At 38.8% G+C, this 144,179-nt stretch overlaps 2 long non-coding RNA genes across 6 annotated transcripts in view; both read left to right on the top strand.

The window, feature by feature from the left end:
* LOC102552429 (uncharacterized) overlaps window positions 1-14,119 on the top strand; it is a 56,042-nt gene extending 41,923 nt beyond the window's left edge. Inside the window, exon 3 of one of the 2 annotated variants that reach the window (XR_005500472.2) lies at window positions 11,948-14,119. This is a non-coding gene — a long non-coding RNA (uncharacterized LOC102552429). Of the gene's footprint in view, window positions 1-1,898; window positions 2,015-11,947 lie in introns of those variants that run through there. The other variant, XR_351251.4, reaches the window with a different exon arrangement.
* A 34,348-nt stretch (window positions 14,120-48,467) lies between these two features.
* LOC103691411 (uncharacterized) lies at window positions 48,468-137,299 on the top strand. Of its 4 annotated transcripts, none has more exons than XR_005500466.2 (6): window positions 48,468-52,143; window positions 56,373-56,482; window positions 57,744-58,110; window positions 120,462-120,637; window positions 121,234-121,925; window positions 127,588-137,299. It is a non-coding gene; the product is annotated as an uncharacterized LOC103691411 (long non-coding RNA). The 4 variants fall into 4 exon arrangements; XR_005500467.2 differs by lacking the exon at window positions 127,588-137,299 and having other exon boundaries at window positions 48,470-52,143; window positions 121,234-121,372; window positions 121,791-123,912; XR_005500464.2 differs by lacking the exon at window positions 127,588-137,299 and having other exon boundaries at window positions 48,471-52,143; window positions 121,234-123,912.
* The last annotated feature ends 6,880 nt before the right edge of the window (window positions 137,300-144,179 follow it).

Here is a 144,179-nt window from a genome sequence, read left to right as displayed (position 1 = left end):
GACCTTGGCACATCAAATCTATGCAGGACTAGGTGCATCAGCAGCTCAGCTAAAATAACATATTTCATAGTCAGCCAACAGCTTTTGGGGCAGCCCCAGTTCCAGTTGAAGACCATGCTACACATGTCCTACATATGTGTGCAGGCCTAGGTTCAGCCTTTGCGTGCTCTTTAGACGAGTTAGGGGAAGAACTGAGTGTCTGACGTTGATAGGAACTGCAGAGGAACACTAACAGAGTCAACTAAAAGGGACCCTTGGAACTTAACCACCAACCAAAGAGTAAACAACTGAAATTTATCTACAGGTTCTCAGGTTCTCTTTAACTGCCCCTGTTAAAATACCAATGACATTATTCAGAGACATAAAAAAAGTATGAATCCAATGGAAAATATTCCCAATAGCCAAAGTAATCTTGAACAATGAGAAAATCAAACATGTAGGTGACCTTATATCTGATTTCAATATGCAATACAAAAGCTATTGTCATAAAAGCTGACATAAAATAGGCACCTATAATAATGGAAAGCAGAGGGAGCCTAAAACTGGACCCATGCAGACCACTGACTTTCTACAAAGATGCTAAGAACACAGTAGAGAAAGAAGAGCATTCATTAGTTGGTGCTGGGAAAATTGAAAATAAACTGGCTGAAGAATGAAATCAACACTTACATATACACAATGAAAGACTGTTCTGTTACAAATGGAATAACAGAGGTAGAAATGGAAACAATTATGTAAGTAGTAAGCCAGGCTAAGAAATACAAATATGGCATAATCTCATTCACACACTGAACTTAAAATTTCATTTGTATAGAAGTTTGGATGGTTGTTACCAGAGAGTGTGGTAGTGGGGGAGAGAGTAGAGATGAAATAGCATGAGGTTGAGCAAAGACTATTGTTGTTGTAGAAATATAAACATAATAAAGATGTATTGTGGTCTTTTTACCCGCTAGATCCTCACCGCAGTGCCCCAAGATACCTGCTAGATATCTTGGCGGAAACACATCCCAGCCGCACACTTTCCTACACTCAAACCCTCACATAAAAGAACACACAACACAATAATCTTTGACCCAATTGGTAAGATATAATTGCCCACTTAAACATACAAAGCCCGGTACTATCCATACCTTGAGAACATTAATTACAACCTGTAAATACACAGAGCAGAATCTTAACATCACCTGCCATCTTGTCCTGCCTCGGCTTCTCCCCTCTCTCCCTCCTGTCTCTTCCTCTCTCCCCTAGTCTCCTCCTCTTCCTTCAAACTTCTCTCCCGCCCATCCTTTCTTCTCCTCCAATGACAGGCCTCCTTCTATCCTGTACCTGCCCCTCACCAGTACTTTACAAATTCAATGGGGAGGTGGTTCTGGTGAAGTCACCTGAGTTCTGAGTCCTTGACTAGGCAGCTGTCCTTGGGGCAGTGGTATTAGCATCAAAATACAGTAACTTCAGGGCAAACCACAACAGACTATAGATTATTTTTAGATGAATTAAGAATTTCTAATGTTGCTACATAGTAGGTTGACTACCGATAACAATGTATTGTGTGCTGCAAAGAGCTAGAAGAGTTCTGAATGTTTTCAGTCTAAGATATGATCAGTGTTTAACAAGATAAATGTATCTAACTCTATTAAAAAGCATATGTGTTTAAAACATTACAGAGCTACCAACAAATATTACATGTTTATTTTATTGTGTATTAGTTAAAAATTAGTTACTTAAATTTTTAAATGATTTTTTTTAATATTTGCAAGATGATTGCATGGATAAAGATTCTAGTCTCTAAGCCTGACAACTCACTCTCTCTCTCTCTTTCTCTCTCTCTCTCTCTCTCTCTCTCTCTCTCTCTCTCTCTCTCTCTTTCTTTCTCTCTCTCTCCATTTCCCTCTCTTGAGCCACATGATGGATGGAAGAACCAGCTCCCTCAAGTTCTTCTTTGACTTCCACTGGCTTGCTTTGTCACACCCCACCAAATAAAGAAATATAAAAATTTGATGGCATGATAAATGTCTTCACCATGTCCTAGATTTTTCATTTGCTATCTCTATTTCTTCCTTAGAAAATAGCTCAGGACGTTTGCTTCTGCCTCTTGCTAGGTTGGTGGTATTGAATTGACAGCTTATCTCTGTGGTTGGCAGTGTGGTGGCCTCAATCAGAGAAGCTGATCCCATCAAGATAACCATGCAGAAGAGTGTGTTTTCATTTTGGCAGGAGTTTAAAATTTAATTATATTTGGCTCAGCATATGGCATTACACATAACACATATGCACATAACATGTCTTGCTTTTGTCTCTATTACTATTTCTAAATAATAATATTATTTCATATTTCTTAAATTCTGTGTCAGAAAATGGACTTCCTAGAACCTCAGTTGACTGGGGAGTATTAATTTTAAATAGCACTATATGTATTTGTATGTTTTTTTAATGAAAGAGCAGTTCTGTATCTCTAATAACTGTGTAATAGCTAAAAACAATGAGAAAATTAGAATTTCAATAAATAAAAAGTAAAATCTCTAACAAAATAAATTAATGTATAATTGTACTTAATGTCACTGATACAAAGTATCTGATGAAAAGTAAGTATTTTGCTATGTGTTTTGTGATGGGAAAGATATAGTTTAAGAAATTAATTATTAGACTTAAGTACTTTGCTCATAGATATCATAGAATATTAGAACTTGCAGCTCTTAACAAATTAATAACTACAATAGAATATAGAAAATACATATTAAAGAGGACCTATTATGTATTAACCTACTGATAAGAGTTAGATGCTAATCGATAGCAATTTCATTTTCATAATGAATCTTCAACCAAGAATATTTGCTAAATAGTTAAAGAGTTGGCTCAGTCTGTGTAACGTCTTAAACATTGAAGGTTGCTGTTCTAGAATGCAAATACTTTGTTTTGGAATGTAAGCTTGGAGTAAGTCACGGCAATCAGCTTTGCTTTTTTGCACAAATGAAACAAATAATCTAAAAGAGCAGCCCACTGAGGCAAATGTTAGCACATAGAAGTGAGATTTCAAGTGTTTTGGTCAAATTTTCTCCTGTGAATCTACCTATAGCTCCAACTTTACATGGAACTGAATTATGTCCACCTATTTGCTTTGAACAGAACATCTCAGGGCCATGTCTGGTGCATGACATGAAGTTTCTCTGTGTGCTTTCCCATGAGATGTTGGTGATTAAGGTTCCCTCGAAGGAAGTTTTCAAAGAAGGGAGTCTTTGCCTGTAGTGGCTTCAATGACTCAGTCATGTTGCAGGGGATAATTTCCCTGCAAGCATTGAGAGTTTTGTTATTTTCCTTTTGGGAGAAGGAATAGAGGGGTTTATTTTAGGTCTTAGGAAAGGGATCATTAGTGGGAATTCAGCAAGAAAACTACCCAAGATGTGACCTGGACTCATTCATATTCTTTAGACGCTACTTCAAAAATATAATTACCCTTGAAATCGTAGAGCTCTTTTTTCCCCTTCTCTTCTTCCTTTCTTTGAAGGTGAAGGAAACACTTAAAATAATGACTAGGGTCAGTAGTATTTATAGACTGTGACTGTCTTCCAGTCCTTCTTCTCATCCGAAAATAAACAGATGACCATATGTAAAGTCACCATCAAAATGCTCAGAGAATTTTCAGTCTTAGAATGTTCATGCCATCATCCAAAAACAAAACAAAACAAAAATAAAAACAGATACAAAAAAAACAACAATGCCCCTCCTCCAAACACACAAACACACACACACACACACACACACACACACCACACACACACACACACACACACACACATACACACACACACACTCAGTGTTACCACCCTCAGGCTCCCAAGTGAGTCCATGAAAGGTAGCCTAAAACCTACGCTGCATTATATATTTCTGTCTTCCAGACAAGAAACTTACCCCTAGTGTTGTACACATGGAGAGTCAGGCTGCTTGGTGCCAAGACTGTACATAAACTACTTGGATCATTTGGAGCCCAACTGGCATCTCAGAACATTCCTAGGTTTACTGGCCCCTGAATAGCTCTGACCTGTTGCTGAGAGCCAGGCTCCATATCAAAAGAAGGGTCTTGCTTTTGACCTGTCTGTTCTGTTCTCTTTCCCTACCTCCACAGTGCAGCTTGGGCTTGCTCTCTCACAGCGATACCCTTGCAGCTGTCTAGGGTACTGCTTTATTGCCCATTGTGGAATGCATGCCGAATACAAACCATCATGATATGAAATAGGCAATCTTGTGCGCTTTTCAGGCTACTCAGACTTTCAAACACACATAACCAACCATCAATATACGAAATTCTCCTCTAAGCAGTTAGCCTATTACAGTTTGTGACTTTTCAACTTGGAGAATGATCCTCATTTCTCTCTCTGTCCCATTCAGGACAACTTCTCCTTTATTGCATTTAGAATGGTGTAGGTGAAAGGCAATAAGGACCGCAATATCATAGAGTGGTTCACATTACACTGAATTTTATTGTAGCCTGACATTGGGAGTGAACCTTTGGAATCTTTGAAGGCAGCATAAAGGCAAAGCCTGCTTTTTAATGGACTGGAGAAAAATATTCTGACATAGTGATAAGTGAGGTGACTTCTAGAAATCATGACTTGGAAACACTTTCTGAACAAGAGCTATTTCTGTTGTCCCAATTCGCAGGATGATATTAAAACAGCCTGCCATGGGCCAGAGCTCCTAAATCTCACCTCCTAAGGACAGGGATTCATTTTAAAAGAAATACTGTGATCTATAACCCAACTGAATTCCAGATGAAAACACTTGTCTTCCATTTCCTTTGGTTCTTCTCCTGAATGGTTACCTCAATGCTATTAACTATTTGGTGCTATTACTATATTCATTTTAATCTGTTTGCTTTCTAATTGTAAAATGAGCACACAAAATGGTTTTATAAATGTGTTAATTATCTTTATTTTCACAAACAACACATCTTCTTATCCATACTTTTCTGCTCCAGATTAGTGCTTAGTGTTGTATTTTCTTTTTTTAAAAATATTTTAAAGAATGAATGTATATGTATTTTTAAACTAGGATGAGAATATTGGATTGAATAGTGTGCCTCTCTTAGATGATTATGGGTTAAACTAGAAAGGAACACACTTGATGTGACTGAGCACTACTGTTTAATTAATACAAAGCACACCACTTTTTCCCTCTTTTCTGTCTTCTTGGCCACTTCTGTGTCCTTTTCTACATGTTTCCCCAACTAACCTTTTCTGTTGTTATGCCTGGCACATAGTAGGTCCAGAGTCAATATTTGTGTGTGTAAATGAATGAATGAAAGACTCTTAGGCTCCAAGAGCTTCTTGGTTCACTTAAGTCCACTGGCCCTTAGCAGCATTCAGTGTATAAACTGGATGTGTTGTTGACAACTTTCTTCACTCTTTGTGTGCATAAGCTAAGAATAAACAGTGCTGAGGGGAAGGGAGTGCTTCCCTCACTGGGTGACTTACACCATCATAAACTCACCAAAGTGTACCACACAGAGCCAGTGATCACAGAAGGCCGGCAGCCCAGGCCCTGTCATTAAATATAGAAGCCTGTCTTCACTGTTTTTGTCCAAACAGACTCTATGTATTTTGGAAATTTCCACCACACTTCCTTCTGAGTTGCTTCTTTTCTCGGGATACTTAGATGAATGTTTCACAAGAGTCAACGTGGTCAGGAAGCCTGTAAAGTGATGCGCGTGTGCTCTGTGCTCTGAGGACTGCATAGTATTAATGCTTTTCCATCATCCCTGTGCCCATGAACAGTTTTTTTTTTTTTTTCTGTAACAGTTATCCAGTGAGATTTCTGTTTGAAACCTTTAGGGTGTTTCTGATATGAACGTGCCAAGTGCAAAATATGCTCAGTTTGTACTCCCAGTGCAAAGAGATTACAAACTCTGACGTTTTTATTTAAGACTTGAGATCAGCAACCACATGATTGTTCTCTCTGGACTGACAAGAGTGGAGAACCTCCCATGCTCAGACTTTTGCTTGAATATCAGTGCCAGTTATGTAGTAGCTTATTAGAATAATACTACAAATTATTTGAAATGTTTCACATTCAAATTCCTGCTGCTTTTATTGGTGAATCACCATGTTCATGCATGTACACGAGTGCACATACATGTATGTATCAGGTACTGCTTTGTTCTGAGTTGTTTAATGTATGAGATGAAACCATGTATCCAGTACTGAAATTTCTTCATTACTTCTATACTTTGAAATTCAGTATGTTGCTGTTGAAACCATAGCTTCCAAGGCAGAAACATGTTGAGATGCAATAGCAAAAGCTGGTTGTCATAAATCACTGTCTGAACAACCTTCCCATTTCTGAGTAACATTGCAAGCTTGGAAAATTTGTTGATGACAACCCTGACTTCCCTACAGTAGAGTAGCCTAACTTAGCTGGGATAAACTTATCTTCTTTATTACCTGAAAGAGCTAAGCGTATGCAGGTTATTGCTGTTTCAGAAGAGAGCAGGCATGTGTGGAAGTTATCTGGGCTTTGTAAAATATGGTTTAATGTAAGGTTAAATTTCTAAAGCTTAAGATATAAACTAATATCAAAACTGAAATGGTTTTCAATGGAAAATTCATTAGCCTGTCAATTTGAACTTCCGTTTCAATATGTATTTTTTGACTTTTTGAAATAGACTAGAGGTGGTCAGGCATGCTCTTTTCTTTTTTCTTTCTTTCTTTTTTTCGGAGCTGGGGATCAAACCCAGGGCCTTGCGTTTGCTAGACAAGCACTCTACCACTGAGCTAAATTCCCAACCCCAGGCATGCTCTTTTTTTAATAACCCTTTACTTGCCTGAGTACTGAAGTTTCCGAGTTGCAATTTTCTGGCAGAAAATGTAGGGGACGTAAAGGCTGCTTTCCAGACTGAATCCTTTGATCCATGTTAGTATAAACTCTTGCTAGATGTAGAACTCCATTTGTATCTCAGAGCAGATTGGAGAAGGAACGGGAAGTGCCACTGGACACAGACACAGCAATAGCAAATCTCACTCAAGACCCCTGCATAGAGAGAAGGCAAGCAGGTGAGATGCCGGTGTGTGCTACAGGACACCCACAGTAATGCATGGTAGAAAAGGTGATTTTACCTTTTAAACCCTATCTTTGTAGAGGTGGGAATATACACATTCTATAAACTAGAAGAAATGCTTAAATGAAAGCTTTTTATAATAGAAACTTCAGACCCAGGAATGGATCACTAAAGCGGTGGTTCTGTATTTCAGTTTAAGGCTGTGTTTAGCCATTCAGAAAAAACTATGGCCTTCTTCTTTTCTCTCTGCCATACAGTCTATGGCTTTTCAGACTGAATCCTAAGAGGTTTTAAACAAAGAAATCAAAAGCATTGCTGGTAATTTGTAAAGAACAAGAGCAGAAGGATGTACAAATTGGACATCTAGAAAAATAGATAATAAACACAGAAAAATAAACACACATTGATGCTGTGGTCACTATGATACTGATGATGTAATATGGGTAAAATTTTATTAAAATAATGCAACAGAAAAGCGTAGTTTCTGAAGGGAGCGTTCAGCGACTCTGTAGGTATAGTTTAAGTCAGGATTTTCATGTTTCCTTGATAGAAGTTACTATGTAAATAATATTTTAAGGTATTTGGTTCATTTTATTCTCTCTGTATGACAAATGCCATCTATAGTTCTGATGTCGTTTGCATGAGGTGAGGAAGAAACTAGAATTGATCCAAGGTGAGCTACAATTCAACAGTGGGACATTTTCACTCTTCTTTCAAACCTTTGCATTTTGGAAACTGCTAAGTACTTCAGCAAACAAGATAGCCCTCCCCATTCCCAGAGCAGTGGACAACCAAGAGATAGAAGGAATCACACGAGGCCCCCTTCATTTCCTTTTCTTCAGATCTGGGCATAAATTGCAGTAGTCAAAGTGTTGTTAAAAGGTTCAATTGAAACTACTTTATGTCTGCTTCCTCACGGAGATTTTGATTAATGTGAGCAGCGTCACTACATCCAAATAAGTTGCATTATAGAAAAATTTGGATAACCTGCAAAGGGTATCATGTGGAGAATATGCCAGGAATCATAAAAACCACTGACCATTGCATACTCAATCTCTCAAGTTTATCATCTTTGTAGCTCCAAATCAGACAAGTCACTAATCTATGGACTGGGCAGAAACCAGTCATCAAGAGGGTTTCTTAAAGCAAGCTGATGCTGTCACTTCATGTCATTCAGTCTGTGTTTGAATTCCTTGTCAAAAGGCATGCCATTTTTATATTTTTGAAAAAAAAAGTCTATTGAGAAGGCAACTGCATAGTAAGTCACCCTCCCAGCTTGACCCCATCTTAAGGTTTTTATTGCCTGAACTGGCACCAAAGAAACTTCTTGAAAATAACACATTCCTTGTCCATTCAGTGGTTAATGATGCTTAAAAAAATCTGTGACTGCGACTGTGACTGAATTATGCCAGAAGCTATAAAGGCATGGGTTTCTTTAAGTTTGAGTATGACCCACGCGCTTTATGCCATGACAGTGTCCCCATAATATTGTTGATTAGTGTGTAAACACTCATGTGCCCTCACACACACAGACACACACACACACACACACACCACATGCACGCACACATACGAGCACGCTGGGCATTAAACGACTTGATAAAAAGAAATGGTATTTTTCAGACTTCCATGTTAAAGAGAAGGTTCATGAAAGAGATGTAGTGAACTTTAAGCCAAACATTTGTTTGGCTTTGCTGCAGCAGGGCAAAGGAATGTAAACTTTTTTTTTTCAATGACTTCAGCTCCTAATTTGAAAGCTAGGATTTTTAGGAGTGAGCAAGAGACTATATTTGGCCAAAAAATTCTGCTGGCTTTACTTAGCCAATCTGCACATTCAAAACAATACTTCTTTATCAAAAAAACAATAGTCTGTTTTATTCACAGCACATGTAGAAGTTGGAACATAGACCAAATTCCACTTTCTTTCTTCTCTTGCACTATGTCTGTAACCAGCTAATGAGCTGCAACAGAGCCTGCCCTTCATTTTCAGCAAATTAAGTTCATCCCCACAGGAATTGTGGTCTGGCTGTGGCACCAGTCCTAGGTATGGGTGGGTTTGTTTCTTCTACCAGTTGTAGGTTAGCCACATGGGTACGTGCTGTCGCACCACACAACAGAATCTTCTCTATAATAGCCAGCCTAAGTAGCCCTCTACCCCACAAAGCAGATCCCATTTAATTTACTTTGTGTTTATAGCACTCCCTCTCAAACCGCATCATTGGCATGGCCTGATGTTTATACAACTTTTTATTTTAAACTATTTATTTAGAGTCGAGGCCTCAGTAGTACTCCCTGTCAGATCCGCTGAGCATGTCCAACTTCTGAATTCTGGATGCGAGTTGGAAAGAGTGATGTGGATCTGTGGGACTTTTCCTTGAAGTGCATATATCCTGACAGCAGGATGATTAAAGGTGCAAAGGAGGGTTTTATGTGTGTTGGTAGAATCTGCAAGACAAGCCGCTGCTAGGGAATTTAATCCTCATGAACGGTGAACAGTCTCTGCCTATCACATCCCCACATGCTCTGACAAAAGATCTGAAAAATCAGTTTTGAAACTGATTAAAACTTTAATTCAGGGCTGGAAAAAGTGGTGTTGGCAACCCTTCTAACATAAAATGATTCCTCAATTGCAATGGAAGTTTATTGTCAAATAGATACTCGCTAAAGGAACACAGGAGAAGATTCACAATTTTGTACCTGAGTTCTGTTTTGGGGCCTTACTCCAGGTTTTCTTTTTCTTTTTCTTTTTTTTTTTTCTTTTTTTTTTCGGAGCTGGGGACCGAACCCAGGGCCTTGCGCTTGCTAGGCAAGTGCTCTACCACTGAGCTAAATCCCCAACCCAGGTTTTGTTTTTCTTAACCTCAAGGTATTTCTAACTTTTAGCACAAGAGGAATGATACAATATTTCAATAGGTTCTTTGTGTATATGCTACAGTTGTTTAGTGTTTTGGTGGGATGCCTAACAGTCCAACAGGGTGTGTGTGTGTGTGTGTCTCTGAATCTTGGTTTGTGCTTGGGACTCCTTTTCTCCTGCTGAGTTGCTTTGTCCAGCCATGATACGACGGCTTTTGCCTTATCTTGTTGTATCTTTGTTTGTACTGTTTGGTTGTTGTCTTGTAGAGGCCTGCTCTTCTCTGAAGAGGAAATGGAGGGAGATTGGATCTGGCGGAGAGGGGATATTTTTGGAAGGAGTTGGGAGGAGTGTATCAGGATGTACGAGATAAGAATCTATTTTCAATAAAAAAATAAGTCACTTATCCATATAAGATGTAACTTTTCCCTGTTGTAGAGAAATGTCAATCCAGCGACATAGCTTCACATTCAAAGACCTAGGTCTCTGTGATCCTGCTGGAATTCAGGCAGACTACATACCTTTAATCCCTCTGGTTTGAATACAGACATGCCCATAGGATAAGCCTTTAATTCCAAACAGGTAGAGGCAGCCATCTTTGAAAGTAACTTCTAATTGAGGGGCAGAAAAAAAGATGGATCAAGAAAGATTTGACAAAATGAGCCAGTGAGAGGATACAAGCAACTCACACAAGAACAGCACAAGAAAGAGTGGCTACTGAAGAAAACAGGGCAGAGAGAGAGAGAGAGAGAGAGAGAGAGAGAGAGAGAGAGAGAGAGAGACAGAGAGAGAGACAGAGAGAGAGACAGAGAGAGAGACAGAGAGAGAGACAGAGAGACAGACAGAGAGAGTCAGACAGAGAGAGACAGAGACAGAGGGGGACGGAGGGTGGGAGGGGGAGGGGGAAGGGGAGGGGAGGTAGTGGCCACAGTTTCTACCTGGATGAATTTTACAGAGATAGAATGCAGACAGAACAAGGCAGATACAGGTGAAGATAGAATAAACCAGAGAATGAAAAGGAGCCAGAAGATGAGAACAGATTATAAGAACTAGTTTGAGGCTAAACAGCAATTCAGTGAGAAGGTGAGAGAAGCCAGTTTGAATCGGCCAGCTTAGAGAGAAGTTTTATCTATAACAGCTGAGTTGATCCAGCCAGAAAGAGTTCAGAAAGAGAAAGGGTGAGCTTATTCATCAGTAAGCCTCCAAGATGACAATCACATCTGGGGAACAATAGTTAATTTTACACCTGTCTCAGTCCAGGGCTAGTAAAATTGTCATTGGTTCATAAAGTGGTAGCGTGCTGGGAAAGAAGAGAGTGTAGATGCTTGTAGCTGCCGGCCCAGGATCCAAGATAATGCATGAAACAACAAGGCAGCAGAGAAATGTCTGAGGATGCTGAAACCACACCTATGTGAGTACTGGACAAACTTAACCACCAAGGAGGGCACATGGAGACGAGCACAAAATAAGTCAGAGTGCTGGTAGGTTGTTGATAAGTCGAGATTTCTCCTCTTCCATCCCCTCTCCCACCCCTCTCCCCTTTCCCCTCCCCTCCCCTCCCCTCCTCTCCTGTCCTCTCCCTTCCCCTCCCCCTCCTCTCCTCTCCCCTCCTGTCTCCTCCTCTCCTCTCCTCCTCTCCTCTCCTCTCCTCTCCTCTCCTCTCCTCTCCTCTCCTCTCCTCTCCTCTCCTCTCCTCTCCTCTCCTCTCCCCTCCCCTCCCCTCTCCTCCCCTCCTCTCCTCTCCCCTCCTGTCTCCTCCCCTCCTGTCTCCTCCTCTCCTTTCCTCCCCTCCCCTCCCCTCCCCTCTCCTCTCCTCTTCTCTTCTCTTCTCTTCTTTCTCTTCTCTTCTCCTCTCCCCTTTTCCAAGTCCCTGGTACTTTAAGTCCCTGGAAATGAGAGGCAACCTATTGGAAAGCAGCATCAAAGGAGGCCCTATTTCTGCCACGATGTGAAGAGGGATTCCAAATAAACACACTGTTACAGGAGAGAAAAGGTAAAAATATCTATATTTGGACATCTGTGTCTGATAGCATTTTCTTTCATTACAGGACAGACTCATGCCCTCCTCTTCAGGTTCCAGTGTCATAGAATATGGCACATAGTAGGCATGCAGCGAACAACTGTCCACAGAATGAATCAATATTGGAGAATAAAGTTTCATACTGACGGCTCCAGATCTTTGATCTGGTTTCTCTGTTGGGTCACATTAAAAATGTCCCGCCTTACTGTTGCCTGTTGCATGCCAGCTTGGCATGTTTAGCCTGTGGTTTCCCACATTCCAAACAGTGTGGATTGCTTGAAACTTTACTTCAGCATTTTCTGGAGTGTTTCTTCTGCCCACCCTTCTTGCAGCAACTCTGCTTCAGTTCCCTGTATGCCAGCTGCTGCAATAGCTTGCTGTCACTAAGCCTCGACATGCGTCCACCCCAGAGGAGTTAAGGGAGACCACATCAATGCTGGAGAGCTGGCTGTCTTCCAGCACTGCACTGTGGGTCATTCTAACTTGTGCTTTGGTGAGGTCTATTCTCCTCATTGCCTTTCAGGGGTGAGGGTGGAGGGGGTTAAGATGGAGTACTACAGAACAGAAACAGAAAGCTCAGTGTGTGGGTAGAAAATTCCCCTTTCCTCTTGAGCAAAAGAGACCTGTTCAGAGGCTGTTCCACTTATAGATTCCCTTCTGGACTAATTTCTTCCCAAAGTTTTCTGGTGCTGACACCTGTAAACCAGATGGGTTATCCACCGACATACTGAGCTATATAGGACCAGAATAGGATTGTGTTTCCTCCTTCCAAAGACATCTGCTGTTGTGCACTGGTGAGACCACAGTATCCACTATTTGAAGGTAATATTTGGTATTTCTGAGATCTAAAAGTACGCATGTACTTTAACCTTAAACAATTTAAATAATAACAACATTTAAATGGTTTTGTACATACACTTGGAGTACATAAGGGAGTAAAAACTGCTTTCCTTCTTATTCTGTATTCGCCCATATATTCATTCATACAATTTTGGTTGCCAGTTGCAAAAATATAATTCAAACTGGTTTAACGGGTGTGAAAATGCCTCGAGAGTGACACGTTGTTTAGTGGACAGGGGGCAATGTGATGGAGTAGCGGAAACTCCCTTTCTTGCTCTCTACTTCCCAGAGCTTCCACCAAAATTACAAAACAATGGTGAACAGTTTATTCCCATTTCCTAAATGGGTTAAAAAACTATTGTTATTAGTAAAACTAAATTTTAGTTGAAATTGAATCACATCACTTTTCTTCTTTCTTTCCTCCAGCCCTTCTCATGGTCCCTCACTCTCAAATCAATACTTCTTTTACTTTTATATATCATACTTTTTTAATATATCATACAAATGTATGTCTAACCTGCTTAATCTGGCTTTTTGTTGTTGTTGGTTTTGTTTATATGGATCAAGGCTCAGCATTCTTCACTGGACAATCAATTAGAGAACTCATCTTTGGGAGAGGCTAACTCTCTCCCATCACTCACCAGTTGCTTATAGTTCTCTGTTGTGTGCTGGAATTCCACAAAACCACCCCCACCCCATTTTAACTTATCCACTGTATTGTCACCGTTCCCATCTGGAGAGAACATTTTTTCTGACTGATTTCAGGAAATTGAAAGAAAAATCGCTAATATGAAGTCAATGGCGCTCGAGAGAAAAGATGTGGATGTAAGGCTTTCTCCTCTCACAGAATTATCCCACGATTCATGTGCTAAGGTAGTGACTTCACACACTGTAATGACATTGGTGGCAGGTCCATCTATGGGGAAAATGTGAGGCCGAGAACACCATGAAGATGCATGGCTTCTTGCCCATGGCAAATGCTGGACCAGACAGACACATGCGGGTCCCAGTTTTTACCTGCACTGTTAAGACTGAGTGGCTGAATACAGTCTTTGGGAAAGTGAAGGAAGGCAGCAGCACCATGGATTCTATGGACCATTTTGGGTTCAGGCATGGCAAGGCCAGCAGGAAGATCACCATTTCCAACTGTGGGCTAATTAATTCCTTTGACTTACGGGTCTCTTACCGACTAGATTATTCCTTCTGTAGCTCAGGAGAAGCCCCCATCTGCTAGCAATACTCTGTAACCTCTGCCATCACTGAATTCTTTGGATTCCATATTCTGTCTCTTTCTTTCCAAGTGTAGCTGGATTACAAAGTTGTTTATGTTTATTAATAAAAGCTAAATAAAAAAATTAAAGTCCATGGTTTGAAATTTTTGACTCAATGGCTACCAAAGCCAGTTCCTCTTTTCCATTTGTAGAACATGAAGCTTAAAGTTAAAAATTTAGCTGAAGATAGATTTATTCCAGGTTCTTCTAACATTTATCTTTTTCTCTGTTTTATTCATCTTTATTCTAGTTTATTTTAAATCCATCACGATAGAGAGTGAAGTACTTTAAATTGTTTCATATTTCTTATAGAAGTTACTCAAAAGAGGAAGATAGGGAGGCAGAAAAGCAAATATATTGAAAAGCAGCTTAAAAGAGAAACGGGTGTGTGTGTGCATGTGTCTGGTGTGTATGTGTGTATATGCATGTGTGGTGTGTGTATGTGTATGTGTTTGTGTGTGTATAAGTGTATGTGTGCATGTGTGTGTAGTGTGTATATATGTGTGTATGTGTATATGTGTGTGTGTCTGGTGTGTGAATGCATGTGTGGTGTATGTATGTGTGTATGTTTATGTATGTGTGTGTGTGTGTGTTGCTTATGTGGTGGGATATGATATTTATAATGTGGACACGTGTGAGTGTGGTATATGTAGTCTGAAAGAGGATCTTGGATATCTTCTCTCCTTTTCTGCTTATTCCTTAAAACTAATAGTCTCTCTCTGACCTGGGGCTCACAGGATTATTTTTGTTTCCTTGCTTTGCTTGCATGGCTGCACATCTCTTCTTGAGGTTGGAGTTAAAGGCATGCACAGTGCACTCTGCTTATTTTATGCATATTGGGACTTGAACTCTGGTCCTTATGCTTGCTATGTAAGTATTCTCAGCTGGTGAGCACTCTCCTGGAACAAGAGGCTTAGTTTTTATTCATTCTTCCAAACATTTCAGGTAATGGTCTGTTGTTTTCACTTGAGGACAGGGTGAGGCATAACATCATGGTGGGTTCCTTGTACTTCAGCAAAGCTATGGAACCTACGGCAGCAGGAGAAGCACCAACATACACTTTGAGAGGACAGTACCGATTACTTATTTCCTCCAATTTGACCCCACCTCCTGAAAATTTCGCCTCCCCCAAATGCTATCAGCTGGCAGCTGGCGGCCTTTGGAGGATCCAAAGAATAAAGTTGGGCATTAATCAGTTTATAAAATGCCCAAAACTTTAAACAATCTTATGTTTCCTCAAATAACTATAGGAGATAATAATTTCATTATCTTCAGCCAAACCAAACCAAATCAAACTAAACTAAACCAAACCAATCAATCAACCAACCAAAAACAAATTTAGGAAGAATAGAAGGAAATGGGAGAGACAGACACATGGGCAAAGTACAGTGATATAAAAATGTATAAAATGTCATCATGGAGCCCACTATTTTCTGTGCTAATTATAGCATAAAAGTATACTTCTACCTTTTACCTTTGAATGAAAAGGCAAAATAGAAAACCAAGTTGGACATTTGGCCTATTAACAGTCATCATATATAGAAAATCTGAGTGGCAAAAGCTCATCCTGTTGTAGCCTGATGCCACGCAGTGATCTCACAGGGGAGTAAAATTTGTTTGAGGGATGGGGGTATTCTCACTGGAGAAACTTTTTTCGCTATGCTGGTTGTGGAACATTGACTTCATGAACACAGCAACTTGGATGTCCCTGGAAAACAGTTCCATTATTTTGTCTATAACTATTCTGGTTCTTTTATAAATTTAGAGTCCCAAGCATTTTAAAATTCAATCCAATTCAATAATTAAAGCCATCCTTTTAGGTAATGCTGTCTGTTTAGGAAAACATGCTTAGTCTCCCAGATTTTTCAGCCTTCTGTCCACTTCTGGGCTCTCCGTCAAGTTAGTGTCTGGTTAGTTTACAGTCTTAAGAGTGGTGGGGAAGAGCTAGAGGAACTGGGTGTTGAGTTCTACTGATCTTCAGGGATTCGTGATGATATCCCTTATCTACTGGGTTTCTAGGTACTAGAAATGAGGTTGACACCTGCTCTTCTGGCTTGGTTTGCTTGCCAGGAAATTAGCCTGGATGAGGCTACAAAAGTTCATTCTCTCCTTTATTTCCCCATAGCTCCCAGTGGAAGTCCAAACTGGGTCTCTGCCATGGAGGCCTTTTGTTTGCCAAGTCTCAACACAGCTGCCTCCTCAGCTCTCCTTGGGACTAAGAGTGGGGTGCTATGGGAACTCCTTGTTTTCATCTATGCCACACTGAAACCAAGGAAAGTCTAAGAAAGCCATTGCATGCTGTGTAGGTAGTCCTAGCCGTTTTCCTTCTGAATTCAGATACAGAAGCTGAGTTTGTACTACTTTTGGGCTTCCCCCCACCCAACCACTAAGACAAGAAAAGGAAAAAGGAGAGTAGGGTACTGAGACACAGTCTCAAAATGCCCAATGCAGAATGGCTTCTCAGACGCTGTACTAAGCCCTCCCGTGATGTTTGAACAACTATGTGACCTAGAGAGCTCACAGGTAGAAGGGACTCTGCTCTTATAATGAAACACATACGGCTAAGTTGTCCAGGATTAATTCATGTAATAGAAAGTAGCTTCTAAAAGCATTTAGCAAATCTGTTTATTCTCCACACAGCCTTAGTTTTGAGCAAGTGCTTATCTTTTCCTGATCTAGGGCAGTGAGATTTCTCTATTGGCCTTAGCAACATGAAATACGATTTAGGGAATGTTTTGAGATACACTGGTTTAGTGCATGCAAGTGACACTCCCTGTATAGTTAAAAGTCTGGAAATGTGCGGCTGAATGTGCAGTTTGTACTCTGTCTCCCGGTGAGGTTAATATGAGAACCACTCCCAATACACTTTGTCTAGCAAGTAGCAAAGGTGGGAAACTGAGTTTGCTGTGAAGTAAAAGTGGATAGAAACTAGCAAATTATATTTAGTATCCAGTCTGTAAAAAGGGAGAAATAATTACAGACAAAATCAGGCAAACAGTTTTTTATCACTAAATAATGAAATAACAAAATAGTAACATTTGCAGTGCAGTGTTCCTGTGCAGTTTAAACTGGCATTTTAAAGAAACTATTTCATAGATGTTTTGTAAAAGGAAAAAAAAAAGCATTAGCAAATTTTATTTTACAAATGCTCTGGCTTTTCTGGTTTCCTTGTTAGCAAAATGAATTCACCTCCTTTATACTTCTTTTCCAATTAGACTTCAGACTCTCTAACGGGCCTTTTCAAGGAGAGTTGGCTCAGCAGTTAAGAGCACTGACTGATCTTCTGTAGGTCCTGAGTTCAATTCCCAGCAGCCACGTGGTGCCTCACAACCATTTGTAATGGGATCTGATGTACTCTTCTGGTGTGTCTGAAGACAGCTACAGTGTACTCATATAAATGAAAATAAATAAATCTTAAAAAAATTGTAGACCTTCAAATGCTGGCCTTTAAAATTAAACTATGACATATCTAGATCTCTGAAAATATGATCTAGAAAATCGTGCAACTTTTAAACCATGCTTTATGTTTGCAGTATGTGAGAGGAAATTGCCTTTATGGTGAAAATGGATAATTATAAGTTTGGGGTTAGACCTCGATGTAAAGGGAGGAGATTGCCCATTCTACAAGGCTAGTACCACCACTAAGTCTCACGAAAGCTTGCCACTCTCTTTAAATTTTGAGCCAAAACTTCTCCTAAATCCAAAATTTATGACAGAAAGAAGCCCATATAATGACCACATTTTCTAAACTAGGCTCTGAAATCATGGGCATATGTGCTCACATTAATGCAAAGAGTGCCTTTAGAATTAGAGACTGGAGCCTTACTTGACAGTTTATAGAACAGATAAAACAACACTCCCCCTTTCTCTCCTGTGTGCACAAAGCACAGGGAGCTCCTTAGCTTTGTTATATTGTTTTCTTGAATTTTCCACACATAAGTGTGGGATATAAACTTGTAGGTAATGCCTACAAAACTGGAACCCCTTCTTACCCCCAGTCATTAGTGTGTATATTATATCGTTCACTCATAGAAGTTAGAGATTGCTAACAGATACAGCTGTCTTCTGTGAAAGTTAAAAAAAATTCTCTTCTGCTTAAGAACCTACAAGTTCAGATGAAATGAAATGAGAAAAGCTATTGTAGACCTTTTCTGTTTCCTTTCTGGCTTGATCACAGAGAGCATTAAACAAAATAAAAATGTAAATATGATTTTAAGGTGTTCTTCCAGAAGACGCTTAGGTGGTACTTCTGGGAGGTAGTCTGACTTGAGGCATTTGGCATGGTTTTGAATAGTGGGCAGAAGCAAATTTAACTTATATTAAATGTGTAGGAGTAATTTTAATTTAGGAAATATATTTTGTCATAATTTCTAGAGACTTTTATTATTTCTACTTTTGGAAAGTGGAATTTGGTTGATTTTTCACGGAAACATATTACTCTTTTTTAATGAAAAAATAGAGTTTATACCTGAACTTTCTAGTCACCATACCAGGCTGCCAACGAGGTCCTCTGTCCTTGCCCTTGTGAAAGAATAAACAACTCTGTATCTTATCCCAAATCCATAGCACTGCTGCCTTTTTCCTTATACTTATTAGTATAGCTATTATGTTATACACTTGGAGTATATACATATATATTTAACAGTTGATAATGTAAACATATTAGTCCATAATCGTATAACCTGACTGACCATTATCTTCATCTTTAATGTTTCTCTGTGAAAACAAAGCAACCTGAAAACGAAGCTCTCCGTTCTTAGATGCTGTCCTTCAGAGGCCTCACTGCAACTTAGGTAGCATGATTTTTAAATGTCTCTAGGACTGTGGAAAGAGATCGGCGTTGTAGAATGTATACTGTGAACATTATGTAGGAATAAATATCTCCCCCTCACAATTCAAATTGTATCTAGTAATACTATTTTTATGCCTCTTACTAGGAAATGAAATACCTCTAAATTTAGTGCTTTGGAATTTTATTTTCACTAAAATTTTCTTCAGATACGTGAGCACCATAGAAACAGCTATGTGGGCTGATTCTTCATTACAATTTGCCGATAAGAGCTTCACTCAAGACAGCTCCTTTGGGATGACTGAAACTAAAAATTGATTCTGATAACATTAGAACAAATTTAAAGACGAAAAAAGGACAAAAAGATCAGGGAAAGTGTGCATGCTATGGGCAAATATTACTTCCCTTTAAGCGATATTTTGTTTTATTTTTTTTTTAGACAAAAGCTAGAATGCATTTAACAAAAATTTAAATTTCTTTGTTTTCTCATAGATTGGTAGATTTTTTCCCCTTCTAAAAAAATTAATCTTTGACAAGAAACATGAAAAATGCAATTGAGTTTACTTATGGCCTACACAAATACGTTAGTATCCTTCATAATAATTTTTTAAAAAGGTAATTTTAAGTAAATGGGTATGAGAAATAAGTGCAAGTAAAATGACAATAATCAATATATTATTTTTAAGGAAGCAACTGCATTTTCAAAGCTGTTTAGTCCACTGGACTGAGCTTGGACCGTTTGAGAAAGGAACCCCCTCAGAAAAGTCGGGTTGATAACTGATTAGCGGAGCATGTAGTCTGTCATTTTAGAACATGTGCCAGATTTCTTCCCATAAATCTTACCTTTAAAATCTTCAAAGAGAAAATTTATTTTGGGCACATTGTCCATGAGTATCAGTTGACATTTATACAGTGCACAGAATTTATAGTGTGGGTTAGGATGTTAGCCATAATTCCAGGCCGATAGTTTGTAAAGGGAAGATTCCATTTTGTACTGTTTATAAAATGTTACTCTGCCGTTCTGCGCTCCAAGACTAACAAAGTCTATCCAAGTATACGCACTGCAGTTTAACGTACTGCGTTCATTAAGTGAGGCCAAGATTGTCCTAATTATATGTTATCAGCAATTAAGAAATGGATCGCACTCCGCAGACTGGCTAAAACATTCTGTATTCTTGGCTGGCTGCCAGCAGAGGTGTCATGTACCACTCTACCTTGTCATCAGCCGCATTCCTGCTTCTGCAGAACGAGGAGCAGCTGCGTTAGACAAAATAACCCGAATTCTCACATGTGACTTTCCTTTAGGAAAGAGCTCATACTGAACTGCATTTCTGCTGTTATTAGACCTACACCTGAGCGAGTGTGCACTGAAAATGTATTTTATTCAAATAGAGGTTTTCACTGATATAATCTCTCATGGCTTTCAAGTGCATCTGTCCCATCAAAATAATGGTCTTCCTTTGCATGCTGAGACTGTTGCCAAATGGATTCTGTGGGCACAAAGCACTCTTTGCTTGTTCGGCAATGATTTTCCTATATCTCAAATTACATAACTTTACGGGTGCTCTGTTTCAAAGGAAAACAATCTTTATTGATCCAAGCAGTCAGAATTAATTGTGGATCCCTGATCTTAAACTCCTGGCAAAATCCTTTTATTCAGAACACCCATATGCCAGACGTCCAACACTTCACAAACCCTTGTGGGACCGATTGGGTTTTCAAACACTCTGATTGTTCAATCTATTGCGGCTTCTGAAAGCAGAGGTTCAACAAGGAGTTTGCCTGAACAGAAACGGGCTCAGCCAACTTTATGAAAAGCTGGATTTGACCTGGCTTTTGCTTCAGTTGCCATCTTTGTTCCTGACAAAGTCAAAATGGATGTTAGAAGTTGCTCTCCTTGCCCTGTGTTTGCCCAGGAAACATTGGAGCAGCATGTGTGTGTTGTAGCAGAATGAGAGCATGGTGCTGGGGTAGGATGTAGAGTCAATAAACCCTGACAGCCAAAGGCTGTTTGTTCCTCAAATGATTTCTGAAAATAATGGAAAGCCATATCTCATAGGTAGAAGTGACTAAACTTCTTCACAGAACGTGAGAACACGTGTTGTCTGTTATCAGTTGACTTGTATCTTGACAGCTTTACTGTCTCCTGTATTAGTCAAGACAGAGGTCTTGTGAACGCCTTAATTAGGGGATATCCGAGAGACTCGAGAGATCCACACGGAATCTCTAGTATGCATGTAAACCATCTTGGGCCATTGAGTACTAAGACTCTTTCCTACTGAGGCAACTCTTGCTTTATGGAAGAATAATTTTGCTGTAGTTGTAACCCATAGAAATCTGCCCTTTCTTCTGTAAAACAAATCATTTGGAGTGTTAATGACCTTTGATTTAATACTGGGTTCTTGGACTTCATTTGGATATTTTGAGAGATATCGTCATAAATATCTCTAGAGATTCTGGCAAGTTCCATCAAGGCATGTCTATTCTGTTAGAGGCAGCCATGCTAATGCCTCTGCTGAAGAACTAGTCACATGGCCCATCGTCTCTCATGCTTTCTTCTCTCCTGCCTGTTTCTCTTCCTTCTCCCCTTTCTTGGTCCTTCGTTTCTGTTTCTCATCTTACAATCCACTTCTCACTCTGCTTTTGCTTTAACTGACATATCAGGCCACTGTAAGGTACTCAATTCTAAATGATCAGTTCCTCCGGCCATTATTTAACCTAGTCATGGTGCAGGAATGCAAATGCTAATGGGTTTGCCAGTTGGAGTCATTACATGGATCAGAGTCTGTCCCCAACAACTTCTTGGTGATGAAGGACGTTTATTTCTCTCTCTTTCTTTTTACATAATTCAGTTAACCATGTGTATTACCTACCTTTCAAATGTCCAGGATGCTTTTCAGAAACATATCCAACAGTTTTTGATTTTGTTCAAAAGTTTTTCTCTCTATTGGTTTTGTCTAATCTTATTCTTATTAAAAATATCACTTCTCCTTTGACCTGCAATTGATTTTCCTATGTCTTTTCTCCCTTGTAATAGCTTTGACTTTTCCTTGCTAGCTTTCTTCTGTCCTTTAGTGTCGTTTCATGTTACAACTTAAGTTCAGTTTAAATTTCTGGGACAGCTGTTTTGGTCAACATCTCCCATGCTTTGCTGAACACATCGCTGACTGACAGGGTGTGGTAACTTCAGGTCTTCCAAGAGAATTGCTTCCATTGAAAACACTGGAATAACATTGTTGAGCTATGGTTTGTGATCAAACACAAGAGGATTCTAGTAATTTTAAACAGCTGAAGCCACTTTTACCATATCACTGAAAATTATTAAAATTCTGAATCTCAAAACTAATATCTCATATCAAGAGGCATGTAAATACATGATTCTAACATTAGTAGAAACAAGTCTGTGTAGACATCTGTCAAAACACAATAGACTTAATCTTCATTTTTTTAAAAATACTCAAGGTAGGAATTGTTGTTAAATTTCTGAGTATGGATGCATAGCTTTTACATTTACTGAATTATTTGAACTCAGTCCCATTTTTCCTTTATCATGTCCCTTCTCAAGCACAAATGAATACAGTTAGACTGTTAAGAGTATATTGGAGTGCAGACCGACAGGAGCCGGATGTAGATCGCTCCTGAGAGACACAGCCAGAATACAGCAAATACAGAGGCGAATGCCAGCAGCAAACCACTGAACTGAGAATAGGACCCCCGTTGAAGGAATCAGAGAAAGAACTGGAAGAGCTTGAAGGGCCTTGAGACCCCAAAAGTACAACAATGCCAAGCAACCAGAGCTTCCAGGGACTAAGCCACTACCTAAAGACTATACATGGACTGACCCTGGACTCTGACCTCATAGGTAGCAATGAATATCCTAGTAAGAGCACCAGTGGAAGGGGAAGCCCTGGGTCCTGCTAAGACTGAACTCCCAGTGAACTAGACTGTTGGGGGGAGGGCGGCAATGGGGGGGAGGGTTGGGAGGGGAACACCCATAAGGAAGGGGAGGGGGGAGGGGGATGTTTGCCCGGAAACCGGGAAAGGGAATAACACTCGAAATGTATATAAGAAATACTCAAGTTAATAAAAAAAAAAGAGTATATTGGAAAGTAGATTTTTGGTATAGGTGCCCCTGGTAGAAAACTAATTTTAATTATAAGAGAGGTTATTTTCTGTGTATTTCAAAATATACAGGACCAGACCCAAAGCAGAATCCTTAGTGCTGAAAGCACTTCTATCCCTTACTTCACCAGTGATTCCATTTTGCCACTTGTATTCTTTTCTGTTTCATTAGCAACCTCCTCTTCAACTACTCTACAGTAAAACTGTTTGTAGGAATTGTCTAGTGCTTCCAGGGGATATGCTTGACAGTCTGGAGTAAATGCCTGGAAACAGGGAGCCCCTTTACACATTGCAGCCAGTAGGACAAATCACTGAAATCCTCTTAGATATTAAAAGGGACTATCCTGAGATATTCTGAAATATCAAAAGGACCGACAAAGTTCATTCTATTTGTCATTGAAATTTGACAGTGATGTAGAACAAAACCTTTCCACAGTGGGGACAGGCTGCACCGAAATCCTTTGGCAACAAGGAAATTAGGTCAGCAGAAATTTAGGTCAACACCTTACAGATATGTCCTCATGCCTGAAAGAAGCCAGGAGAATGTAAAATATAACATGCAGAAAGGTTATTGTTTTTGTATTTAACTTGAAAGGTGGTGCCTTCCAAAACTTACTGGGATATAAATGCAGTTATGATTCAGCAAAGACAATTGGCTTTTGCATCACTGATAAATCTGAGAGAATACTGAGGTACTTCTAGCTGAGCCTGACTGACCCAGTTTAATCATGCAATTCAGGAAATACTTATCAAGTCTACATTATGTGCAATGAGTCTATTAGATAATGAAATGTAATGAAGATTAATAAGCATCTACCTTCCACCCCCTCCCTTTGATGACTAAGAAGCTTAGAAACCCAGGATGAGGAGAAGGCTGGATGTAAATGAAAGTACAATATTGCCCAGAGTCAATGATCACACTGAATGAACTCTACTGTGCCTCAGCATGAGACTAGATAAACAAGAAAAAAATCAATTGGATTTACATACATCCTAAACAGTTGGATGTCGAGAAGAAAGACATCAGGTCAGTTTGTGGTGGGCAAGAAGGAAACTTTCCTTGAAAGGGGTATGTTAACTCAATTTTAAATGAATGCAATTTCAACAGATGGTGATCTATAACAGGTCCTTGAGTGGAAGTGGTGGGAAGAAAGACACAGTCAGTACTGAGAGGCAGGGAGTAAGTTGAAGCAGCTCTGCTTGAGAACTGTAGGGCAAGATAGTGGTATATTCACAAACAAAAGGCAGACAGATTGTGTTGTACTTGAGGAGTAATACATGACACATCTGACAATAAATATTAAGGATAGAGACAGAAGGTGAAGTGTTGATATTCCTTGATTTATAATAAGATTGCATCTCAAAATAGTTGTTGGTATGTACTTTAAGTTGACAGTGAGTTGAAAATGTATACTATCCTGCTCAACATTCTACCTTGCTTAACCATCGGGCCTTGTAGAGTAGAAGCTATTCATACCCCTCATTACGTGGCCAATTAGGACTGCAGCTCTACTGTCGAAGACTAGCCTGAGTGGAAGGTCGAAGTTCAAAGGATGCTTTCCTGGTGAAGCTGGAAAAGTGTGAAATGAACCATCTACATTTGGGACCCTCTGTAGTTAGAACGTTGGGCTTAGGCTTGTGATTAGGCTAGGGAAAGGGACAGTGGTGATGTAGAATGCCGCATTAGCATAGATGAATAAAGCATAGCGTTGTGCAGTAAACTGTATCTGCTGCTCCAGAATGTCTCTAGATGTGAAGGGATTTGATTGACATCTATATATTTACAGTGCATGTTTTTCTATGAAACAAGGAATTTTACTCCATTTTAAAAAAAGGAGTCTAACTCAGTGTTTGGCCATTTTAGACAAAAACTTGAATGAGAAAGAAAAAAGTCTTAGTGTTTTTTTAATTTTTTTAATTTCCATTGGTTATGAGACCACCTTCTCACTACATACATCAGCAAACGAAGTCTGCTTTCAGCAGTGGAAATTTCATTATCACGTCTAATTCTGGTTTGGTAGCACATTAAACTTTCAAGCAGTTAATGACTCTGGTTTTCTTTCTGCTCAGCTTTACCCTTCATAAAAGCACCAGCAAGCAGATAGAAATGACAGTAAGACTGAATTGTGAACTTTAAAGAGTTGAGAACAAGTCACTGCCTGTATGGTGAGAGCGGCTTGCTCTGCTCTGGCTTAACTGTCTGCAATAGGTCATTGGTGATTCCTGCATACCCTGGCAAAGACTATTGTAAGAGACAGGCTGAGAAATTCAGCAAGAGGAGGCAGGGGACTCGGGAATGAAACTCTTAGGTTTCTATTAAGTACATAGATTACCCAGACTGTGTTCATAAAAGTGACTCAATTACTACATGCATTTCCATTATATTCTGACTACCGCATTTTTTTCAGTTTTTTTAAATTTATTTAATACTTAATAATAATTCTTTGGTTTCCGGGCAAACATCCCCCTCCCGCCTCCCCTTTCTTATGTGTGTTCCCCTCCCAACCCTCCCCCCATTGCCGCCCTCCCCGCAACAGTCTAGTTCACTGGGGGTTCAGTCTTAGCAGGACCCAGGGCTTCCCCTTCCACTGGTGCTCTTACTAGGATATTCATTGCTACCTATGGGGTCAGAGTCCAGGGTCAGTCCATGCATAGTCTTTGGGTAGTGGCTTAGTCCCTGGAAGCTCTGGTTGCTTGGCATTGTTGTACATATGGGGTCTCGAGCCCCTTCAAGCTCTTCCAGTTCTTTCTCTGATTCCTTCAACGGGGGTCCTATTCTCAGTTCAGTGGTTTGCTGCTGGCATTCGCCTCTGTATTTGCTGTATTCTGGCTGTGTCTATCAGGAGAGATCTACATCCGGCTCCTGTCGGTCTGCACTTCTTTGCTTCATCCATCTTGTCTAATTGGGTGGCTGTATATGTATGGGCCACATGTGGGGCAGGCTCTGAATGGGTGTTCCTTCAGTCTCTGTTTTAATCTTTGCCTCTCTCTTCCCTGCCAAGGGTATTCTTTTTCCCCTTTTAAAGAAGGAGTGAAGCATTCACATTTTGATCATCTGTCTTGAGTTTCATTTGTTCTAGGCATCTAGGGTAATTCAAGCATTTGGGCTAATAGCCACTTATCAGTGAATGCATACCATGTATGTCTTTCTGTGATTGGGTTAGCTCACTCAGGATGATATTTTCCAGTTCCAACCATTTGCCTACGAATTTCATAAAGCCGTTGTTTTTGATAGCTGAGTAATATTCCATTGTGTAGATGTACCACATTTTCTGTATCCATTCCTCTGTTGAAGGGCATCTGACTACCGCATTTTTAACAAATGATAAAATAGCTTGTGTGTTTACGTGAACGTGCATGTGCATATGTGTGTGTATACATGATTTTATGTTTGGAAAATGCCCATGTTGCTGTTCAAAGAACATAACACAGAATTGATATATTGACAGAAGTATTATCAAGAAGCTAGAATTAGTTGATTGCTTCTTCATGCTAGATTTTTTTTTTTTTTAGATGAAATGTAGGCTCTGAGAAGTCAGGTAATTTCTAGGACAGACATATCCACAGTGAGTTTTTCAAATGTAAAGAAATAGTAAAATATTAAGACAGATCTCACCATGCAATTTTAGTTTGCTTTTTGTTACTGGGACAAATGCAAAGACCAAATGCAACTTGAGGAGGGAAGTGGTTGTTTCATCTTTTCACTCCCGGGTCCATTCATTATTGGAGGTATCAGAGGAAGACCTTAAAGCAGGACCTGACAGTCAAGCTACGGAGGGATACTGCTTACTAGTTCACTCTCTGACTTGTGCTGGACCTAGGGGTCCAGCTTCACATGCGACACCATCCACTGGGGGATGGGCTGGCTTTCACAAGTCAATCAACAATGGAGATAGTTCCCCACACACTTGGCCACAGGCTAATCTGATCTGAATAATCCCTGAGCTGAGAACCGCCTTCCCCCACACAGGACTCTTGATTGTAGCAAGTTGACAGTAAAACTAGCGAGTAGGTACCCCAAAGTCCAGAGTCCAAGATTCACCTGCTCTCCTCCCGCAACTCCTGCCTCCTTCAAAGTTTTGAACATAGTCAAAGGTTTTATCAAGGAAACACAACAAAATTGAGCAAAAAAAAACTGATTTTGAAATGTTTATAACGATACTACATAACCCAAATGAAGACCAACATTAAGTAAAAACATAAGGATAGATGTGAATGTAATAACAATGATGACTAAATTTCATAGCAGCTATGCTCAAGGAAGATAAGAGCAATCAGGAACAAGCCACTAATTTAACAATTACCCTCAAATTACAGTATTGCAGTTGTATGTGGTGTGTTTCATATGATGGCCTATGTTAGCATATGTTGTACAGGTTTCTGATGGTCTGGTTTAATTTCTTACTTTATGTACAGGCTTCTGTATATACAGACACCTCATTGTGACCAGAGCATTGAAGATCAGAATGAATATTTAGTCTCTGGAGAACTGGCCTTCCATGACTATCATGTGAGGGAGCTGATCTAAATAACTCTACTGAGGGCATTTACATTTTGGTTATGTCAGGGTCATATGTGCATTACATCTAGCTCTAAATGTGAGTATCTTATGGAATACTGTCTTCTGTCTTTAGGTTTGACTGTCATCATTCGTTTATCATTCTCACCATTATCCATTAAAAGAATACTCTTCTTGAATACCCATAAATGGCAACAACCACTTTACCATTTAGACCTTTCAATATTTTACAAATGGGACAGTTGGAACCCTTGTTATTACTGCGCCATGTTTTGGTTTGTTGAGGTGACTCACAATGGCGAATCATTGAAGAGCTTACAGACAAAGCATGCTATAGAAAATAGAAAACTATGGTTCATGTCCCCCCATGCAGGGTCTAAAAGAGTTCAGACTTGCTTTTAGCCTTGAAGAGGAACTTCATCTGGTTGGATTGTGAGCAGTAGCAGTGCAACAGAACTTAACTGCCTTCAGAGAGATACTCTACAGGTACCCGTACTGATAGAAACATTGCCTTTAGTCTTTATTAAAGCTAATTTAATATAAATTTGCTGTTAGGACAACTGTATCTACAACGACTCTGGCTAGCTCGATCTGTTTGTAAAGAAAATATAGTACCTTTAGCAAAACAGAGAGAGGTATTGACATCGTCTTACAGCCATGCCAAGTCTAGCCTTCTTCTGTACATTAGAGAACGAGGCTTCATAAAACCGCAAGTAAAGTAGGTCAGAGATAGTAAGGTGGCAATTAAAATGACTATGTCAGTTATGTGCTTACGTTATTTTCTAATATTTCACACTGTAGGATCCTATATATAGGACCTCCATTTTATTCTCATAGAGAAAAGAAAACTATTTTTTTCACATAAAAAACCATTATAGAATCCTTTAAAAGATGATGAGTGGAAACATTAAAAAAAGAAGTAAGGAAAATACCATTAAGTTCTCCTTTAGAATTATCTCAAACTAAAATTGCCAAGTGGCAGTGGGTTTGGTAAAGAAAGTTAATATATTATAAAAGACCTTTGGGCCCTTTTGAGCTTTGCGTCTTGCTGGCTGTGCAATGTGCTTCCTCCAGTGGTTGGTTTTCTGATGTACTTTACACCATTGATGTTTCCACTCTTCCATCTGCCTCTCTTAAGCCTAGATTAGCCTATTAATTTCAAAATCCATAGCTATCACATGTGCTAGGATACCAAGCCTACGCAACCAGAGATTGTTACAAGTAATATGACCCAGGGCACCCTGTCTCCCTAGCTGCCCTTATCTGTTCCTTAGACCTGAACCTTTGTGTCCTCCTGAAAGACAAAAACATGCACTTTGAGTGCACTGCTGCGCCCTAAAATAGGTTACTTGCTGCTTTCTAGTGCCCACAACTCTCTTCATGACTTTTTGGATCAAGTTCACATGAGATCATGGAAATCCAGTTGGCAATGAAAATCAGTAAGCAGAGGGTTCAAAACATGAACAAAAACTGAATAAAATCCGAGACTCAAGTTATGTCCCTAGTGTATTAAAGTTCCTTGGTGCATAGTTTCTAAAAAAGTGTCAAGGCAAGTGTGTTTGGCAAGCTTGCCCTCTGCACAGTGGTGCTTGGCTGTCTAGTTTAAGAGGGAAGTCATCTTCAGGGCATATGAGGTGCTGGTTGTACAGCGTGGATCCTGTGGAGGGAAGCAGGCCCACTGCACTGAGGATCGGCGTGACGAGAGCCAGGCCAGGAGGGTTGCTTTCTAGATGAGGTGGCAGCTGAGTCTTTGATTCAACAACTTAGGTTTTGTAGGTTAAACAGGGATGGGGTTTCTGAGGAGAAGGGAGGTGTCCTAGATGAGGCGCTTCTTGAAGTATGTGTAGACTGAGAATCCAAGTAAATGCTGCAAGCCCATTCTTCCACTGCTTGCTGAAGATACTCAGCTTAGGAAGGAACCCTGAAAGCTCCGAACTCCCACTGCCCCTCCTTTGTCAGCTCCTTGTAGAGGAGATCCTCAGCTAGAGCAGCATCAAGCTTGCTTACTGATCCGATTGCAAGTGATTTATATATTTAATTAACCTGAAAGAACAGAATTTTATAGTGTTTACTATTAAAAATAGAAGCTATCCTTAGAAAAACAAACCGTTTCCTTTCAGATATAATTTATAGTCAGAATCTTGGAATACTACACAGTTTTCCTCTTGTTTAAATTAGCTGAAACAGATATTACAATGATTTTTTTAAAAAGGATTTTTCTTGACATACATTTTGTACATACCAGTCAGAAGCTTTAGGTCCTCTGTCACACCTAGAATCTGAGATCTTTTTGAAGCTTGAATAGAAGGTTCAACTTATGTTACGACTGGTGAGTCATACGTTCCTTTTGCACATCCACACTGCTGTTACTGTGCTACTTTTGAGCCGTGGGAGAAATTAACAAAGCATTAGCTGCATGCTTCTGTAGCACAGCAAGTCAGGAAAGGCAGCAACTCACCGGCCATGCTAGGCAAGCTCGCAGTTTCAGGCTGAATGTCACCTCATGCCTCAAGGTCCTTCTGTATTTCTGCTCATTGTGATAGAAGGTGGAATTCTAAGTAAACTTTGTCCATAGTAGGCAGAAAGAATAAGGAGAGGGAAAGTTGTCAGTGTTTGTACTAGGTGGAATGGCCCCATGCAGATGCTGCTGCTTACAGTTTATCGTTAGGCTGCAGCCGCTGGTCGGTCAATGTTCAGATAGACTGGGAGGCACACTTCTAAGATCGTCACAGTGTAGCTCCCTACAGAGCTGCATTCTTTCCACATGGCAGAAAGAGTATATGAGAGTCATGGATGCAAAGGATCATCTCCATTACAAGTCTTACAACAGCAAACAGATCCAGATCAGAACTTCATACATAACAACCAAAAGCCCATGCCAAAAAGATAATGCCTATAGTTGTTAGACTCAGTGGCTAGCTGTTCTAAGCTGTGATGGTCTCTTTATTGGCTGACTTCTTGTGAACTACTATGAGGTAGCAAAATAAAACCCAAAAGCACCCACTAGGAGGAGGTTCTACTCCTAAACCTGCAGCGTTATGACGTATAGTAAATTGATCTGGATTTCAGACAGACTATATTAGTAAGTTGTAACTGGACCCCTAAAGCTGTGAAGCATTTTGTTTATAGAGGTGGTGCTGCTTAGGCACAGGAGAAAATTTCCTAAACAGAACACCAATGGTTTACGCTCTAAGATCAACAGTCGACCAATGGAATCTCATAAAATTGCAAAGCTTCTGTAAGGCAAAGTACACTGTCAATAGGACAGAGCAGCAACCAACAGATTGGGAAAAGGTCTTTATCAATCCTACAACTGACAGAGGGCTAATATCCAATATATACAAAGAACTCATGAAGTTAGGCTCCACAGAATCAAATAATCCTATTAAAAATGGGGTACAGAACTAAACAATACATTCTCAATTGAGGAATGCTGAATGGCCTAGAAGCACCTAAAGAAATGTTCAACATCCTTAGTCATCAGGGACATGCAAATCAAAAGAACCAGGAAATACCACTTTACATCAGTCAGAATGGCTAAGACCAAAACTCAGGTGACAGCAGATGCTGGTGAGGATGTGGAGAAGTAGGAACACTCCTCCATTGTTGGTGGAAATGCAATCTGGTACAACCAGTCTGAAAATCAGTCTTATGGTTCTTCAGAAAATCAGATATAGTACTACCTGAGGATCCAGCTATACCACTCCTGGCAATACACCGCAAAATATGCTCCAAAATATGCTCCAACATATAACAAGGAAACATACTCCACCATGTTTAGAGGAGCCTAATTTATACTAGCCAGAAACTGGAAAGAACCCAGTTGTCCTTCAACGGAGGAATGGATACAGAAAATGTGGTACATTTACACAATGGAGGACTACTGAGGTATTAAAAACAATGACTTCATGAAATTGTTAGGGAAATGGATGGAACTAGAAAATACCACCCTGAGTGAGGTAATCCAGTCACAAAACAAAACAAAACAAAACAAAAAAATCCCATGCTTGGTATGCACTCACTGATAAGTCAATATTAGCCCAAAAGCTTGGAATACCTAAGAAAAAATTCACAGATCATATGAAGCTCAAGAAGAAGGAAGACCAAAATGTGGATGCTTCATTTATTCTTAGAAGGGAGAACAAAATACTTACTGGAGGAACTATAGGGGCAAAGAGTGGAGCAGGGACTGAAGAAAAGGTCATCCAGAGCTGCCCCACCTGGGGATTCATCCCATATGCAGCCACCAAACCCAGTCACTATTGCTGATGCCAAGAAGTGCTTGCCTACAAAAGCACAATATGAGTGTCCCCTGAGAGGCTCTGCCAGAGCCCTACTGATACAGATGTGCATGGTTGCAGCTAACCATTGGACTGAACAAGGAGAACCCAATGGAGGAGTTGGAGAAAAGACTGAAACAGCTGAAGGGCTTTGCAACATTGTAGGAAGAACAACCAACCAGATCCCCCACTGCTCCCAGGGACTAAACCACCAACCAATGAGTACACATGGAGGGACCCATAGCTGCAGCCACATATGTAGCAGAGGATGGCATTGGTCCTGTGAAGGCTCGTTTCTCCAATGTAGGGGAATGCCAGGGCATTGAGGTGGAAACAGGTGCATTCTAACAGAAACAGAGGAAGGGGAGAAGGGGGATGGGAAGGGGGGAAGGGGATAACATTTGAAATGTAAATACATAAAATATTCAAGAAAAATAAAATTAAATAAAAAGAGATGGTGCTGTCTGATACTTGCACTGGCAGACTGAAAGCGTTGCAAGTGAATGTGGCAGTACCAGTTCATAAGACTTGATACACGCGAAGGCAGTCTGAGCCTCTTTCTGACTATGACATTTCATGCATTATCATTACTGCAGAGGCTGGACCTAATGGTTCCAAGAAACAATATGGTACGATTTAGGATAGCTCTAGTCATTGCTGAAGCTCTACATGAAACAGACTTTGAAAATATTGTTCTTTTTAGCCTCCTGAAATAAATTATTATTCCTTTCTTATTTATTTATTTATTTATTTATTTATTTATTTATTTATTTATTTATTTATTCATTTGCATGAGGCTTTGTTTTGTTTCTCACATTCTTTTTGAAATATGGAAATGGTGGGAGGCTCTTGGGACATTCTCAGAAATTTACAATTTCAATCTTTGCATCCTTTTCTCAATTGTCTCTGGCTTCCAATGTGGATACTTACCTTTTAAAAAAAACTAATTAATACATAAACACATGCAGCACATGCAGCCCAGCATATAGACTGTGGGGAGAGTGGTAATGCTTTTCTTCACAGGTCATAATAACAGGAGATCAGTGAAATGTCAAATATGATTTGAAAATACAAGAGCAGAGAGACACCCAGAACTGGGCATGTGGATTGAGATGGGTGTTTGACCCTCTCCAGACAGATCAGGGACACCAACTTTGCTCTATTTATTGTATAAAAAATTCAAATTCCTGTCACTGTAAAAAGAGGTAAAAAAATTGCTGATTTGTTGCATCGTTCCTTTTTGGCCTTTTACATAGGGAAGTTTATGAGTAAAGGACATTTGTAAATGAATAAAGAATATAGAGAACATACACACTTGGGGGTTTCTGAACCCAATGCAGCACTTAAAAACCACATATTTCTACCACACCAGTTAAGGTCACCAAAAATGGTTTTTAACTTGAGCAGAATGCATGTAAAAGTTGAAACTAATTTTTTTGATTAGATAGAAGCTTGGTTTCCTTAGCTAACATTCTGAGAAGTTTAGGCTTGCAAAAATTTTTTCACTTCAAATTTGCTTGCTAAATCAAGAGTTAATGAAATATTTCCTTTTTCTGACAAGTTTTAGAGTTAATCATACTTTAAGTATCTTGAAGATTTCACAATTGATTTAGAAACTAAAATTACTGCATTTTAATACCCATTTACATAAGAAAGCATATTGAGGAAATTTGGCTTTTTATCATTGAATAAAAAAAAGACATGTGCTTGCCTGGTTATTATAGTCCATTATTTGGAGTGTCTGGGCACCCATACCAATGCATTTAGTTTAGCCATTCATTGTTTTGAGATTTGTTTATTATTATTTTATGTGTGTGAGCACTTGTCTCAATTTATATTTGTGCAACATGTACATATAGTGCCCATGTACGTTAGAAGGTGTCAGATTCCTGCGACTGGAATTGCAGTCAGTTGTGAACCACCATGTGGTGCTAGGAATTGAACCCTGATCCTCTGGAAGAACAGCCAGGGTTCTTTTTTTTTTCTTTTTTTTTTATTAATTGAGTATTTCTTATATACATTTCAAGTGTTCTTCCCTTTCCTGGTTTCCAGGCCAATATCCCCTAATCCCTCCCCCTCCCCTTCTTTATGGGTGTTCCCCTCCCCATCCTCCCCCCATTGCCGCCCTCCCCCCACAATCACGTTCAGTCTTACTAGGACCCAGGGCTTCCCCTTCCACTGGTGCTCTTACTAGGATATTCATTGCTACCTATGAGGTCAGAGTCCAGGGTCAGTCCATGTATAGTCTTTAGGTAGTGGCTTAGTCCCTGGAAGCTCTGGTTGCTTGGCATTGCTGTACTTTTGGGGTCTCGAGCCCCTTCAAGCTCTTCCAGTTCTTTCTCTGATTCCTTCAACGGGGGACCTATTCTCAGTTCAGTGGTTTGCTGCTGGCATTCGCCTCTGTATTTTCTGTATTCTGGCTGTGTCTCTCAGGAGCGATCTACATCCGGCTCCTGTCGGGTCTGCACTTCTTTGCTTCATCCATCTTGTCTAATTGGGTGGCTGTATATGTATGGGCCACATGTGGGGCAGGCTCTGAATGGGTGTTCCTTCAGTCTCTGTTTTAATCTTTGCCTCTCCCTTCCCTGCCAAGGGTATTCTTTTTCCCCTTTTAAAGAAGGAGTGAAGCATTCACATTTTGATCATCCGTCTTGAGTTTCATTTGTTCTAGGCATCTAGGGTAATTCAAGCATTTGGGCTAATAGCCACTTATCAATGAGTGCATACCATATATGTCTTTCTGTGATTGGGTTAGCTCACTCAGGATGATATTTTCCAGTTCCAACCATTTGCCTACGAATTTCATAAAGTCATTGTTTTTGATAGCTGAGTAATATTCCATTGTGTAGATGTACCACATTTTCTGTATCCATTCCTCTGTTGAAGGGCATCTGGGTTCTTTCCAGCTTCTGGCTATTATAAATAAGGCTGCAATGAACATAGTGGAGCATGTGTCTTTTTTATATGTTGGGGCATCTTTTGGGTATATGCCCAAGAGAGGTATAGCTGGATCCTCAGGCAGTTCAATGTCCAATTTTCTGAGGAACCTCCAGACTGATTTCCAGAATGGTTGTACCAGTCTGCAACCCCACCAACAATGGAGGAGTGTTCCTCTTTCTCCGCATCCTTGCCAGCATTTGCTGTCACCTGAGTTTTTGATCTTAGCCATTCTCACTGGTGTGAGGTGAAATCTCAGGGTTGTTTTGATTTGCATTTCCCTTATGACTAAAGATGTTGAGCATTTCTTTAGGTGTTTCTCAGCCATTCGGCATTCCTCAGCTGTGAATTGTTTGTTTAGCTCTGAACCCCATTTTTAAATAGGGTTATTTGTCTCCCTGCAGTCTAACTTCTTGAGTTCTTTGTATATTTTGGATATAAGGCCTCTATCTGTTATAGGATTGGTAAAGATCTTTTCCCAATCTGTTGGTTGCTGTTTTGTCCTAACCACAGTGTCCTTTGCCTTACAGAAGCTTTGCAGTTTTATGAGATCCCATTTGTTGATTCTTGATCTTAGAGCATAAGCCATTGGTGTTTTGTTCAGGAAATTTTTTCCAGTGCCCATGTGTTCCAGATGCTTCCCTAGTTTTTCTTCTATTAGTTTGAGTGTGTCTGCTTTGATGTGGAGGTCCTTGATCCACTTGGACTTAAGCTTTGTATAGGGTGATAAGCATGGATCGATCTGCATTCTTCCACATGTTGACCTCCAGTTGAACCGGCACCATTTGCTGAAAATGCTATCTTTTTTCCATTGGATGGTTTTGGCTCCTTTGTCAAAAATCAAGTGACCATAGGTGTGTGGGTTCATTTCTGGGTCTTCAATTCTATTCCATTGGTCTATCTGTCTGTCTCTGTACCAATACCATGCAGTTTTTATCACTATTGCTCTGTAATACTGCTTGAGTTCAGGGATAGTGATTCCCCCTGAAGTCCTTTTATTGTTGAGGATAGCTTTAGCTATCCTGGGTTTTTTGTTATTCCAGATGAATTTGCAAATTGCTCTGTCTAACTCTTTGAAGAATTGGATTGGTATTTTGATGGGGATTGCATTGAATCTGTAGATCGCTTTTGGTAAAATGGCCATTTTTACTATATTAATCCTGCCAATCCATGAGCATGGGAGATCTTTCCATCTTCTGAGGTCTTCTTCAATTTTTTTCTTCAGTGTCTTGAAGTTCTTTTGTACAGATCTTTTACTTGCTTGGTTAAAGTCACACCGAGGTACTTTATATTATTTGGGTCTATTATGAAGGGTGTCGTTTCCCTAATTTCTTTCTCGGCTTGTTTCTCTTTTGTGTAGAGGAAGGCTACTGATTTATTTGAGTTAATTTTATACCCAGCCACTTTGCTGAAGTTGTTTATCAGCTTTAGTAGTTCTCTGGTGGAACTTTTACAGCCAGGGTTCTTAATCACTGAGACGTCTCTCAAACATCTGGTCATTCATTTTTGAAATAGAGGTGGAAGGAGCTGGGAAGATGGCTAAGTTGGTAAAAGGCAAACATGAGGATGTTTGTTAGATATTCAGTACACACACACACACACACACACACACACACACACACACACACACACACACAGAAAGCCAAGTGTGGCACCACGTGCCTATAGTCAGAATGCTGCTGAAGGAGACAGAGGATCTCTGGGCTTGCCCAGGTAGTCTGTGTTGGTGAGCTCAAGGTTCAGTGACAGACCCTGTTTCACAAGGACTGGGAAGAACACTTGATATTGACCTTTGTCCTCTACATACTTATACACATATGTTCACACACACACACACTCACACACACACACACACACACACACACACACTGGCAACATTTCTTTAACATGTACAAGGAGTAAAGAATTAAAAAAATTGTTACTCTGTTGTTTGAATTAGAGCGAAACAGTTCTGTTAATAGTTTGGGTCTTCCTTTCTGTTTGCAAAAGCATGACTGTAAATCCATCACATTGCCAGAAGATAAGTATCTAGAGTATATTTATCAACAAGAATTTTCCCGCAAGAAATTATGACAAAGGACTTTATAGTAATCATATTCAAAATTATGTATCTATGAATTTTCTAGAGATCAGCAGACCAGAAGAAGACACCACAGTTCTTCTCTAGATACATTCTCCACAGCCGAGTAGCCACTCTTGTGCTGTGCCCTCGTGCTCTGGGGCAGCAGGCCAATGGACGTAGCCCTGGCTTTCTTGATCTCTTTTGCTCCAGGTTTCCCAGCAAGCAGATGATTTGGGTACACGCAGGGACACGGTTTTCTTTTCTTCTCACTCACTTTTTTTGCTTTCTAAAAATGTTATTTTTCTCAGTTCTTTGATAATTTCAAACAATGATCTTGAATGTGATCATCCTATTCTGTCAAGGTCCACCCTGCTTCCTATCCGCCCAAATTTGTGTCGACTTTTAAAATCCATCTTGTAAGTTTATGTTGCCTATCTTTATAATGCATTATCTTCACTGAAAGTGGTCTACCTAACAGGGGCAATACCATTAAAAATTCTGACCATCCCTCTTCCAGCAGTTATCCACCGCCAATACCCCTTAGTGAAGGGTGGACTTCACGCCCACCCTGCCCCTCTGGAGTTTTGTGCATCTGGTCTTGCACCTGTTGTTTCAACCGCTGTGGACTCAATGTGCAACTGCCCTGCCATGTTCAGAAAAAGGTTTCCTTGTAGTCGCCCACCTAATACGACTACTACAATCATTCTGCCCCCTCTTTCACCATGATCCCTGAGCTGTATGATATGTATGAGGTGAAGAGGTATGATATCGATAATGGCTGAACATAGTCAAGTTCCTTATTTTTCACATCTTGATCGGTTGTGGGTCTCTGTGTTAATCGACAGGTACTGCCAGAAGAAGCTTTCTCTGGTGAGGGTTGATACATACACTCATTTATGGACACAAGAACAGATCATTAGGAGCTGGCTGACTGCTATGGCCCTTTCTTTAGTGGAAAAGGAGTCATAGAGTTCTCCTAGGACCTAGACCTGCTTAGCTACAGGTTTTTGCCTCTAATAAAAGTACAAGTTATGGTTTTCAACTTGTAGAGCAGGCTTTGAAAAGCCAAAAAAAGAAAAAGTTGTTGATTGCTCCCATAATATTAATGTCAACATCGCACAGAGGGGCAGATCTTGCCGATATGAGATTTCACTTGCCAGCAACTCTAAATGACATAATCCATTTCCAGTGTCAGTTTATTTATTTATTCACTTATTTATTAGTTTGTGCAGTCTAGTAGAGGTATTGCTGCCCCTTCATAGTGTAACTCCATTTTAATTATATATAATTATAGTAACATAAATATATTTAATATATAACATTTAATATATGATGTATACACATATATGTGTATACATGTGTTTATGTATATATTTTAGGAAATGTGCTATCATAGGGGTTTTTTTGTAATTCAACGCTAAGTCAAAATCAATTGAAACTTTTAAAGCAAATTTAACAATGGCTGTCGATTCAAGCTCTATTAGCTAGGTTTATGGTTAACGGCTGCACAAAAATCTGGAGTTAGCAAGACTTTAGGTTACCGCTAGCTGTTTATTACTTTTGTGACGATACAGTGAGAATATGCGATTTAGAGTGAAAATGTATATAGTCTGCGTCGGCCTAGGAGGAAGAGCTCTATAACCATTTAAGTACGAAGTGTGTTTTAGTCAATTTTTAAGAGCGATTTTAGCTTGGCCCAAACTGACCCCATCTTTTTTTTTTCCCAAACAGACTCGCTTCCCTGGTTCCTTATTTCACCTTCACTATGACAATCCATTAGCTGATTCGTCCAGCTCCTTTACAATCAATGTAATCAAGATTCTCACCTAACTTTTCTGAAGTTTATTTTCATCACCGTCAGGGTGAAAATTTAGACACTGCATCTGAGGCTGCTTATGATCGCCCTCCCCCTCCCCCTCCCAGGATCCAGCCATCTCAAGCCCGGGGCTTTAACACTGCATCCGAGGCTGCGCATCCTCAAGCCGCACCCCCAGGGTCCTAGTCCCCGGGATCCAGCTACCTCAAGCCCGGTGTTTTAAAGTGTCTGTGGTTCATGTGGATGGTGCTGCAGAAAGTTGACCTTAGTGCTTCCTATTCTGTCTTATTTTAAGGAAATTAAGAGAACCTGAGAAAATCCTAAGAGTTTATTCTTTTACAAATGACTGGATAATAAACTTAAAAATAAACGTAATCTTTCAGGGGGAGGATAATTCTTATTTATTTTTCAATACTGTGATATAATTACATCATTCCCCCTCCATCTTTTCCTTCTCATAACTGCAACTTGCTCTTTTTCAATTTCATGGCCTCTTCACCCTTAACTGCTGTTATGCACATATATTTTTTTAATATTTACATACACACATGTTGTCTATTTCTTATAAGTCAAAAGCTGTCATTAATATCGTTTATATAATAGATTTCTTAGAGTTTCTCCATACCTGAGAATGCCTTTGGGGGATATAGCCATGTGAAAAATATTGAACAGAATTTAAGTATGACAAAAGTTCAAATAAACATCAAGCCAAGAGTAGGGCCTTCTTGTCTGGGTTCTCACTGATGTCTTCGAATTCTCTTTCAATCCTCAATTCCTGTAATGACCATGAGCCTAGGAACCTCTTAGGCCCCCTGGTTTATATCACACAAACACAGACCTTTATTTATAGCAACTCCCATCCAAATGGCCTCATCCATTTCTCCAGTTAGTCAAAGAGTTGTTTAGCAACCTTTTAATTTGAATCCTGAAAAATAGAGGTTTATTAAGCCTCTTAAACCATCTTGCTGGACCTTAATTGTGGTCAGTAAAAGCCATCATACAATGCAAAGAAATTTATCTTAGTTCAGGCATTTCACTTGTTCAGGTCTAAAAGCTTTCAGTCACAATACTACAGAACTAATCACTTAGTCAGTGGTAAAGGTAAGTGATCATGAAGTCATTTTAGGCCAATGTTATAAGTGCCAGTGTGTAAGCATGGTTCAGGAGAAATTTGCATTAGTCATTATGTGGAATGAGAGAGGGCAAGAGAGTTCTTACAAAAGACTCCCATGTCTCAAATAGATGTGCAAGGAACAAACTGAAATTCTGCAAATAGATGAGACAAAGGTATGAGTCTAGGGAGAGTAGAAAGTGTGTTATTGTCAGAAGTAGGACATGATGTACGACTGTTGTAACTGAAGAACACAAGATTAAAAAGGAGGCAATATGCTAGAGGGGTAACAGATGGGGAAAAAGAGCAGAATGAAGACTGTAATTTGACACTTGATTAAATTATTTAACTTAACATTGCTTTACTAGAATCTAGTGGAACATTCAGTATTATAGGTTTTCTGGACAGAATTAGTTTGATTATGAAGGATGGATTAACAGGATATGAATCAAGGGGCATTCTGGACTACTGAGTGGCACTTGCTAGTCCCTGTGTGGTCTGACAAAGGCCTCCAATAACTCAGTGTACAATGTTAGTTCATTTTGCCTTTTCCTCTAGACTTTTAAATAACTTCTTTTTTTCTTCCATCTTTATTAAATTGGGTATTTCTTATTTACATTTCTTTTTTTTTTTTTTTGGTTCTTTTTTTTGGAGCTGGGGACCGAACCCAGGGCCTTGCGCTCTTACTTACATTTCAAATGTTATTCCCTTTGCCGGTTTCCAGGCGAACATCCCCCTAACCCCTCCCCCTCCCTTCATATATAGGCTTCCCCTCCCCATTCTCCTCCCATTACCGCCCTACCACCAACAATCACATTCACTAGGTGTTCAGTCTTGGCAGGACCAAGGGCTTCCCCTTCCACTGGTGCTCTTACGAGGCTATTTATTGCTACCTATGAGGTTGGAGCCCAGGGTCAGTCCATGTATATAGTCTTTGGGTAGTGGCTTAGTCTTGGAAGCTCTGGTTGGTTGGGATTTTTGTTCATATGGAGTCTTGAGCCCCTTCAAGCTCTTTCAGTCCTTTCTCAGGATGATATTTTCCAGTTCTATCCATTTGCCTATGAATTTCATAAAGTCATTGTTTTTGATAGCTGAGTAATATTCCATTGTGTAGCTGTACCATATTTTCTGTATCCATTCCTCTGTTGAAGGGCATATGGGTTCTTTCCAGCTTCTGGCTATTATAAATAAGGCTGCTATGAACATAGTGGAGCAAGTGTCTTTGTTATATGTTGGGGCATCTTTTGGGTATATGCCCAAGAGAGGTATAGCTGGGTCCTCAACTTCTTTTTTTTTTTTTTTTATTAACTTGAGTGTTTCTTATTTACATTTCGAGTGTTATTCCCTTTCCCGGTTTCCAGGCAAACATCCCCCTAATCCCTCCCCCTCCCCTTCTTTATGGGTGTTCCCCTCCCCACCCTCCCCCCATTACTGCCCTCCCCCCAACAATCACGTTCACTGGGGGTTCAGTCTTAGCAGGACCAAGGGCTTCCCCTTCCACTGGTGATCTTACTAGAATATTCATTGCTACCTATGAGGTCAGAGTCCAGGGTCAGTCCATGTATAGTCTTTAGGTAGTGGCTTAGTCCCTGGAAGCTCTGGTTGATTGGCATTGTTGTTCATAAGGGGTATCGAGCTCCTTCAAGCTCTTCGAGTTCTTTCTCTGATTCCTTCAACAGGGATCCCGTTCTCAGTTCAGTGGTTTGCTGCTGGCATTCGCCCCTGTATTTGCTGTATTCTGGCTGTGTCTCTCAGGAGCGATATACATCCGGCTCCTGTCGGCCTGCACTTCTTTGCTGCATTCATCTTGTCTAATTGGATGGCTGTATATGTATGGGCCACATGTGGGGCAGGCTCTGAATGGTGTTCCTTCTGTGTCTGTTTTAATCTTTGCCTCTCTATTCCCTGCCAAGGGTATTCTTGTTCCCCTTTTAAAGAAGGAGTGAAGCATTCACATTTTGATCATCTGTCTTGAGTTTCATTTGTTCTAGGCATCTAGGGTAATTCAAGCATTTGGGCTAATAGCCACTTATCAGTGAGTGCATACCATGTATGTCTTTCTGTGTTTGGGTTAGCTCACTCAGGATGATATTTTCCAGTTCCAACCATTTGCCTACGAATTTCATAAAGCCGTTGTTTTTGATAGCTGAGTAATATTCCATTGTGAAGATGTACCACATTTTCTGTATCCATTCCTCTGTTGAAGGGCATCTGGGTTCTTTCCAGCTTCTGGCCATTATAAATAAGGCTGCAATGAATATAGTGGAGCACGTGTCTTTTTTATATGTTGGGGCATCTTTTGGGTATATGCCCAAGAGAGGTATAGCTGGATCCTCAGGCAGTTCAATGTCCAATTTTCTGAGGATCCTCCAGACTGATTTCCAGAATGGTTGTACCAGTTTGCAATCCCACCAACAATGGAGGAGTGTTCCTCTTTCTCCACATCCTCGCCAGCATCTGTTGTCCCCTGCGTTTTTGATCTTAGCCATTCTCACTGGTGTGAGGTGAAATCTCAGGGTTGTTTTGATTTGCATTTCCCTTATGACTAAAGAAGTTGAACATTTCTTTAGGTGTTTCTCCGCCATTCGGCATTCCTCAGCTGTGAATTGTTTGTTTAGCTGTGAGCCCCATTTTTTAATAGGGTTATTTGTTTCCCTGCGGTCTAACTTCTTGAGTTCTTTGTATATTTTGGATATAAGGCCTCTATCTGTTGTAGGATTAGTAAAGATCTTTTCCCAATCTGTTGGTTGCCGTTTTGTCCTAACCACAGTGTCCTTTGCCTTACAGAAGCTTTGCAGTTTTATGAGATCCCATTTGTCGATTCTTGATCTTAGAGCGTAAGCCATTGGTGTTTTGTTCAGGAAATTTTTTCCAGTGCCCATGTGTTCCAGATGCTTCCCTAGTTTTTCTTCTATTAGTTTGAGTGTGTCTGCTTTGATGTGGAGGTCCTTGATCCACTTGGACTTAAGCTTTGTACAGGGTGATAAGCATGGATCGATCTGCATTCTTCTACATGTTGCCCTCCAGTTGAACCAGCACCATTTGCTGAAAATGCTATCTTTTTTCCATTGGATGATTTTGGCTCCTTTGTCAAAAATCAAGTGACCATAGGTGTGTGGGTTCATTTCTGGGTCTTCAATTCTATTCCATTGGTCTATCTGTCTGTCTCTGTACCAATACCATGCAGTTTTTATCACTATTGCTCTGTAATACTGCTTGAGTTCAGGGATAGTGATTCCCCCTGAAGTCCTTTTATTGTTGAGGATAGCTTTAGCTATCCTGGGTTTTTTGTTATTCCAGATGAATTTTCAAATTGTTCTGTCTAACTCTTTGAAGAATTGGATTGGTATTTTGATGGGGATTGCATTGAATCTGTAGATCGCTTTTGGTAAAATGGCCATTTTTACTATATTAATCCTGCCAATCCATGAGCATGGGAGATCTTTCCATCTTCTGAGGTCTTCTTCAATTTCCTTCTTCAGTGTCTTGAAGTTCTTATTGTACAGATCTTTTACTTGCTTTGTTAAAGTCACTCCGAGGTACTTTATATTATTTGGGTCTATTATGAAGGGTGTCGTTTCCCTAATTTCTTTCTCGGCTTGTTTCTCTTTTGTATAGAGGAAGGCAACTGATTTATTTGAGTTAATTTTATACCCAGCCACTTTGCTGAAGTTGTTTATCAGCTTTAGTAGTTCTCTGGTGGAACTTTTGGGATCACTTAAATCAACTATCATATCATCTGCAAATAGTGATATTTTGACTTCTTCTTTTCCGATCTGTATCACCTTGACCTCCTTTTGTTGTCTGATTCCTCTGGCTAGAACTTCAAGAACTATATTGAATAAGTAGGGAGAGAGTGGGCAGCCTTGTCTAGTCCCTGATTTTAGTGGGATTGCTTCAAGTTTCTCTCCATTTAGTTTAATGTTAGCAACTGGTTTGCTGTATATGGCTTTTACTATGTTCAGGTATGGGCCTTGAATTCCTATACTTTCCAGGACTTTTATCATGAAGGGGTGTTGAATTTTGTCAAATGCTTTCTCAGCGTCTAATGAAATGATCATGTGGTTTTGTTCTTTCAGTTTGTTTATATAATGGATCACGTTAATGGTTTTCCGTATATTAAACCATCCCTGCATGCCTGGGATGGAGCCTACTTGGTCATGGTGGATGATTGTTTTGATGTGCTCTTGGATTCGGTTTGCCAGAATTTTGTTGAGTATTTTTGCGTCGATATTCATAAGGGAAATTGGTCTGAAGTTCTCTTTCTTTGTTGTGTCTTTGTGTGGTTTAGGTATAAGAGTAATTGTGGCTTCGTAGAAGGTATTCGGTAGTGATCCATCTGTTTCAATTTTGTGGAATAGTTTGGATAATATTGGTATGAGGTCTTCTATGAATGTTTGATAGAATTCTGCACTAAACCCGTCTGGACCTGGGCTCTTTTTGGTTGGGAGACCTTTAATGACTGCTTCTATTTCCTTAGGAGTTATGGGGTTGTTTAACTGATTTATCTGTTCCTGATTTAACTTCGGTACCTGGTATCTGTCTAGGAAATTGTCCATTTCCTGAAGATTTTCAAGTTTTGTTGAATATAGGTTTTTATAGTAAGATCTGATGATTTTTTGAATTTCCTCTGAATCTGTTGTTATGTCTCCCTTTTCATTTCTGATTTTGTTAATTTGGACGCACTTTCTGTGTCCTCTCGTTAGTCTGGCTAAGGGTTTATCTATCTTGTTGATTTTCTCAAAGAACCAACTTTTGGTTCTGTTGATTCTTTCTATGGTCCTTTTTGTTTCTACTTGGTTGATTTCAGCTCTGAGTTTGATTATTTCCTGCCTTCTACTTCTCCTGGGTGTATTTGCTTCTTTTTGTTCTAGAGCTTTTAGGTGTGCTGTCAAGCTGCTGACATATGCTCTTTCCTGTTTCTTTCTGCAGGCACTCAGCCCTATGAGTTTTCCTCTTAGCACAGCTTTCATTGTGTCCCATAAGTTTGGGTATGTTGTACCTTCATTTTCATTAAATTCTAAAAAGTTTTTAATTTCTTTCTTTATTTCTTCCTTGACCAGGTTATCATTGAGTAGAGCATTGTTCAATTTCCACGTATATGTGGGCATTCTTCCCTTATTGTTATTGAAGACCAGTTTTAGGCCGTGGTGGTCCGATAGCACGCATGGGATTATTTCTATCTTTCTGTACCTGTTGAGGCCCGTTTTTTGACCAATTATATGGTCAATTTTGGAGAAAGTACCATGAGGAGCTGAGAAGAAGGTATATCCTTTTGCTTTAGGATAGAATGTTCTATAAATATCTGTTAGGTCCATTTGGCTCATGACTTCTCTTAGTCTGTCTACATCTCTGTTTAATTTCTGTTTCCATGATCTGTCCATTGAAGAGAGTGGGGTGTTGAAATCTCCCACTATTATTGTGTGAGGTCCAATGTGTGTTTTGAGCTTTAGTAAGGTTTCTTTTACGTATGTAGGTGCCCTTGTATTTGGGGCATAGATATTTAGGATTGAGAGTTCATCTTGGTGGATTTTTCCTTTGATGAATATGAAGTGTCCTTCCTTATCTTTTTTGATGACTTTTAGTTGAAAATTGATTTTATTTGATATTAGAATGGCTACTCCAGCTTGCTTCTTGTGACCATTTGCTTGGAAAGTTGTTTTCCAGCCTTTCACTCTGAGGTAGTGTCTGTCTTTGTCTCTGAGGTGTGTTTCCTGTAGGCAGCAGAATGCAGGGTCCTCGTTGCGTATCCAGCTTGTTAATCTATTTCTTTTTATTGGGGAGTTGAGCCCATTGATGTTGAGAGATATTAAGGAATAGTGATTATTGCTTCCCGTTTTATTCATATTTGGATGTGAGGTTATGTTTGTGTGCTTTCTTTCTCTTTGTTTTGTTGCCAAGACGATTAGTTTCTTGCTTCTTCTAGGGTATAGCTTGCCTCCTTATGTTGGGGTTTACCATTTATTATCCTTTGTAGTGCTGGATTTGTAGAAAGATATTGTGTAAATTTGGTTTTGTCATGGAATATCTTGGTTTCTCCATCTATGTTAATTGAGAGTTTTGCAGGATACAGTAACCTGGGCTGGCATTTGTGTTCTCTTAGGGTCTGTATGACATCAGTCCAGGATCTTCTGGCCTTCATAGTTTCTGGCGAGAAGTCTGGTGTGATTCTGATAGGTCTGCCTTTATATGTTACTTGACCTTTTTCCCTTACTGCTTTTAATATTCTTTCTTTATTTTGTGCATTTGGTGTTTTGACTATTATGTGACGGGAGGTGTTTCTTTTCTGGTCCAATCTATTTGGAGTTCTGTAGGCTTCTTGTATGCCTATGGGTATCTCTTTTTTTAGGTTAGGGAAGTTTTCTTCTATGATTTTGTTGAAGATATTTACTGGTCCTTTGAGCTGGGAGTCTTCACTCTCTTCTATACCTATTATCCTTAGGTTTGATCTTCTCATTGAGTCCTGGATTTCCTGTATGTTTTGGACCACTAGCTTTTTCCGCTTTACATTATCTTTGACAGTTGTGTCAATGATTTCTATGGAATCTTCTGCTCCTGAGATTCTCTCTTCCATCTCTTGAATTCTGTTGGTGAGGCTTGTATCTACAGCTCCTTGTCTCTTCTTTTGGTTTTCTATATCCAGGGTTGTTTCCATGTGTTCTTTCTTGATTGCTTCTATTTCCATTTTTAATTCCTTCAATTGTTTGATTGTGTTTTCCTGGAATTCTTTCAGGGATTTCTGCGATTCTTTCAGGGATTTTTGCGATTCCTCTCTGAAGGCTTCTACTTGTTTATTAATGTTTTCCTGTGTTTCCCTAAGGGAGTTCTTCACGTCTTTCTTCAAGTCCTCCAGCATCATGATCAAATATGATTTTGAAACTAGATCTTGCTTTTCTGGTGTGTTTGGATATTCCATGTTTGTTTTGGTGGGAGAATTGGGCTCCGATGATGCCATGTAGTCTTGGTTTCTGTTGCTTGGGTTCCTGCGCTTGCCTCTCGCCATCAGATTTTCTCTAGTGTTACTTTTTTCTGCTATTTCTGACAGTGGCTAGACTGTCCTATAAGCCTGTGTGTCAGGAGTGCTGTAGACCTGTTTTCCTCTCTTTCAGTCAGTTATGGGGACAGAGTGTTCTGCTTTCGGGCGTGTAGTTTTTCCTCTCTACAGGTCTTCAGCTGTTCCTGTGGGCCTGTGTCTTGAGTTCACCAGGCAGCTTTCTTGCAGCAGAAAAGTTGGTCTTACCTGTGGTCCCGAGGCTCAAGTTCGCTCGTGGGGTGCTGCCCACGGGCTCTCTGCAGCGGCAGCAACCAGGAAGACCTGTGCCGCCCCTTCCGGGAGCTTCAGTGCACCAGGGTTCCAGATGGCCTTTGGTGTTTTCCTCTGGCGTCCGAGATGTGTGCACAGAGAGCAGTCTCTTCTGGTTTCCCAGGCTTGTCTGCCTCTCTGAAGGTTCAGCTCTCCCTTCCACGGGATTTGGGTGCAGAGAACTGTTTATCTGGTCTGTTTCCTTCAGGTTCCGGTGGTGTCTCAGGCAGGGGTCCTGCCGCTCCTGGGCCCTCCCCCACGGGAGCCCAGAGGCCTTATACAGTTTCCTCTTGGGCCAGGGATGTGGGCAGGGGTGGGCAGTGTTGGTGGTCTCTTCTGCTCTGCAGCCTCAGGAGTGCCCACCTGATCAGGTTGTGAGGTCTCTTTCCCACAGGGTCTGGGAGCAGAGAGCTGCTGCGGGCCGGGATCCATGGGCGTGGGACCTCCGGCAAACACAGGACGTGCCCGGTCCTAGATGAACTCTGCCTCTGTGTGTCCCGATCTCACCAGGCAGCTCTCTTGCAGCAGACAAGTTGGTCTTACCTGTGGTCCCGAGGCTCAAGTTTGCTCGCGGGGTGCTGCCCACGGGCTCTCTGCAGTGGCAGCAACCAGGAAGACCTGTGCCGCCCCTTCCGGGAGCTTCAGTGCACCAGGGTTCCAGATGGCCTTTGGTGTTTTCCTCTGGCGTCCGAGATGTGTGCACAGAGAGCAGTCTCTTCTGGTTTCCCAGGCTTGTCTGCCTCTCTGAAGGTTCAGCCCTCTCTCCCACGGGATTTGGGTGCAGAGAACTGTTTATCCGGTCTGTTTCCCTCAGGTTCCGGTGGTGTCTCAGGCAGGGGTCCTGCCGCTCCTGGGCCCTCCCCCACGGGAGCCCAGAGGCCTTATACAGTTTCCTCTTGGGCCAGGGATGTGGGCAGGGGTGGGCAGTGTTGGTGGTCTCTTCTGCTCTGCAGCCTCAGGAGTGCCCACCTGATCAGGCGGTGAGGTCTCTTTCCCACAGGGTCTGGGAGCAGAGAGCTGCTGCGGGCCGGGATCCGCGGGCGTGGGACCTCCGGCAAACACAGGACGTGCCTGGTCCTAGATGAACTCTGCCTCTGTGTGTCCCGATCTCACCAGGCAGCTCTCTTGCAGCAGACAAGTTGGTCTTACCTGTGGTCCCGAGGCTCAAGTTCGCTCGCGGGGTGCTCGGTCCTCAACTTCTTAAAGCAAAGGTGTGAACTTTTTGTGTTTCTTTCCCTGGTGCATAGAATCCCATGCCACATATAGTAAATTGGTGAAGCAGAAGAAGAGTTTTCTTAAACTGTGTTAGGAAAGCTATTCGAATAAGCCAAACAAGCAAGAGGAGCTGAGTTAATTTCCCCAAATCTACATAAAAAGACAAGATATAATATACCTATAATATACCTTCAAGTAACATTGACTCATCAGCTTATATTTAGGAATGTACATGCATATACAAATACATGTACGTATGCAATAATAACTCAGAGGAAGAAGGTAGGTATATGGGAGGGTAGGAGGGAGAAAAGAGAAGGAGGAAATGTTCTAATTCAATTATAATCTCGAAATATATATCAACAAGAACATCAAAACCAGGTGTGGTGGTATGTTTATCCCAAAGCCGAGGAGGTAGAGGTAGGCAGGTCTTTCAGGTTGAATGACCAGATCCTCTAATCTATCTGGTGAACACTAGACCAATGAGTGAACATGTCTCAAAGACCAGTGTGGATGACTCCTAAGAACATGTGCATGTGAGCACACATGAGCATGTACCACATGCATGTTACTTAGGAAGATAAGCTTTATCTATGTGTATATTATAATTGTTGAAATGACTTAATTGTGGGTCCCCAAAAAAATCAGAGGATACTCTTTGTTTTAAGTAATTTATTTTATATCTTGACCAAAGTTTCCCCTCCCTTCTCTCGTCTCAGTCCTTCCTACCCACCTCTCTCCCCCATTTACTCTTCCCCCTTCTTTTACGAAAAATGGGAGGTCTCCAATGGATATCAACTTGCCTTGAAATATCAAGTTGCAGTAAGACTAGGTGCATATATTTCTCTCCAGGATAGAAGACGCAGCTCAGGATGGGGAAAGGGTCTTAAAGTCAGGCAACAGAGTCAGAGACCAGCTCAGCTCCTGCTGTAAAGAGTCCCACATGAAGAGCAAGCTGTATAACTCTTACAACTGCAGAGGGGGCCTAGGTCGATCTCATACATGCTCCCTGGTTGTCAGATCAGTCTCTGTGGGCCTTAATGAGGCAAGGTTAGTTAATTTCATAGGTTTTCCTGTGGTGTCCTTGACCTCCTAGCTCCTACAATCGCCCATTTCTGCAGGATTCTCCAAGTTCTACCTAATGTTTGGCTGTGGATCTCTGTATCTGTTTTTATAAATTGTTGGGTAAAACCTCTCTGATGTTGGTTATGCTAGGCGCCTGTCTTCAATTATAGCAGAATATCATTAACAGTATCAGGGGTGGGTTCCCTCATGGCATGGATCTCAAGCTGAATCAGTTATTTGTTGGCCACTCACTCAATTACTGTTACAGCTTTATTCCTGTACCTTGTAAATAGTGCAGAATATAGGCCAGAGGATTTTTGGCTGGGTTGGTGTTCTGTTCCCTCTACTGGAAGTCTTGCCAGGTTATAGGAGTTGGTCGCTATCTCCTATATGGTTCAGGCTCGATAACCTGCCTGTTAGGAGTCTCAGCTTGAGTCACCCTCATAGACTCCTGTGAGTTTCTATTGTCCTAGCTTTCTATCTTGTTCATCTTGTTCAAGAAATGCCTCCCCGACCCAATTCCAATCCTCTCAGTACCCTCTCCCTCCACTCTCCCCTCACCGGATCCCTCCTGTTTCCATCCTCACACCTATACTCTTCCAGGAACCATGATGTTTATTTTATTTCCCTTTCTCGGTGAGATTCATGCATTGCCTCCTTAGGTCACAGTAAATACTTTTTTTTCTGTAAAAATATTTATTGTTAAAATTTCTTTATGCTATTTGATATGTGCGTTTATGTATATAATAAGCACATAGATGACGAAACAGACAAATTTACGTTTAACTTCAAAATAAAATGACCCACTGAGGCAAATGTGCACTAGCTTGGTTTTGCATCACAGTAACCTGAGGTTTATAAGAATTAATACGCATTGTCATCTCATTCCTGGTGTGTAAAATAGCATACACAATTAATTTGTATGAAGAACTAGAAAGTAATTAACTCAGTCCCTGCTTTTGGATTAGTCTTGCCTATTTTGAGTAGACATCTAAAGTGAATTCTCCAGCATTTCCATTAATTTTTTTGGACAATAAAATACTCTGATCACGTAAATAATCCCACTTCAGCCATCAATGTGATTAGTAATCAGTAGTCCTAATTTGTTATCAAGTTAGGATCTATCATTCTCATCTTGGTTCTGGTGCAGATGAAGAAAAGGTAAGATCCTGGCATCCCATTAATTACATTAATTACAGCAGTGTGTGTGTGTGTGTGTGTGTGTGTGTGTGCGCGCGCGCCCCCGCGCGCGCGTGTTTTGTCTATGTGTGTTGTAAGTACACATTAATGTGAATAATGCGCATGAGTGAATGTGGAACTCAGAGGATGGTATTACCCGTCCTTCTCGGTTGCTCTCCATCTTGTTAACCATTCAGTTATTTACTTTGGCTACAGCCCTTTAAACTGAGCCCAGAGCTCCCTGATTCTGCCAGACTGACTAATGAGGTCCAGCAATCCCATCTCTGCTCTCTCCTGTTAGAGCTGCAGGCGCATGCTGCCATAGCCAACTTAACACATGTTCAGAGGATTTCATCGCCTATCATTAAGCTTGTGTTGGAGGCTCTTTTACCCACTGTTGGAGTCACTAACAGTTAGAGAAGGCAGGGCTACTGAGGGTAAGGTTTGCTTATAACACATGCTGGCCTGTGTGCACTGATCAGACAAATAGGTCACTCTGTGACACCGATCAGACAAATGGGTCTTTCCTTCACTTTAGGGGTCATTTAAAACTTAGAATCTCTAGGTATCTTATGATTATAAAAAATGAGATGTATGTAAAACATTACTTTAAATTTGAATAAAACTAATTGGTTCATGATAAATTTAAATGCTTATTATACTTGAGGATATTGTATGTGCAACAATGTTAATATACAGCAACATTGCTCATTGTTTGAAAATGTGAGAAGAAACCAATCCATTAGGTCAATGATGGCTCACAATTTCCTAAATGCTGTGGCCAGCTTATATGCCTGAGGCACATAAAATTAAGACATATTGAACCATGTTCAATCTTTTTTAGAACTGTCAATCTAGTAAGAGAATCACATGCAAAGGGATGCCAAAAGGTGATCAAAATGTATTTTGTGTCACTATAGGAAAATCTGCAAAGGCTGAAGACAAAGGAATTCTGAATGAACATCTAAATTTAATCAAGAAAGGTTTTGCAAAGGACATTTAAACAGTGTCTTGAATGAGGAAGGACATTTCTAGAGAGAAAGCACAGGGCTTTTCACATCATAATAGATTAAACAAGAGTCAGAAAACAGGAGCTTAGGTGATGTGATATCATAAAGAAGCAGTACGCCTGACATACTAGGTTAATGTATCTATAAGATATTGCAGTGTGTTTCATAAATAACTTGTGTTGCATTAAACATTTTTAACTTCTTTCTACAGGTCATTGGAGGTTACAACTATTTATTATCTCTTTTGGTTCTAAACTATTTAAAATATTGCACACATATAGACACATATTAAAGGTGATAACATAGTTTCTCACTTTATTATTAGTTTTAATTAATTAATTTTTAACCTATTCCCTTTACATACTGATCACTGCCTTCCTCCTATTCACTCCTTCCCACAATCCTTCCCTCATTCCCCTCTCCTTCTCCTCTGAGTTTGTGGGGGCCTCCTTGGTATCCCTTCACCCTGGCACATCAAGTCTATGAGGCTAGGTACTTCCTCTTCCGCCGAGGCCAGATGAGTCAGCCAGCTAGAACAACATATCCCACAGGTGGACAAGAGCTTTGGAATAGCCCCTGCTCCAGTTGTTCTGGACCCACATGAAGAAAAGCTGCACAATGCTACGTATGTGTTGGGAGGCCTACGTCCAGCCCATATATGTTCTTTGGTTGGTGATTCTGTTTCGGAGAGCCCCAAGGGTCCAGGTTAGTTGATTCTATTGGTCTTCCTATGGAGTTTCTATCCCTTTAGGGGCTCCCTCAGTCCTTCCTCTGCTCTTCTGTAAGAGTCCCCAAGCTCCAGCCACTGTTTGGCTGTGCATGACTACATCTGTCTGAGTTAGCTGGTGGGTGGAGCCTCCCAGATGATAGCCATGCTAGACTCTTGTCTTCGAGCATTAACAGAGTACCATTAATAGTGTCAGGGATTGGTGTTTGCTAATGAATGGGTCTCCAGTTGAGCTGGTTATTGTTTGGCCATTGCCTCAGTCTCTGCTCCATCCCCAATCTCTGCATTTCTTGTAGACAGGATAAGTTTGGGTGAAGTTTTGTGGGTTGGTTGGTGTCTCTGTGACTTCACTGGGGTTCCTGCCTCTCCTTGACTTCTTAGCGAGAATTTCATACAATATATTTGGATCACGTTTTATCTCTTCCTACGGCTTCTCCCAGATTCTTCCTTTGTCCTACCCCACACTTTTTTGTTTAACCCATCACATCCAAGTTGTGTAACCATCTACTCTTAGATGTGTTAACATTCACTGGGGTGAGGTTGACCCAGCAGAAATCGTGCATGTTAAAAAACCTGCCGTTCTCTGTAATTTTTTCAACTCATATTAACTCTTATTTTACTTTCCTTATCTGTTTTGTTATGGGGTTATATAGTGACGTTCTCATATGTAGAGTAACTATGAATTTAATACTCCTATCCACAGCAGTTATCAGCACTGTTTGCTTCTCAAAGTATGTCACATTTTAAATACATTTACGTTTTCTTTAATCAACGATTAAAACAAATGTTTTCAAATCAATAAGTTGGTTTACTACAGGCTTTTTTTTTGCTTATTTATTTGCTTCTGAAAATTGTATCCACAATTTCATACATGCCAAGTCCACCACTGATGCAGAATACTTAGCACTGAAGGCTTTTAAGGGGAATAGTAAAATGACTCAGAACTTTGGCCATGAATATTGGATCATACAAGGTTGGAGAAGATGTCAGATTGAAAATAAGTAGAAACTGGAGGAGGAGGAATAGAAACTGAAGGGTAGCCTCAGCCAATGCCAACAACTTTGGCGAGCATAAGTCTCTAGTATCTAAAAGTCCTGAATAATAGTGAGTTACCACTCAACATGTTTCAGTAAAATCCTAATATCCACTCCTGTTTAGAAATTTGACATTTTAGATTCTTTGAATCTTAGATATATAAAGATATATAAAGACGTGGGGTGTGAAAAAAAGACAGTTTTAGAAAGACTTCCCACTGCATCAGTTTTAATGCTTGCCTTGGAAGAGGAATGGTATGGCTTGAAATAGCATTTCAACTGTCCTGCAAACAATAATTAATTGAAAGTATGTCCAGTTAGCTTAGATGCTTTAGCAAGCCCCTTCATATACATGCAGATTTCTCCACGTTCTGAATCATTCTTTATATTTCCCTATAAAGTGGTCCAAAGTTAGTCCAATTTGTTTTGAAAGACAAATGGCTAAGTCCATTCTGAGTTTAGCTTGGAGTTCTATGACCTTTTCTTTCCCAGAAGCACTGTTATCCTCCTTTAGATGGCTCAGGATAGGACATGATTACTGTGCTTGGTCACTCGTATTGCAATTTATGTAAACAGCACATTACCCATGATTAGTATCCAGTCTTAGTACATTAAAGCGTATACTTTCCTATTTTCTATATTTGTAAGTGTCTTGTCAATATCTCAATTGGGTGAATATTTCCTTGAAGTACTCTTGACTTCATTTTTATATTCCATGGATGAGTGTTTTGCTTCATGTGTATGTATGAGCCACATGCGTGGATATAGCAATGCTATGGAGGCCAGAGGGGGTGTTGGATGCCCAGCAGTGGAGCTGCAGACCATTGTGAGCTACCACAATAGATGCTGGAAACCAAACCAGATATGCAAAACACCAAGTGCTCTTAACCACGGAGCCACCCCCACAAATCCCTGGGAAAAGGTTGCATTTGAATATTTAGTGTATTATTAGCAGTTCTTCCAGACAATTCTGGTCATTCTGCAAATATTTGTTACAGTAATGATAAAGATAATGTAATCTCTTTCTAAGTCCTGCAGCCTGGTGACATTTTCTACCTTGTGTAATTGTTAAGTTTCTCAAATTCTAAAATTTTAATTGTTCTTAAAATTAATTTTGAAGTGCAAATTTAAGAAAAAATATACATTGCTAGAACTGATAGTAGATAAAAATCTATCTTTTTCTGCTCATATCACCACTATAGAAGATCTCTGGTGAATTCCAATTCCCTTCATTATACCATGAATCCGATGTGTATTTTTCCTTGTTTTTAATTCTCAACACATTTCTATTATATTCATAGCTTTTTCTTTAAAATGTGTTAATATCAGTTCTTTCACTATACTTATCATTTTCAAATCCCTTTTTTTTTCAGTTAGAATTATTTTGAGATTTAACTATGGAAGACTAGACCTATTTTAATTGGACCAGCAATACTGCAGGGACTAAATAAGCTTTTGTTTTCATGGTTCAAAGGTTATTCCCTGTGACCACTATGGGTCTTTTGTTTGCATAGCTCTCAAAATCAGGACACAAATCTTAAATCCTTGCTATGACGGTATTTAGAAGTAGAGCTGGCCCTTTAGAGGTAATTAGATTCAGATGAGACCATATGGTTAGTGCCCTCTTGTTGGGATTAACATGCTTGAAGAAGAGATAAGATAAACCCTTCCACCTTTTCCTTTATTCCTTCTTCCCTCCCCTCATTTCTTCCCAATTCCTCTCCTGGAGAAGGTTAGGTGAACACACACTGAGGTGTTAACTATTTATAATCCTTAAAGAAAGCCTTCACTTAGAATCCAGATAATGACCTGGGAGCTGGTTTTTCCAGCCCCCAGAACTTGTTAAAAAGTGAATGTCTGCTCTTGGGCCCACCCAGTAGTGGTATTTTATTAAGCAGCACAAGCTAAATCAACTAGGAAGTAGAGCATCTTTATCAAAGAACATACCCATTTTTCCATCAGGAGTTTAGCTATGTATTTCCGATTTATTCCTCTATATGGTTCTTCCTCTACTGGGATGCTTATTTGATGCTGCTTTGCACCAACAAGCTATATGATATGGTATTTTACTGTTTTTTAAATTTTCTTTCCTGACTGTGGTTGGATATATAAACATATAATATTTGAAATATAAAATCTTGATCTGAATTAATAAAATATAATGAAGGGAGAACTGGAATTGACCAGAGAAAGAATCTATAATGTTGGCACTCCATGATTTATTCCCAACACATTAGAAATATTTCACTGTGAGGACAATGTAAGTATTATAAGTTGAAATTCTTATAGTCAAGATTTATAAGTGCTCAAGTATTTCAGAGCATAAGCTGGTTGGGGGAAAAAAGCTGTATTTAAAGCAGAGACTATTTTGGTGTGAAATAGCAAAATTGTAATCAATGTGAAAGGCAAAGGGGAAAACTTGGATCTCGAGTGGTGACTGGGCACATGTGCATGATGTCTACTCCATACCACGTAACGAACTGAGCTACAAAGTGTGTAAAAGACTGCATTAGAAAAAGAACACCCAGGGGCTGGAGTGGTGGCTCAGCAGTGAAGAGCACTGGCTGTTCTTTCCAGAGGACTTGGGTTCAATTCCCAGCACCGATGTGGCAAACAGCTCTTGTACTTCCACCTCCAGGAGTTCTGACATCTTTATGCAAAAAAAAAAAAAAAAAAAAAAAACACCAGTTCACATGAAAAAAAGTAAATAATTTTTAAAACTGAAAAGAGAAAGAACAGCCACAATTGCTTAGGTGGGCTCACACCGAAGTAGAGTGTGTTCGTGGGAGGAAGGAGGTCGAGTCTGAGACGGTGTTTCAACAATTCTTTAAATACTAATTACGTTCACTGTAAGTGAAACTTTTGTTTAAGAGAAAAATATGTTTAAATGGAACAAAAAGAGACTGGAGAGAATATGAGAATTGCAGGGTGGTCCATATAAAATAATGACCTATAAATCTAAGTGGGAATTTTCCTTTTTTTCTTACTTTCTTTTTCCTTTCTTTCTTCTTTCTCTCTCTCTCTCTCTCTCTCTCTCTCTCTCTCTCTCTCTCTCTCTCTCTCTCTCTCTTTCTTCATAAAACCTGAAAATTTTTCTTGAAATTTCAAAAACAGAATGTTTTCATTTTTTGGTTTCATGGTAGAGTTTGCTGATTTTTGAATTTATATTTTAGATAAATGTCATGAACGACAAAGAAAAATGGAAAGACAGAAAAAAGAACGAAAGGAGCTTGCAGTTTTTAACACTGGAATGAACTGATTGGACTGATCATATCGATGATTGGTTCGTTAATTTCTTTCGTTAAGTTGATTAAGTAGCATGGACTTCATTGCATGTATTAGAATAATTCAGATGATGGCACATGTCTTACCAGGTATCTATGAAGATCCCATGAGGAGATCTGTATGACATGCATTTCCCATAAAGTAGATTACTAAATTCTGAATTTTATTATATGTAGGAGTTTATAAATACACACTTTTCAGCAATTATAGTACTAAAATAAAATACTTTCTGAGAACTATTCACATTGTATGAAATCTGATATTGTACTTATCTAGCCTCAAATTTTAGTGTTCTATCAAAATATAAATAAATTTTCCCTTTGAAATCATTCTGTTCTGTGAGGTTTCTATATAGATTATGAAGTAGTATCACTTTGTCTGTAATGATGTTATATTCTCCCCCTATATTCTCATAATGGAGATGAGTCATTGACCTGGTTATATATATATATATATATATATATATATATATATATATATATATATATATATATATGCATGCACCATGGTCAGTGGACTGTCCAAGAATTGGCATATAGCCATAAAACTTAGACAATATTTCTATTTTCTTAGAGTTTGTATTCTAGGTTAGAAAAAAAAGAGAAGGAATCAGAGTGGAAGAAATATAGCCAGGAAATATAGACAATTCTTTAAAATTTCATGTAAAGACAACATACTTCTCCAGGATCTAGCCTGGACCAACCAACAGCCTGTTCATCTGTTTGAACTATTGTTATAAAATAAGAAGATATTACTGTCCTAAACACACACACACACACACACACACACACACACACACACACACACACGTAAAAAACTCATATTTAGTAAAACGTGGATGGCTAGACATTAAAGCACAGATCACCATCACTCCATTAATAGTAGGTGATTTTAGTGACCCATTTTCTCCACTAGACAGGCAATCTGGTCAACAAACAGAGAAACATCAGAATTAATTGACATCACACATTTTTCTGAAAAACAAACAGATTTCCTATAATAGACCACATCCTGGGATACAAAACAAAATCTTTACAAATTCAAAAATAGTGAAATTGCTCTACTGAAATGGGGGTACACGGGTGTAGAAGTAAACACTGATATCTGATTTGATTGAAGGCTCACTCTGTGAGATAGAACCTGGACCCAAGATGGCTTGGGTGACCCGGAACCAGAGAGTAGATAGACAAAGGGTCTCGTGTTCTAGACAAAGAAGTAGCAATAGAATGAACCCTAAGGATGCTCTGCTTTCCTCGTAGATCATTCCTTTGCTCAAGCATCGTAAGAGATCATCCCTCCTCTCCTCTGCAGTGAGAGCAAATGCAGACGCCCACAGACAGGCATTATGCAGAGAGCCAGAGATATTTGGAATGCTCAGTCATGGGCTGTCTTCATCAAATCCTCTTTTCAGGCCTCAGGAGATCCCATGAAGCAGAAGCAGAGAGAATGTACAGACAAAGACGAGAAGGGATGGAGGACACCAGAAAACAAGACATCCTGAACCACCATGATCTATGCAAACATGAATTCACAGAGACTGCAGCAGCAGGCACAGAGCCTGCACTCGTCTGCACCAGATGCTGAAAAAAAGAAAGTGGACACACGCTTCCATCACTAACCCAGAAGGTATCTCCAGTCCATACCACTTACAAGGAGAAATGCACTTTTCTCTAAAGGAGCCTCATTGGGGAAATAAACCACTACTAAGTATAGGCTGAATGCCCGGCTGTAGGTGGCCAACAGAAAAGGAAACATGCAGGATCTAGTTAGGTCCCTTGTCTTATACTGTCCTGTCAGGGCTCTTCATTTTTCAAACATATTTTGAAATATCTATATCTATGTCTATATATATATATATATACATATCTATCTATCTATCTATCTATCATCTATCATCTATCTATCTATCATCTATCTATCTATCATCTATCTACCTATCATCTATCTATCATCTATCATCTGTCTATCTATCTATCTATCTATCTATCATCTATCTATCTACCTATCATCTATCTATCTATGATCTATCTACCTATCATCTATCTATCATCTATCTATCATCGGTCTATCTATCTATCTATCTATCTATCTATCTATCTATCTATCTATCTTTCTATCTATCATCTATCTATCTATCATCTAGCTATCTATCTTCTATCTACCTATCTATCTATCTTTCTATCTATCATCTATCTATCTATCATCTATCTATCTATCTATCTATCTATCTATCATCTATCTATCTATCTATCTATCTATCTATCTATCTGTCATCTATCTATCATCTATCTATCTACCTATCATCTATCTATCTATCATCTATCTACCTATCATCTATCTATCATCTATCTATCATCTATCTATCTATCTATCTATCTATCTATCTATCTATCTATCATCTATCTATCTATCATCTAGCTATCTATCTTCTATCTACCTATCTATCTTTCTATCTATCATCTATCTATCATCTATCATCTATCTATCTATCTATCATCTATCTATCTATCATCTATCTATCTATCTATCTATCTATCTATCTATCTCTGGTCTCTCTCCTTCCATATTGGTACGCTATAGGTCTTTTGTGTATATATTATGAGTTACAGTTTAGTGGGTTTTTGTATGGAATTTCTGACTATGTAAGTAAGTAGGTTTCTGTTTCTTGTTTATTGAATTCTGATGTGTTATTTTTTGTTTTGACTTACTATTTTTGATTTTATCTTATCTTACATTTTATTACTATCCTATAGAAGCCTGTTTTCTTTCTAGTGAGAGTCAGACAGGAGATGGATCCAGAAGGGAGAGATTGTGGGGAGCAGTTGGGAGGAGTAAAAGGGATGAGAACACATAATCAGGATATATTATGTGAGATATTATATTGTGATATGTTACATGAAAAAACAAATCTATTTGCAAGAAAAGAAAAAAGAGACCAATCCATGTATCATAGTTAAGTATGTACAATAAAAGTTATAATTGACAGCAAACAAATCTCTCAGAAACGCTCAGATTCATAGAGATTAAACAACTCATTCCTGAATGATGAACAAGTTAAAGTAAAATCAAGTAAGAAATAATATAATTTGCAGAACTAGCCAAAATTATAAACACAACATAGAATACCTCTGGGACAACCATAAAAATAGACCTATGAGGAAGATGTATAGCTCTAAGTGCCTACATTAAAAAAAATCAGAAAAAAACACAAATAACTTAATGATGCAAGTAAAACCTTTGAAAAAGCAAGAATAAACCAAATCCAAACTGAATTGATTGCAAACAGTAATATAAATCAAATCAGAAATCAATGAAATAGAAACAAAGAAAACAATGGAAAAAATCATCAAAGGCTAAGAGGTGGTTCTCTGAAACATAAGACTGGCACGCGTTGGCTCAACCAATCAGAAGAAAGAGATTGAACAGAATCAGAAAGGAATAGGGAAACACTACAAGAAATATTAAAGAGATTTAGTCAAAGGAAATTTGGTCAAAGGAAGCATCCATTTATTCTCTTTACCAATGTTCTTGGTGGTTTTTCAAATTATCAGTGAATAATTAGAACCACAATACTAACTTCTGTATTTTCTTTCTAGTGAAAGTGCAACTGAATAGAACATAACTTATATACTACGACATATTAGAATTGAAATGAGTACAATCTGCATTTAAAACTTTACAATAATTTTAGACTCATCTTTCACTGTAAGTACTGTAGTTTTTAGATCACCAAGCAAATTGTAGAGAGAAAAATATGGGGAATATATGTTGTTCAAAATAGTTCCTAGACAACCTTACCTCTGGAGGGAGTTGTACTTACGATGGCTCTTTAATCCTTCCAAGGTACTCATGGGATGATAGAGACTGGCAGGAGACACATTTCTTCAGCTCAGAAGTGAAATACAAGAACAGGAGAAAAGTAGAAACAGTTCAGGAGAACTAGGGACAAAGTTTCAAAATAGCAGATGTAAGATATATTTGACCTGACGAGCTGTTTGACATATTTTCCCTCTTCACTTTCTAACATGCTGGGTTAAATAAAGATTTGTTTGGGTTTAAAATGAAAATAACTCTTTACATTAGCAAGGTCAGAATATTCAGCAAAACAAAGCATGTTGAAAATCCAGAATAGTGGGCTGGAAATAGCCGGAATAGCCAGCAGTGAGAAGCCTGGGGTCACGGAGTCTATACTTAATTCTGTTATGGTTCTATTTAGTACCCATTTAAGTTCATTGACTCTTCATTTCCTTCCTTGCACAATGAGGCTTAAAAAATATGGTTTTTCTTGCTCAAAAGTCATTAGCTTAAACCACAAGGATGAAAATGCTATAGACATACAAAGAAACATATGAGAAGTTTAAGTCAAACAACTTGTCTAATAGCCTATAAGACATGATGTTGAGGCCAATGTGGAGTTCAGGCTTCTTCTGTTTCTAAAACCAAAGCAACTGATACATCTTACAATGTACAGTGAGTGAGGGCACTTGACTTTGATGAAGAGGGCAGGCAAATGCTTGAAAAATAACTCCCTTCCCAAGTCAGCTTTAGCATTCATGTGAAACCTGTTTCCAGAGGAGAGTTTAAAAAAATCTGTCCAAACGATTCAACCATGGGACCTGTGTTGTATTTTCTTCTGGAAACTGCTTTCCTTTGAATTGCTTCATTTGCCTGCTTTGCAGGTTGCCTAAAGCAGGGTCAAATATTCTGGGGGTTGATTACCAATTTCTCCTAAGGGAAAAGGAAAGACTTGAGTAAGGAGCTCCCCGCACCCCCATTTTACTTCCAAAGGCTGTAACTTAGAGCATAGTGGTGCATTTACAGTTTACAAATGGGCATTTTACAAATGAGCTTGCCACCAAAGTTGCTTCTATTTGTAACATATCTAATGCTTTCTGCTCAGCATCTATATTGTGGATGAAGTTGAAATGCAGACCTAGTGCTTTAACGCTGATACGTCATATGATGTTTTTGCTAAATAAGTGTTCTTCTGGCATATTTGTCATGGCAAAATATAGAAGCATCCAAAATGATGGAAAACTTTTGAGCTGTATTAGTTAAATGACAGAGCATCCACAGTGTTATATCTACAGCAGTGTATTATAATGGGGAAAATGTCCGAGCAGCAGGGAGTCTTTAATAGAGAACTCCATAGGCCACTTAAATAGTGTAATCTGAGTTTCAAGTGGAGCATTCTAAAGAAACTCTATGAGCCTTGCTTTGGGGCTTCAGAGACTTGCCGCGATACCGGGGACAAAGCTCTGCTCTGGATCTCCCTGCACGGAAACGCTCCTGCCGCGCTTCTACAAAGCCAGGTGGGATCATTTTTCTAGGAAACATCAATTACCTCCGCTTTTGCTCAGAAATGGTACAGTTATTTTTAGATGTAGTTTCCACCAGTCCACAAAGTATTACAATCGCCATAACATACTGGAGAGTGTCATAATGGTGTGAGAAGCCCAGAACAAAATAAGCCTGCTCTATGCTTCTCCATATGCATGTTTGGGAACCAGCAGGGTTACATGTCATAAAGCGTTTTCCACAGTTACCCGGGATCAGATCACTGGGAAATGAATGACTTTGATTTCTATAGACTTTAAATATAATTAAATTCACAAGGTCCTAATCTCCCCTGAGGTCAGCATTAGCTTCTGGTGTTTAAGGTTTGAAATAGTCTTATCTGAATATAATGAGTCAGGTTCTTCTAGGGACTAATCAAGTCACTGCTACCAAGTCGCCTTTGTAAGTAGTATTAAAGCAGCAGTAACTTCATACATTACACTTTATGATATGACTTCAACTGCTACTTAATTTACATCTGGAAATGATTCTGCTGTATGGAGACTCTGGCTTGTCATGATCTGGTTACTCCTTCTGATACGATACATATGTTTAGCCAATACATTTGAAATAAACGATTTTAATGGATATAAACAACTGAAATCATGTGAAAATAAAGCTTTATCTCTTTTTGGTTTTACAATATTTGTGATTGAACCTGGGGTCTTGTATATGCAGTGTAGGTGACAGCCCCCAAACCCTCTTTAAGGTTTTTACCTTATTTGATTTTATGATCATTTATAATTACACTCATTAACTTACCCAGGATAGTGTTGTTGTTGTTGGTTTTTTTTCTGCTGCTGTTATCATAGAAAGTTTTATTAGAGAGTGTTACAATGTCTCTAGCATTGGTCTATATATAAAACAACATGTTTTAAAAGTTATGTTCTTTAATATTTTGAGATTATAGTATAATCCCATTACATACCGCTTCTCTTTCTTTTCTCTGAACTCTCCCATAGATCTCTCCTTGCTTCTTTTTTAAATGTATGGCTTCTTTAATAGTGTTGTTACATGCGTGTGTGTGTATGTGTGTGTGTGTGTGTGTGTGTGTGCATGTGCATACACATGTACACATATATTCCTAAATACATAAATACAACATCTTCAGTCTACATGTTACTTGTTTGCTGGGCTGACACTTAATACCAGATAACCAACTGGTGTGCTCTTCCCTCAAGATCACTTCTCCAACTCTCAGTATCCCTTAGTTGTCTATTGGGTGTTTTTGGTTGTTGCTGATTTTTTTTTGGCACACAGTTGAGCCCTTTTGGGCTTTTACCCATGTATTTCTGCATATTTATTATTGTTGTCCTTAACCACCTCATCCTTAGGCAGTCACATTGGTAAGACTTTATGGATTTATCGTCTAACATTCCTGGGAGACACAATCTCACAGCAAGCTCCCGCATCCTCTGCCCTCTCTTCCCCAGTGTTCCCAGTGCCATAGGTATTGAAACTGTTTTGTACATATGTACACTGAGATTGCGCTCTAACAACTCTGCCTTCTGATTGGATACGGCTTTGTGCTATGGTCTTGTTCTTGTGGAAGGAGAAGTTTGCTTATGGTGAGTTGAGGACTACACTATCTGTGAGATTAAGGAGGCACATGAGAGAGTAGCTGGGGACTCTGTTGGTTTAGTGAGTTAGGACTTCAGAACACCTAGAGAGATGACTGCAAATTCCCCAAGTTCTATTGCCAAGCTTGATCCTTGCTGTGTGGGTCTGAAGTCCAAAACTGACATTTAAAAACAAATTTAAGTTTTATGCTTTTATCGGTGTTAATACAATGTGATAGTTTGTATATGCTTGGCTCAGGGAGTAGCACTATTAGGCCTTATTGGAGTAGGTGTTTCACTGTGGGCATGGGCTTAAGACCCTCACCTAGGTGCCTAAAAGTCAGTATTCAGCTAGGAGCCTTCAGATGAAGAACCCTCAGCTCCTCCTGCACCATGCCTACCTGGATGCTGCCATGTTCCTGCCTTGATGATAATGGGATGAACCTCTGAACCTGTAAGCCAGCCCCAGTTGAATGCTGTTTTTATAAGTTTTGCCTTGGTCATGGTGTCTGTTCACAGCAGTAAAGCCCTAACTAAGACAGACAGAAAATCAATGTGTTGTCTCCTTTAAGAAGAATACCTGCTCCTCTCTGGTGCTCGTGTCACCCACTGAGCCATCCCACCAACTCAGAGTCTCCATTTTTCACAAGAAATCTAATGTAAGAGATGAAAAATTTAACTGAAATTCTCCAAAACAGTTGGGATAAATATGTATATATAACTACCAAATAAATGCCCTTACTGTAATTCACTCAACAGGAGATTTTAAAGTATTTTTTGTTTATCAAAGTATACTGGACACACAAGTCAAAGGTCTGAATCTTAGATTCTAAAGACAACACCAGGGAAAAGGGAAAAGCAAAGGTTGGCATCGATTGCCTTTTAATTCTCTGAGACTGTTTTTCTTTTGGCTGCTGGGGGTTGTGTATGTTTACTAGTCTGGCCTCTATGCTTCAAGAAATTTTCATTACCACTGTCTGGATTTGGGACATTTCAGCTCTCAGACTGCAGAGCAACATCTGATTATTGTCATTTCAGGGAAAAACAAAGTAAGAAATGATGATATCTCATCCATCCATGAGATGTGATAATCTTATCTTCTATCAGTAATAATCTTATTCCTCATACTCTTGTACTGAATTTTAGTACTTTGGGAAATCTTGCATTCTTTGATCAGGTCTTCTTCTTCTTCTTCTTCTTCTTCTTCTTCTTCTTCTTCTTCTTCTTCTTCTTCTTCTTCTTCTTCTTCTTCTTCTTCTTCCTCCTCCTCCTCCTCCTTCTCCTCCTCCTCCTTCCTCTTCATCTTTTTCTTCTTCATCTTTTGCTGCTGATCCTCTCCCTCTCCCTCTCCCTCCCCCTCCCCCTCTCCCTCTCCTTCTCTCTATCTCTGTATTTTTGAGACAGGATTTCTCTGTGTATCTCTGACTGTCCTGGAACTTCCAGAGATCTGCCTGCCTTTGCCTCCTTGTGCTGGGAATAAATAATGTACTGATATCCCCTGGAATACATCACAACTTCTTGCTGGAAGGACAGCCTTGAGTATCATTTGAGTATAAACTAGACGGATAATTTGATTATCATTTAAACAGATTCCGTAATAGTGAGTACATCATCTTTACAGATCCACAGCCTAGGACACAAACCTTTGTGCTGCCCTATGAAGAATTATCCAGATTACTTTAGCCTCTGGATGTGCCCGGGGTTGATGATCTGGATTATTTCAGTTGATGTCATGAGAGCCATCCTCACTGTGTGTGGCATCAAGGGCTGGGATTCTGGACTGAATACAGAAGAGAAAGTGAGCTGAGCATCAGTATGGCCCGTTCTCTACTTCCTGGTTGTGAATGCAACGTGACCAGCTGGCTACCCAGACTTTGTCACTGTGATAAGATGCGATGCTTCCTGGAACTGTCAGCCAAAACGAACCATTCTTCTCTCCAGTTGCTTCCTGTCAAGTATCCTCTCATCAATTAGGAAAGCACTAACAAATTCTTAATGAAAACCATGGAAGTATTTGAATGGTTTGAATGCAAAGGAATTGCACAAAAATGTAGAGGTGTCAAGACAGCTGATGTGGGCCAGTGGCACGCTGACTTGGGGAGGAGTGTCATGTGTCAGTGTGTGCAAAATTCCAAGGCATCCATCAGAGTCACTGAGCACTTAGTGATTCCGGAAGCCAGTCCCGCCCCCAGAGGATTAATACCTCAAACATCTAGAATCAGTGAGTTGAACTCCTTAAGCATTCTGACTTTTTCTTTTAGCTGTTGACGTTTAAAATCATGTTATCTTTGACCTGATAATTCTTAATGATTATGAAGACATATATTTGGAGGGTTTATGGAATATTTATATGTAATCTTTGAAAAGTTTGACAATTAAAAACATGATCACTTTCATGTTTTTCTTTTAGAAAGGTTAACCCCTAAGTTAGTGTTCCTTCTTAGAAGAACTTTGGATTTATGATTTTTTTCATCCCTTCCCTCAAAACCTGGGACACACTCTTGTTCATAGCAGAAGGCATTTAAGGTGCTGAGGATCACAAGTACAAATCCCCAGGAGAAAGAGATGTGTTCTCTGCACTTTCTTCATCCTCTGGAAACCAGCACCACTGTTCTTTTGGTCTGATTCCTGAGTCAATGCAACAATGAGAAACGGATACAAATCTTTTCAAATTTGTGTTTAAGAAGCATTACCACTAGAAAAATTTAGAGTTTACATTTTCTAAATCAATAAGTAAAGGGCTAAAATTAGGAAAACCGAATTTGGAAATGTGTATGTTTTCCCTGGTCATTCCATAATTCTGCTTTCTCACTAACGTCCATGATCTATGATAAAAATTTTAAATCTTCTTACTAAGATTATACATTTTGAACATGTAAGACAATACACTTAATGTCAAAGGTCATAAACAATAATCTATTATATATAAACAACATTATTTGTATATAGATATATTTAGAATGAGTTACAATTTATCATGTTTTTTTGAGAAAGACTCCCAGTTGCAGCCCACACTTGAAAACTCACTGTGTCCAAGCTGAACTTGAAATTGCCGAGTTTTGTTTTCCTGCCTCAGTTTGCCTAGTGCTGGAATTACAGGCATAAACCACTGGGATGACCTGATTTCTCATATTTTAAGACTTCATAGCGGTAAATTTGGACCAATAAAAAGCCCTACTTGGAGAAAATCATTCATAGTGAATTAATGAGAAGTAGATGACTGTAGCTGTGTATTTATGCATGTAAGTCCATGGGCTAAATAGCACCAACAGGTAGATTTCCCAGATTTTTATCCTTATCTCACATTAGTAATTAGGAACCTGCAGTTTGCAGGCACATTTCTATATGCATTAGAGCCAATAAGAACTAAAACTAGACGAGAAATATGTTATGTCTGCACCAACATAGGGATTTAGCACCAGCCTTAGCATCCTGAAATTGTTATACCCTTGGACAGGTCTGAGTCTCAGTGATCTGAACTGTAGCTATCTCTTGTGATAGTTTGCTCTTTCTATCATAAATCCCAGGCCACTGCTGGCATGAGATCTACCCAGCAGATTGTTTTCTTGCAGTTCCCTGCAGTCCTTCCCACTACTGAGCCTGAGTTATTTCAAACAGCTACTGAACCTCCTGCAAATTAACAGCACTCAGGATTGTATCAGATACCGGAATTCCTCCTTAAACATACTATATGAGTTCCATGAGGCTAGGTTAATTTTCTTAGCCTTGACTTTACCTGCCTCCAACAGACAATAGTTTCCATATTAACCCACCTTTGGGATCTCAGCATGCCTGTGGCAAGAATGGGTTCCACAGATGTTACAAAACCAACAATAAGCACGACACATTAATTTCCATGGTAAGTTTTTCACTAGCATGATTTGGATCACTTTGTTAAGCCATTGTTCTACTTGTAAAGTTTAATTTCAAAGTACTGCTGAGAAAACAATTCTTTTACCTAACTATCTGAGCACCGATAGGATTAGATGATGGTCAATAGGCAAGATTTTTTTCACAGATAGAATGAAAACAGCAAATAATAAGTATTTCATGATACTTCCTCCCTAATTAAAACGGTGGCCATTTTAACAAGGTTTTGATTTTTTTCTTCTTTGGGAAAAAGCCAGGTGTTATCTGAAATGCATATCTTCTGTATATCTTTTATCTGGACAAAGACCAATTAAATACATAGCTATTTTCCATAATTAACACACTATACTATGACCAAATCCTGTCTTTTAGACTGGTAATAATAATTTATCTTTACTAATAGTCCAGTTAAGTTTTTACATAAATGTGTATATGAAAGAATGAATTATCTGAATGTTATAAAGTTACTATCTCTTAATCCAATTTGCTCATAAGCAACACATTTATTTTAATGGACATATGCCTCTTTCACTGTAGATGTTATGATTACATATAAAATGAAAACACATGTTTTATATTAATAAAAACAAACGATGCTTTTAGAACCTACATAGGTATGTCTGTAGCACTGGGTAGAGAACACATGCCCAGTATCTATGAGGCCCTTGATTTGATGCATAACACTTTGAAAAATAAAATAAAACCACAGACTATGTTAAATCTTTGATTGAGTAATAATATTTGGACGTCTGTAAAATTCAGTAACCTTTTAAAAATAAAGTGTAAGACTATTGTTATTTTAATTTTGGATTATGTATTTGACATCATTGATAAATAATGTGCAATTCTGCAGTTATTACAATGAGGATTGATAATAACAGTTGTGTAATATTTTTGCAAAATTTTAGAAATATATCACTGATCTGGGAGAACAGGAGTAAATGCATATTAAAACAGTGTGCTCTGTTAGATAGAAAGAAAAAACTAACCAAACAAAATAATACAAAACAAAATAGCAAACGCAACAACAGTAGCAATAGGATCAGGGAAATATAGAAGCCCAAACTGTACTTTAAAAAGAAATTGAATGTGGTTGACATTAGCTTGAAACATCCTGCAATACTTATGATTTATCTATTTTCAGTTTTTAACTTTTTAGCCAAGTTTAACATTGGAGGTTTGTTACAGTCTTGTATTTGCTCTTCATGTGATTGGAAATTTGATTTATTGTGAAGAGATGCAGTTTATGGATTTTCTTAGTATTTAAATGGTTTTCAATTTTTACAGTCGATTCATGAGTGTGGCATTTCATTAACTTGTCTTTAAGTTTTGTTGCTTTCTAAGGGCATGTTTCTAGAGTAAGGCACACAATGTTTCTGTAGCTTGTATCAAGTTTCTTCTCTCCTGGTAGTCTTGATGTGCTACCAGAGAAGGATGAGAGGAGAAATCTAATTTAATGGCAGCGTTGAATTGGCACCACAGACAAACAGGGGTGAGCAAAGCAGAGAGTAGTCTGGGAAGCATGTCCACACGTTACCTAGTTACTCCTCTGATTTGCATGAACCTTTAGTCTACTGCTTCCTATACAGCTTTTCGCTGAAGTGGTATTAAGTTTTACTTTTTTTTTTATTGTCAACTTTACTTTTCTTGATTCTTCCCTGAAGGTCACCCTAGACACACAGGACAATGGAACCTTTCTCAGTTGTCTCTGTTGTTGCTACATTTTCACATGGTGACCTTGAAGGGCAGCCTAGCTTGACTGAGGAGAGCATGTTGAGAGGCACTTGTGTGGAGTGGGGGCTGGTACAGAGATGGGTGAACAGCAGCTCAAACCCTGCTCCCCGTCTGCGTTGTTTTCTATTGATGCCCCACTGCAATGACCTTTTCCGCATGGTCTATAGTTATAGAACAGACAGACTCCTATTCCTGTAGACGAGGGCGGGACAGGAGTGTTTACAATGACAGGAAGTGAGGGAAAGCACGGCATCTTCACACGTAAGTGCTTAGAATGCTAGCATATTCTCCTCATACTTTTGGTTCTCTATTCAGTCCTTCAGTCAGCGAATGAATCAAAGAAAAGGGCTTAACAATTTCAGCAGAAGTCTTATTTTGCCTTTAAATTTAGGTTCTGTATCCCAGAAGCAAGAAGATAAATATTTTCCCTTAAAAACGGCAACAATGCTCCTGTCCTAAGTTAGGATGTGATTGCGCACAGCCGGTAACTTAAGTGTATCCTGTGAATGCTGTTGTGGGTTATTTGTTATTTAAGACAATGGCAGTTCTGAGTTTTCATGAGTTTTTGTGTTGGAGAAGAACATGTGGCTACTTCCACTCATATTCCAAATAGCCGCTTCCTCAAATAGGTGCCACCTTCTGAACACGGCAGCAGGTACAGCATCAGTAAACAAGGCAGTGCTCTTCCTATGCTCACTCAATTAGGTTTTAGCTGAGAACCATTTAAGACAAGAACAAAATCAGAAGACAAAGTATAGCAGGCAAAATAAGATTTTGGAGTGCTCCTATGACCTCGGTGCCAGAGACCTTCAGTTGGATTTTGGATTTGTGGTATGCGTCACCATCACTTTGACTTAATGTGCCAATCCCTTGTATTGTTTTCATTAGTTTAGGATTATTTCGTTATTGCCTAATAAGTACATTCACTATGAATTCTTATTCTCCACACAGGATTCTGTGTTTTTTATTAGTGTGGGTGTATACTTGGAAAAGCTTTTGCGGTTCACTATTTAGGAGAGGTTTTGTTTCCAGACTACTGGCTGCATACCCAAGAAATATCCACCATTGTTGATATCCTAGCAAAACACACACTGTTGGGTCTCATTGCTTAAATATCCCCACTTCTAAAATTACCACTACACCATTGGGGGTGAATGAATACACGATTACAATTTCAATTTGACAGTTTTAAAGGAAATGGCATGGGGATTTAATTAGACCCTCTCCATGTGCTTCATTGATTCTCAGATGGTTTTTCATTCTAGCATAAGCAGATGTGGATTTTAATGTGGAAGTTAGGTTTTCTTATACCTCGGTTGGCATATTTAAATGAGGATAGGAACAAATAGAGCCTGCATCCCCCTCTCCCAAAGGAAACTAGTGTGGAGATGCTCGAAAGAGGTCCTAGTCTTAATCTTTCTCCTTTTGTGAAATAAGACGCTCGAACCTATCAAGAAAATAAGGACTATCTTTTGGCGTGTGGCTTTTATGATACAGAATAAAAAGGAAATTAAGCTATAGACAAATATTCTCATTTTGAGCCATAGCAGACTCTTCCTGACTTTATTGAAAAGGAAATGTTGCAAATCTATATTTCTGGGTTAGATGAATTGACAACTTGACATAGATATGAAACTTTTATTAAAATAAGTTACCGAATCTGGGTATGATGGGACTTTTAATCCAAGTACTTTTGAAGCAGAACAGGTCAATCTTTGTGAGTTTAATGTTAGCTCGGTCTACAGAGAAAGTTGCAGGCTAGTCAGAGTTATACAACGAGACTGTTTCAAATAACAAAAAAAAATCTGAATATATTATGACGGAAATGTATTATAAATTTTTGAAGATTTTCTTTGAAATACATTTCCCCTCAAAGTGCAATGTGGTCTCAAGTTAGAAGCCTTCAAGTCCGACTACTGTTCCCAATAAATGGGTGCTTGGGATTTCCAAGAGCTGAATTTGGATATAAATCAGTAGCAATAACTGCCTGGAGCTGAGCACAGATGTCTGAGAAGCCGCACCCCAGCTGTTTCACCCATCATGCAGTTGAGATTGTCACCACATACTCTGCGGTATGTTCTGAAGAAATAGGATGTGGCACCTGTCTAATGTAAGTCACCAGGCTCCTCACAATAGGGCCTGTGCAAAGTCTTTCTTGTAATTTCACTGTGCTAGGCTGATTCCGTTCTCTCTGTGTTCACAAGCTTTCTTCCTCCCCTTCCTTTGTTTTTCTTATTCTCTTTTTTCTTATGTTTTTAAAATTGGATTTCTTTTCATTCAGATATTGCATTACCTGCCATCTGTCTATTTATACCTATCTATGTATCTATCTATGTATCTATCTATGTATCTATCTATGTATCTATCTATGTATCTATCTATGTATCTATCTATGTATCTATCTATGTATCTATGTATCTATGTATCTATGTATCTATGTATCTATGTATCTATGTATCTATGTATCTATCTATCTATCGCTCTCTCTCTCTCTCTCTCTCTCTCTCTCTATCTATCTCATTTCGTATCACTAGATATTCAATCCAAGTCCTTGGACATGCAGCTGATTCTGCACTTCTGATCCTCAGGTCTCAGAAGACCCCATGCATGGTACTCATCTGACATACTACATACCTGTACACGCCCCTCAATTTCAAGTGTTTAAAGATAAGCACTTCTCACTATGGATTTCAGTCTTTGTTGACAACCTCTGAACTGTGTAGCCATGATAACTTTATTTAAAAGGGAAACAGCCTTTATTGTTTTGTATCAAATCAGACAGGTCAGATACTAATACAACCAAATGTCATCGAGAACAATAATAAAGTAACTTGCAAAAAAAACCCCACTATTCCCTAAAAGCATACTTTGATAGAAATAAAAGGGAGGATACTATTGAGAATGGTGAAGATGAAGAAATTGATAATCTGAACTCAAGTCTCACCCTTGTCATCCACTATGTTGCTTTACAGTCTCTTATAGGCACACAGTCTTAAGTCGCTGATTTTTTTCTGTTCCCTATACACAATTAGTGATGATGCTCGGTTTTATGACTAGGAGTAGATAAGGAATATCCAGTCTTGACCAGGTGAGAAGCAACATTCACTAGGCGTTTTAGAAGCTCACAGAATCTAAGCATGTCTGTGCTTGTACATGCAGTGCTTCAGATGCCATGGCAGGAGGACTGCCTTCGGTCCCAGGTCAGCCTGAGATCCTGCCCAAGAGCCACACAAAAAACCAAATTCACAAAGTCTTCCCTTGGCTATCGAAAAACCTGAATATTTACTGCACATATTCTCATATCAGCCGTGGATAGTGTATAAATATTATCTGTACTCAGTGATCAGAAGACTGCAAAGAATAAGCAACAAGATTCTAGTAGAGGTGAATCCTGATTTCTCTAAAGTTTGCTGTGCAGTTTCTAGTGATTTACAACTATGGCATTTCATTCATGAGAAGAATATCATACTAGACAACAAAGTTCTTGCATGACTCAGAATTCTGTCACTAATTAACTGGGCAACCTTTGGCAAGGCATATAACTCCTTTTCTTGGACTTAATTCTTCTTAGATATTAGAACCATTTAATTGATTCATGTTAGCAAAGACGTTTAGCTGGGGAAGCCTCCCCAGAATGAGACAAAGACATACAACCTTTCCGTGGAAAAGGCTTCTTTTGTTATCTCCACTTTAATTACAGGTAATAATTTATATTTCATGAATCTGGTGATTACTATATTACGAATATGGTCTTATCTAAAACACTTTGAACTACTTGGAAACTGCAACTAAGTACACGTATGTGCGTACACATTACACTATACTACATCACACACACACACACACACACACACACACACACACAAAACAGAGTGTTCTTATAAATAACAAAAAAAATCTCTCTCCTATACAGGTTCCAAATTTAACCTAGAAAAGCATTCTACATGCTGTCAGCATATATCTAGTGTCCAATATCTGGATTAATAGCACAGTTCAATGTTATTCTTATTTAATCTCATTTGTAAAGGATTTGTAGTAAAGAAGACCTTAAAGAGGTATGGACCAATATTAAGGATTGTCTTGGTTAGGGTTTCTATTGCTGTAACAAAAAATGCCATGACCAAAAAGCAAGTTGGGGAGGAAAGGGCTTATTGGGCTTATATTTCCACATTGATGTTCATCACTGAAGGAAGCCAGGACAGAAACTTGAACAGGGCAGGATTCTGAGGGCAGGAGCTGATGTAAAGGCCACTGAGACATGCTGCTAACTGGCTTGATTTATATGGCATGCTCAGAATGCTTTCTTATAGAACCTAGGACCACTAGCCGTGGATGGTATCACCCACTATAAGATGGGCCCTCACCTCCTGATCAATAATTGAGAAAATGTCTCATACCTGCACCTTATGGAGGAACTTCCGCAACTGAGACTTCTTCCTCTCCGATGACTCTAGCATGTGTTAAGCTGACACTCAAAACCAGCCAGTTTATGAATCAACTGCACAATGATTTGATTCTGCTCATGTATGGCTTTATATTTGTTGTTGGACCATGCTATATTTTTTATCATTCCTGAAAGATTTCTTGTTTGACATTCACCATTGATTAAATAATACTCTCAAAAGAAAGAGGATACAACATATTAAAAGTAGGCCATGTCCAAAAGTTATTCACTGACATGGAACCCATAATTGTAAAAATATATGGTTCTCTTGAATATCAAGGCACAATGATGAACCACTCTAGTAGGAAAATGATGGTTTTGAAATATGATCAGAATGTCCTGGAAGTGTTTCTTGGAAGTGCTTGTGATGGCAGTTTCCTTTGCATTCTGCGACGCTGTGAGTAGCAAACAGCAGGACTGCTTCAGAGAAGGCTCTCTGCACTAATTTGCTGAGCTTTTATGAGTTTCTTTGATTAGATGTAGTTGAATGATCTGATCCTCTGAAAACTGATGGTGAAAGTACCAAAAAATTGCCCACTATGGCCCAGGTTACAAATTCCTGGAACTTGGGGTATTGTATAAACAGTCTACCTCCCTTCCATAGGAAACAATAATAAAGCTTTGAGAAACAGCTAGGTTCAAAAACTACTGAGAATGAAATGTATGCAGAGGCCAAAGGGGGAAAAAAGGAAATTAATCTTATGGGAGCCATTGCTTGGGACATTAAAATGTTCATATTGTAGTTGTATAATTGTAGTGTCATTTATATGAGCTTGAATAAAGTGATCTGTACACAAAAATAAAGGATCATTTTTACACAAGCCACTTAGCCCAAATTTCCTCTCATGCTCTGACATTTGAAAAGTAATAGCAAATGGTCAAAAGCAAATCAAGTTAATCTCAGTTTTGGTGCTTATCAAAGTTGTTAACTGACAGATCTTGTTTTCCATCACAGATTAAGTTCCATGCAGGTCTAAGAGACTACTGAAAAAGTCTACATACTTACTTTAATCAAAAGATATTAAAATTATACTAGTAATGGCACTTAGATAGTTGGGCACATCTGTGGCACAAGCAAATTTGAAAAATAAATAGTTTTCAAATCAAGCATTCAGGCTAGGTTACATTTCTGTATAATCTCCTAAGGTTTCAATGTTGTGAATGATATCTACAAAAACATCTCTCTATAAGATTTTTAAGTAGCACACTGTGCAGAAAGTAAAAGAGTAAACTACTGTTATTTAATGCAATTGATCTAGTAAATCAATGTGCTACAAAAAGTATAAACCGATTTATTTTTAGCTGATCAGTTATACAAATAATTTCTAAATTATGAACATGAGATTCATCAGTAATAGTCATAGAAGTATAGAAATTTTCTTTTAAAGTAAACTAATCATTTATTGGGTTTAAGATTTATTGAAGAGGAAGAGTTTAGAGAAATTTCTTCCACGCTTGAAGGAAGCTGATTGTTTGTTTTAACCGCTACTCTAAGGAGAAAAATAGCTTCATAGTTGGGAAGTTCTTTTTTAAACCACAAACATTGCCTTGTGATTTGTAAGACATAAAGTAGTCCAAATGCTCTTTAGATTGCCAGCACCTCAGTCTTCAGTGTCCAGGCGATTAATGAAACAGCAGAACGAGTTAATTTTTATTCATGTTTAAAAAGGACCAGCTTTAGGCTATGATAAATAAGGCTGCTATGAACATAGTGAAGCACGTGTCTTTGTTATATGTTGGAGCATCTTTTGGGTATATCCCCAGGAGTGGTATAGCTGGTTCCTCAAGTAGAACTATGTCCAATTTTCTGAGGGACCGCCAGACTGATTTCCAGAGTGGTTGTAACAGTTTGTAATCCCACCAGCGATGGAGGAGTGTTCCTCTTTCTCCACATCCTCGCCAGCATCTGCTGTCACCTGAGTTTTTTTATCTTGGCCATTCTGACTGGTATGAGGTGGAATCTCAGGATTGTTTTGATTTGCAAAAGAAGCCAGATGCCCTTCAACAGAGGAATGGATACAGAAAATGTGGTACATCTACACAATGGAGTACTACTCAGCTATTAAAAACAATGACTACATGAAATTCTTGGGCAAATGGATGGAACTAGAAAATATCATCCTGAGTGAGGTGACCCAGACACAAAAGAACACACATGGTATGTACTCACTGATAAGTGGATATTTGCTCAAAAGCTCAGAAGAATATCCAAGATATAATTTATAGAACATATGAAGCTCAAGAGGAAGGAAGACCAAAGTCTGGATGTTTTAGTCCTTCTCGGAAGGGAACAAAATGCTCTCAGAAAATACAGAGACAAAGTGTGAAGCAGAGACTGAAGAAAAGGCCATCCAGAGACTGTCCCACTTGGGCATCCATCTCATATACTGTCACAAAACCCATACACTATTCTGGATGCCAAGAAGTGCATGCTGACAGGAGTCTGATGTAGATGTCTCTTGAGAGGCTCTGCCAGAGCACGACAAATACAGAGGTGGTTGTTTGCAGCCAATCATTGAACTGAGAACAGAGTCCTCAATGGAGGAGTTAGAGAAAGGACCGAAGGAGCTGAAGGGGTTTACAATGCCATAAGAAAAACAATATCAACCAACCAGATCCCCCAGAGCTCCCAGGTACTAAACCATCAACACATAGAGAGACCCATGGCTCTAGCCACATGTGTACTACAAGATTGTCTTGTTGGGCATTAATGGGAGGAGAAGCCCTTGGTCCTATGAAGGCTTGATGCCCCAGTGTAGGGGACTGCCAGGGCAAGGAGGTAGGTGGGCATGGGTGGGTGGGGGAGCACCCTTACAGAAGTAGGGGGATGGCATTGGGATAAGGAGTTTGCAGAGTGGAAACTGGGAAAGTGGATAACATTTGAAATGTAAAGAAAGAAAATATTTAACAAAAGAAAAGAAATAATAAAAAGCACTAAGGAAAATGCATCACTCATTTAGTTTATAGGAATGTTGGACCTGTTGGTAAAACTAAATTTGAAATCCTATAGATAGATTTCCTCTTCAGACCTAAGCATTTCTTACTGTATATCCTTATAAGTGGGATGAGAACGTGATGTACAATAGCTTCCTCGGCTTAGAAGGAAACAAACTGACATGAAGCCTCAGACAACTGTCCAAAGCCTTTCCTTGCTCTGTGAACGTTCCTGGCAACTGTCAGTGTAAAGGTTCAAAAACTTGCCTGAATCCACAGGCTGATGGGGAACCTTACTGAGAATAATAGCACTTTTTATTGCCTCTATTTTCTTTAGTCCTTTTACATTTTGTGGGAAATTTTAACTTCTTGGTTTAAGGTATTTTTATTGGAATAAAAGCAGGATTCTCAGATGCCTGTCATTTTCCTAAAAATGCTTTGAAGATTATATATATATATATATATATATATATATATATATATATATATACATATCAAGAGTTAAGACCCTCTGAATAGCATATACTAACAATAAATTTAAGATTTCAAAAATCAACCTACATTACTACTACAAAAACTATACCTGCCATTGACATCACACAGTCCGTTTTATGAGTTTCATTTGTGACAAGTGTTTATTATACTTATCAGATGGCAGGGAAAGGGGCCCGACACTGACACTTTTGAAACAGTGGCTGGCACCGCATGTGGATGGCACAGGACCAATCAGATACTGTAGTAAGACAGTGCCTTGAGGTCCACGCATTTATAGAAGTGGAAAGGCAGTCGGGAAACGGAGACTATTCTCGTTTTCAGAGGAACCCGATATTTTAATGGAGAACCTGAGGAAAGGGACTGTGGTAGACAGGATCCTGAAAGATCCTCCGGATTCTCATCCTCTGGTGTATAATCCCCTCTCTCTGACTGTGGCTAACAATAGCGTGGGTGATGATGTTAAACTATGGTAACATACATTGCTTCACAGGAAAGAATTGCAGATTTCTAATCATTTCGATGCAATGCAAGAGGAGGTAAGCGTGAGTGAATCCATCCTAGTTAGGTAGGAGAAGCGATAGAGACATTTGAAGCAATCAAAAAGTTCTCTTGATAGCCTGGTTGCTTGGAGAAAGCAAACCGCTATGGTAAAGGCCACGGGACAAGGAATGGAGGGTTGTCTCTGGAAGCAGATCATACTTCCAACGGACTGCTTATAAAACTACAAAGAATCAGATTTTACTACGAGCTAGTGAGTTAAAACGGGACCCCATAGGTAGCAATGAATATCCTAGTAAGAGCACCAGTGGAAGGGGAAGCCCTGGGTCCTGCTAAGACTGAACCCCCAGTGAACTAGTCTATGGGGGGAGGGCGGCAATGGGGGGAGGGTGGGGAGGGGAACACCCATAAGGAAGGGGAGGGGGGAGGGGGATGTTTGCCCGGAAACCGGGAAAGGGAATAACACTCGAAATGTATATAAGAAATACTCAAGTTAATAAAAAAAAACAAAACAAACAAACAAACAAAAAAAAAAAAAAACGGGATCATAGGACCTGTCTAGCCCCTGCTATAACTTGAAGTGCGACCTAAGTCATGTGGGTTTAAACACCAGAGCAAGGCAATTGTTGTACAATACATTTGCGTTCTAAGCCACAAAATTCTTGGCATGTAGTTCTGCGACGATAGAATACAAACGAGAGATTTCTGTTTTCATGTGAACAGAGCAGTTGTAAGGTCAAAGACAAAAATCATACTCCAGGGAGGCAGCTCCGTTGGTGAAGTGAGTTTGTTTTGCACAATTGGTGTTTACAAATAAAACAGTGGGCTGGGCAGTGACCACGCCTGTAATCCCAGTGTGGGGCAGTGGAGATGGGAAGCTCCTTGGTGCTCACTAGCCAGCCAGTTTAGCTACTCAGCTCCAGACAAGGATTTAGAATGCCAAATATACACTATAGAAAATAAGCAAAGTTAAAAGTAACAGCTGGTAGGTTGGGAAAATAAGGCTGTATGTGAAACTTATGGGGAATTATTAGACAAATTTTCTTATTCTGATACACACACATACACACACACACACCCACAAGCACACACACACACACACACACACACACACACACACGCACATAAGTTTATGTGTGGCACTGGATTTCAGTGCCTCATCTGTTAATACAGAGGGCAAGTTAATTTCTGTCTTTCCTTCAAGCCTTCCTTTATATGCGTATGAAATAATACAAACTTTTCTTAATATATATTATGGTTTTTATTAATCTGTGTTATAAACTCTTATCTACAATCTTTACCTCCTTCCTTCCTTTCTTTCTTCCTTCCTTTCTTTCTTCCTTTCTTTCTTCCTTCCTTTCTTCCTTTCTTTCTTTCTTTCTTTCTTTCCTTCTTTCTTTTTTTCTTTCTTTCTCTCTCTCTTTCTTTCTTTCTTTCTTTCTTTCTTTCTTTCTTTCTTCCTTCCTTCCTTTCTTTCTTTCTTTCCTTCTTTCTTCCTTTCTTTCTTCCTTCCTTTCTTCCTTCCTTTCTTTCTTCCTTTCTTCCTTCCTTCCTTTCTTTCTTTCTTTCTTTCTTTCTTTCTTTCTTTCTTTCTTTCTTTCCTTTTTTTAAGACAGAGTTTCACTATCTAGTTCTGGCTGTCCCAAAACTCACCATGTAGACCAAGCTGGCCTTGAGCTCACAGAAATTCACCTGCTCTGCCTTTCAAGTTCTGGAACTAGAGGCATGTGCCACAGGACCTAATTAATGCATAATTCTTGACCTATATGTGCTTATATTTTCATGATAGAGTAATATGGAGTAGATGGCATGGATCTTTCCTTTTATTAAGTTACAAAGGTCTCTGGAGGAGAAAGAATTATATAGAACATTTCTGTGAATCAAAACTCACATTGCATTGTATGGGATCAAGTGTTATGTTAGTCTTGTTTCTTATAGAACTCTTCCTAAAAATAGAATTAATCACAGTCATAAAATTGGTAATCAGGGATAAAAATTTAATTAATAAATGAAGAATCGACTGAGTGGATATCAAGTGTTAACAATTAGCTTTGAAATCCTTTTGATTCTTTTTATGCTGATGATGTAAAAGTTACACATGTTATTTTAAAATCTGTCTTTGTTTAACACCTAAAGTTCTACAGAGACAATTTGTAATGCCTTCTTGAAAAGTGACTTAGTATTTAATACTTATGCCTCGGGTATATTGGTAAATAATGGCACGTTATGTTTTTAATGTTTATAGTCAAGATTTAACATATAAAGTTCTCTATGCAAAAATGGGGTTTTGCAACAATTAGATTTACTCAATTTAAAACCTAAGTCAGGTTGGTTTAGTATACTAGCATAAAATTTGTCAGTGAAAACATATTATACAGTAAGTCATATGTAGTGATTCTTACTACAGTAAGTTAAAGTAGAAGCCTTCAGTAGAATTGTGTCTACTGTGTGAATTAAATATTGCAAGATACAAATGAAATAAAAAATCCTGGATATAAATGCACTACTGTTAGTAATGATTGTGTTTGCATGAGAAGGTTGAGATATTTTATTTTACTTTCCATGTTTCCCATTTTTGGTATTTTAAGAATATACATGGATTTAAGAATAATTAAAAAAATACTGTGCTCAGAAACATGCACTACATTATTACAACCACATATTTTAGCTATGTTTGGACTGTCTACAGAGATATCATATCAACAATTCACAGACCTAGACACAACTGTGGCTATGTTTTAACCAATTGAAACAACCATTTTTTAAAAAGAAAATTTCACACAAACCCAACATTTCTATCATGCTACTTCATTTGAAGTCTGCCATATACATTTCATGTTCTTAGACGGCATTATGGCTGGCTGGGGATTTCAGGGGATGTACACCGCACCTTCCAGTTTAACACAGACCCTTGCTCCCCATTCAGCTGGGTACGACTGATTAGGGCTCATGTTGTCCTGCTAACCTTATACTAGAAAAACACTTTCCTGTCACTATTTTTCTATCAAAGACATTCTGTCATCACTTCTTCTTGGTATCTTAGTATTTTTTTTAAATGAGTAGAAGCACTTTTTTTAAAAAAAGAATTAGGCTAGATGCTTATGTTAATGTATTTCAAATATACTATTTAGAAACTGGATAAAGTAATTACAACAGTAATTTTAGGTGGAGCATCACAACAACATACTGAAATCAAGCAGGAAAGGCAGAGTTTCATGTCTAGTGAAACAGACTATAAAGAAAGAAGTTGTTTCTCCTGTGGGGTTGCAAACCCCTTCAGCCACCAGACACCTCAGAGCTCCCAGGGACTAAACCACCAACCAAAGAGTACACATGGACAGACCAATGGCTCCAGCTGCATATGTAGCAGAGGGTGGCCTTTTCTGGCATTAATGGGAGGAGAGGCCCTTGATCTGGTGAATGCTTGATTCCCCGGTGTAGGTAATAGCAGGACAGTGAGTTGGGAGTGGGTGGGTGGGTGGGAGAGCACTCTCATAGACACAGGGGGAGGGAGGATTGGGATAGGGATTTTCTGAGGGGAACCAAGAAAGGGGATAACATTTGAAATGTAAATAAATAAAATAACCAATAAAAATATAAAAAATAAAAGAAAGAAGTCGATGTGATAGTCATGTAGCTAACATGAATGTTCCCTTTCTATTTCTGTTGATATCAGTGGATTATCTCTCCAGATCAGGAAGAAAGTCATCTCCTCCTAAGTGTTAGGTTTTGGCTGCTTTCAAGTCCCTGGCCTTTGGATGAGGTTAATTGTTTTGGAAAAGCCACCAATGCTTCCTTGCTAAATCATACTCAAGACACTAATTTTGTTTCTTTCCTGGCTGTGTATAGGTGAATTAGCAAAGCACTACTTCTCATTGTTTCCCAGTCTTCAAGTGAAGCCTAATTAAAGAAATATATAGTTTTTATTGAGCTGCAAGAAAAAGGGACATGGGGCACAATTAAGTTTGCATCAATAATTAATGACATAAAATTATTAATGCAGCAAATATTACACATTAATAAGAAATATATTTTGTCACCAACTGCTGCATAAAATCCTTTTTTCATAATCTATAATCCAAAAGGAAAAATGGAAAATAAAAATAAAAAACATATTACTGCCCGAGTTTATGGCTGTTAGAAATAAGATAGTTTAACATTTAAACTATTCTAAGAGGTTATTGTTGTAAATCAACTTTTTATTTTAAAAAAAGGTGAGTGATACAAGAATATTCAGGATAAATTTTTTTAGTAACATGATTTTTGCTAGAAAGTTATAATGTTTATTAGTCTGTCTAATACTTTCTCTAATAAATGACTACAAATTAAAGACAAAGACAGGCTAGGAGATCCCTTATGGCAATTTCCCATCCTCTTTGGCAGAGCTTGAATTATTCTCTTTTTGACTTTAGCAGAGATGGATTTGACATCAAAACGAGCTTTGTGTTTCATGAATCCTTACTCAGTAAGTTTCATTAGTCAGTAAAAATTCTTTGGGAAATTTAAAATTGAGGATGTGTCTCCTTGGCTCTCATTCCCAAGTGGTCTATATATTTTTTTTAAATCAAAACTCTATAACTCTCTAGTTCAAATGACTGTATAGGGTATACAATATATCTTAGCTACCAATGACTAAGTAATAAATAAAGAAGAAGTCAGCCCAGTGGAACTTATTTTTGCCTTGGGTGGTTTGTCAAAAGAAATCTTAAGTCAGGGGTCCATAGCCAAAGAGAAAGGAAACACATGAGTGCTCCATGGGTCAGAAACCCTAGATGGCTCACTACCTAAATACCACAGCTTCCATGAAGACAAATGGCAATGAGTTCCCGTGGATCTTGGTCTACTAAGGGAAGAGGAACACCAACTGATGGAACTCAGGGTAGATTCACTGAGGCAGAATTTATCATTCATCTGGAACATGTAACTCATGTTATTCCAGGGATAGAGAGATTAGCATCCTGGTCAGCATGGTGAATCAAGAGGAGGCATGCTGTTTTTAACTGCACTGGCATGTTCTTTGGTACAATTTCAACTAGATCAGGGATTGGGGCCACTTTTGTAGAACTGTACATACTAAAGTATTTTGACTTGTAAACTAACTATACCCAGCAGGAGAGGTCAGTGAAACAGAACTTGTATAGTTTCAATAAACACATGTAGGTTCAATGACTGTTGAACTCATAAGTGGCAAAGCATTGTTTTGTCAGAATCAAGATAAAAATGGATAATATGTAAACATTACCAACTGTATCTCCATTGATGAAGTTAGTTTTTAAACAACAAAGATTTACGGTGGGCAATTAATTGCAGCCAATATAAGTCAAAGATCTGAAATAATCTGGTTTATCACTCAGGAAAAAAGCAACAAAATCTTTAGGTAGATTCTGTAATTGCTGGAGGAAAGGGCTAATGAAAAAAATGGAAAACTAAATGTGGAAATTTAGCAGTTTGAAGAGTTTGAGAAGACTTCATGGAGAATATGACATTTAAGATCGTAATAATTAGTTGGAAGGGATGTGTAACAGAGGAAAGAGTGTGGGTGGCAACATGACTGGAAGTATGAAGAAGAGGCATGAGCAGAGGAGGTTTGGCTTGTTTCTGAGCACCATGTCTTCCAAGTCATGGAAAAAATTCCCAGCAGGCCTATGGAGTAAGGATAAGAAAGTTGCATAATGTTGAAGTTGCCTTAACATGACTGTTACAGGATAACTGATCACACTGAGTTTCTAATTGTGGTGTGGTTCAGCCCATAGCATATACCTATAATCCCTCTGGCTGGAATGTAGACACACCCTGTGTAATCGCCTTTAATCCCAAACAACGAAAGTATAATTAGTCATAGAAGAAAGCACAAGTGTTTGAAAGTGATGTCTAATTGAGTGACAGATGTGACAAATCAGAGAAAGATTTGAGAGAATAGGGTATGTCCAATGGTCTTGAGAAGAGAGAGGAAGTGAGGGCTATTAAAGAAAGACAGGTGTGAAAAGAGAAAGGATAAGAGGAGGAGGCAGTTTCCCTGGGACTGTTGTACAGAGATAGATTGAAGAGAGAACAAGCTAGACTCAGGTGAAGACAGAATGAGCTAGAGAATGAGAAGGAGCCAGAAGATGAAAACAGATTGTCAATGTTAGTGTGAGGCCAAGTTGAGCAAATCAAGAAACTGAGAGAAGTCACCTCATATCAGTCAACTTAAAGAGGAGTTTGACCCAGAACTGCTGAGTTGAACCAACCAGTCAGGTCAGAAGGAACTGGAAAGGTTGAGCTTATTCAGCAATGTCTCAGAGGCTGAAAATATTCTAGGCCTAGATTAGTTTGTACAGAGGGTGGAAGCTCCCAGGATTAGGCCTAGGATAGCAGACTAAGGCAGAGACAACACTTAGATCAGGAGTAAAAGTCTTTTTATACATGACAAGTATAAGAGGCTCATTAGCCAACTCTTGGGGTACTGTTGTGCATATCAGAGCTGGAAACACTGTCCTTGAGGGTTGTCTCATTCATTTGTTGAGTTCTCGATGCTGAAGACTAAATAGAGTTCTTGACCTACTCTTCCACTGAGCTAGATGTAAAGATGCTAGGTTTGTGCCTGTGAAGGGTATTGTAACAACACTTGAAGTTGTGTTCTTGAGTATACGTCTGTGTTCTGTCTCTGTCTCTCATGGCTATTTGTTTCTAATATGTGTTAAGAATCAGATTTTAACTCAGAACTGCTCCTGTCTGAAGGAAATAGAAAGATTGGAGCAGAGACTGAAGGAAAGCAGAGACTGCCCCACCTGGGGATCCATTCACATGCAGGCATCAAACCCAGACACTATTGCTGATGCCAAGAATGTTTGGTAACAGAAGCCTGACAGAGCTGTCTCCTGAAAGGCTCTGCCAATTCCTGACCAATACAGATTTAGAGGATCACAGGGACCCAGTGGAGGAGTTAGGGGGAAGGACTGAAGGAGCTGAAGCGGCCTTATCTGGCATCAGTGGGAGGGGAGGCCCTTGGTCCTGTGAAAGGTTGATGCCCCAGTGAAGAGGAATGCTAGGGTGGTGAGTCAGGAGTGGGTGGGTAGGTTGGGGAGCACCTTTATAGAAGCAGGGTAAGGGTGGATTGGATGGGATAGGTGGTTTGCAGAAGGGAAACCAGGAAAGGGATAACATTTGAAATGTAAATAAATAAAATATCCAATTTTAAAAATACTAACTAAATAAATAAAATGAAAAAAACTCAAATCAGTATCAAATTGTTTTCACTGTATTTCTTAGTCTGTCACAAAGAGGGAATATCAGTAAGTATGAAAATTCGTATCTTAAATGTTCTCCTAAAGCACAGGTGTTGATGTTATGTTTCTCAGCCTTTGGGAGAACTGTGAGGTAGTTGGAACTTAAGGAGATTAGAACCAGTGACAAGTTACACCACCAGAAATGGTTTCCCTAAGAAGACACTGGAATCCAAGCTCCCTTTTTCCCCTACTTTAAAATTATTTCCTTAATTTAGTTGAATTAAAAATTTACTTATAAAGTATTCCATACATTATTAATGTATGTATTAGTATATATGTTATATAAATATACATATAAATATGCACATATAATAATCATGGTTGTCAACTTCTCAGCTTCTAGAATCAACTAAACCTAAGTATCTGGGCATGCCTGTGAGCCTAGATACTGCAACTTTCTTGATTGAATCATCTGAGGTGGGAGGACCCACCCTAATCTGGGTCACACTTTCTGGTGATAGCCTACATAAAAAGACACAGAAAAGGGGAGACTTCTTTTTGTCCTTGTCCTTACTGGCAAACATATCTATCCTGATGATGAGGCACTCCTTTGCTGGTATTGAATCTACTTCTTCAGGATTCCAATATATACTGAAGACCACCTGAGACATCTAGCCTGATGGACTGAACAACTATGATATTCTTGGACTTTTAGTCAAGAGACACCCAATGCTGGCCTAGCTGGACTACAACCTGTAAGCCACTCTAACACACACACAAACACACACACACACACACACACACACACACACACACACACACACACATGAATGTTTACACACAAGAGGGTGTGTGTGTGTGTGTGTGTGTGTGTGTGTGTGTGTGTATTGGCTCATCCATGGAGGAAACTGCTTCGCTTTTATTCAACAGTTATTAATTGCCTGCAAACCACTAGTCTACCTTCTGCTTGTATGGGTTTTATATCTTAGATTCCACATCTAAGTAAGAGCACACAATGTTTGTCTTTGCGTGTTAGGCTTTAGAAACCCCATAGGAAGAGCAACAATATCAACCAACCAGACGTATCCCCCCCAACCCCACCAATCAAAGAGTACACATGGAGGGGCCCATGGCTCCAGCTGCATATGTAGCAGAGGACAGCATTGTCTGGCATGAATACGAGGAGAAGCTCTTGGTTCTGTGAAGGTTCATTTCCCCAGTGTAGGTAATGCTAGGGTGTTGAGGTGAAAGTGGGTGGGTGGGAGGGGAAGCAACTTCATAGAAACAGGTGGAAGAGGGGCGTAGAGGGTTCAGAATGGGGAAAGGAGATAACATTTGAAGTGGAAACACATAAAATATTCAATAGAAATTGAAATAAATATCTACAAAAGAATAAAAGAGAAGAAACTACAATGCAAAAAAGACAAAAGAAAAGAAAAGAAATGCAGAAACCCAGTTATGCCTTCTGATCCTTTAGTTTTTCCTCCTGCTTCTGTCCAGGAACACTTTTATAGTGTCTGTTCTACTGGGTACTTATGAACCCATGATTTAAATACATTTCTAATCCTATATCTCTTGACAAGAGGTTACCTTGGACATCAGTTCTGTTTATTGCTTATTTTCTACACGTGTCTGGGTATCAAATCCTAGCCTAATTAATGAGAAGCTATTAAGGGATAACAGTAAAAGATAGGCTTTTAAATAGATTTTCTTGAGGGACCTGAAACTTTAGTCATATAAAATATAAAGGAATTAGAAAGGGAATATGCGCCATTGATAGCAGAAGTTTATATTTTAAAAGGTTAATAGAATGGAAAAAGAGAAAAAATAAGAACTTTAAAATTAGGTAGAATGGGAAGAATAAATGGGCATTTGGTACTGGGGAGTGGAAAAGCAGCAGGAGTGTAGACTATGACCTGTGAGTGTTTTGTTTAACTATATGTGTCAGACTCATCTTTTAATTCAGTCTTGGCCCCTCCTAAACTATTTTTGAGCCTTTTCATGTGCTTATGGTATGGACATCCTGTAGTTCAGAGAAAGACTTAGAACGGCCTAAGCATAATTTAATGTAAGAAGTCAAGGTGAACACTCACAGGTATAAAGGTAAGGACATCAGTTATAGGAAATACATGGAAAAATGTATTCAAGACAGTATCTCTAACCTCAGAGATCATGCTCCTTCTGCTTTGGTTAATTTAATGTGTGGTTATAGGTGTGAGATTTAAAATCTCTTGAAGATACTAGGGCAGTATTTAACTTCAAGAGTGTATGATATCTGTTTTATATCTTGTAAAAAGTGGTTATACCACACATACACACATGCATGCACACATACAGGTTTACACATACACATTACACACAATAATATACAGTTCAAACCTGCTTGATGAGGATAATATAGGATTTCTCATCCACTACACAGATCTTCTTGGCTTAATTATCTAGAGTAAAGAGTCTCTGAGATTATTGTTTTCGTCTTTTCTTTTTGTTTATACAGGTCACTTTATATAAGAGAAGAGAACATCTAAAGACAATTACTCATTACAACTCCTGAAAGATCCCTCTCCTCTCTCTATCTGTCTCTCCCTCCTTCTCCACAAATTTAACCTGAAAGACTTTCCTAATAATCAATCTTTTCTCAGCTTGTAGACCAATGCCTTCAAAGTTAACATTTAAAGAACTTCAAAGTTAACATTCAAAAACTTGAGGAAATGGCAATGCCTCATCTCCATCCTCAGACTGAATTGAAATTATAAGAATATTATTTCAAGTGTGTGTGTGTGTGTGTGCATGTGTGCGCGTGTGACTCCTCTAGTATTCACAGAGAGTTGAGAACCATTGATTTAGAGTCTTCATATTTAGAAAGGTGGATATAATTGGTTTTAGCCATGATATAAATATCATAATGGAAAAGGTTATCAAGTTGAGCCAGTATGAGCCTTTTAAGAGATACTGAAAAATGTCCCAAAAGGGTACTGGTTCCACAGTAAAAAGCAGAAGGCTTTCAGACACTTACTTAAAGACTTAAAAGCAAAGAACTTGGATCCTTTCTCTAAATCGAGATATTTTATGTCAGGTTTATTACGTTTGATTGGCTAAAATTTAACATTTGGGAAGACATTCTTGGCTTTCTAGTCCAAAAGAATCTGTTCCTATCATATTGTATAGTTTTTCTGTTTAAAATAGACTCTCCCAAATCCTCTTATTTATTATTAATTTTTATTATCATCTTCACACTGGGAATTAGTTTTTGGGATTCAGTCCTTTGCCATCCAGTCCTCTGTTGTATTCTCAGGAGTAGTGATTTCTGCACACGTGTTGAGCAAATGAATCAGTGAGGACTTTGCATTCTACATTATGTCAATTCTGTCACATACTCAATGCCTAGATGAGGGAGGGACGGGGCCACTTTTAATAGCACAGAAGGTTTCTCAGAGATGCAGCTGCATTTGAGACAGAAAATCAATTTATCCTTCGGATGACATTTTCAAAAGAAGTGTATTTGGTAACATGGAGTCTTCTATTTGACAGGACTTATGTCGAAATACTAGGATGCCTAGATGAGTGGCCCACTTTCTTTAGAGAGGTTGTGCCATTCAAGGATGCCCTGAACTGTTCATATAATTTAGTTCTTGTCTAAATAGTTTCTCTGCCTACACACAAATAAGAAAGAAGCAGTGGCCTTGTGGGTATACTTGTGCTCAGCAAAGAATTTGCATGTGAATACACATGTGCACACAGTTCATAGCTTAGAGGGAAAAGTACTATGGTATGCAGATTCTTCAAGTTAGCTAGAATTCATAATAATATTTTGTGGTACTTGGGTGAAGGAAGCCTGTCTGGTATGCTCTTACATATTTGAAACACAACCAATTCACAATAAAATGAAAACAATATTTAAAAAAATAGACCATCAGTCTCAACATATGAAAGGAAGGTTTAGTGAATGAACTTGCTCCATATGCCATTGTACTTTGGAATGCCTCTCCTCACGGTATTTGTTATCTAGGAAAATCATTGTCACAGCAGTTTAGCCAATTCATTTCCATGTTTGGAATTAAGCCCTTTTAACAGTTATCTCCTTCCCCTTGTCTGCCTGAGACAAACCTTACACTGTCAGTGGGGCTGGCTGCTGTCAAAGTTGAGATAGTGCCGCCAACCTCCTGCTGTTAACTATGAAGATAAAGGCAGGGAGGCTGGACCCTGCCTAGACCCAGAGGGGAGAGCCAAGGAGCCAAAGTTGGGTGTATTTGTGGGTGGGGCTAAGAACTACGAATTTCAATTTAATATGTTCAATTCTATGAGCATGTCTGCTTTTCCCTCTCCAACTCACCATCTGAGCACACATCCACAAATGCCACCTACCGTAATTTCTGTCACGTGGAGGCTAAGCTTATGTTTTATAAATAAAGAAGATACAATACTACATACAGTTTTGTTTACTGTTCTCACGAACTAGAAACAACTGATTATAGATTGTTTGATGGGCTAGAAAACTAAAGGAGCCAATAGACTTTTAGTTTTAGATATGTTTGCTTCTGTATTATAATAAACATACTTCAAATTCTCATTTAATTTAAAACTTAGATGAGAGTTTCATGAGAGATCTTAGATATCTGAAAGTGGGTAGTAGTAGAAAACTGAAACAGAGGCTCAAATATGTTTCTGGAAAAAAAAGTATCTCCACTTTAGAATTTTCTGTAGGGCTGAATTTCTTTCTCAAAAATTAACACAACCTTTAAAAGTCTTTATACTTTTATCCTTGAAACCCACTGAGTATACAACAAAAATATTAATCAATTTGGATAGAAAAATGTACAAAATAAGTAAAGTAATATTAAAATGCCATTATTAAATTATTGACTATTGCAATTATAAATTGTAATATAAGGTGGTTCCTTTTGACCTACCCTAGGCATCCTGTCAATTGATTAAATGCTCTGAGAAAATGAAATGGAAAAAGACAACTTTATTACAGTGCTCCAGGCAGGGAATATTTTTATTTTGCTATTAGGAGCACATGCACATGTCAATGACCAATTCCATTTGGAAAAAAGACACTCTTGGGGATATGTATGATTAGGAAAACTCTTCTAGGTGAAATGTAGGTGTCAAGTACACCCCTCTGCTATTTTTAGCTGACATCAGGAGTCGCGTGCATTTTCGCTGGTTCAGAGCTAAGTGTTGTTCATTCCATCTGCTTCTAGATGTCTCAGGCTGGCATAACTTTGCTGGGGTGGCATCTTTGGTAGCCTTGGCTGGAAGTGTCTCTTGGTGGTATGGTACACCTGCACTTCATGTTATCAAGCAGAATTGAAAAACGTGTCAGAGAAGTAGCACATTGCTCACTGCATTTTCCTGAGAGACATTCTGGTCATGGCAAGGATGCATTTTCTTGCAAGTGCTTTGGCAGATGTGGGCCTGATTTCTGATACAGCTTTTGGGGACACAGTCTTTCTATAGTGATAGGGACAATCTGAAAGGCAAGAGGAGCTCCTTCTTCTTCTTCTTCTTCTTCTTCTTCTTCTTCTTCTTCTTCTTCTTCTTCTTCTTCTTCTTCTTCTTCTTCTTCTTCTTCTTCTTCTTCTTCTTCTTCTCCCATAAATGTATCATCCTATAACAAACAATGTAATCTGTCTTCATAACTTCCAGGTAACAGATTAAAAAAAAACTCTGGGTGACAGAGAAATACATTTGATATTTGAGAATAGTTGGAGATAAAAAACATATTGACCACATGCCTATAATTTGATTGTCTCTTAAAGGCTGCCATCTCTGAAAGACAGTACTAAATTTCTAATCATTTGGAAAATGGTCTGCTGAGTGGATCCATTGGCAAACACTCTCACATTCAATAATGTTAGGTCAGGAAGCTGTTACTTCTAGGTTAAAACACCTTTACAAAGATCCATGGCTCTTTCTTCTCAAAGAATGGGCAGCTCTTTGGCCTGACCCCGAGATCATGATTCTTGTAATAGTTCACTTAAGTGTTTTGAATTAATTAATCATACTTCCCTGAGCTTTTCCTCTGAGTTTTAATTCCAGCTCTATTTATTATTTATCCGTATTTTGCTCCAAAATGTCTTTGTAAAATGTGAAGCACCTAAAATGAACACAATGTTTATAAGTATTTAGAAAATTGGCTTTGAGAAAGAAATCGAATAATTCTTGACTTGTGAATTAATTTTCTATCCTTTAAAATAATACCAGCTTACCGTTGATTTCCTGAGAAAATATATTAGTGGGTGTGATGTACCTCTGGGATGATTTTGTTTTGTTCCCATCGACAGTCCTGGAAAGTGGAATGCCATCCATTGATGCATATACGAACTAGCCTCTTCTGGGAACACAGAGGCCGCTTCCGACTTGGAGTTCCCAGTCAATCTGGATCTGAATACAGTTACAATCCAGTTGTGTGTGGATTCACAGTAGGGAGACTAATGTCATCATTAGAGGTATGTGGGAAGGACACCAGTGGTAAAGTGCACCTTCTTGGAGGAGGTACATTTGAATTTGTAGGCCTCACAAATTCATGCTGGAGAGGAATGGGAGAATGAGCTATAGCTGCAGTGATGGGAACAGAAGACCAGCCCTTGGACACTACCCAGCGTGTGTTCTAGTCTCTCTCAACGTTAAAACACAAACAGCAGCAGGACCCCAACTACTGACAGCTGATTTTATTTTCTTTAGAAGATTTGCTGCCTTAACTCACTCACAATTTCGAGATGTATTTACCCTGCTCATTTATAGCTGATTACAGCAGCTGCTGTGCTCTTTAGGGGTAACAAATACTTAGGGCTGTTAATAAACAATTGGCTATTGTTTTTATTTTCATTTGTAGTAGCATGAAGAGTCTCAGAAAATCTTTGAAAATTATGTTTGTCTAGAGACAACAATTTAGAAGAGCAAATTACTTGGCAAGTATTTTGAAGCAAATGGACACAGATATAAGTATTTATTTTGCTTATAAGTTTTGTTTTGACTGTAAGATATACAGCACCACTAGTCAGTAAATCAGAACTTGGAAATCTGGCAATTGTGAATAGAGTTGGCTGCAGTATTAAGAGAACACGGATTAGAGTGTATGTGAGATTCCTTTTATGATAAATTATCTAGCTCCTGGCTACTGTATATGAGCTCTATTAACTGCCTATAAATTGTTCATCATAAAATCTAGTTCATTCGTGTTAATTAGGCCAAGGCTTTTAGAAAGAGATTTCCCCCTCCTCTCTGGGAAAGTCTAGGTTGATAGGAGAACAGCTGTATGAGAATATCAAACAAAAAAGGAGTCCTCTGCTAGCCATATGCTCCTTAAGATAATCGACGAGTTTTTAAAGATCTAGAATTACAATTACTTTCACTTTTTAACCTGTGAAAATGTAAATCACTCTGTTGTAGTCATAGAAGGTTCAGGAAAGCCAAAATAATTGTATTGTTTTGTGTAAACTCTGCCAATCAATAATTTGTAATAAGGAAAAGGGGTGTGTGTATGAGAGGTAGCTACAGCCGTTAGAATGAATAAAGAAGGAGTACATTCCAGCAAGACAAATGGATAGCAACATCTTCTGACAGCGCAGCTCTCTGCGCCTTTTATTTTGCATTTTGTCTGTGAAACTGAACTTTTATGAAAAATTATCTTTGAGGAAGCCTTGATTTGTTGCTGATCACTTTTGGGTTTTCATGCTCTCGTTTGCCTGTTTTGGTGCTCACACAGGTGATCAACTGGCAGGCAGTGAATGCTGTGTTTATATTATCTCATAGTTTGCATTGCTAACAGGCTCCCTTGATACCATTTAAGGTGCATCCCTAATCAACTCTCCCCTCGCACCTCTTACAACCTCTGCATTTTATGAAGAGTAGACACGTTGTGCCCCAGTTCTGGACGCCAAAGTGGTTGTGACTTCAGGAAGTCCCAACAGTCAGAGTCACAGGCTGAGTCAAGCTCTGTGATTGCTCCCCTGAGATGCAGTTAGCAAGCCTCCCTGACAGAGGCCAGAGGCAAGGAACAGTCAAAGGCTAGGAAACTGTATGTTTGCACACATCCCCATGCTTAGCACCCATTAAGGTGCAATTAAGAATGTCCAGAAATCTCATTGCATTTATGAACCCCAAATAATAGCGCAAGGTAGAGGAGGAGGAGGAGGGAAATTCGGTTCTAACCAAAGGGAGGTTGTGCATGTTTAAAATAATGAGATTTTTCTCTTATGTTACTGCACATTTTCTATTGTAAGTGCTAATATTAGCAAACAGTTAAAGAAATTGTAAAACAATTAGGCAAATGACGCTCATTTCCAAGATCATTTGGGCACATTAAATTTGATTCCCTCCTTCCAATTCATATCTTGACTCTAGATGATTCCCCAGTCCAGCTTCTGGGTGATTTTTGCCATTTCTAGGACATTGCAGAACACATAAGATCGCATAGCTCTTCATTCTAAACCAGATCTTCAGGAAGGCAGTGCAGTTCTTTTCACTGCACAGTAGCAAGGACACCACAGCAGGCTGACTTAAATGGACTGTGGTTCAAGTCAGTAGGTTTCCAACCAGGCTACACTAACATCCTGGAGGCCTTTACAGTGAACACCTTGGGGAATAAATCTTAATAGCTTTTTAAGAACTTTCACTTTTTGGCAGTAGAGGGATTACCTAAATTCAGCTTAGCTCCTTGTTCCCTTTGGAAAGACTAAAATGAGAAGCTATTCAAACACACTATTTCTTTAATTTTTAAAATTAAATGTTTTCCTTTCCAAAAAATAAACATTGTCATCTTTTCTTATCATCACTAACATCCTCACTGTTATTAATGTCAAACCTCAAATTGTTTCTCATGGTTAGTGGTCCTGGTTTTCACTAGATAATTCTGCTGTGTTTGTTGTTGTTGCTAAGAGCTGGATGGGAAAAAAAGGAAATGAACAAATGTAAGATTTTGGAGTGAAATATTATATCTGAGTGTCACAAAGTTTCTGATACCCAGGCATGCGATCAGCTCAGACAAGTGCTCATTTAATTGAAGAGAAAGAGTTCATTCAATGGGTTGGCAGACACAAATAACAAGTATTTGGCTAAATCAAAGTGGATGCTGTGGCATAAGAAATTTATGCAATACATCTATGTAAAAATCACATTTTAGTTTGAGGGATATTGGTATCAGGTCTTCTTTGAAGGGCTGGTAGAATTCTGAACTAAATCCATGCTTTTTGTTGTTGTTCTTATTGTTGAGAGGTTTTTAATGACTTCTATTTCCTTATGGGATATGGGCCTGTTTAGAAAGTCTACATGCTCTTGATTTCTTGATTTAACTTTGGTATGTGTATCTGTCTAGAAAACCATTCATTTCATCTAGATTTTTCCAGTTTTGTTGAGTATAGGCTTTTGTAGCAGGATCTGCTGATTTTTTCAATCCTCCTTTTCTGTTGTTATATCTCCCTTTTCATTTTTAAATTTGTTTATTTGGATACTGCCTCTGGGCCCTTTAAATTATTCCATAAATTAGAAACAGAAGGAACACTACCTTATCTATGAAGCCACAATTACTCTAATACCTAAAACACACAAGAACCCTACGAAAAAAAGAGAACTTCAGACCAATCTCGCTTAAGAATATCGATGCAAAAATACTCTTGCAAACTGAATCCAAAAGCATAATCAAAACCATCACTCACCACAATTAAGTAGGCTTCACTCCGGGGATGCAAGGTAGAAAATCCATTAACACAATCCATCATATAAACAAAGTCAAAGAAAAAAATCACGTGATCATCTTCTTAGATGCAGAAAAAACATTTGACAAAATACAACACCCCTTCCTGTTAAAAGTATTGGAGAGATCAGGAATTCAAGGCCCATACCTAAACATAATAAAAGCAATTTACTGCAAACCAACAGCCAATGTCAAATTAAATGGAGAAATACTTGAAGCAATTCTACTAAAATTGGGGACAAGAAAAGGATGCCCACTCTCCCCATATCTATTCAATATAGTTCTCAAAGTGCTAGCTAGAACAATAAGACAACAAAAAGATATCAAGGGGATACAAATTGGCAAAGAAGAATTAAAGGTATCACTATTTGTAGATGATATGGTAGTCCATATAAGTGACTCCAAAAACTCTACCAGAGAACTTTTCCAGCTTATAAACAAATTCAGCAAAGTGGCCAGATATAAAATTAACTCAAATAAATTAGTAACCTTCCTTTATGCAAATGATAAACAGGCTGAGAAAAAAATTAGAGAAACAACTCCTTTCACAGTAGCCATAGATACTATAAAATATCTTGGATTAACACTAACCAAACAAATGAAAGGTCTTCATGAAAGTCTCTGAAGAAAGAAATTTAAGAAGATCTCAGAAAATGGAGAGCTCTCACGTGCTCATAAATTGGCAGAATTAACATATTAAAAATGGCCATCCTACCAAAGGCAATCTACAGATTCAATACAACCCACATCAAGACATGGAAAGAGCATTTTTCAAATTCATCTTGAAAAGCAAAAAATCCAGAATAGTTAAAACAATTCTTAACAGTAAAAGAATGGCTGGGGGTATTCAACATTCCCGGCCTCAAGCTCTAATACAGAGCAATAGTGATAAGCACTGAATGGTATTGGTACAGAGACAGACACGTTCATCAGTGGAATAGAATTGAAGACCCAGAAATAAAATCACACACTTATGCACACTTGATCTTTGACAAAGAAGCCAAAAATATACAATGGAAAAAAGAAAACACCTTCAATATGTACTGGTCTACTTGGCTGTCTGTATGTAGAAACATGAAAATAGACTAATATCTGTCACCATGCACAAAGCTCAAGTCCAAGTGGATCCAGGACCTCAACATAAAACCAGACACACTAAATCTAACTGAAGAGAAAGAGGGAAAAAGCCTTGAACTCATTGGCACAGGCAGAAATTTTTTAAACAGAACTTCAATGGCACAAGCTCTTAGGTCAAGAATTGAGAAATGGGACCTCATGAAACTGGAAAGCTTCTGTAAGGGAAAGAACATAGTCAATAAGACAAACCAGCATCCTACTGATTGGGAAAAAATCTTCACTAATCCTACATCTGATAGAAGGCTAATAATATCCAAAATATGTAAAGAACTCAAGACGCTAACAATCAAAAAACCAAACAATCCAATAAAAAAATGGGGTATAGAACTAAACTGAGAATTTACAATAGAGGAATCTTGAATGGCTGAGAAACGTTGAAAGAACTGTTCAAAGTCCTCAGTGATCAGAGAAATGAAAATCAAAACAACCCTGAGATTTCACCTTACACCAGTCAGAATGGCTAAGATCAAAAACCTAAGGTGACAGCACATGCTGGTGAGGATGTGGAGAAAGAGGAACACTCCTCCATTGCTTGTGGGATTACAAGCTGGTACAACCACTCTGGAAATTAATTTGGAGGTTCCTCAGAAAATTGTAAATAGACCTACCTAAAGACCCAGAAATACCTCTCTTGGGAATATACCCAAAAGATACCCCACCATGCCACAGGGGCACATGTTCCACTATGTTCATAGTGGTATTATTTGTGATAGCTCAAAGCTGGAAACAACCCAGATATGCCATGACGAAAGAATGGACACAAAATATGGTTCATTTACACAATGGGATACTACTCAGCCATTAAGAACAAGGACATCCTGAGTTTTGCAGGCGAATGGATGGAACTAGATAATATCATCTGGAGTGAGGTAAATCAGACCCAAAAGGACATGCATGGTATGTCCTTACTAATAAGTGGATATTAACCCCCTCCCCCAAAAAGTACAGAATCCAAGATACAGTCTACAGAACTCAGAAAGGTCAACAAGATGAAGGGGCTAAATGAGGATGTCTCAGTAAGCAACCACAAGAGGGGGAAGGAGGGAGATACATTGGAGGGAAAGGGGATAGGAGCAGAGAGAGAGGGGTACATGATCTGGTATTCGGTGGGGGAAAAGTACTGAAACCCTGAGTGCTAGCAGAAAGAATGGAAACAGGCATCCTGGTGGGTTAGGGGGAGGTTGGGGATATTCTAGAATGTACCAGAGACCTCGAAAGTGAGAGATCCTCAGGACTTAAAAGGTGGGCAGGTGAAATACCCTATAGTGGGAAGAGGGAAATTTTTGAGCCCACCTCCAGCAGAAAGACAGGGCATCAAGTGAGGAAAGAGGCTGCTATCCCACAGTCAAAGCTCTGACCGATAGTTCTTCCTGTCTGAAAGAAATGCAGGGATGGAAATGGAGAAAAGCCCGAGAAAAAAGAAGGTACAGAGACAGGGCCAAAGTAGGATCCAGCTCAAGGGGAGGCAAGGAGACCTGACACCATTACTGAGGCTGTGGGGCATTCACATAAAGGGACCTATCATGACTGCTCTCCAATAGACCAACAAGCAGCTGAAGGAGTCAGATACAGATATGTGCACTCAACCAATGAACAGAAGCTGCAGACCCTTCTGTTTGAATTAGGGAAAAGCTGGAGGAAGCTGAGGAGGAGGGCAACCTTGTAGGAGGACCAGCAGTCTCAATTAACCTGAACCCACGAGGATCCACTGGATCACCAATCAGGCAGCATACACCAGCTGAGACGAGGTCTCCAACACATACACAACAGAGGACTTCCGGGTCTGGGTTCAGTCAGAGAAGGTGCACCTAACCCTCAAGAGACTGGAGAGCCCAGGAAGTTTAGAAGTCTGATGGGGTGGGTGAGGTAGGGATGTCCTTGTGGAGACACAGTGGGGCAGGAAGGAGGTATGGGATGTGGAGTAGTCGGTTGGGGGTAGGACTTGGAGGGGAATAAAATCTAGAGTGTAAAAATAAATAAAACAATAAATAATTAAAAAGAAAGTGAAATTTAAAAAAAATCCCATTTCAGATGGTAGAAATTTTTTTATAGTTAATCCTTTTTTCTGTGTATTGCCATTTTTTCTAATTTAGTTTCTCTAATTATTTCCTGGTTACTCAAGAAAACATTTCACTTAGTTAACTAAGTGTATACAGACCAGGCTTTTTGTATGTATTTTTCCACTGGAAGTTAGGGCGTGTTTTATTTTTGCTATTAGTCCTGATGAGATCAATCCTATATAAATCAGTACTTTTAAGACCATAAGGCAACTTGGGTTTTTAAATTTTCATATGTGCATATGGTATGCATGTGTATGTATGTGTATATTTGCATGTATGTAGGCACATATGTGTGTGGGTGTGTTTGCATGTGTTCACATGCAGTTTTGAGGGGAAGTGGTATGGTAGAACATATGTAATATTAAAGCAGAAGGAAAGAATGCTGCGGTAGAAAGAATGGAGGTTATTGGGTTAGAGAACACCAGAACTCCGTTTAAATTCATTTGTTTCCATTTCCTCACAAAGTAACTGAGCTAGCTTCTAACATCGAAAGGAAGATCTCCTAGTCCCCACTTCCTAGTTAATTCCACTAGAAAATGCTGGCTTTAATTATGAAATGTGACCATTTTCTTATTACATTTAATGTTTTAAGATAAAAATACCAAACTATTAGAAATATAGCTACATTTCAGTACAAAGAGTAGAAAGATATGAAAAACAGCAAAAGTTCACATTAAATGTGAATCAACAAAGTCGAGCTGGGTGTCGTTTAAACATGTGGGTGGCTCCTGAAAGTCATCAGCCAGGAGCATAGCAACCCACACTCTCATCTGAAAAAGAAACAGGCCTGACATTGGCATTAAAGGACACGGTTCCTTTCTCTCAGTACCAGCTCAGATTGAAGCCTGAGACTTGGAGCTTACTCACCACAGGGGAAATATCGTGAGTTATTTGCTCTGCTGCACCAGGCCTGGCAAGCCTGGAAGTTATGTTGAGATCGTCAAATCTATAGTCCAGGATCATCTTTGTGAATCATGAGACCATATGCCACTGGTTGTCTGAATTGAAAGAGACAAGGGAAAAAAGAGACCCCCTTCATTGCACCCCAACTTCCAGCCTGGAAAAGCTCGTGATCCAAGCAGTGCCAAGGGCCATTTGACCATCTTATACCTGTTCCATCTATGCATTCGAAAAAAATCTTTGCTACTGCTTGATCCATGTAAAATACCAGAACTCCTGCAGTGTTAACAAGGAATAAAGATCTTGCACCAGATGGTGCCTCTTGTCTCCATCTATCTCTAGCCCAAACAATCTGCCAGAGTTTTGAAGAAAAATGTGATGCGATCGTGTTGCAAAGTATATGAAGAAACAGTATGAAAAGTAATCTGGCTGAAGCAATGGGACCCAGAAGGAAGGGCTTATTATCGCTCTCTGAGCCTGTGTATGAGGGCAATGCCATCTTCATTTCGTCTAAAACAAAAGACAAACAGGTATCTACATCCTGCTGAGATTTCTCTTTGTGTCTTGGCAACGTACTGACAATAAATATAGTTAAAATCTTAGGTATTTCGATCTTGGTATTTTGTTGATGTAGCGCAAAATATTTCAATGGTTTGATAAAGTGTTGACAAAGAAGGACAGTACTCAAACTTTATACTAATATTACTTTTTGATACTAATTGGTGGTCTTAATGTAGGTAAATGCCAGGAACATGGGTACAGCTATGTCCCTCTTGCAGAACATTTTAAGTATTTTCTATAATTTTCTGGATGAGTTGTCTATGTGCGCATATGTGTGCGCTTGTATGTATATTATTTGTTGCGTGTGTGGGGTATTGTATGAGATTTCTACTTCTGTATGGGATTTTGGAAGCAACAGTGTGGTCAAATCCCAACTATTGTTTTATGCTTTGATCACAGTATCGATACTTTGCTATCATTTTATAAAATATCTATATTATTTTTGAAGTGCTTTAAGGTAAAATATAGTCTTTCCAAAAAATCAGTCATTGAAGACGTAACAAATATGATAGTGTCTCAATAGGAATGATTTAAATGATGAGCCTAGAAAATAACTCTGATCAGACAGGAAGTAGCTCATTGGTGTTCCTAGAAGTCTGGAGACTGATGGTGACCAGAAAATTGGCAGACATTGGAGATGAGACAATGCAAAAACTGAGGCACAGGATTTGGAATTTTTCACATCAGCCGTGGTAGCCAAGCACGTGATCCTTTACCTTGAACGTCATTGTGTTTTAGTTTACAGAATATCAACCCAGGGCAGATTGCGTGAAACGAAACCCACTTGTGCAGATAAATAGTTGAGACATAGAATCTACAACTTCATCATCTCAATGAAGGAGGACTAAAGTAGAGACAATGGGCCCACCCAGGAAGAGGGTCTAGCCACCATCTACTTACACGTTAAACATGGTCAGGAGCTCTAGTGGTGGTTATGGAAAGGAAAGAATAGATCTTGGCAAAACTGTAGTGATGAGGGACTAGGATGAAGTCACAGATTGAGTGGGCTGCATGACAAGAAGGCACATATTGCCCACACCCAACATCGGCCTGGGTGATGGAATCACACACAGAAACTTCAGCAGCAAGGAGGCTTCAAAAACACCCGGCCAGAAAAATAATTCTGGCTTTTTAGCTTTGCACTAGCAATGGGAATACATCTATTTACAAATTCACAGTGAACCATGAAAGACTGTGGGCCTCAACCAAAGAGTTCAATATTAGAAATTTAGAGCAGATGGGAAACTCTTCTCTATGCATTTACCAAGAAAGAGAAATTATCCTCTTAGTGTTTCCCAGTGCTAGAAACAACACAACTCGCAATCTTCCCTTTTTCTTCACTAGGCTGGTTGCTACATGGGAATGGGAGAAGGACAAGGGGCAGGATGCCCCTATCACTGTGGGTCACATGGTCACTTTTCAAAGCTTTGAAGTCCTGCCCTGGCTAGGGTTTGTAGAATCTGATGATAATCAGGATGATAGGATATTACTAAATAAAATTATAGGTAAAACTTAAATTCTATCTTTGTTAATAACATTAGAAATGAGTAGTGGGTAGATCTCCATATTAGTTTCATAGTATCTTGCTTTCTTCATTAGCCTTTTAGTAGAGTTTTAATAATATTCTTAGTGTTAACTGTATTAACATTATGGCTTATAATTATGTTATTGCTTAATTTTATATCAATTATTTTGTGGGTATATAGGATTTTAATGGGCTATGATGATATTTAGTACATATAGCTGTGTCTATTGTTGCTTTATACACACACACACACACACACACACAAAACACAACATAAAGCAAACAAACAAAACAACACAAAACTCTTTCAGATGATCTCTTCTGGTTTCCTAGTACAGGTGGCAAAGAAAATGCTTTTACTTAGTTAAGAATCCATATTTTAAATTCAGGAGATACCAAACCTTATCTAAAATATAGTAGAAGTTGATTACTTTAAAGTTATTTAAAGCTATTTTGATTTTAGAGTTGAAAAAAAGAGCTTGTCATTTTGTCTTCTCTTATCAAGTACTTGACTAATCCTCATTTGTTTAAGAAAGAAGGGACATTTCTTTCTGGGAAGAGTAGGAAAGAATGTTGCATTTCCCTTAACTGCAGAAATCCTGCTGCTTGCTGCCTGTGTGATTCTGCTGTTAGATAAATACCTGGGACCAAATTAATGCTCGATACCAAGTCCACCTTTTAGCCTCTTAGCATGTGCTGTTTTAACTTCCTTTGTTTGTGCCTTTCCTTGTTGACCACTCTTTTAAAGCTCCACTGTGTCTCTCTACCCCACATCATTTTGTTCTTCTTCATGCATGGGCATCCTTCGGTGAGCAGAGTGCTTTTTTCACGTTGCAAGCTATTGTGGCTGTCACATGGTGCACTGGATGCTTCAATGGGATCTCATCCCTATTCATCTACTGTCAGAGGTGGCAATGCAGCAGACAGGAATGTTTGTAATTGAAACAAACAAAGTGTGTGCTGTTACAGATTTGCATGCTAAACCTTCACAACAAAACTAAGTAGCTATTTGCTTTAAATATGTCAATTAAGTGTTACTAATGTACAGTGCACTTCTGGGTTAAGGATGATTGATAGTTACACGCGGTGAAATGTTCTCAAACTACAGTCAGGAAATGTAAATGTAGAAAAAAGAATGAGCCAGCAGCTGACAGCACTAGTTACAGGTTTCAAAACAACACTTCCAAGCCATTCCGTTATTGTTCTTTCTTCCTTATGCAGTCTGCTAGCCAACAGTATACTAAAAAAGTTTTGGAAAAGAGAGAATGTTGTAGTGTGAAGTAGACATCATGGGCCTAATCTCATTTGCCTCACTCAGGCAGAACTCTTAGGAAGCACAGTGGGAGTTTTGCCTGAGTGAAAAGAATAGGCTTGTCTCTTTTTAATGCCCATCATTGGATCTGTTGCAATTACAAAACTAATTAAAGGGAGAGATGGCTTTTTCCCTTAGTTCCAGTGGTCTGTCTCAGCGAACAGTCACTTCGTCACTTACTCAAGACTCATACTGTCCAGCAGAGAGACACAGAGACAAATGTTAACACAAGGATACATCTGGCTATATATGTGTGCAAACACGTTTACTTGTAAGACTAAATAATAAAAGAGAAAGAGGCTATGAACTCAAAAGTGGAAAGGTATGGAGAGATTACTGGGAAGGGTTGAGTAGAGGAAAGAAGGGGAAACTGATGGAATTCTATTTCAATAAAAATGTATTAATTTTTTCTGGGAACTAAACTTACAAAATTAAAAGGAAACAGAAGAAATTTTACTTAATCGTATGTATATACATTTTTGCCATTATACAATTAACATGAAAATATGAACTTAGTGTCTTGGATGTCTTTCTTATAATTCATACTCACAGCATATGTTAATATAGATAAACCACTTCTCCAAAATTTGGCCATCCTCCTTTGCTAGCATGGGACAGTACGGATCCATAAGTCTCTATTTGACACTTGGTACAGTGCCTGGCACAGTACTTTGGATGCTCAGGGAAAGCAAGATATGCATCTTGAATCAACACAATGGCCTGATTGCTGCTTGGTTTTGGCAATTACTGCTAAAGCCTGCCATTTTGTTGAGATTATTTAAATCCATGGCCAGCTGACATGATCTAACAGCTAAGAGTAAAAACGTTTGTGCCAGAGACACTATAGAAGCATTCTTTTAGTCAAATATAAAATGAAGAAGAAATTTTCCAGAAACTCAAATTTAATATTGGAATCCATGCAATGGGCATCACTTAAATGTGCACATGAACATTTTTGTAAGTCATTTCATGTTCTACTCAATCAAAATGGGGAGCACGTACTTCAACGACAGGCAGGAAATGAGTCCAATTTACCCCTTCAAAGGAAAATTTATGTATTTTATATAATATATAATTGAATTATAAGGGGATATTAATTGAATAAGGGAGTATTAATTAATTTTTCTTTACAATGTAAAAAATCATAATTCAGCATTTCTTATGTACGACAGGTGGGTGAGTATGTAGCAATAATGTTAAGTAGAAGAGATAACAGAAGCAACAAAATGTAGTTCTATGTTCAGTCATATTTGGAGAAAACTTAGAAGGAACCTCAGCTACGAACTGTAGAAAGTTGTTAAGTAATGAGGTATCTAAAGTAGCCAAGGTGTTTGTAGACTTGATGACTTGTGGAGAACAGTGCTAATGCACACAGAGTTCACAATCTCTGATTCTGTCTTGTCTCTCCAAGCTTCATTTCCAGGCTTCTGAGCTGTGGAGCTCTTCTGGGGTCAGGTACTGAAAAAACAAAATGCCTGGGGGAGACTAAGGGGCAGGCAAAGAGATGGAACTAGAAAATATCATCCCTAGTGAGGTAACCCAGACACCAAAGGACATGCATGGTGTGTACTCACCGATGATAAGTAGATTTTAGCCATAAAATACAGAATACCCAGGATACGTTTCACAGACTGAAGTTTAACAAGAAGGCCCAAGTGAGGATGCTTCAATCCCATTTAGAAGGGGGAACAAAGTAATCATGTGGTGCAGAGGGAGGGAGGGATCTGGGTGGAGAGGGGAGGTGGAGGGGAAAGGGTGACAGGATTAGGTATGGGGAGGGGGGAGATAGGAGAGAAGCCCAGAGAGACAGGAATGGGAGTATACAGCTGTAGAAGTGGAGGTTGAGAGAACCTCTAGAAAGTCCTAAACACCTAGGGTATGAGAGCTCTCAGGACTCAGTGGGGATGACATTAGCTGAAATACTCGAGTGGGGAGATAGATCCTAAAGAGACAACCTTCAGGTTATCCAGGAGCTAAACATAGCCCCGAGTGGAGGAATAGGGCCACTCACACATTTTCAAAATTTTGATTCAGAATTGTTCCTGTCTAGAGGAAATGCAGAGACAAAAATGGACCAGAGACTGAAGGAAAGGCCATCTAGTAACCAGCCCAACTTGGGATCAATCACGTGGGCAGGCACCAAACCCTGACACTATTACTGATACTGTGTTGTGCTTGCAGACAGAAGCCTAGCATGGCTGTCCTCTGAGAGGCTCTACCAGCAACTAACTGAGACAGATACAGATACTTACAGCCAACCATTGGACTGAGGTCAGGAACCCCTATGGAAGAGTTAGGCGAAGGATTGAAATAATTGAAGGGGATAGCAACCAACAGTGAAGGGGATAGGAGGACCAACAGTGTCAACTAACCAGGACTCCTCAGAGCTCCCAGAGTCTATGTTATCAACCAAAGAGCATACATGGGCTGGTCCATGGCTCTAGGCACAGACTACCTGGTCTGGCCTCAGTGGAAAGTACTCATCTAATCCTGTAGAGAACTGATACCTCAGAGGAAGGGTGATGCAGGGTGAGGGTATGAGGTGGAGGTGGGTTGGTGAATGAGCACCCTCTCAGAGGCATGAGGTAAAGAACTCTAGGAGGGGGTAACCGGGACACGGGGCAACATTTGGAATGTAAATCAATAAAATAACTTAGTAAATAAAATAAAATGAAAAGAAGAGGAAAACTCTGTTACTTCTCAGTTTCTCAGTGCATAGGTGCTTTCTTGGCAGTTTCTTCAGTGTTAGTCCCTCAAGCAAGACTCTTGTACTTGTCATAATTTCAGACTTTTAAATGACCTTGACTTATGTCCTTTCTTGTCCCCTCCAGCCTCAGCAGTGCTACTGGGTTGCTATTGTTCCCTCTGAACCCTCTTCAGTAAGATCTGTCTCTATGTAACCAGATCCTTGGGTTGCATGCCCTCTCCTCACAAATTTTAAATACTGAAGTGGAATATTTTCCCCTTCCAGTTGAGCTGTGACTGACACAGAAAGACAGATTGATTTTGGAAACAAAATGAGCACAGTTCCTATTGAATTATTAAAGAGATTGTTTTGTGCACTCAGAAATAGGCAGTCAGTGCTAAGGGCCAATAAGAATTTCTTAGGAGTGATCATGACCAATTCTCCTTTATTAAATTGGTAGTTGAAGAAATGTTGGCATTCATATATGAGCGAGGCCTTTGAAGTGATCTCTCATGATGTCCTTGTGGTTAATAGACACATGTGGGCTGGATGATACAGCTTTAGTCAGGTTTATAGGCTGTAGGAAAATACCTAGAGGGAACCATGGCTGCCTTTCAATATTTGAAGAGGGATTAGATTAAATCTTTGACCACTGGAGGCCGGAGCCAGGATCAATGGCTGACGTTCAGGGAATCTGATTTTGGCTCACTAAGGGGAAGTACCTTCTAAGAATTAGACATCTTGTGAGACAGAAATGACTCCCTAGAAGAGGATTTCTTCCCCTGCTTGTGTTCAGGGGCGCACTAGGAGCAAAGGATAGAACTTTTTACAGTGAGGAAAACTTGGACTACATTTTCCCCAAAGTCAATCCCAATCCTAGAAGCCTGTAACTCCATGAATGTAGCCATTCTTTTTCCTATCAGCATGAAATCACACTTAATTCTCCACAGACTTCATTAGGAGCATGCACAGTATATCAGATCACTGTCTTTACAAGGAAATACTCAAGAATCTTCCTCTATATAAGGACAGATATCTCATTTACATGAGAATATTTTCTTTTGAGAAATATTTTAAGAAAAATTAGGAAAGGCATAAAAAGGACAAATGAATAGTAGTAAATGATAATTGATGGACATGTGTTTTAGAAATATATGAATACAAGAAACTTGACATTTTTACGAGATACACTGTACAGGCATAGGAGCTGATTTTCTGAACAAAACTTTGTTAACATAGGTACTACTATCAATGATTAATGAGTAGAATCTCATGAAACTAAAACACTATATGGAGAAGGACACTGTCATTCTCACAGATCATCAGCCTATAGAATAGGAAAATCATTTTACAAACACCACATCTGATAGAGGACTAATATCCAAAATATATAAAGAACTCAAGAAAATAGAAATCAACAAAACAAAATAATCAACTAAAATTGTGTACAGATCTAAACAGAGAATTCTCAGTTGAGGCAACTCAAATAACTGAGAAACACTGAAATGTTCAACTCATCAGGGAAATGCATTTGAAAACAACGTTGAGATTCCATCTCACATCTGTGACAATGACTAAGATCATTAACACAGGGATGGCTCATGCTGGCAAGGATGTGGAATAAAGAACATTCACCCACTGCTGGTGGGAGGACACATTTTGTACAGATGCTATGGAAATCAATATGGTGGTATCACAGAAAACTGGGAATCAATCTACCTCAATATCCATCTATTCTACTCTTGGGCATATACCCAGAAGTCACCCCATCCTACCATAAGATGCCCCATCTTACCATAAGACTCCCCATCCTACCATAAGTCACCCCATCCTACCATAAGACACTCGATCCTACCACAAGAGCACATGCTCTGTCATGGTCATTGCTATTTTACTCATAATAGCCAGAAACTGGAAACAACACAACATAGATGTTCCTCCACAGGGGTCATTAAAAAATGACATCATGAAATTCTCAGGCAAATGGAAAGAACTCATCCAGAATGAGGTAACCAAGACCCAGAAAGATAAATATGGTAGGTATTTGCTTATATGTGGATATTAGCCATTAAGTAAATTAAAATCTGTAAGCCTAGAGAAACCCAGGCACAGAGGCAGAGTTTGGTGGGGGAAACAGATCTTCCTGGAATGGGAAAATCAAATAGATTTTATGGATGGACTGAAGGTAGGTAGGGATAGGAATGAGAGAATCAGGTAGGAAGGGGAAGGAGAGATTGTGTAGAGGGAGAGAATGTGGTGACAGCAAGCTGGAACTGATGTCATTTGAGGATTGATATGGAAACCTACTGCAGTGGAAACTTCTAATACATATGAAGGTTACCCTTATCTAGTTTTCTAATATAGAATTGTCTCTCTTGTACCAAAGGAGGCTTCTAGTAATGGCACTAGAGTTCATTCAATTTAGTTGTTGGCCAAGGGGGTCCCATGGAAATACTGAAACAACACAAGCTGTTGCTGACAATGGGTTGTTCTCTGAAAACTGATATAGGCGGTTTGTTTAAGCAGGAAAAATTTTGTTTCTTTTCTATTTCACAATACCATGCATTCGAAACATTTCAAATAAGCTTCTACCAATAAGAGCAATATACATACTAAATAATACCACTTTTTCACATTTTTTATTGGACATTTTATGCATTTACATTTCACCTCCACCCACCTACCCACTCCCACCTCAATAACCTACACTAGGGAAACAAACCTTCACAGAACCAAGAGCTTCTACTCCTATTGATGCCAGATAATACCATTCTCTGCTACATATGCGGCTGAAGCCATGGGTCCCTCCATGTGTACTCTTTGGTTGGTGGTTTAGCCCCTGGGAACTCTGAGGGATCTGGATGATTGATATTATTGTTCTTCCTATGGGGTTGCAAACTCCCTCAGCTCCTTTAGTCTTTTCTCTAACTCCTGCATTGTGGTCCCCATGCTTAGTCTGATGGTTCATTCAATTTAGTTGTTGGCCAAGGGGGTCCCAGGGTCTCTGCTCTTCCAGAGATCCTGAGTTCAATTCCCAGAAACCATATGGTGGTTCACAACTATCTGTAATGGGATCCAATTCCCTCTCTGGTGTGCCTGAAGACAGCTACTGTGTACTCATGCACAATTAAATAAATAAACAGATAGATAGATAAACAAACAAACAAACAAACAAATAAATAAATAACACTTTTGATTTTACATATGTATGAGTGATTTAAAAGTGTTTGGTCAATGAATATACAGGCAAACTTTTACAAAGAGTTATACTAATTTATTTCAGATGAGCATTTTTTGAGTTCATATAAAATAAAAAAACTGAAGAAATTGCACATTTATGGTCACTATTAAAGTTTGCAGCGATGAAGTTATAATTCTCTGTGCCAAGACTAAATTATCATAAGGCATGATGAATGCTGTATTGTAGGTCTTCCCACAATGCTATGGAAACTCAGTGGCACGTGGTGAATTTATTAATTCTGGTAGTGCAGGCTGGAAAGTGCTGGAAAGAATTGATGGGGAAAACTTCAGAGGAGAAATGACGCTTAAACTGAGACAAAAAGAAAAACATACATATTTTCCCTCAAAAAATACAAGAGGAAGAATCTCATGAGGAGAAAAAACAATTTGTGAGGAGACTTAAGATACTGTTTTCTTAGTGCAGTAACCAGTTAAATGTTAAATGACTGCTGTGGAAATTCGGGAGGCAGTGCCTTTGACAGATTTTGCATAGAAAATTAATCATAAATTTCTCATGCCTAGTTTTCCCTTTTCCATCTTGGAAAGTCTTAGACAAAACCTTTGGAAAGAGTAACTTTCAAGTAGACAGAATCAGGAAGAAGGAATTTGGATACTCATACCCAGGTGGATTTGCTTCCCCAAATCTATAGGAATATTTATTTAGTGATTCCAACAGTAATGTCTCAAAGATGTTTTTGCAGTAACCTATAAGTAATTAGTTAAGAGAAAATACTAATAAAATGGTGAGGTTAGAAATATAGACTAGTGGTGTGAGATTTATAAAAGGCGTGGCCTTGGGTTTACCAACATAAATAAAGTGAAAGGGTGGGGAAACAACCCATTGGAAAAAAATAAATTTTGGCTAAGAAGATTTTATATTCCAAATTTCCCTAAGATTTTAATATTTGCAAACAACATAAACCAAATTTAATGTTGCCTTCATTTGCACTGTTGAAACACTCTTCTTTGGATCAATTGATTTTTCCATTACAGAGTCAAGTTACTTTTTCAGAATAGTTTAAAACCAATAATTTAATCCACATTCTACTTAAAAAAATAATGTAAGTGCTTTGCCCAGATATTTTTCTTCCTTTAAAAATCTGATTTTAATTGCTAACCTCATTTTAAAAAGAATCAGTTCAATGAAAAAAATTGTTTTTTCCTCCACTCCCCTTAAACTCAAGGGGAAACATGGAAGAACAACCAAATGTGTTCTGTGTGGAGGCTTCTTTAATGTCTCACTTTTGTGCTGTGTGAAATCAAAACCAAATTGTTTGAACCAGCTCAAAGTCTTATGTTTGAATTGCCAGAGTGCTTGGGTTTTGCAGTGATCTCTTGTGATGATTTTATTTCGTTCTTCTGGTATGTACCATCGTATTAACACATGCTAAGTAAGGGGCAGTTTTTAAATAGACATGCCTTTTGCTAAATCTGCCTCTAGTTTTGTCTGGGCCAAACATTATTCTGGAGTTTCCAGTAGGAATGGCTCAGACAGAAGAAATGGACAAAGAAGCTTACATGAGTCAAAATCAATTTTATTTTACACACAAAGGCCATCTTTTGTTGTTCTGACCCTTTGGGTGGATATGTAATATTGTTCTCACTTGGCTATCACTGTAATGCAAATAATTTAAACAACCATCAAACACATTAAAGGACCTAGTTCTCACCATCCCGCCTTCTCCTTCTCTAGGCAACTGAAATTATCTGTAATCCATTCATTTTCAGCAAGTGATCACATGGAAAGTAATGATGTAGGACGACTGTTGGAAGTTGATTTTTAAGTGAAATTTCTTTTCAACATTACAGCTATATTATTTACTTAACACTGTAATAGCTGTAATAGCACAAGTCTACATCAGACTAGGTGAATTAAAACATGAAAAATTGTGAAGGTACTGCACAATGTCTGGGGGAAGACAGAACATGTATATCTATGTCTTTGCCAGGGGCTGTAACTAACACTCCATAAGTGTAGGAGGCTCTCCCCTGCCCCACATGTGCACATGTCTGTATGTACTTGTGTGTGTGTGTGTGTGTGTGTGTGTGTGTGTGTGTTGTTCTCTTGGCTTACATGTACATGCATCTCCACTTCTCTCTGCTGAGTCTGTACACCTTCTTTACCTGAGCATCAACATTCACAGTTTTCTTTTGAACAAGTCCTGAGTTTCTAATTTCAGGAAAGACCATCAGACGGATCCTTGCTTAAAGCAGAGTGTTTGCTCTTCGTTAATCTGGGGTTTAATGTTTATTAAGGTTACGAAGGTCTTCATTTCCAGGGGAAAGATATGGGGTTCATCACCAACCCATCAGAAAGCAGCTCCCTTAAACACATTACAGCTCAGTTGTGGGTCTCTGCATCTGTTTGCATCCCTTGCTGGATGAAGCCTTTCAGTAGACTTTTACTCTAAGCTCCTGTCAGCAAGCCTGACGGATGGAGAATCATTAATAGTGTCAGGGGTTGGCTTTCTCACGAAGGTGGGTCTCTTGCTGGAGTAATTATTGGTTTGCTGTCCCCTCAATTTCTGGTCCATCTTTATCCCTGTGCATTTTTTAGATAGCACAAAAGTTGTGTTGAAGAGTTTTGTGGGTGGGTTGATGTCCCCCACTCTCCTCTGAAAGTCCTGCCTGGCGACTGGAGGTGAGCACTCCAGTCTCCATATCCCTCCCAACCCCTACTGCCAGGAATCTCATCTAGGGTCTCCTGTTAGTCCTAGAGGCGATTCCCCTCATCGAGTTCTGTTCTCTCTCCAACCCTCTCCTTCCTCTTCCCCCCACACCTGATTCTAATCCCTTTCCCCTCCTCACTGTCTTCTACCCAGTTCCCTCTATCCACCCACCACAATGTCTATTTTATTTCTCCTTCTGGGTGAAATTCACTTGTTGTTCCTGGGGATCTCCTTATTCCTTAGTTTCGTTGGGTCTGTGGGTTGTAGCATGGTTATGCTCTACTTTATGGCTAATGTACACTTATAAGTGAGCACATACGTCAGGAAGAGCTCAGGGAGAATTGTAGAAGAGTGCGAGATAGGATTGAGCAAACAAGGGTCAAGGACACCACAAGAAGACCTACAGAGTCAACTAACATGGGCTCATGAGGTGTTCACAGATGCTGAACCATCAACCAAAGAGCATGCCGGACTGGACCTAGACCTCATATACATTTGTAACAGACACACAGTTTGGTGTTCATGTAGGTCCCCTAACAAATGGAGCAGGGGGACTGTCTCTGACTCTGTTCCTGCCATTGGATCCCATACCCTATCTGTATTTACTAGATGACCCAGGGCATGGTGGTGCTCAAGTGCAGTTTCCTTTTCTCTGAGAAGGGGAGGGGTAATGGAGGGAGGTATTTGTGAAGGTGGGAGGAAAGGAAGGGGTAGAGTGTGACCAGAGAGTAAAGTAAGTAAATTAATGAAAAACTGTTACAGTTCCATTCACTTATATGCACATAAATACAATCTCTGTATTTTCTATGTCATGTATTCACTGAAACATTGCTATGAGGAACATTTAAAAACATTTGGGAGCAAATTTTAGGACATTTGTATATATTTTTATTCTTCATCACTTGTAAAGTTTGGCACTAAAGGTCATCATACTCACCACTGGGAAAATGGGGGGATATTGACCAATATCTCACAGTAACCGTGCCAGTTAGCAAAAGCACATGCAAATGTGTTGAATGCACTGGTGTATCCTTTGCGCTAATAGTAAAAGTAGCTATTATTAGAGTCTTTATATTTAGAATGATTTAGTGTCACATAATCAGCATTTAAAAATCAAATGAAGTCATATGTTTTAAACTCAAGAGGAGTTACTTTGAGACACCCCATGAAGAACTTAAAATATAGACATTAATATCAATTTCTCAAAGTTTAACCATGAAGTAAAGTTTTGATAACAACAGGCAAAGTAAAACTCAAGCCATCTTTCCCAAACTTTGTCATTAGTGAACTCTTCTCCGCTATTGGTAGTGCCTATGTAATAACTAAATATTAACTCAGTATCTCTCATTTAATTCACTTTAAGAGTATTTGACCTCATGTTTAGAATAGTATTTTTGAAAGTATGTTTGTATGTGTATAAAGGTTGACAGTGACTATCTTTCTCAATCACTCCCTGCCTACCCTATTCTATTTCATACATTGAATCCCAGTTCTCAGGTGATAGCATTTGTAGATACTCTCATAGCCAACAAGTAGATTTTGGTGAGATTATGATACCAAGACACCATGTGATGGGATTAATTACCTATAAGTGAATTTTCAGCAAGTTACATGAAGTTACAGCAAGAAGTCAAACCCCAAAGCGTCCTTTTCTGGGGAGGGAACTTATTCCCATTGACTCATGGACTTTTTAGCATCCAGGATTAAAGAACAGTTTCGATTGTTTCAGCCATCAAGTCTGTGATGTTTTATTGTAGCATCTTGATTGACTAGAAGTACCTTTAATAATTCTTTAAAACAAAAAGTTTCACATTTTTCTAATCTTATGCTGAGTAGGTAAATGTGACTAAGGCTGTCTGAATTAATTTTCTCCTGGAAAGCTCTGAAAACTGACAAGGAAAGCTTGCACGCTTACTTTGTAAGTTTTGTTAGACAGGTCATTAAGTTTAATCCACTCTGGGAGTTGATTGAACTTCAAATCCAAGGGACGAGCCTGGACGATGGTACGGTTGTCAAGGTAAATGTTGTTCTGAACTACTCATGAACAACTGAGTCTCTATAGGTATTAAGTATACATGCTTTTAAATTTTGTATTATATAGAAAAAATAATTTATGTATGGAACTCCAGCTATAAATATGACATTGCTTATTAGGAAATAAATAAAATCAATTGTTCATGAGTCTATCATCTAACTAGGGTATTCAAAAGGCAATTCATGGTATTTGTTTTAACACATATGAGGATTTATCTATGTATTCTCTTCTATTAATTCAGTTATGACTAAAAGGACAGGGTTACAGAAATGAAATGACTAACAGGAAGTCTATGATGAATTAATATTTATTGGTGGAGTTAAGGGCAGACTTCAACATTCAGAATTCTTTACCCTGTGAGTCAGGACCTCAGGGCTGTTTCTTTGACTGTGCAGATACCAGGTTTCTCCTTCAGTTATTAGACATTTAGTAATTTCAAGAGAAGACTCAAGAACTTGAATTTTACATTATAACTTAAAAAAGAAAGACTTGTCATCATTATCATTATTTATGTGTATATGTGTGTGTCCCTGCATGAGTTTCTGTGCCAATATTCAGGGAGGCCAGAAAAGGGTGTCATATTCTCTGGAACGGGAGCTATAGGAGTTTCCCATCTACTTTCTGTGAGGTCTCAGATGAGCCTGAGTCCTCTAGTAGAACAGTGTAGACTTTTAATTTGTGGCCTCATCTCTCCAGCTTTAGAATCTGTGTTTCTTCATATTCTACTTTAATTTTTCACATTATCATTTTAATGTGTGTACTATCCAGATAATAAGAGGAATAGGTAACTCAAATATTTAATAATAGAGAGACTGAATGTAGGAACCTTGATCAGGCATAAGAATTCTGATAGGTTTTACCTTGACTTCTTTAATTAGTTAATTGTATCATAAAGTATGATATTAAAAATACCCAAAAGCAAGCAATTTCTCAGCTTAACACTGAGTACCATCAATGCATGTTAAAACCCTTCCTGGCCTTTGCAGGAATAGGAATATGAGTTAATTATCAACTTCATTGAAGTTGAGAGGGAACCTTGCTTCCCCGATCCCTTTTTAAATTTCTTCTTCTCTCACACACAATAAACTCTGACCACAGACTTTCCTCCATGAACTCCTCTCAGTTTCCCCTAATAGCAGCCCCAGTTAAGTCAGGTGCAGACTTTCCGCTTTGAATACACATTGCATTAGATTATGCAATGTCCCAGTAGAGTAACCTGAGAATTTCAAAATGATAAGGCAAGCATATTTAAGATGCTGGAGTAGTGGACTGTGTTGGGAGGCAGGAGTCATATTGGTGCATATTGGTGCTGACCAGGCACAGAAAGGGGACATTGCCTTATGTCCCTTCAGTGGTCCGGACAACAAGCGGTCAATACCGTGTTAAGCTCACATAAAAACATCTCAGGAGGATTTTGCCCTGGAATTCTTTTTAGTTCTTTTTCTTCTTTTTCTTTTTTTCAAAAATAAAAACTGGACACAAAATGTCTTAAATTAGGGAAGAATTCAGCATCAAATGTTTCTCTTTGCCCTTATATGGATTTTTCGAAGGCTCTGTCTAAAATACCACGTTCTTTCTATGCTGCCTTCATTGTGAATGCAGGCAGCAGCTTCAGCCTTTGGATGGCTTTCAAGCGAAGACACAGAGCCTAACAACAACACACTTTGTATTTCTTTGCAGTGACACGGAATTTTATCATGTGAGGGTCAGGCTTGGGTTCAAAATGTTACTCATTTGGGAGAGAAGAATTTCTGTTTCTCAATGATAAAAACTCACAGAGTAAATGAAGTATAGGGAAAACTGATAGAAACTTTGCAGCGATTGTGAACTGAAGACTTTTAGAGATTACATTGTATCTGACTGGACATTTAAGCATGAATGGTTATCTTTAATTCATCTCTCAACCTCCAAGTAGATGCCCATGACTCGGGCAGCCAGGCATCTATTCAGAGCCTGGCTTTCAACATAGCCACTACTGTGTAGTAGGAAGCACTATGGGATTCCCCCTCAGGGGCCTGGGAAATGGCAGGAAATGACCTCTCAATTGGGCCATTGTCTAAGGAAAATTTTCAACCATCTTTAGAACTGGAGCCTGGTAAGAGACACAGAGTCAACATATTTTGGCCATAAGGAGGAATCCTTTTAAGGCTGGGCCAGTCCTTCCCTAAGACACACCCTCATGGATCCTTCCTCTCCTGCAAACTTCACCGTGCACTGGAAATAACCATGGCAAATTTTTGTATCCCAAATTAATTTTTCATCACCAATTTGGAAATCTTGGTTGTTTCTGATGGGTCACATTCTAGAAAGCAGACCAGATGATTTTGGCTCCGTGCAAGGCAAGGGCATTTGCTGTATGCAGCACGCTCTGCTTCTGACCCTGTTCCGCCATGATCATGTGCACCATACTTTGTCCTAAATGAAGCACAGAATGTGGGGGAATGGTTCTCATTATATAGTGTTGTTTTATTTTCCTTCAGAGCTTCATAATTCATGGGTTTTAGATAAATAAATTAATCAACTGGCATAGTAATATCTTTTTCTCTGTCTGCCTTATACTCCATTTGCTTTGCTTTAAAAGTATATATTTTAATAAATATGCTTTAATACCTAGTCAGTCCTGAAAACATAAGCATGTACATACAATTAAGACTATATAGACAGCACATGTTATAATTTTGTATTTAGGACTGTATACACACACAAACATATGTAATAACCACTAATAAAACAAGAGTCTATGACTTTCTGAAAGAGAGCAAAGAGGAGTATATAGAAGGGTTTAAAGGGAAGAAAGGGAAGGGGAAAATAATGTAATTATTTTATAATCTCGAAAAGTAATTTAAAAACTGTATCTAGTTTTAGCATGTTGTTAGTTCTGGTGGAATAGCAAGGTTGATACTTCATGCACTTTACAACCTCAGTGAGTAAATCAGCACCAGAGCTAAAGGGAGATCACGACAGATGTAAATCTTTCACTCAATCATGGTAAACCTAGTACTCTTCGGTGGGTTTACTCTGTGTGTGTGTATATGTGTGTGTGTGTGTGTGTGTGTGTGTGTGTGTGTGTGTATGTGTTTGTGTGTATGTGTTTGTGTGTATGTGTTTGTGTGTATGTGTGTGTATGTGTTTGTGTGTATGTGTGTGTGTCTCTGTGTGTATGTGTCTGTGTGTATGTGTATGTATGAATCTGTGTAGTGTACATATGTGTGGACAAAGTGTGCCTTTATGTGTAGACAAACGGATATGGTGATCAAGCCCAAGGTTGTCATTGGGCATTTTCCTGGATCAGTCCCATTTTATATATGGAGAAAAGGTCTTTCATTGAACCACGAGCTAAAAGCTAGACGGATTTCTGTAGGGATCCCTGTCTCTCTCTCCTGTACTTGCAGATATGTAGGTTACCTCCCTCTCCTGGAGTTTTACTTGAGTACTGAGCTGAGCTCTGGACTTCATGATTGTGTGGCAAGGGCTTTATCCACTGAGCCAATATCCTAGTTTCATTTTTATATATTTGATCATGGTGTTTAAGTGTTCGAATTATTCTAGACTAGTCCTTATAAGTCATCTATTAGAGATTCCTGTATTCTATTTCAAGTCTCTTCACAATGTACTCTCTGCTACAGAGCATGAACGAGGTAACTTATCATTACTAAAGTGAATGATAGTCATTGTAGTATCTTTTCAAGAGTCAAAACTACTTAGTATGTTTTAAAGGCTTTTCAGAAGCTATCTATGCTAAGGACATTGAATCGCTCATAAAATCTTTTAAGGTCATTTCTTCTTTCATGTTTGCTTTGTGAATGTACTGTTTCTGAACAAGGCTTCCAAAGTAGTCTTCTTGACTCTTTTTTAGGAGAGTATCCATGATCTGTTACCAAATTAATCTTTGAAAAATCATCTGTTTATCATGTCATTCCTTACTAAAATTGACCTTCTTGACCTCTGTTCATATTCCCTGGGTGGTGGACAAAAGACCTCTTCCTCTGTCCTTATTGCAGATATTAATAATCAAACACATTTGTTTTCCTATGAGCCAAGCATTCCAGGATGTTCACTGTTATCACATTCAATGAAATACTTTTCACTGGGCAGAGATAGCTTTCTAGAGGAAACTTCCTTCTCACATTTAGATCATAGGGGAAATTCAAAGTCTGCAGCCAGTGAGCACAACATGAACTGGCCCTGATGTATCTTTCATGGCTTCTCAGTACCAAACCTTCCTGCCTTGTTTTAGCATGACTGTTATAATCTTCGTACTATCTAGACTCCTGGCCACAGTTTCTAAACTTTTTCTTTATGATGTCTTTACCCTGCTGCTGCATTGTGCTTGGCCTTCTTCATTGTGTCAGGGTCTAGATGGTTCTACTGGTCTGCTGAGACCTTCCTGTGTCATGCCAGGCTGGAATTCTCTCAACACTCAAAAAAGTATTTGTGTCACTTATTCCTTCAATACAGTTTTGCCAGCAGGCTGTCGTGTAGCTCTTAGGTTCTTTTTGAGTGGGTGTCCTTTCAGGTAGATTTCAGAAAGCAGGGATTTGATTTTTACTTACTTTTATAGTGTTTATTAACTAAACACTATTTTGGAATACAGAAACTTTTAGTTTATGTTCACGAATGGAGGCTAGTGAGTAGAGATGTACACACACACACACACACACACACATACACAGTATTTCTCAGATTTTAGCATAAAATGTAATTTTCTTTATTTTTGTGACAGGATCTTACTATGTAGCTCTTGCTGACCTGGAACTCACAGAGGTCTACTTGCTTCTGCCTCCCAAATGTAGAGATTAAAGTTGTACACTGCCTCATTCAGTAAGACTCTTAACATATGGAAGAGTAAAGTGGTGTGGTGATCCTTAAACTTCAGCTGGGGCTGAGGAGGAACTTTTAATTAGATTCATAAAGCTACTACTAGTAATCTGTTAAACAAACACAGCAACAAAATGACTCCCAATGACACATTGCTGGAGCCATAGTTAAACGCGTTACTCAGTCATCAAGGGGAAGTTTCTTCTTGCCATAGATGGTAGTTAGCATATAGACCCAAGCTTGACAATGTATACACCATGTAACCAGAACACACTCGGCCTTAAAGTGAATGTCTATAGCATTCTTCTTTTATGGTTCAGGTACCTATGCAGAAGGGGAGGAGGAAGGACTTTAGGAGCCTCAGGTGATAGATGACTCTTAAGGAAGCATTGTTCCCTAGACAGAACAGGGCTGATGCACATACACGTGAACTCACAGAGACTGTGATAGCATACACAAAACACGAACAAGTCAGCCCAGATAAAATTCCAGTCCCAAGAAGCGAAAGCGAACACAAAGTATCATCCCTCCCAAAGAAGCACTTTGCAATTAATTCTGGCTAAGAGAGAGAAATTAATCTATTTTTAAAAAAATATAGATAAATAATCAAAGGATTTATTCACTAGATTCCCATTACTCTTCACACATGACCTATAACACTGAAACTGTCTTGTCTTCAACTTACATATGGGAGAAATAAAGGTATAAAGTGCTTATGAAATGTGCCTAAGACTGTATATACAGAGTTGACTTGTAATTTCTATCTTCTGCCAGCTGCATGTCCATCAGACTTTCTTCTTTTAAGTGCACTAGACAAACTCTTTTCATGGGCATCTCCTCATTTTCATTTTCTTTTCCATCCCACCCATTTCAAAGGCTAATTTGTTGATAGCTTTTATTGAGTTATATGAAAACTTGAGGGAAAGTGATACATGCATGTCCAGATGAGGATATAGAACAAACATGATTGGCTTGTCATAGGGAAGTAAAGGCTGCTTGAAACTACAGAAGGGAACAATACAGAATGCACAAGTACTGTGAGACTCAAGCACAGAGGGTTAGAAAGGTCTCAATACCTTTGCAATAGGTGGTGACGGGGAATGGAGGAAGCGGAGTAGTGAAGTTGCAAATTACAATATGCTAAATGCAGAACAGTGGAAGAAAATGAATGACAGAATGGATTTCTCAGTCACCTTAACTGAGAAGAGTTTATACCCTCTTTCTGTCACACCAATAAAATTGTGGGTCCCAAAACTATTAATATGCTTGCTCAATGTCAATGGTTAGAAAGCCACAGTTGGGAAAAGGTTTTAAACTGTAAATACCCAATTTGGTGAGAGAGATTCTTCCAGTTTTAGTCATTAGATTTTATTTCTGGGCCTATATGTCATTGCCAAAGGAATGAATTTGGGGTTCAGTTTCTGTGGTTTGTATTATACAAGCCCACAAGAGGACTCCTATGTAAGACTGGTCTTGGAAGCAGCCTCTCCTAGGGAAGGGTGGGGAGTAATGCCTCCTGTTCTTGTGCCAGGTACTTTTAATTGGGTCTCAAGAGAATTTCCTAGAAGTCAATGGCTGCTCCAGATCCCAGAAGGGAGAGAAGCCTGTGAAACAAGAGGAACCACTATTATTCCCAGGCCTCTTCTGACTTCTTTCAGATACTAAAGGTGGAGCAGTTTGTTGTAACAAAATACCCAGTATTAGGAAGCTAAAAGAGGGATTAAACTCAAAGAAAACAACAACAACAACAAAAACAACAACAACAACAGCAAAGCTAAAAGCTAATATTAGCCTATTCCAAATTTAAGTTTTTATTTTTTGCTAGGGAGGGGGTAGAGTTGGCTACTGTTGGTGACATTGTATAATTAATGGGATGTGGTTAATGAATAGATTAAACTCATTATGTTGCAAGAATACAATGTAGTTTTGAAGGTGTTTGGACTTAGGTTGGATTCAAAGTGCGTCCTTGGGAATGCGTTGCTCCTTGCATTTGACGTAATGATTATGGACTGTTCTACTGAAAGCACTTTGTAGACAGACAGGAGTGGGTCTAAAGTCCTGTCTAAGAGTTAGCTATTTCACTTGGCATAGAGGTGCATCATGCCAAAATATATTGAGTGCTGAAGACCATAGTTATTATAGCTTAAAAGCTTTTTCAGATATTGATCTAAACCCTAGAGTGTCCCTCCTATTACAGACAGACAGAAGACTTCTGGAGTCAAGAAGGACGTGTACCAGGAAAAGGAAGATAAACATTGAGACTGTTTTTTTTTCCTTCTTAATATGGAATTTTTTGTTCTGACCAAGAATAAGTTGATAGGAATACTGCAAAATTGTATGGACAAGGACTGGTTGGGGACGTTCGTACATAAAGGTCCTGCCTCCTACGTCTTCTCTGTGCAGGAGGTGGGCAGATGGCAGGCCAGCTTGGGGGGATAATTGGAGAACAGAATGAGAGGACAGAGCGTGTGTATAATGCTAAGCTGAGATAACACATGCAGAAATCTCCAGCTCAGTGTCTGGCACAAAATAAGAACTAAAATGTTCATTTGGCGTTTCTATTGTTGCCGTCATATATATTCATTTTAGCTCCGCGTTCAGATTTATTTGATTCCTCTACCAAAAATCTTGACTTCACCTTCTAGCTAGTAGTTAATGGATCTGGACAATGCTGTACACCTAGATATTGTAAGCAACAGTGACTCCGACAGATCTCCCTGGGTTTCAGAAGAGTGCTAGACATGTGTCTTTGCAAACTCCCTTCCAGTTTTCTGAGGTATAAATCTGGGTTTCGCTGAGACTGATCCCCATGCCTTTCAGCAGCGCCAAGTTGCAGTTGGTCTTTAAAGGAGAAAATAGGAGAACATATTCCCTTCATAGACTCTTTCTCAATGGAGTGGGCCAAGTAAACTGTAAGGTGGTCAAAACATAGGCTTGTCTAAAAGGGGAAACTTTCTTTGCAGGGCACTGGTGAGAGGTCATTATGATTGACTGAATGTTTATTATAATTTTTGCAGACCTGCTTGCTGACTGTCACAGCTGTGTGTGATTAAGGTCTCTCTCTGGTGTCTTCTGGGACCAGGAAAACCTGACCCTATGACCACAGGTGTAGCTTTTCTTATACTGCAAATCAGTTCAGAGTGGATATCGTATATGCTTGGGGAGGCTAAGAAGCTGTGATAGATAGGGCAGCTTCACATTCTTGGAGTTCTGTAAGATTAAGTGTGGAAATATTCTGTCTTTGCTTATTTTCAGTCTGTTTTAGCCTCTGAAAATTTCAAATTCCAACCACAAAAGGCACAAGCCTGTCTATTCTGTGAATGCTTTCAAGTCTGTGGAAGAGAGAGGACGTGATGAAATTCTCTTCATTAATTCTAAGCAATGATTGGAAGGCTTTTACTGGAGGAAATGAAGATTACACCAATAAAGAGGTAAAACAGTCAACAAGAACCAGTGCTTAAAAATAAGTTCAGGTTTTTAATCATTAAAAAGATTTACCTTTGAAAGAATAAAGCAGTCGAGATTGTGGGTAGCTACCTTATGGAAGCTTTTCAAAACCACAGTGTCTATTCACTGGATTTTTCCAGTAAAGCTAATTAGCCCAAACTGTAGCTGCGTGTTGCTTTAGCTGTCTTCAACTTGAGTTTTATTATTTATTTTTTTGTAAATACATTTAAAAGCTAATTACAATTCACCTGAGGCTCAGGCATAATACCTATGCAGAGCCATCCCATAGAATTATTTTCTCACACACCCAAAATTTTTAAAAGAAAGAATGTCAGAGGAAATATTATTTTGTAGACTCAGGGGTTGGGATATGTAACCTATTTTAACTCTTCAGTAGACAGGAAGGTGTAGCAAGCTCTGGCTGGAATTGAGTGCTCTGAGCTTCTACTAAGAGGATGGGGGTGTAGGGCTTGCTTCCAGATGTTTTGAAGTACCCTCTGCCCTGCGCTCATCAGTAGCTCTAACACAGTGTGTAATGTAGCTGGCTGGTAAGCTGAAGATGGCCTGTTTGTGCTTACAGATTTGCAGAGGAGACACAACCACTGAAAATGATGCTTCTAACTGTCTGGGGAGGTAGTGCTACTGGGAAGTTCCTTGGTCTTCTGAAAGCTATTTTAAGTTTAATGATCTTTTCTCTTATATAGAAGCGGTGTGCCCAGGTAAGTATGAACATTCACAGAGATCTGTCTGCTTTCTAGAAGAGGCCAAAGCTCATTTCATTTGTGTCCCGGTGAGGACAGAATAATCTTACTTGCTGCAAATTAATGCTTGGTACCAGAATCAAGGGATGAGGAAGTTTAGAAGACAGGCTTTGTATCCGTCCTATTGTCAGGAAACCAATAAGCAAGCCCCAGAACCCAATACACAGTGAGAAACGATGATGGATATGAAAAGCTTACTGCCCATGAGATAGATGCCCATTACTACATTGTAACAAGGCAGTGTAGGACAAGGATTTACTGTTGAGAAGCTCTGCCTTGTATAAGCACAGACTATTTCATACAGTTAACTTTCTCCAAGGGGGAGTTTTACAAAACCAGGCTGTATTTATCAGCTCTATCTCTTTCTGCCCTGCAGGCCTCACCCTATAAGAGGGTATGTGGGTAAACTCAGGCTGGGAGACTGCTTGGCTATGGGAGGACCACCCGAACTGTTTAGCCTGTGACCACTGCAGAGTCGCCCGCAAGAGCAAATAGGAGGAGGGCGAGTGGGGTAAGCTTTGAAGTTCAGGGGTGAGAAGACCAAAGCTATTTTGAGTTTGACCCAAGGTGGCTTATACTTAGTACAACCTCTGCCCCAATGTGTGGACACCGAAAACATCAGACTACCTTGACTAAATAATAAAAAAAAAAGAAATAAAATATATAAATCAAAGAAAGGCTTATAGCATGGGTGTGGAATCATACTTGTTCTTTTTTTTTTTCTTCTTGCTGCTCTTTGATGTGTCGATGGCACAGTGTGAGGGTCGGTAACTGGTTTCATGTTTGGAAACACTGGGCCTCTTATAGCACCTGAATGGGAGGAGGAAATCCTGGCTGCTCTTCCTGTTTGCAGGGATAAGGAGCTTCCTAAAAGTCCCAAGTGTCAATGCTAACTTGTCCAGCCTCAAAGAACAGCCATGTGCCCTGTGGTTCAGCATCATGTTGAAGGTTGCCAACTAACTCCACAGCCTCTGTTTACTATTTCTGTAATCTTGGAAAAATTGTCAAATAGATCTGATGCTACTGTCCCAAAGAAACTTAGTACATATTGTGCACAGTGGTCTAAGTGCAGTGAAAGGTTCTTAGGAATGCTTAACAAACATGGACATTTAGTCCTTGTAAGATATAATTACATATCTCACATATCTTTCATAATTACAGGATGCTTAATGTTCACTCCCAATTACGGTGTTGTTTCTAGTCATTTAGGTGACATACCACTGGGTAGAGTTGTTTCCAGAGAGTTCTCTTTAACTGAGGATGGAAACCCATCTTTGAAATGACTAATGGGCTGTGTGTCCAGGCAAAATAGAAGAGGAGAAAGAGAGTCTAAGTAGCTTGCTCTGCTTTCTGACTGTGACACACTCTGAGCAGCTGCTTGGACTTTCCTTGCAATGCTTCATCTGCCATAATGGACTGTGTCCTCTCAAACCTTGAGCCAAAGCTAACCCTTCCTCTCTTAACTTGTACTTTGTAAGATATTTCCTAATGGCTATGAGGAAAGCAACCAATACAGTGGCTTTTTTTTTACCCTATTTAGCCCTTACTGGAGAATAACTCTTAGTATGTGGAAGTCACTGAAAGTCCAGCCAAGCTCAAGTCTAACCAAAGGGATCTGGTTTGGCTCTGTTTTCTAAACTCTGAGCCAGGCCATCAAAAAGGATTGAACACATATTGGGAGAAAAAAATATTAAGTAATGAGGTGGGTGTGGCTGAAACCATGAAAAATCAGTGCCACAATATTATTATTGGTTTGGCTCTTCTTCCTTTATAAACATTAAGTAAGCTTTAGTAGCTCAGTTTCGGCCCCCTGGCAGATTCTTCATTTTTCTTCAAAATCTTGGGATATTAGGAAAAATTTTACACATTTTTGTGCACGTATTTGCTGCCATGGATGAATCAGATGCACTTTATGTCTTTGCCTTGTACTGTTGGAGCAAGTCTAGGTCTTTAATCTAATAAATATTGAATTTTTCAAATCAAATGCTATGTGAGAATGAATTAGATAGGGAATAATGAAATGGCTTAGCCATATAGTATCGTAAGATTTGCCCTGTACTCTCTTCTTTTCTGAGCATCTGTGTTTTTTGGAATTGGTGTTAGCTATCAGTAGATGCTTCTGGGTTCTTTTGAGAAATCAGAATATGTCAAAAAAACTAATGTGCTCCATAGATAAGAAGCATTGGGCTTATTTTTGGGGGCATGAACCTATTCTAGGGACATGTAAATCTTCTCTAGGTCAGTAACTAAAGGAATAGTTATGGAAAAGAGACAAAACAATGACCCTGACCTTGTAGAAAAGTGAGATCACCCTAACCATTGAAATAATCAAAGACAGAACAGAGGAGAGAATGAGAACATTCTCCCACTGAGGAACTGGAAGAGGTGTGTGTGTGTGTGTGTGTGTGTGTGTGTGTGTGTGTGTGTGTGTGTGTGTGTGTGAGAGAGAGAGAGAGAGAGAGAGAGAGAGAGAGAGAGAGAGAGAGAGAGACTAACAACATCAGCTCATGTTTGTTCTGCTTAGAGCTACATTTGGTGCTTGGTATTTGCTCAACTGTAATCATATCTAAAGAAAATCTCTTTCACTGATGACAAACACACACTAGGAAATTATTATTCATCCTTACTGGTCCTCAAATTATGAACAAATTAATACATTTTAAATATTTGTTCTTATTTTAATCCTCCCTGTTTACTGTTCACAGCATGTTTTAAAATAACTCTTGACAACAGAAAGAACCTTGTTATCTTAACAAGCTTCCCTTCTATAAGATCTACAGCTTAGCAAAAGTTTTTGTTTTTATTTATAGATAATATTTTACATATTAAGTAATTTGATAGTAGCCCAAACTATTAATTTTGTTTCTATTTAAAAAACTGCCAGCACCAAATCCTCTTGCTGCCAGAGTAAGGGTGCTCCCACAATTGCCAAAATGTAACCAGTGGGTCTTCTGACAAAGGACTTACATGACTCTCAGTTTAAAATGGTTGTCATGAAATGATTGTCAGGATCATGACATTTGTCAGCAATCATCCGTGAAAATTGCTGTGTTGCCAGACAGAGATTTCTATCTTAACACTGTCCAGGCCACACTTTCTTCTGGGGTTGTATGTGGGACAAAAGGTAGATTCCATGTGTCAAGGTGAGTCTATTTTCCTTTCATGAAATAAAATTAACGGGACATGGAAACAGAGCAAAAACCCAAGCACTTTCCCAAAACCTTTAGACATGGCTCCACCCTCGTGCTCCTATGCATTACTGTGGGAGAATTATTTCCAAAATGTATATTTCAACTGCCAACTAGTCACAAGTTGAAAGTCAAAGATTTCGGATGCTGCATAAAGTTGTATATTTTAAGCAGGTTTCCCAAAGGAACTAAACCTGTTAAAATGTTGCCCAGCTCTGGTACATGTTTAAAGTTTCCAAATTTTATTTTTCAATGACTATTTTCATTAAATATATTCACCTCCTTCTGCACATACAGAATCATTTTAGTAGGACTCCTAACTACTACTATTAATTCAATGTATACTTACTGTTCCTCAAAATCTGGAAGGAACCCAAAGTTGCTGATAATCTCCTTGCAGAGATGGTAAAACCTCATATCGAAGCTCCCTGAATTCAATGTATACTTAATGTTCCTCAAAATCTGGAGGGAACCCAAAGTTGCTGATGATAATCTCCTTGCAGAGATGGTAAAGCTTCATATTGAAGCTCCCTGCATGTGATGTAGACTGACAAACTCAAAAGTCTTTGATTCCAATTTCAATAAAGTATCCACAATAAATATAGGCATATTGACTGAGAATAGACTAAAGACAGAAAGAATTACACATAATGATTGCAGAAGAGTGCTACAGGATATGGAATAACTAACTAGTTAACTCAACAGGCATCAAATCCATCAACATCAGTGCATAAAGAATTAAATAGTTCTGGCAGAAATTTGGTTTGGGAATTTAAACCTTGCAAACCAAGATGTTAACCACCTCTTTTGCAGGGCCAAGTGGCTCTCACTGTCCTCTTGGTAAAGGCCTCTATATACTGATGTTTGGTATTACAAGGATACAAAAATCATAATTATCCAATAGAATGAGCTACCTCAGAGACTTTCTTTTGCTAGCAGTGAATATTATTCCTGTCTCTCCTGGAGTTTGATAATGTTTATCACTATGATTTATATTACATGATTCATATTTTTATGTATAGATGTCATGGAAAGGTATGTTTAATTTTCCAGAGTAACAGTAACATATTATTTCTTAACAGTAAGATAAATCTTTGCAAAAGCAAGTGATAGGCATAGATAACCATAGGTTCCTGCACCCAAAATTTATTAAAATACGAGCACCCTTTTCATAATGCCTTCGGTAGACTTTTGTATTCATTGGAGCTTTGCAGTAGAAGCCTGTTGGTGCTTAAGGGTATGATCTATCTATCAATCATCAATCTATAATCTATCTATCTATCATCTATCTATCTATCTATCTATCTATCTATCTAGTCATCTATGTATTTGACTGTAGAACCCATGCTGTTTCAATTACTACATTATTAAAGGAAGTTTAGCTTTTCTATGGAAAATAACCAAAGTAAGGATATTTCTGATTGGCGTGGATCTGTTTGATATAGGCTAAAACCTACTTCATGAACAACACAGTGAAACACTTGCCAACAGACCTAGTTCATTGACTGAGAAGGATTACAAAGTCAGAAATGATGGCACCATAAAGGCCAAGGATATTTCAGAAATGTGAAGACAGTTCCAATTCTCTCCATTTTCCTTTAACTTTATTCTGTTGGATATGTGTATTTCCACCAGAACTTCTATTATCAACCACGACGTTTGTATAGCTTTACAGCTCAGAATTCAAATCCATACACCCTATCTGCAGGATCAATTCGACCAGTATCAAGTAAAACCACTTTTGATTGCAATGGAGTATCATGACTTAGTGGTAGCCAATGGCTCCTCTAGCCCTCCCGTTACTTCAGGGAATGTGGGTCTCAAGTTCTATATGAAATTAGAATTCTGAGCTATCATCTCTGAGTTATCACAACTTTAAGGAAATAACTCTGATGAAAGAAAGTCCATCTTTACTTAACGGTTCCCAGGAAAACAGAAGGTGATATTGGAAGGTGACTTCTTCACTTTGCAGGTGCTTGTCACTTAGGCTAGCCTGGTTGTACCCAGGTCTCAGTGCAGGTAAGGTGGGTGTTTAAATTAGCGATGTAGCAGTAGCGTTCAATATCCCAAGTGAAATGTACTAAGAGACGGACAGTGGTGTTTCCAGAAGTAAGGAATCTCGTTCATATAAGAGAGTTCTTACAGTGCCCAGAAAACAATTCATTGTAACTAGGAGGGATGTGTTATACACAGGCATGATCTGTCTGATTGGCTTTGCCTACATGTATGTGAGAATATAGAATAACACTAAGACAGTTTTATATTGGGTCGTCATACTCAGAAAGTAAGAAGTTTATCATGTATGGGTTTTGAGAACCCATTCAGGTAGTATTGGGATGAAAATAATTTTATTATATAGTATTTTAAAATTGCAACATGATAAAACAGATTATGAGAGGATGAGTATAGTCAATGTGCTCCACTTCAGCTGTAAAATTTGTATGAAAAAATAATCAGATACTGATTCTTGATTTACTGAAATGTTCAAAATAGCTAACTGAAAGGTTTTTGATATTTTCTGGATAGATTTGATTTAGTAAAACTCGGTTTTGAAACCTCCTGTTCCATGCCATGGAATATATCATTGAATTTAAATTTCTACTGCTTCTAAGCACAAAATAAATCACATTTCATATTTTAAGGAATTGTTTTAATCTTTTATAACAGTATGCGTCTTTCAGGATCTGAAGAATAAATAGAAGAAGAAGAAAAAGATTTACATTTTGAATGTCAGATGTGAATATTTTCAATCTTTTATATATTTTTTCTTTCTCAACCAATTATACTTATAGACAAAGTGGAAAATTGTACTTGTACCTGTTTTTATTGAAATTGTTCACAACGTTTTTCTATTTTTTGGTTAATTTTGTTGTTTGAGAATTTCATACATGCGTATAATATGTTTCAGTTACTAATTCTCCCCGTATATTCTTTTCTCCCTTTCATCCCTATCGGCATCTCGTCCTTGTTACCGTCTCTTCCCAGACACACGACTTTGGTTTGGTTTTGTGACCAGTCCATTCATCTTTACCAAGGTGGGATATTAAAAAAATGTGTCTATTAGAAAAGTAGTTAAGAAATTTTGAAAAGGTAAAATCGTTGTTTTCTTCCTTCTCATAAATGAAACGTTGTCACTCTTTCACAAACACCCACACAAGGAAAATGGTGAAGGAGAAACGCTTACAAGACACAGAAAACAAAGAGGTGAGTGGATGTATTAAATGTCCTCAGAATTCACGGAATGGCTTCTGCTTTTATTTTATTTTATTTTATTGCCGGTGCAACCCAAGGGAACTCCTGCAAGCTTACTTTCTATATGTTAGTGAGCTAAACACGAGAGTGATATACACTTACCTTCTATAAGGTAATGAGCTAAGTACAAGACTAATCTTTTCCGAGATTCATCCCCCTCCCAGTCCTGGACTTTAGAGGGATCAAAACAAATCATACTCATCCCTCCGATACCACAGTACTCAGAAGTAAAGGCGATTTTTCATTAATGTTTAGTTTCTAATGTGTGGCAGGAAGAACACAGACATGGAGGGGGATACTGGATCAACAGTAAACACCTATCAATAATGGAATAGTTCCTTGATTTCAAACATCTCCTAAATTACTTTTTATATTCAGTTTTGGACAAAAGGATAAAAGTGGCTTTTAAAGCAAGATGTATTTATTCTATTAAAATTCAATACTTTTTTGAATATAGAGTTATCATTTACTAATTCTGGAGTAGGTCACATATTAACTTATAAATTCAGAAACATGGTCCAAATTACTCGTGACTCTTTACTATTGGTTGGAGTATATACTAAAGTGTTTCTGTGCCTGTGCTATCCTGATTCGAAAAAAAGATCTCGTATTATAATTTCACATCTTGGTTTTAAATAATTTGCTTAATTAATTGAGAGTATTCCACCTATATCCAGATGCATAATAAAAACTGTAAATATTCTAGAAGATGAAAAGCAAAGTACATCCGTTATTAATATTTGGATTTTCCTAGAGTTTCTCAAGTTTTAACTTTAGGCAAATGGGCACTGACCCAATAGCTTGGCTTTAAACTATATCTGCAGGTTATTTTTATCCATTTGGCCTTCAGTGATCACATCCATATTTGTGCTTTCTGAAGTCTTCAGCAAAATGCCTCACAGATACTCTGTACTCGAAGCTAATATCAGGGTTGCCTTTTTTAAACATTGCAAATTTTACCTCAAGTGCTATGCCATAAATTTACAAGGAAAAAAATTTATTAAATTATAACTGAGGGGAGCTGATTTTTTAACCTAGCAAACAAAAAATCCTTCATGTAAGGCTATAAAACCCAAATTATTTACCAAAGAGACCTTTCCTGTCTCCCAGGTAAACACTTACAGTGTGTAGACTTGTGTAAATACATATTTAGGAGTGGCTAAATATGGCAAGGTATTTTTAAAGGCATATTTGCAGAGCTGAATACACATGCTGGCATTTTTGGTGTGTGGGGACTGTACACACTGCTCTGCTGTCTATTCAGAATCCCATCAGGACTGCGGCGGCGTATGCTGGATACAGGGGTGGGATTTAAACATTCATTTCTAAGCAAATTGCTAAGGACAGGTCCTTAATTGTGTGAAAAGTTTCAACTAAGGAAGATCGGGGGTATTCTCTTTTCAGCATGACCAGAGGAAGGTTGCTCAGAAACTCGGGAATCATCCACGAATGTCAAGCTGCTTTCTGAGCCTATTCTCTATAAAAACAATTATTTCATTTCAGCTCAGAATAGCACATTACAGAAGACTCAGGGAGTCTCCACGGTAAATGTGGTCAAATGGGACGTTTTTGCTTATAGAGAAACTACCATTAAGACATCAGCTGCTGAGAACGTGTGGCAATGTAGGTTGCTACTGAGGCAGTGATAGGAAGCAGCCTGTGACAATGTCGCGAAACTGTCCAGAAGACACATTGGGTCTCTGTGTATCATCTTGTGAGAGTTTTTTTTTTTCCTTTTCCTTAAAGAGAAAAGGAATGGGTTGAGGAAAGAGAGTGGGAGAGTGTTGGCTGCATGAGAGGGCCCTACTTATGTTCCTTTCCCTTCTCCTTGTCCCTCAGAATGAATATGGATCAAACACCGTAGGAGAATTTCAGATGGGGAGTCTGAGAGTCTAAATAAACTGTAAAGCTTTAGGTACCCCAGAAGCCTTTGGGTAAGGAATCTAAAGGGTGCTTTTATTTCCTTTCTAATGCTGTATGCCACTATTTCTAAAGAAGTTTCTCACTACCCTCCGATGGGACAATTTAAAAATCGTTTTACACTAGGCCGTATGGGGACAAAGGATATTTATTCAGTCAAATAATTTCTCCATTAAAATGTATCTTGAGCTGAATTTTTGACTTCACAAAGATGTTCATTATATGAATCCGTTTTTTTTTAATGATACAAACACCTCAAAGTTTGCTTAAATATTTTAGGCTGTAAAAGCGACAGTGTCTTACTAACTTAAAAATTCATTGTGACAGAGTTGTGAGGGCTCTGGACTGGAGGAATGTCAAACACACGTGCTGATGTGGTGCTCCTTTAAGTCTCACGGAGCACTCCATACACAGCAGTACCGACTGCTGAGAAACAAGCTTTGCCAGCAAGTGACAACCTTCGTTCTTGCCCCCATAGGTCTGAGCAGGTATAGTGCCATTTTTATTGGTTTCTTCCTCTCTTGACTTTATTCTGTGAGCTAAGTATCTCATTTCCATGTAAACTTCCAGTGGGAACACAAATCGCTGACACCACATCTACTGACAGCAACGCCACAACATAAATTACCCCGAGAAAATGCTGCTTTGCCTGGGCGGGGGCACAACAGAGGGAACTAAGCTAGATAAAAAGCCACCGTGCCGCTGCCCAGGCTCCAGCCCCGTCCCGCTGACCACTGATAAAATTTATCACTGGGCCACATACGGGAAGGCAGCTGAAAGAGAAGTCGCCTGTGGTAAAACGTGTAACAGCAAAACAGCTAATAGAGCATTGCTACTTTATTGGAAAACAGTATCTGACGCTTTGCTCTTCCAGCTCCAGGGTGGGAACTGGCTCCTGGACCTGTAGAATAGTAACGTGCATCCCTAAGAGCTCACCGTGCAGCTCCTCCATCCAGTGTCCCGAACCACAGAGAGGCGTGGTTACCCAGCCCGGTAAAACTCAATCTGAATCTTCGTCCTAGTACAGAGTTTGCTGGGACACAAAGCCAACCAGGAATTTTGTAAAGAACAGTCCTGTACATCTTCAGATTAATTATTTTTGTCATGATTCTGGTCGGGCTTATTTGAAAATAAAAATACTTGAGTTGTACAAATGAATTCTCACTCACATGACAATTAGATTCTTTGTTCTTGAGTTAGGATTGCTCATTGTTTCAGATTTGGAAGTTGGGAAAGTTTACACTGGCTTTGAAGTCACCATTTAGAATGGCTTTAAAATAAACGTGGTCAGGATATCAGAGGAGTTTACTCTTTTTTATCCCCTCCGCTGCCTGTATCCCATACCTAAGACACCTATCGATACACACGCAGGGTACAATGGCACACGACACTCTCCATCACCATGGACCCGAGTGATGCCCATTTCTGCGTGTGCACTGAGGAGGATACTTTGGGCAGACTACCTTCAGCTGATGCCAGGAGTGTATATTAAAGGAGGTTACTTCACGCTGAATGTGAGAACGATGTTAGGAGATTGGAATTTTAACTTCCTGCTATCAACTTCAGTCTCAGAATTCCATAAAAACCTCTTATGTCCAAGCCCATTCTGTTGACACACTGATATTTACCCGGTCTCAAAGCTACTTACGTACCTCGTCTTTTTTTTACCCGTTATGTTTAATGTTTTCTACGTGTAATCTGAGGAGTCACTTTGTTTGCTAAATATACCTTGTTCATGTCATAAAGAATGTAATTTAAATAACTAATTCTTCAGACTGTGGTAAATCAGAATACCACTGTCTATCCACTGCCTAGAATATGCTAGGAATTATTTAGGGAGTTTCTATAAGTTAGCTAATGTGTAACCTTACAAATCCTTTGAAAATGGCTCTTAGTTTATTTGATGAAGATGATGTTTCAATTTACATGTAGCTGGTCAACACCTTCATTGGAATACACTACTATGAATTGCATATGAAGATGACTGTTATTTTTCAAGATTTCAAACTTATGGAAAGCACAAAAAGCCTTTGATTTTGACCTCCACTGACAGAATGGACTCATATGGAAACGATGTTGAGCTGTGGAATGCATGCTTTCTTTCATGACTAACAAAGGGATGTTCAAAAGTCATTAACCCTTTCCTATGCTGTATGCTTCTAATATAAACACAGTGATTTAACAGTGAAAGAAAAGCAGCGGGCCAGTTGTGTTTATGGGTTCCTTAAATGTTTGAAGAAACTTCTTATAAAAGGATCAAAAATGAAGAGAAAGAAAGGAAGGAAAAAAATTGCACATTTCTGTTAAAACACAGGGCCAAGTCACCAGAGTCCCCTTCAGTCTCTGGCATTGATTTTGCTACTGTAGTCAAGAGTACAATGCAATTGAAAAATAGTTTCTTTATATAAATTGACAAAGCAACCCAAGGAAGAAAAAGAAAAATAGGTAATGAATCTGCAGAGAATGCCTATTATGATAGAGTCAGCATCAGCTGACTCCGGAGCCCTGATCAATGTGCTTGCCCGTGTCTCTGAGAGTCTCTGTTTCGAAAATGGAAGAGGAAACGGATGATGGAACACTTAGCTGCTGTGAACCAAAGCAGATTATTAATCGTCTATAAGGAGCGAGCAATGTAGACTTTGGGCTGCCTACTTTCTGATTGCGAGGCTCATTTTTAGGAAAAGAGAGTCACACATTATAAGAAGTAAAACCAATTTATAGTCTTGACCAAAAGGGTCTGATAGGTAAGATTGATGGTTATTGCCGAAGGCGCTGAGAGGGGATTGCTCTTTCACTCACAGGAAAGGCAAATGAAGGCCAGGGGCCAGCAGATCTGACAGCCAAGTCCTGTCTCTCCGAAGCTAACGTCTAAACAGGGTTTTCCCTCTCCCTTCATTCACATGTTCATGCTTTTACATCCTTCAGTTTCTTGTTTGAATACTCATTATTTTAATATTTGAGCCAGAAGAGAAAATGGCAGAGGACAGAATGGACATGCGTGTTCAGGGGGGACCTTGAATAAGCAGCAAAATGCTCCTGGTAATCCTTTTTACTGAGCCCCTAATTAACCCTCTGGAATCAGGGATGGGATAAACCCTCATTCTTCATGGGTCCTACTAGTAGATGCACATTGGATGACTGCAGTGGAATGTAGCTAAAGGATTTAGGGAAAGATATTACTTGGACACACTAGCAAGTTTTTTGCATCTAAGGCCAATAGAAAGAAGAGCAGAAATGATAGTGCTGTAAAAAAAACACAGGCTTATAAGTATTAGGAATATAAGCACAGACAGGATGCAAGTATTTACAGTTTAGTTTTTATGAACATTATAATAATATGATCTATTCCTTTAACTCTTTTACTTAAGAATATCCAGGTAATAACAAATTCTGGAAATAAAAATAAAGAAAAATGTCCTCCTCACTTACCCCTCCCCTAACATTTTTAATATTCTGAGAATATACTGACCCATTATTACTTGGAGGTTTGCCTCTTATTGAGAAACTTGAAACATCTGATGTAAGCACAGAGAGTCAGACCAGAGAGGCCTCTTGTTCTTCTTTAATTTGGGAAAGATAACCTTTGAAAATCAGATACCCAGTGCTAAAATGAGGCCTGCAGCCCAGCATAGGTCCTCATCTGTCTCTTGGCAGTATAAGGAACTACAACCTTGGTCTGAGGTAACAAGACAGACTTCACAGAGTTGAGAGGTTTGGAATGCTTCCCTTAAGGAATCTCAGCGTTGTCCCGGAACAATGTAACCTCATTTTGACATGACCAATGTACTTATCAGAAGTATCAGAATATTGGAAACAAATTTATTTTTTCTAAAAAAATTAACTCAAATGAGTATGATTATGACTTCTGTGGTTAAAACCAAGTCCTTGTATTTCCTAGTTCCTTGTCAGTTGTATACAGGCTCCCTTAAACTATTCTTTATCTAAAAGGAAAATAGCATGTCTTTGGCTAGTAACCTGATGATAAAGTACATGGTGCTGTCACTGGGAATTTTGGTTATGGAAAAAAAGGGAAATTGTGGCTTAAGAAAAATATTGAGACAACCAAAACAAGAATTTGTATTTTCCTTTGAAAGTAAGACTTGCAAAATTTTAAGTTTTTGCTGGGTCAGAAAGTGAACTCAGGAGTTTACACGCATTAGTTGTCCAAACCCCAATTCTGCACTTAAATGAAGAGGCTGAAAGTGGACCTCCAAATTGGTAATTGGATTGAGAGTGGCAGCCTAACTAATGTGTTCTAAACATCTTCAAATTACGTTTATCATGATTTAAATTTTTATTGTAGTGTTTACTCTATTTCAGAGATCATTCTGTTAAATGATTTTCAAATAGATATCTAGACAGTCTTATCCTGTTATTTACACATGGTAGTATGACACATCATGAATATAACACCTACTTTAATCTAATCTTAGCATGCTATCAAGTACTAGTAGGAATGACTATGACTACCCACTATTTCCCAAGTACTGGAAAAGGAAAAATCATGGGTGATTCCTTTTTTATACCATATTATCTAGAAATGGTTTACAGATGTTCTAGAAACCCAACTTAATAGACAATTTATTATTTAACTACCTTCTCGTATTGGAGCAGAGTGTCAACGTATCAAGGCTTTATAAAAGCATTTCTGAGTGTGTGATGTTCTAAACTGAGATATGTGATAAAAATTTCCTAAAGACAGTCGTATTTGCTATTCCAGTTACTACATTGGAAAAACTGGGGGAATCTAGTTGGAATGATTCTTGAAGTATCTATGATCAGAGTTACATTTCAATTTTAGGCTTATTAGGCCAAAATAAATACAACTGTTATCTTGAAAACAGCATGTTACTGTAAGGGTTTCCATGTTGTCATCATGGCCACCTGAATTCCACAGTGTATTTTCAAGGAAGACACTCTGAGTCACTCAGTCCTCCTGGGATATGATGTATTTGTACATACAGATTGCACTTTAGAAGCAAATCCTCTGCAGGCAAAGCTGACTGGATTCTGATAGAATCCAAGATACACTGCTAAAACGGGTTCTGCTTACTTCATTTTTAAACATTTACTTATTCACTTTACATCCTGCTGGTCCCTCCTCCTGGTCACCCCCTCCCACAATTACTTCCCCCCCATCCCCCTCACCTTCTCCTCTGAGAGCCCCCTCCTCCAGTACATTAAGTCTCTCTGGGGCTAGGCACATCCTCTCCCACTGAGGCCTGACAAGGCAGCCCAGCTAGAAGAAATATTCCACAGGCAAGCAACAGCTTTTGGGATAGCCTCTGCTCTGGTTGTTCTGAACTCACGTGAAGACCAAGCTGCACATATGTTACATGTGAGCGGCAAGACCTAAGTTAATCTATGTATATTCTTTGGCTGTTAGTTGAGTTTCTGAGAGTACCAAGGGTCCAAGGGAGTTGACTCTGTTGGTCTTACTGTGGAGTTCCTATCCCCTTTGAGGTCCAAATTTCCTATTCTTCCATAAGAAAGAGTTTCCAAGCACTATCCACCATTTGGCTGTGGATCTCTCCCTCTGTTGGAGTCAGCTTCTTGGTGGAGCCTCTCAGAGGACAGCCATGCTACACTCCTGTCTGCAAACTACAGAGTGTCATTTACAGTGTCAGGGATTGGTTCTTGACCATAGGACGGGTCTAAAGTTGGGCCAGTTATTGGTTGGCCATTCCCTGAGTCTCTGTTTCATTTCCCCATTCCTGCATTTCTTGTAGACAGGAGTTTTGGGTCAAAATTTATTAACTCTTTCTGTTCATTCAAAATTCCTCAACCCATTTCATTTTTAGATCATTTTCTTTTTTATGAATACTTTTATGTTTTGGGAATAATATAATTGTGTAACTTTCCCTTTTCTGGTCTGTGTGTGTGTGTGTGTGTGTGTGTGTGTGTGTGTGTGTGTTTGTGTGTGTAGGATCATCTTAAAATTCATGGCTTCTTTTTATTGATTGATATTACATGAGTGTATGCATTCCTAAATATATAAACACTGCTTAGTCTGTATGTTACATATATGTTGAAACTTTAGTTGAAACTGAGGAGGACTGACTATTCTCAGCACTCTAGAGTTGCCTGTGTTTCTTTGTATGGATGGGATTGAACCTCGCGGCCTTTCTCATGTACTTTGGCATGTCTACTGATGTTGTTCTTGTTCAGCTGATGATGAGGGCATCTTATTGATGAGACATTCCAGGTAGCTTCAGTCATTTCTAGGAGACACAGTCCCACAGAAAACTCCTATTCCTCTGGATCTGACACCCTTTCTCTGTTCCCTCTCTCAGAACATTCCCTGAGCCTTAAGTGGGGGACTTTTACAATTTGCTCCAAAAGCACCCTCAACTGGACCCAACTGTTCAGATCCACAAGCCTATGGGGAACCCTTCTTACTCAAACCATAACATTACTCTTACTTGTTTTCTTCTCATCTGAGCACTACAAAACTGTGTTACTGTTTTTCCACTTCCAGTCCTAACTTTAGCTCTCTACATAGAAGATATTTGATAGTTCTTCAGAGTAAACCCTAAACATGTTTGTTCATAGCTTCAAATTATCCAATCCCATGCATAGTCTTTTCCAAGGATTCACCTGATTTCACTTCTGTCTTTGTTTGTAGCATCTCCCTCCATAGATTTTATGCCTTCTTGGCATTTGCCCAGATTGCTTGCTTTGCTTACAAATCTGCAGTTCTCCACCCTTCTCTGGCTTAGTTGATACTTAATGTATTAATGCTCATTCCTGGACTTTAATGCTCATAGGAATCCTGCACAAGCATTTCTTCCTTTTCAACATGTCTTGACATATCTCAGAGAAATTTAATATTTCTGTTATTAATGATTATATTTGTTTGTATTTAATCTCTTTGCAATTTTTCATTTATTCCTCTGTCCATACTAGACAGTAAATAAGGTAAATTATTCTATTGGCATTTCTGAGAGTTTCCTCCAAAGTATTTAGCTTAATATTTGCAATTTGCAAGGATCCCCACACAGCCTATAAACTAATAGCATTTCTGTTTAGTTCATTTACTATTTCAACTGGTTTTATTTTGACTGTTTCAGTTTGTAACCACTCATGTGAAACAGGTTCATTTCTATGGTTTTATAAAAGCATTTTCCTAAGAGACCCCTTAACCTTTCTATTTTTTTATACTCCCTTTCTTTTTGAACCAAGTCAAATATGGAATACCAATTTTTACCATTAAATATTTTTGAAGAGAATGATTTAAAGGAATGCAAGACATATTTTTCTCCATTCCACAGGTAGTTTCACACTAAAAGCTTTCCATTGTTTTTCATTTCTATTATCTTCATTAAGACTATTCCATAATTTAAAAACCCATATTACATTTAAAAGGTAAAAATGTACCTCCATACCTGTACATTTACATGGACATGCATACACAGACTTTTGTGCCTCCATACAGGTATAGAGATATAAAATATAACTATAAATTTATGTGTTTGTATATGTGAATATATTAAATGTATAATGATACTATAAGTTTTGTGTTCATCTGTGTGCATATATATCATATGATGAGAATTGAATTTCAGGCCCTCATATGTGCTATGGAAGTATTCTATATAAATATAAATATATAAGTGTGTATATGTGTGTTTGTATTTGTATTCTCTCTCTCTACATATATATATGTATATATATGTATATATATGTATATATGTATATATATATATATTCCAAATCAAGTATAAATTCTTATTTCTACCACAATATTTTAAATTTACACACACACACACACACACATCTGTAAATATGGCAAGAAAATAAAGGTTGATAACCAAACTATCAGGATACAATCTATAGAATCACAAAGGTGAGGTATAGAGTAAAGTACTATGAGAGCTGGGCAGAAAGATTGCTTTAGAAAAGGAAAATAGAATAGATAGTTATGAATGAGTAGACAAAGTCAAAATGGGAGGAATAAGTTGAGAGAGGAATAGAAGAAAAGAAAGGAGGAAATATGAGGAGAGACAGATAAATCAAAGGCCATTCGAAGTGTAACGTGGAAAGCTAATTAGGAGAACTCTCTAAAATATATGACAGTGATATAAATGAAACTGGCAAATAATGGGGAGACAGGAGTCCCATACGGCCTCCTCTATCACCAAATGAAGTATCCATTATTATGACTGGGTCTGTGTAATTGAGCTTTTGGCAAAAGGAGTCCCAAGGGAAATCTCTAAACATTCTAGGCCGTGGCCAAGACAGGATGTGGTTGTTCTCTCCATACCGACAGCAAGGTCCCATTGCCGAAGCCAACACCTACACAGCTCACAGCACAAGAAGAAGTGCATAGATATATCTCTCCCCCATATGTGTTAGTACCTTTGGTACAGGATTGTGCTTGCACACTACCAAAGGAGAAGTAGAAACCCCAAGCCAGACACAAATCCTCTGATCTACAATGGTGGGACGTCTGCAAGATATTCTAGGGCAATGGTGCCATAAAGCTTGAGGGAATAACCAACCGATGTCCGATTTGACTTAAGGCCTACTCCATGAGATGGAAGTCACGGCAGTCACTGCTTGAGTAACCAAGAACCTCAGTCTAGATAGACCTGCGACTTAGCGCAAAACCAAGTACTACTGCCTTACAAAACTAAACAAAACCCAAAACACACAGCAGTAAAATTCTTCTTATTGACCTTCTTCTACACTCATGCATCAGTGCCTTGCTCAGTCATCATCAGAGAAGCTTCCTCCTGCATCAGATGGAACAAATACAGAGAGCGGAATCAGACATTATGCAGAGAGGGAGACACCTTGGAACACAAAGATCTAGTTGGGATGTCTCCATTAAATCTGTTCTTCAGAGTTCAGAGAAACCTATGGAAGAGGGGGTGGAATGAGTATTAGAGCCAGAGAGGATAGAGAACACTAAAAGAACATGGCTGTCTAAAGCAACACAATCACTTCACAGAGGTTGGGGCAACAAGCACAGACCCGCATGTGTCTATACTAAGTGTGGTCTTAGAGCTGAAACAAGTAGACGCGTGCCCTCATCCCTAATTCCGAAGCAATTTCTAATTAATAACCAGCTGTAAACGAAAATTTAGCTTTCTCTATGAGCGTTGTAGTGGAGAAACCAACTACTCTTAATGGTAAAACATATGGCAGCAGTGTATGGCCAAGAGAAAATGAATATACTGACATTTTTGGATATTTCTTCCCTTGTAATGTCAAGTCAGGGCTTTTCGTCTTTATCTTACTTTATTTCTGTAAGGTGCTGATGGTTGTGATGCTTTTTGATCACAAATCTGAGTGTCCATACGCTAAGATCATAGTCCCCAACTGTATCTTGATCAATCAATAAAGAAGTCAGTGGCCAATGGCTGAAAGGAAAGAAGGAGGCAGGAATTCTAGGTTCCTGCAGGCTAGGAGAGAGCAGAGGGCAGGAAGAAGAAAACTGAGCTCCTTGATGCAGGAGAGAAGGGAACAGACTCAGAGCTGTTGGGGAGATCTTCCAAAATGTAGGCAGAAAGGGAAAGTGGCCTACTGAACGGGCAGCCCATAAGTGTATTCAGCAGCAAGACCGATGGGGTTCACAGAAGGTACCTGGCAACTAAGCTGAGGGCAGATTTAGAGATGTTGAGCTAGGAGTAAAAGTAAGGGCACCCTAGCACCAGGAAGCTTAGAAGAGCCTAGCCAATGAGCCACTAGGGCAGGTTACAAACGAACTAATGTTGTGTCCTTCATTGGTGGATCTGAGGTAGCACCTGGGCAGGTTTTTGCCTCCTACTCACTGGGAGCTCAAAGCAGTGCAGCCAAAACTCTCTGCTACAAATTTAATTTAATTTAATTTTATTTAATTTAATATATTTTTCTTTTCTCCTTTTCTCCTAAAGGTGCTTTACATATATATTATGGCTTGCAGTCTAGTGCTTTTATGGGATTCATGAGTGGGTGAATGATTGGGTGTCTGCATCTATATCTGTTTCATGGTCTTTTTTATGGTTTGTTTGATTCATACTATTCTGATGTGTCTGCTCTTGTCTATTCTGATTATATTATATTATATTTTATTATACTTTAGAAGTCTGTTTGTTTCCTAATGATAGACAGAAAGGGTGGGTCTAGATGGAAGAAGAGAAATAGAAGGAAGGAAAGCTGTAATCAAGTTATATGAGAAAAAAATCTGTTTAATAGAAGGAAAACATGACTTACTATATTGTAAGGAAGTCCAATGTTCTATGCTCTGTGTAACAAAGAAAGTAAAATTTTAACACAACATATCAGTGGTTCTTTCAGGTAATAGTATCTAAAATGAACACACTTGCTTGTAAGGCATCGTCTTTGTCTCTCATTATGCTGTCCAAATATGTCTTCTAAATCACAGAATCTGCTTAATGTGTCTTGGGGAGTAAATGTTTTTTTTTTAATTTACAAATGATGTGTACCTCTCCCTCTTCCTCTGCCTCTCCCTCTCCCCCTCTCCCTTTTTCCCCTCTCCCTCCCTCCCCTTCCCTACACACACACACACACGCACACACACACACACACACACGCATATATATGTATATATATATAAATTTGTTTGCACTGTGAAGTTACATTCTTTGACTAACATAACTCTTTGAAGAGATTGTCCTATCATTCATTTACTGCACAGTATCATTTTGGTGCTTTATTTTGTGATTACACATTTTTATTATTTAGAATGAGTGTGTGTGTGTGTGTGTGTGTGTAGCAGAGGACAACTTTCAAAAGTTGCTTCTCTCTTTCTGCCTTGTAGGCTCTGGGTATTGCACTCTTGGACTCAGATTATCAGATTTAGACAGCAATGGCTTTATCTGCTAAGTCACCTTACACCCCCTTCCCCCACAATTTACTTGTTTGTTTTGTTTTTGTTTTTTAACTTTTTTTAATCTTTTTTATCTTTTCACTAAAGTCTAAATTCAGTGGAGAACCACAGCAAAATTTCTTGGTTCTAGAATATATGTCCAAACAAAAGTGCCATGAATCATAAAAATCACTATCAAACTTAATATTAACATTTTTATAACATAATTTAAGGGAAATAACACTCTTACTATATATACTTATGTGAACTTTAACAGTGTAGAAATGAAAGTTTGTCTAAATATTATACATTCCATTAAGGAGCTGGGCAAACCCTGAATGGCCAGAACCTTGATGATCTTAATTTTCCTTTATGGTTTTCCTACATTTCTACACATAGAAGTAAGAAATATATATATATATATATATATATATATATATATATATATGTGTGTGTGTGTGTGTGTGTGTATAAATGTGTGTTTGTGTGTGTATGATGCTATATATAATATATAGATAACTGTTTTATATATACATATATGTATTTCTAGCATATACCAATACTTGAATATCAATAATAAAATGCCTAGACATAATAAGCAATCAATATGTTCCATGGGTTGAATAAATTGTATATTAAATATATGGCTTGGGGGGTAGTTTTTCAGTTGTTTAGAATGTGGCGTTAAGACTCCAATCTGAATGTTCTTGTGGGTTTCTTATCAGAGGAGTGACCTTCAGGGGGCCATAGATCACATGAAGCAGAAAATATCCATCCAGGGGGTAACAATAGCAAGGAATTTCAGGGAGGTTGACCGGAGACACAGTATGTTAATCCTGTAGTGTGTTACATGATGTAAGGAAGGTTTTGGTAAATATGGCTTGTGCTATTGTCATTACTAAATTAGAAAACAAGGAAGCTTTAACAAAATGCTTTCCACCTAAAACATTAACTCCCTAAATAATATTTAGTCTTCCTAGCTATATTTGAGTAGAACTGAGATAAGAGGTTGCATTGTACAGTTCTCTGTGAGTTCTCAATTCTTACCAGTGACAGATTGGGAAAAACATGTTAGAAAAGTCAGATTTTGAGGCTGTATGTAAATTTTTGGAAAAGTAGTGGTGATAAAAGCTTTATTCTTCCAAACATAACACACAGGAAAACATTCTGAGACTCGGGATAGCAATACAGGCGTGTCTGCAAGCCACGCCGCTCGCTGGGATAGCAATACAGGGATGTCTGCAAGCCACGCCGCTCTCTGTGACACATTGTCCTTGCTCTCCAAAGTAGGCCTCATCTCACTTCTAATGTGTGGAAGGAGAGATTATTCAACACCGTGGTAGACACAGTTTTGTTCTCAAGAACACTGCGATATCATTAATCTTCTGGCATTCCTGCACAGACGGGTTATGTGAATGCTAGTCTTTTGCAAGGCTATAAATAAAGTTTAGAGAGAAAAAGAGACAGAAAGAAAAGATGTTTTCCTGGAGCTTCTATTGCACAGTACGGTCCACATTAAGGGTGCAGTAACTTACCAGTAATAACACTTTTAAAATCCTCTTTATGGGTTTTCAACATCTGTCTAGAAAAAACCCTGGCTAAAAATAGAATCCGGTTTTACAGCACATCTTTCTCAGACTGTGTCCTCCCAAGCCTGTCCTCACTGGACGGCCCCACATGACTATTTAGTTTCTTTATAAAAGAGCCATGCTTTATCACGTATTTTACATGCTAAGCAACACTCAAAATTACTGCCATAAATATTTGTATACTGGGACACGTGTCTACGTGTGTGCATGTGTATGTGGAGGAAATCACTCAGGACAGGTGGGAACGCTTCTGACCTGGACATCACAATGTATCTGTCACTTTTAATATCAAGAATTTCTATTTGATAGCTGAATTGACCTAAGTTTCATAATTATCCATGTTTAAAAGTACTCTGTTAAATAAAGCTTGCTGGCAAAATTTTGTTAGAACATGCCTATGTAATACTGCTACACAGAATATAGACTTAATTTTTTCATTTGATTGTAATACAAGAAACTTTCTCTTTGGTCGCAGCAGTGCCTTTTTTCCTGATGGCATTGTCAGGCGTCAGATTCTACCGACTTTATGAAAAGATCCAGCACCATAGCATTAGTGCAATTGTTGTCTAGAGATATTTGCCTGAAACAAAAAGTAAAAACAAAGTAAGTTGTATTGCTACACGAGAACCTTGACAACTTCTTTTTCCAGAATATTTTGGAATTTGGAAATTCCAAAACGTTAACATGTCCTGAATGAAAGACGATGCAGTGAAAGCCTCTCGCCTCTGTGTTTTGAGGTACAGGTGCTGAGAAGCACAATTCTAGCATTATTTTTCAGGATGAAACCACCTTTTATTTGGGACAATTTGCCAACAAATCATTTCACATGCTTTACTATATTCATAATTTTAGGGCACTCATCAGAGACATTGTGATATCATTTACTCAGTGGTCTTTGAATGTGGCTCCATTCTCACACAGTCCAAAAGTGTTACATTTCATAACAGATTGGGCTAGGCCAGTCAATTGGAATAACTCATTTAAAATTCCTACATGTGAGGCTTACATGTAATTTGCCCAGAAACCTGAAAAGTAGAGTTGGCTTTCTCGTCAAGGCAGACGATAGTACTCTCAAGAACCTTCTGAGAACAACCCACGGCCTTTATGAAGCACAAGACAAAAATTAGAAAATTTTTAAATCTCATTGCAAGTATCAGTTTAAGAAACACAACGTAACTTAGATTACTAATTAAAACACAAAGCAAATGAAAATAAGAAAAATGATAGTAGTTATCATCTATAAAGGTTTGTCTATGGTTATTTATCTCCTTTAGTGCTTATATATTTTCATGAATATATAATACTTCCCCGGTGGAGAGGTAAGGCACTATACTATTGAGACAGGGTAGACACTTCTTTATCACCTGATGTTTATAAAATGTAGAGCTTTATAAGGTAGAATTTGAATTCAGTTTAGCCTGATTCTAATTGTACTCAACCAGGACCAAGAGGACTGATCCAAAATCAGATGTTTGTTAGAGCAAAGCACTTGTTTGGCTCTTGTGACTTCCTCTTCCCTTCTGTTGGCCCTGTCCTGTTGTCAGCCTCATTTCCATGGGCCTAATTGTGCCACATTGTTGTGCACTCTCCATGAAAATGATACTAGATATTTTTATTAATATAGTTGGTTCTTATAATTCTGTAAAAGTATTATGCCACCAAAATTCTTAAAGCAACATGACATTAAAGAGTGCTGTTGAACATATATAATAAGACACCGTTGGTGTCTTCTCAGAAAAGAAGTTTAGCCTTGGGAAAACAATGTTTTCCCATTAAATATTTTCAAACACATTGCTCTTTAAATGCTTAAATGACCATCAGAAGCATATTTGAAGGCATAAAGTGTCCTAGTGTGACATTTTCTAGGCTACTAAGCATTATTTTTTTAATGGGAATAACTCAATTTATTGTTTGGCTGTATAATGTCTATGCAACATGTCTAGCCATAATGTCTGTTACACTGATCTAAAGAACATTCTGTGGAACTTCTGGTTAGGCTGAGG

The sequence above is a fragment of the Rattus norvegicus genome, chromosome 2, assembly GCF_036323735.1.
Source record: "Rattus norvegicus strain BN/NHsdMcwi chromosome 2, GRCr8, whole genome shotgun sequence".
Classification (NCBI taxonomy): domain Eukaryota; kingdom Metazoa; phylum Chordata; class Mammalia; order Rodentia; family Muridae; genus Rattus; species Rattus norvegicus.
This window is presented reverse-complemented; position numbering and strand designations above follow the sequence as displayed.